Consider the following 144,179-nt stretch of genomic DNA (forward strand, 5'->3'; position numbering starts at 1 on the left):
ATTTAAAAAGCAAAAAAATTAATTTTTATTTTTTTACTTTTTAAAGATAATTTTTTTAACAGAGGAGGAAAGCTTGGTGGCACAGCAATCCATGGGCAGGAGCTCTGCAGGATGAGATTGCATCCCCTGCTTGGGTTTTGGGGGTGGCTAGCCCAGGAGCCCAGCCAGTGGACCCCGTGGGAGAGAGGAGGTGGTCAGGCTGGGCTCAAGGTCTGAAATACAGCTGCTGGTGTCCCAGTTTCCGCCATTCTGGGGTTGGGATGTGGATGAAGGGTGGCTTGCCGCCTTTCCACCTGTGGAAAGGGAGATTCCCCCCGAGTGAAGCTGGGGGACGCAGCACCCCGGCGAGACACCAGCTGCTGAAACCACACCAGCCCTCGGACCCGTCTCCCCGGAGCTGCAGATTCCGGCTGTTGGCGGCAGAGGACCCCCAGGGAGGCTCAGTCGCAGAAGCAGAAACGTTTCTGCTCCTCATTCAATGGGAAATAATTGCCTGAATCCACGTGAGGTAATCCTCTCCCTGGAGCAGCTTTGGGGATTTGATAGAAGGGCTGCTCCACTTCTGCCAAAGATAAAGCAATTTATCCTCCTTTTTGCTGTTCCTTGCAGTAGAAAGCCCTGAATTTCTTCCAAGACATGACAGCGGTGTATATTAGGACATGATGAGGAAAGAAATTGGCTGGGGTGGTTTGGGGTTTTTTTTGGGCCACTGCAGGGTTTTTTCTAGCTGAGTTGTGTCAGTAATTTCAGTCAATTCCTGCTCTGCCATTGTTGTTGGTGGTGGTGCTGTAAATCTGCCCGTAAGGTGCTGTTTGCAGAAGTGACATGTAAAGAAGAAATTTGTCTTTTGTATTTTGAGCAAACTGGAGACAGACATGACATAAGCTGGCTCCCCAGCTCTGTCAGATGGTCAGGAATCTGCTTTGCTGGTCTCTTCCCCTTGCAAAAGTTTTGGAGTTGGGGTGGTATTTATATACCGCATATACCCACATACAGATGTGTACAGATACAAGCGTGTATGAAAATACGGATATATACATATATGTATGTATATATATATACATATGAGACAGAGGTTTCAGATATACGACAGTGTACCTATAACTAGCATAAACTCCTTTGGTGAAAATTATTGTACACATTATAATCTTTATTATGGAGAGACTGACTGAAAGTACATTTGACTTCTTTTTCCCCTCCATTTAATTTCTCTCTTGTTTTATTTTTGTGTTTTGTTCCTTCTTTTCCTCTCTTATTTTTTCCCCTTCCGTTTCAAATGCATTGGAAAAGGAACAGAGATTAAAAATGCCTTGGAAGCAATTGTTTTGTGAGATATACTTAGGGAAGACACAAATCTTTTGAACATTTGTATGTAAAGGAGATGCATCTGAACATGTACTCTCTGTCTCTCACCAGGAATGTTCATCCCATGTCTCTGCAGCTTAATGTATGGATACCACTGCGCTTTCATGACATGTTACAGCAGTATGGTATTGTAAGCACACACAGAAACATGCAGTTGAAAAGAATGCTGAAAATAATGTAAATATTTGTTAGCGTATTTAAAATTAATGCATACACCTCAACACAAGCATGTTTTTTGCATAGGTACGTGTGTTTTATTTCTGTATGTATCAGCCAGCCTTCCTATGAGCGCATGTGTGTGGGAGGAAACGATTTGATTATGCATTTGCATGAATCCTGCATGAATGTAGACTGAAACTGAAAACATGGAGGGCATTATACAATCTATTTTTAAAGCCTGCATTACTGCAAATGTTGCTTCATCAAGCTCTTATCATAGCTGATTAATTATGTAGAATGAATGATGATGAGTTCTCGCCTTATCTTCCATCTCTGTAGAAGAAATTTCTTCTGTAGAAGAAATTTAAGCAGGCTGTTTTGGGACACTCGCAAAGAGATGTGTAGGCAGACAGTGGAGTGAGTACCACAACCTTATTTTTTTTATCCTCCCGACATCCTACAGATACCAGTATCTCTCCTCACGCATGAGATTATTGATCTCCATGGCAGTAATGAAAGATGAAAAGATCAATTTTTAAATGTGAACAGTAGGGACCACTTGCTACTACAACGACTAACGTAGGAAATCTGTGCCCTTGCCTTTTGCGAAGATCTTAGTTATATTAACAATATTGATCTACTGTGTGTCTTTTTGTTTTCATACCGCTTCTGTCCAGCACTTCCAGAACAAACCTGCTATTAGTTTTGATAGCTCCTCACCTCCTGATTTTCTTCTTTTCCAGCATGTGAGGCACTTGTATCAGGCCACCTGAAGCACAGTCCCCAGCTGTGCTGGAAGCGTGTGCTTTCCAGCACAGCTCCTGGCGTTGGGGGCCTGGCTGGAGGGCACCCTCCCCACTGCAGCACCCCAAGCTCTCCTTGCAGCCCCCAGACAGTGTCGGAGGGTGCCAGCACAGGAGAGAGCCCCTACAGCTGTCATTGTAGGTGTGCGGGGTGGCTGCTGGCTGCGCAGGTCCAGGCTTGGCTGCAGGAGATGAAGGTGGGACAGAGGACACTAATGTAGTTGGATGCAATCAGATGAGGAAAGGGGGCAGCAGGGTATGGGGAGTTAAGACTATTTTTATTAGGGAAAATGAAGAACGGGTGTGGGCGGTGAGAGCCTGGCAGAGAGGGAATCTGAGCAATCCCAGGACTGACAGCCCCACAGCTTGGGAATACAGGGATCAGGGACCACCCCACCCCACCCTGACACCCACAGCATGGCAATTATAGCTACTGCAAATATCAAGGCATTTTTAAGTTGCAGACACAGCTGCATTGTGGTTCAGATAATAGAGTGCCTCAGTGTTGCCAGCCATTTTAATTTTCATGTGAACTTCTTAATAGCTGTCTTAAAAGCTCACTTTTGGAGCTATCCTGCCACAACAAAATTCTTCCTTCCTTCCTTCCTTCCTTCCTTCCTTCCTTCCTTCCTTCCTTCCTTCCTTCCTTCCTTCCTTCCTTCCTTCCTTTCCTGCATCATCCCTGCTGCCCTCCCTCCCTTTCTCTCTCTCTCTCCCCCCACTCTCTCCTTCCTCTCCTTTCTATCTATCTTTCTTTCTCTGATGCAGTGAAGAGTGTAAAAGGGTGCCTCACATGCTCAAAGGACTGAAACACAAACGAAACCTAACTTCCTTCCATGTTTTCTTGACCTCCCATGTTTTTGGGTTTTTTTTTTAGCAGTATCACACAGTTGTAGACAGGAAGGTTGATCTGCAATTACTGATTTTTTTGGGTTTGGTGCAGCTGGAATTCTGTCAAGGAAGACGTTAGCCTGGAGTCATTTCTGTTCAGCAAGGGGGGAGTTAGGCGTGTGAGAGTAATAGGAAAGTTTGATGCTGGTACTCACAATAATTCAAGTTCAAGTAAGCAAACCCCAAAAAGGCGTTGTACAGGAGACTGCCGCTGATAACCAGAAGTTTTGGAATAGATGTTTGGTACAGGAAGTAAGAGGTGTGGAAGAAAATTTGAAATGTGTTAAGAAAACCAGTCACTATGATGCAATGGCATACATCAACAAACAAATCAACCAACATGTGTTTCTAAGAAAGTTGGAGAACCCTCAAAGAAACCACAGTTGCAGCATGTCTGTCTACAGTTCCCCCCCAAAAGAGAAAATGAAATGGAGGAAGAAGCAGGCAGTGTGCCTTTAGAAAGCCTGCTTGTCAAGATCAGCTCAAGTACCCCAGAAAAGATAAAACCAAGAAGAAAACAGAACAAGTGAAGGGAAACCAAAGGGGCATCATGTAAGATGAGTGCTGTGCTAAAGAGGAAGAAGACCCCTTTTAAAGAAGTGAAATAAATTGTTACAAAATGTGAATGGTGCAGAACTATTTTCAAACTTTGTTTTATAGAAAGAAGAATGAAGACAGAGTGCTGGCAATTAAGAAGTATCGACAACGCTTCAGTTGTTGACAAAAAAAGCACGCAAGAAAATATTTGGTAAATTAACTGACAAAATTCATCCATAACATTGAAAGGATTGTTATTGAATTACGTATTATTCCTTATGTCTCAGAGAAACACGAAAATGCAGTAGGACAGGGGAAAGAATGTAGGGGAAGACTCAGCTTGCTGATTTAAGACACCCATAAACAGGGAGAATTCTACACGTGACAGGGGTATCAAATGTCCCATTATAATCGGTGGCAATTTAGGGCTTTGTTCAGTTGCTCACATGTAGGCATGGCCTGATGGCCCCAGGAAACGCAAGACAGGCACTGGGGACTGACAGATGTATCATAAGAACCACAGGAAACCCACATCCCTCTGGAGCACAGGGCTGGAGGCCAGGCAGGACGGGACAGGCCTTGGGCATCTCAAAATGCACTGGGCATCTGTGGTTAACGAGCCAAATCAAGAGCTGGGAGTGGGAGGTAGCTCCAAATTAAGGCTCCAAATGCCCACCTCCACACATAAGCTAGATGTTAGAGCTCCTACTATATTCCCCCAGCGGACAGTATAGTTCAGTATCGTTATTGGCATCTAAACATCATGCCTAAAGATCATGTCAGCTCATCTAAGGCATGGGCACCTATGGCACTTAGAGCAAAAGGCACAGCAGACAACTTCAGCCCAGCAGCTGGGCTGCTTGAGACATGGGGAGGCCTGCTCCAGTTATCTTCATTATCATGGTCTAACTTCAGACATCTCCTTTAGAGAGGTTTACGTTGGAGCAAACTACCCCCTCCACAGCTGATGAAGAGAAGCAGGGACAGAGATGCAATAGGTCTTGCTCCAAAGCAGACCTCTAAAATAGGAGTGATTCCCTGTCTCAAGTGCTCGTTGCTCCTGCAGAGAGTGATTTTTCTCAGCATTTAGAGCAACGAAGCCAGCTTTCTGCTGGTGCATGCAAAAGAAAAGCAGCTTTTTTTTTTTTTCTCCAGGGTTTGGAAGTGATTTCTCCTGAATAAATGCTAGGAGGGCTAATTGTACATAGCAAAATGAAAAAGAACTCTAACACGCTCCAGTTTGCTCCCTGGCACGTTGGCGACCACACCACGCAATGAGCAGAGGCCTCGGTGCCCCTCCTTGCAGAGCTGTGACTGCCCCAGTGCCTGCCCCGGGTCCAGCTCACCCTGAGATTTGGGGTCCCATGGGGAGAGGCACCCGCGCCCCACAGGGTGCAGTGTGGGTCCCCGGTGAGGATGCGACACCCAGGGCGAGACCCACCACCCAGAGTCACAGAGACGGGGACTGGGCTCAGGAAATGAGTCAATCGCTTGCCTTCACCCCCCGTGGCAGGGCTTGTTAGGCAGAGGTAGCTTTATTTAAAAACAAACGCCGCATCGGTCTGTAAATGCATCACCACTTAAAACCACGGCACAGCAGCCCTGGCCTGTGGTTTCCTCCGTCTGCTGTCTTCTCAGGCTGAAACAAATCGCTGCTCCTTCTGGGTGAGGGTTGCGGGAAGCGTGCCCACACCAACACAGTCAGACTGGCCGGAGAGCCGGGAAAACGCGGGGTGATTTTTCGGAGGAGGAGTGGAGAATGCTCCCTGCTGACAGTGCTGCGCCCTGATGAAATACGGCATCGCATCTCTACCACTCCCACCATCGCGAAGGGCAAATAAAATGCCAAGGAGAGGGAGGGGATTCATCCAAGAGATATACTTCGTGCAACTGGAAGAGATTCAATTTGCGGAGGTTAAGGTGAACGTTAGAGCAGAAATTCCATACGGATGATGTCTATGAAATTACAGAGAGGAATTTGGAAAACTGTGCTTCTTAAGCACTGAGGGGAACAACAGTGCATTGTAAGGCACGGGATCTCTCATAGGTAATAGCTGTATTACAGTGATGTAGTGTTCATGCTATAGTTTAACATGAGTCACAGCGCTGACTGATGCATAAATACCATATGATTTTATGTAGGCTATATATGCACCTTGTTTATGACATTATTTTCATCTGTACCTATAATGCAAGTTTAAAACTTCTCTGAGCTAGTCCCTAGGACTTATGTACAATACCTGGTAAAACCCTTATGAAGTTTAACTCAACCAGTGCTCGAGGAATGTGCAAATTAAATTATTTTGCATTAGTGAGCAAATAAAATTCAGGAGTACCTCTTTACAGTAAGAGTAACTTTATTTTCAAGTGTTTTTGGAATACAATGCAGTACTTGTAAATGCAACTTGGGAATTCCAGTCGTTATCTGACAAGTGACACAGACTAGGGTTAAGAATGTGACCATCCACTATGAATAGTCCCCACTTACAGCTTCAGTACACATATTTATAGAACTACTTATTTTAGGCTTAATGCATTTAGTGGTGGGGTAACTGGAATTTTTTCTTTCTGGGCCCACTTTCCTTTTAAAAAGCATCATGGACCGCTGTCTGCTTGGGGTGTGACAGGAGACTTTAACATTTATCTTGTTTACACCTAAAAATGAGGAAACAGTGAGTTTGGTATCTATAGATCTAAGAATTTGCATGTCCATTTGCTAGCTGAACATTCAATCACAGAAGTTACACAAACAAATTAGGCACACTGTATACAAACCTAGTTTAAAAAATTGGGCCAGGCGTGGGTGTCTGCATCTAAATATTTTACAAGCTGAACAATCACCCTGCAGTATTTTAGGTTAGAGATAGATAAATTATATGTCCATCCAAATTGTCATGCAAGCAAAGATTCAGGGACGAATATGCATAAAAACTTTCAATTATCATCAGGTTTGCGGGTGTCCTGGGTGGGGCTGTGCAGGCAGAGCTCCGTGCTTTCACAGTTCAGTTCTGTGACACAAAAACAGCAACAAGGTGACTATCAGAGTCCAGGTTACCTAAAAATATTTCTAATGATCTATTTCATTGCCGCAGTATAGCAAATGTTAACAGCGATACAAGCGCTTGACAAGCTAAATCAATGGAGTGACTGGGAGAGGGGGACGCCCAGCCCTGCCGCAGTCGGCCGCGATGGGGAAGGTCCACCGCCAGGCTCAGGAGCTTCAGGGGGTTTTGCTGTCCCTCAGCAGCACCAGCTCAGTGCAGCCCACAGGTCCCCATGCGATGCCCCGAGCCCAGCCGCGTAGGGCTCCCTGTGGAGGGGCAGCCTGGAGCCTTGACTCTATATCTCAAACCGAAAATGCATCGGCCGCCTGGGAGCGGGCAGCAACACCTCCTCCACGCAGCCGTCCACATCCCAGCACGGCCGGGCTCTGTACCCCCTCGATGGCTTCGCCTCCTCCTTGCGGAGGGCACGGCTCCAGCAAGAGGGGTGACGAGCTGCCACCTTTCCCTCCTGAAGCCAGCCCGCCCAACCATTTTTTTTCTGAATCCGGGGCTTTCTTTTTATGTTTGATGTTGTAATTACAGAAACCGAGCTACAGGCCCATGAAGCGGACTGTCAAGGGCAAGCCTACGGCTAAGCCATGAGCAGAATTTGTGGACTTGGGAACAGGCACTGGCTTAGACCAAAGGACATCATTTGCTTTCCAGCTGCAGACAGGTAGCTTAGTCTCGCTGTTCAAGAGCTCTCTCAGGATTTCCCAAATGACTAACATTACCTCCTGGCATTAAAGGCTTCCCTGCTCTAGTCAGTCTTACTACGAGCCTCATATCCTGTACCTGCTTAAGATAATTATTGCTCGTATTGGAACACTCCCTTCTAATTAATGGGAAGGTTGATGATCTCATATGTTTATCTGTTAGCAGTTTTGTTACTTTTTAATAACTAGAGGCCTGGAATGACACAAACCCACCGCATCAAACAACGGCAGCTGTCCGTCACCTCAAATGGCAGAGAGGTCTGTGGTTTGGGGAAAGGCACTGGGGTTTGGGGAAAGCCCCGCCGTTTGGGGCCGCATTCTTCCATGCGGTGGATGGTGTACACCGCCAGCTAACAACCGCTCTGAGAGGTTCAGCAAGTCTCTTCGAAGGACAGGCAATGGAGGAGGAAAAAGCAAACCAACAACAATAAAGCAGCAGCCTTTTACATGATGCACCTACAAGTGAGTAGTCCTCATTCCTAAGATGCTGGCAGATTACCACAGCGATTCTTGCAGCTGGCTTGCTTTGCCAAAAGTTACGAATTTCTCTTCTTCAATTGAGATCTTTTTCTTTTGTCTGCTGACTTGAAGGAGCATCCCAGAAATACCTTTCCGTTTCAGTTTCTGCTCGTTTTAATCAGGATGGGGATGCAAGCGAGGGGAGAGGAAGGAAAAGATAAGGCAGCCATCTCCCCATGTGTATTTCCCGGTAGCGGCTGCCTGAGCTGGCGTATATCAACCCCAGAAATGCAGTAGACAGAGCACACCAGAGCTGCCTCCAAACTATCGGCCTTACAGCTCTTCCAGCAGCATTATCAGCATTACATTTCTCTGCCCACAAAGTCCCCAAACCACCAAGGCTGGGAAACCCGGCGGGGAAAGCCAAGCAAGCCCAAGCCGCCTTATCTGCCCTAAGTGGTCCCTACGGGCAGCACGTCCGCGGGCACATCTCGTCCACCTCGCCCTGCCCTGCCGGCCCCCAGACGCTGAGGGTTGGTGTCCGTGGGGCTGCAGGGCCATGGGGGACGAGCACTGCGGAGGAGGTTCAGCCTGCTTTTGGGCGTGGGAGGAATGCAGACTGTCCAGAGAAGACCCCGCCATGTACAGATTTCAGAAAGTATGTTTTCTTCATCAGTAAACAAACGATGAGTCACTGGCTGTCGCATGGGAGAAAATGAGATTACAAAGAATGTGTAAGTAAATAAATTAGTTCCCTTTAGTCATGGAAACAACTCAGTGTTTCCACCCAAATGTTTTATTCCAATTCATCTTTCTCCCTTTATTTTTGGAACATTGTTGCCCTTGTACTTTGGGGAAACAAAATTCTAATAGGGTTCAGTTGGAAATACAGTTTTTCAAAACACAGTTCTTGTGTTAGATGGCATTTGAAGAGGCAGTCTTCGATTTTTGACATTTATGGAGCTATGGGGGAAGGAACAGAGCTGTAACCCCCTCTGTCCTGATGGTGCTGCAGGTCTTGCATGTGGCATTTGTCACTCAACCAGTGAAAGGAGCTTTTACCATATGGATGTCTCCTGCGCAGCCCCCTGCCCCAAATGCGGGTGCATCAAGCTTTATCTGTTTTACAGATGCCATCCTAAGAAGAGCTTTGGAGGTTTGTTGACCCCTGTCCTCAAGCATCGATGCCAGAATATTGTGGTCCAAAGAACCATGTCTCTCGGGGGATATCTCTATTTAAAAACATGCTTCTGCTCCAATCTTTTCCATTACATCTGCATCTTAGAGCAGTTGATGCAAAATTTTTTGTTTTCCCCAGATCCTGCAGCGATAGAAATCTTGCAGGAGAGCTGTGTTTCAATCCTCGGTTTAAGTTCTGTTCTTTCAAAGGCCATATTTTGCTAATAGATAGTAAACATTCTAAAAATGACATAAGGTGTTTTAAAATTGTGTTTTTATTACAACTCCTATAACTTCAGTCCATGCCAAAAGATTGCTCTCCAAAGTAGGGGAAGCTGGAAATTGTTGGAATCACATCTTGACTTAAATGTCTCTTAATGCAGTCCTCACCTATAGGCTGCCACAAGTGGATGTTACCTTTTTCACTAAGATGGGAAAAAGACTTCAGAGAGCATTCCAGAGAACTGAATTATTTAAATATTACCTTTATTCCTAGATTTCCCCAAAGCCATTTTCCTGTTGGTTTTGCCCCTTATTATGTGAGATGGAAGGAATTTAGGTAGATGGCACAAGCACCTTTTCTGGTACACTCTTCAATGTTTGCAACAGAGGAAATTACTTCTTTCAAAATAATATCAAAAAGCATTTTCCCCATGACTACAACTGTTTTTATATCTGAGTGACGTTGTTGCATATATCTGTTCTAATTGTAAAATCCACTTATGCTGTTCCAAGCTATGAAGGTGGTAGCATTTTCTTGGTTGGGAGGACTGCAGAAGTACGCACGCAGCCAGCATCAGCAATATAAATCTCTTCATCCTATAAATGTATCAGTTTGATTTGATTTGAATTTTCAGGTCAGTGGACCAAAAATGTACTTTGACCTTTTGTTCCACTGTATTTCCCGTATCTTCAATGACAACATTTTATTGAGAATATTGCCTTTAGTCACCCAGCAGAGATGATGCGTGTGGGGAGGAGAGGGAGAAAAGCAGCGTGGAAGGGGCTTTAGCCCCCATATGCACTATCAGCTGCTGCAGCGTTTGCAAGTGGGCCTGGAGCCATCTCTTCCCAGCCGCTTAGACAAGGGGTTTTCTTATTCTTGGTCTTGTGAAGGTCTTTAGGCTGCAATAAATCGGAACTTCTCTGTCAAATTCTCAAGGCTCTCAAAACTTGGAGACAAAGTTAGCAAAGATTTAAAATAGGGGACATCACAGATTATTCATGCAGGCAACTTAAAAGGCTGTAGGATTTGTTCCAGTATGGCAGAGAACTTTTTCATTATCCGTGGTAGCAATAATCGTAAGCTGAGGTCTGTGATTCAGTTTATGGTGGTCTTAATTTACGATGGAAGCCTTTATTTTTAACAATAAAAGTGAGGGGATAGCAAAATTCTGTTAAAGGTAATTAACTCCAGGGATGCAGGACTGAAGGCTGCTCTGAAGAGTGGAAAAAAAATATAAATTTTTATGGGTGATGGATTTTATCCTCTTTCTTCCCAGCAGATTAACTTTAAGGTATCTTTTTTTTAATTGACACTCTTGAAACAATTTAAATACTACAAAACTATATTTAGTTCCTGTTACTGTTGATGTCAAGGACATTTCTACACGAAATCTGAACAAGAACAGCTCAGGCGGAGCAACGTGTGGGTGAAAGCACTTCCTCTACACAAAGTATAGTAAGACAGACTGTTCGTAAACAAGTGCCGATTCATGGTCTTGTCTTTGAATGACAGGAGCAAATTTGGTTCTAAATTCTCCATCTTCAGTTCTGAGTGAAGAACTGATTCTCCAGTGCTGGACTGAATAAATCACAGCTCATGCACTGCTATTTGGTTTTTGCTGCTATTTAGAGGTTTGGGTTTTTTTCTTTCAAGGATGAAAAGATCTTTATGAAAGAGTCTCATGGAGAAAAAATAAATTAATTCCTTTCAAGGCAATCCATCTGATTTGAGCTGTTAATTTAATAGAGAGAAAAGTGAGATTAAAACCAAATTCTCCAAAGGCTGGTCTGGTAGGTCAAGAAGGTAAGACCTTACCCATCTCCACCTGTCAGGAGCTGATGCTGTTAGTCCCTACGCTGCTGTATAACACATATGTGGGGTTAGTGGTTAAGGGATGGATTTTTTTATTCATTTAGATTATAGGTAAGGTAAGGAATTGAGGGCTGGGTTTATTTTTTTTTAACATTTTTGAGATGTCAAAAGCACTGGAAACAAAAGAATTTTAATTCTTATTTTATGAATGCAAAAATATTTATCTTCCTGTTGAGACAGTGGGTGGGAGCAGTGGAATCAGAAAATTTGTGTTGAATTTTGTCTCTGATAATGAATTGCTTTTTGATCAAACACAAGTCTTCTAACTGCTGCACGCTGTAATTTCTTTGTCCTCAGTGTAGCTGTATATAAAGTACACCTGCCTCATGGGATACTCCAGCAATGAATGGAACTGTATATATTGAAAGTACTACATAGTGCAACTATAGCTGATATTTAGGTTGATATTTTGCAGCCTAAGTGTCTGAAACACTTTTCTCATTACCTCATTATTTTCTTTTCTGCTTATATGTGGCCTGTCCAGGCAGAATCAATTGAGCAGTGACAAAGAAAGAGGCAGAGGTGTTTATGGTCAAGTCACCAAAAAGACCAAATATCTTTTTCTTTATATATTTAAAATCATTTGCAGCCAGAACTAGGGGATGTGGGTGTGGGGGGTGTGGTTGGCTTTTTTATTTATTTATTTATTTTGTTTTTGGTTTTATTTTGTTTAAGATTTGGGTACTTACAGACATTTGGAAGGGTTTTGTGGTTCCCAGCTGTTGTCCAGCTCAAGACGGTATGGAAGATGCAAATATACTAGCTATTTTCTGAGATTCTTGGGCAGTCACAACATAGGCAACGGTTACCACCAGAGTCACACTGGAAATGTAAAAACTTGTGTGCCCCTGAGTATTTATTTAGGTAAGGAAAGTTTATGCAGCGTATGGAAGAATTACTCTGTGAGGAAATTCAATTTCTGTAGCTTTTTTACCTCATTTCCTCAGTTACCCTGTCATCCCCCAAGCTCTACCCTTTCTTGAGGAGCCCAGAGTGAGCAGGGAAAAATGTACTGAATTTAATGGTTGGCTTGGGACATTCTTCCCCAAAGGACTGTTTGTCCATTACAACTGGCTGTCTGCTGCATTTATTTTATTTTGTTTTACTGGCTGTAAGGACATGAGTACTTACATTTTACTCTCTCAGAAGACTGTGGTTTGGCTGAGTGGTTTAGACTAAACTGAAGAGTTATATCGGTACTAGAGAGGATGGTTTATTTTGGTCTTTTTACCTGTGTGTTTTCAAACTCATCTGTACCGTGAGCATCAGGCTGTGTGTGGGAGCGGTGCTGGGGCAGGAGGATGTGCAGGAGCCCTCATCGCCCATTCCTCTGCACACACACACAGAAGTGCTTTCCCCAACGGCTCTGCTCTGTTGTAGAGGGAAATTTGGAGATGGGAGCAGGGCTGGGTGCATTGGGGAAAGGCAGATTTCATGGGGACTTACCGCCGTGTCCCTCGCAAGTGCTATGCGATTTAGCTGCAGGCAAGGCAGGGTTGACCGCGCTGTGATTCTGCAATAATTGCGCCGTGCAGACTGAGCCAGAGCACAGACTGTTGGCAAGGTCAATTGGGGCTGTCCTTGCAGTCACCCTGGCCTCACCTGTGGTGCAGAGGACCTGCACAAGCCCCTCACCACCCCTTCAGCTCAGCTGGGGTGCACCGCTGTTCCCCAGGACCCCATGCCCTTTCAGCTGCGATCCCTGGCTGTTCTGGGAGAAGGGGACAACTATGTTTCACCAGCATCCAGTCACTTCGATAAAACACTTTTTCAGAGGGACAGTCAAGACCCCAGAGACCTCGCAGCTTCCCCAGCAGCTTGGCCTCCGCCTCCAGGACGTGCACCCCGGCACCCCGTCTCCCATGGCCCCGGTGCCAGGACGCCTGCTCGCCCACGGACAGCTGGGAGCAGGCTAGGCAGCAGGGCTCAGCGCCCGAAGAAACCTGTTTGCAGTCCGGCTGCAACGAGTCCGGCAGCCTTTTGCTTGCTCATTCTCCAGGAAAGACTACACTTAAGAGCCCAGCAAAGCAGCCCTGAGCTTGCTCCAGTCACGTGTGGAGAGGATTTGGATTACAACTCCCCAGCCGCACGGGCAGCCCGAGCGTCCTGGCCTTGTGCAAATGCAGTGGATTTTGCCTATTGATCTACATTTTCTCTCCAAGAGGATTTTCATATGAGGAAACAGTTGTTCAGAAATTAATTCGTGCCGCACTAGTAATCGTATTATTATTGCTCATGTGCTGCTATGGATATAGATGACGTTTTACAGGAAATCATGGAGAAAAGACTATTGCTTTGAGTGGGGCTGTAATTTAAAGTTATCCAGACAACATGACCCGTGCTCATAGCCTCACCTCTATAGCTCTGCAGTGGTACAGTGCCAGTCTAGTCCAGCTTATTTTCTGACTACCACCTACGTTTTCAACACATACATGTTTATTTTAATCAACAGGTTTAACATTTTAGACCTAGTTCATCATCCTAACATCTGAACTGGTGAGCACTTAAACCTGAAGCAAAATTTTTTGTGTGTGTGAATAAGAGATGCAGGCTTCCAGTATACGTACTCAATGTACAGATGCCTTCTCTCTTTACCTGCCTGGGCGGGATGAGAGGTATCTGTAATTTACGGTTCTGTTTTATAGAAGGTATATTTTATTGCCTCAGACTTAATGAAAAGGAAGAAATCAGTAATCATGTTTGATTAGTCATTTGTATTCTAAATGGCATCACTGCATCATTGGTAATAGGAGGCAAAACACCTAAAAACGTGCCAAAATTGCTTCTTGCATGCATACTATTTCTTCTAAGTCTGTCCTAGTGTGAACATTCCCCTTGAACACTTTCCTGTATCGGACATACTGATTACTCTGTTCGTTTAGCAAGCAGTAAATGAACGGAAGTGTTATTGAAATACACCAAAGCATTTGGATTGTACTAAGTCCACTTCCCTGAGAAATGAACGCTGGGAAGAGCATGTAGGAGTAACAGCAAACACATAAACTTAGGAGGAGCACTTCAGTCTGGGAGCCGAAGGTGGAGGGAACACTCCTGCATCTGGCACTGCCAGGGCCGGCAGCGGCCACAGGGCAGGACGAGCCGGGGCTTCTGCTCTCCAGGACCGGAGGCATTACTGGGAGCAAAGGGAGCTGGGCGGAGGGGTTAGGCTTACTGGGTGCTGCCTCTCCCTAGCAGAACTAGGGTTGTCCACGTTCCACTGATTTATTTGCGGGAGAGGAGTTATGGGAATTAATTTGCAAATCCTACATCCAGCCTCCCTCTTCCCTGGCTGCAATCTTCCAATAATTTCCCAATATAGACTCTACCTCCCTCTCTGCAGCTGTTTGCTATTTGTTATTCTTAATAACAAAATGCTATTGCCTAAGGCTGATGCTTGGAGACTTTTGTTTCTCCATCAAATACACTTCCACCTAAAGCACGTAAAGGATTTGTTCCTAATACATAAAAATCTGTAAAATAAACCACTTGTACTAGATTTTTTCTTGTCTAAATACATCTATCAATTTCATCTGAAGAAATTAGACACCTGCTCAAACAGTAAACCAAATGTTCAAGACAATTAGGGAGAACTGGAAGACTGATTCTCCAATCACTCATAAATCATGAACGTATACTTTACTTTTGAGTAGCCATGAAATGGTTTGCAGGAATCGTTGTTAGGTGGCTAGGGATGGCTCACTGCACTCCTGCAGTTGTTCAGCAGGGACAATGTGGGGGCAGTGGCTCTATGTGACACCACTTCAGCTTCCTGGTTGTATGACTGCAACTTAATGAGCTGCTTAGGGCTTGACCCAATGAAAGGTTTAAGTGACTAATAAAAGACTTATGTATTATTAAGATGCCGGTGCTCAACATCGCAAATCCATACCTTCCTGTTTGACTTCACAAGTCTCTAAACACTGCCAACGCTGCGCCTGCACGTGCCTGGGACCATCCCTGATACTCTTGTCATGTCTGGGCTTGATCACGACCCAAAAATAGAGTGCTCGTTTGCCTTGAGGGCCTGCCACAGTGAGCTTGGCACACAACCGCAGGATGGATCCACCACAGGAGGCAGCAGTGGTTATGCAGGAGCTTTGACTACGAATACCCTCCACCTTTGTTGTTGAAGGTAAAGCCAAGATTTATGGGGCCAGAAAAAGGGTGTGTAGTGTCACTGCTTAATACGTCAGGCACTCACGTGGAAAGGAGGGAGTCAGTAAAATCCAGAGATCTCCATCTCCTAGTCAGCAAAGCAAGTTCAGGATCCCTTTGTCCTGGCCAGAGAAGCAGGGGTGGGATCTCTAAGAGATGCCCGTGCACCATGTTTCTTGGTGCTAGGCTGTAGGCGCTCCCTGTAGAAGGTGCTGGCTGAGGGTGTTATCCTGACCCCTTTGCCCCAAGAATTTGGTTTCACAAGTCCTGGGGAGTCAAAAAACTACTTTGTGACCCCAAGGCTGGAGGTCCCACCCATCTCTCACACCCTTGCCACCACACAGTCCCACTCTGTATCTCACGGTGACACTGCCACTCATGCATTGGTTTTGTACTTGAACGACCTCAGTTCAACAACCCGCAAGAAAACACAATAAACAACAGCAAAACCTACATAGCTTTATGCCACACTAGTGAGTCAAAGGGGAGGGTCCAGTCAGGGCCAGAGCTTGTGTAAGCAGGACGCAGGATTGGGAAAGGAGGAGAGAGATGTGCAGCCTCTCTTCTTCGCCCTGAGCTGAGCCTTTCGGTGGCTGCATCCACAGGCTCCCTGTGTGCTCTCCAGGGAGCACCATGCCTAGCTCTGGTCTTGGCTCCTGCTTGCACGTAATGAACACTTCTGCTGGTGAAAATATTAGCAAAGATCTGAGGAAAGAAGAAGATCAGTATAACTTCATTAGAAAAAGATTAATCAATATGAACATAGGCAGCTGTCCAAATAGTCACATATAGCCTAAATGGTGGCTGCTGGGGATATGTTTGTACTAGATACATGCTCTCCTAGCTTTGAATAAATGTTTTCTCCCAGAGTATAAACAGTTATGATTTAATCTAGGAATTAGCCTTAGGGAAACCACAGATATCTAGAGTAATATTTACATTTGTTTCAGATAATCAATTGCCGTTGGTCAGCAAAAAATTAATCTGAATTAAAGAGGACTCAGGTGATGCAGGTCAAACACACACACTTCTGCACTGCTGCAGGAAAAGAACTGAGACCAAAATATAGCTCCTAATGGGACAAGTTGCTTCCTTCTTGGCATTAGCTCAGCTGATGTATGTAGGCAGCAGAGATCAAGCAGATCTATAGCTTACCAAGACCTTTCTGGCTATCCTGCCCTTCAGAAGGCAAGGAACTGCCAGGTGAGGGCACATAAGCAGATCATAATTTGACGCAGAGATACATAAAAACAGTACAGCATTCATCTAACTGAGAGAAATTCATTGGCAGATACATTCGCTAAACTACTTTATTCTGCTTATGCAGAATGTTACCTTGAATTCCATGATATCTGCATGCCCACAAGTCTATTTTTCCAATATTTAATGAGCACTGATAAAAGACACAAGCAGGAAGCACCTGGGAAATTACAACTGAAAAGTCAAGTGGATTTGCTATAGGTCTAAATCTTAAATTATAGTGAAAAAGGCATACAGGCCTATTTGAAATAGAAATCCTTTTATCTATATGTTTCTATATTAAAGAGAAAGAAAAAAAGAAAAAGAGAAAGGAAAAGAGAAAGAGAGAGAGAGAAGGAAAAGTAAAAGGAGAAAAAGAAGAAAAAGAAGGAAAAGGAAAAGGAGAAAAAGAAGAAAAGGAAGAAGAAAAAGAAAAAGAAAAAGGAAGAAGAAAGAAAAAGAAAAAGAAAAAGAAAAAGAAAAAGAAAAAGAAAAAGAAAAAGAAAAAGAAAAAGAAAAAGAAAAAGAAAAAGAAAAAGAAAAAGAAAAAGAAAAAGAAAAAGAAAAAGAAAAAAGAAAAAGAGAAAAAGGAAAAGAAGGAAAAGGAAAAGGAAAAGGAAAAGGAAAAGGAAAAGGAAAAGGAAAAGGAAAAGGAAAAGGAAAAGGAAAAGGAAAAGGAAAAGGAAAAGGAAAAGGAAAAGGAAAAAAGGAAAAAAAGGAAAGAAAAAAGTCTTCTGAGAGTTAATTCTTCAGCCATTTTCCTCTCTTTTTGAGCTGGCACTCCACGACATTTCCATTATGTGCCATCTTTGGTGTATTGTTATCAAAGCATACAAAATTTTTCCATTGAGTGAAAAATTGGCAAGGCTTTCTTGTTTACAACTGCAAAGGTAACAACTCTGATAAAGTAATGGACATAATTATGCCACTTTTAGCCAAATTGTGGGAAAAAGAACTTTCTGTTCCATTAGCCTGGCTGGTGCACCTGGATGTGTTATTCTTAAAAGCAACACTGATGTTGCTTGTCAGCAGCATCCCCGCTCAGAGAGGTCTGCACTCACTTAGTAAATTCCTGGCTTCAGCAAATCATAAAAGTAAAAGGCTTCTCCCTGCAAGCATAGTTTAAGGTTTTTCATTATAACTGGTGCTCTCAACAGGCTCAGTTTTGGCAGAAGAGTGTGACATTGACTTTATTTCTACCCCACAGGTTAGAGGCAGCAAGCGAAGCTCTGGGCTAGAAGGGGACCCGGAGGTTGTACCCATCTCAGCAGATTCCTGCTGCAGTCCTTTCGGGTTCCACCATATGCTGCTGCTTCTCACCAACTGCCCTTGAAAGATCAGGTCAGGTCTAAGACTGAAATATAAATGGGTAGATGCTGCACTGCTGTAGTGATCATGCCATCCCCATTATAAAGATTCACAGGCAAAGCAGTGTAGTGCAAGCCCAGTTAAGAAAAAACCCTCTGCATGCAGCTGAAAGTAGACCTAGGCTATTTAGAAGCACGTAAAACCCACAGGACTACTATTCTTTCAATGCTTTCCCTTTGTGGATCTCAAAGCACTTTACGAACGTTCATCGAGCTTCACCACCGCCCTGCAAGGTGTTATAACATTGCTACTTTCCCAAGGGTGGGTAATGCAATTTGTGGGCACCCACATGGAGATACACAGAAGTTTCAGAGATACCAAACACCCAGAACTGCCAGCCACTGGTATGCATAACTCGTGACCCCAAATAAGCACTATTAAAAGTGCAATGGCAGGCTTATTTTTATTTACCTCCTGGTAAAAAAAGAGCTTAGGAATACACATTTTCAAGTGTGCCTCCACAGCTTTGACAGCAAGAAACTTTTTATTTGCTTGGGGTTTTTTGCCTAAAGAAAGCTGAGAGTAGACTATGTAAGTAAAGATGCGATTCGGGCAGTTTGGCCTGTAAGCAAAACAAAGTACAGACCATATTGGATGACTCACGGTGAAATTGCAAGAGCAGATGAAATCAGTGAGAGCCGTGAGCTTTTCCGTAAACAATTTCAAAGTTACAGACACCAAAGCACAAGGCAGTGCAGTATTAGGCACCCGTTAGGGGAGGATACCATTAAAACACACCGCACTGCAATGCGGTAACACTGCACCGGGCAAAGAACAGCGTCGGGAGACCAGCACAAAGCCCTGTTCACAACATCTTTAGACCTACTTGAACAATAACATCTCAACCTAAAGGCACAATTCATTCCCTCTAGCTTGGATACTTCCCAGGAATTCCCCTCCCGGGGGTATTTCGGTGGAGAGGGCCCAGTGACTAGGAGGTTTGGGACAGGAATGGGGAGAATGCAACCACTCCCCGTTATCATTTTTCCCACCCAGCCTCCCACGGTGTGGAGCTTTTCTCCCGCCCTGATGCTTTCACAGGAGCTCCGAAGCCAGCAACCGGCAAGGGGAGACGAGCCAGCTACAGCCATGCTGGTGGGGGCTTCGAGGGGGGCTGCAGAGGCAAAAGACCGTGAGCCTTGACCCACTGCAGGGTTCCCTGTGATCTGCTGGGAAACTCCTATGGTAAATGAACCTGTTTTGTGGGCTGCAGGCAGGGGAAACGGTTGTTTTCCTGATTGATCTGCGAAAGGACCGTCAGGACCTACCAGTATCAACACAAAGTAAATGAGCTACAATTAAGGTTGCTTACACAACTTGCCCTGTTGGCTGGGGACTTCACCAACCAAATTTAAAATCTCCGGAGAGCAGCAGGATACTGTGGTGGTGAGCTCTGCAGAAAAACCTCCAGGAGACAAGGCAGAAAACAGCATGTAAAAGTTTCTAAGAATCAACTTGTTTCACATAAATTTAAACATCAATGTGTAGGTAATTTAAAACCTAGAATAGAACTGGTTATTAGGTCAAATAGCTCCTTAATGCATTGGACCACTGCATTTTTGTACAGGAGCTGAGCAGCGTATGGCCACCCGCTCCCCATGCCTCATGCCTCATGGCAGAGCACCCGTTCGTGGCTACGGTGAACACTCTCCACTCAAGGGAGGTTTGGTCTTGAAAGAGCTGCAATGTTTCAAATCAGGAATTTGGGGAACTATGCAGACGCTTTGTCCGGAATAGCCTGTTTCTTGCCAGGAGTAGGAATTGCTCCTACTTTTGGCATATGGCACCGGCTCAGACGCCCATCCAGACTCCTCTGCTTCATATGCCCGTGTATGTTCACAGACTACAGATAAATGTGTCTTGACTTACGTTAATATGACAAAGGTATTTGGCTAATCAGTGTCAACACCGTATTTACAACAGATCCACCCAAAATTTGTTGACCAAAAAATATCACCTGATATGTTTCAGCTGAGTGCTGGATTTTTCAGCTAAATCAGAATTGACTTCACTGCTGCAAGTCATAACGCTAAAATATACCACCTGTATACGATGCCTTCCATGCTTTGCATCTCCAAATTAGCCCTCCATCATGCCAGTGAACTATTACTATAATTGTACAAAAGATAGGAATGCTAAACTGCCAAAGCTTTACCGACTAAAGCTAAAGTTATATAGCACTTGGGTGACAGTGACAGATAGAAAACAAAGGCTGGGAACACTGATTTCTGAATTATTTCTCTTGTCTCTAGACAATACCTGTATGTAATAGAGATCATCTATAAGAATGGTAGTGGAGCAGATCTGAGGTTAGATATACTCAGCCATTTGCTATTGCCAGGTTGCTGCCTTTGCAATAGCTGCTTAAAAATGGATTGCTTTAAAGCTGAAAAAACCCACCCAAACCCAAGAAACCTGTAACTGTATTTTGCAACCTGATTTTTTTTTCCAGCTCTTTTGTCACAACTAAAAAGCAACTTTGTTCCTTAAGATAATTAACTGCACAGAATATGAGTTCTGTTTAAAATACAATCAATACTTAAAATAAATCTTACTTTATCTTGATTTAGTTAAAACCCCATATTTATAATTTTGTCTAGTTAAAATTTTCTCCATCTGATTTAACAATTCAGCATTTCCAGATTCATTTATGTAATATTTGTATTTGACCAGTGATTTTTATATTGCTGTCTTGTATTCAGTTTTTCTATTATGTATAACTGTTCAGCAATTCCAATTATAACTGATGGAGTCACACAACAATTTCTCTTTCAATCATGTTAGTTCTTTATACTGTTTTTCTTTCAGCTAATTCTAATTTTAATTAGTTAGAGCAGCAATTGATTGTACTGATGTACTATTAATTAATTCCACAGTGGTGACAGAGGTTATTTGCTGAGTGACAGCAAAATACCAGAGTACACCGTATTTTACAATAATTACGTACCAGTTCTACTGGAAACAGTGGTCCATAATCTTGTATATCCAAATGCTTATTTTAAAGTCACACCTAGTTAGATTTTTTAAACATATTTCTCGTTACAAAACAAGGATGACTTCATTTGTTAAGTGTAGAGATCACAAGCTCTGTAACATTAGGAAGAAATTTTAAAAACTGACCATACAAAACATCTTGAAGTTAAGTTTTTCATCAGGAGCAGGTAGAGTCTTGGTGTGTTATTGTATGTCCATTGTGTTTTACCCCATTACTGTAGATCATGTAGATGCAGGGAAAATCATCTAGTGATCACTCTACTGTTACGGTCTTTTTTGTCTTTTAATTCCAATTGAAAGGTAAAACACAGGCTACACTTTCATATTTTCTAAACCAGACAAAGTAGATTTGCCTATGACCTGTGTAGATTGTAGACAATATTTGATGTGTGGACTGTACATCTGTGTAGACTGTAGACTAAAACCTTGTGTACTGATCAGTAACAGTCTGCATTACCTATTCAAATAGAAAATATTGCATGAAGGTAAACTTCATGCCAGCACATAATAGCAGAAAACTACTTACAGTATCTGACCTAATTCAGAATTGCTAACCTCAACCATTCAAAAATTCAATCAGGACACCAGTCATGAAACTAATGTAAAATCCTGATTTAAAAGCACATTGATTTTTCTTTTATCTACAGGTTTCTAAGTTCACAGGGATCAGGCTTCCAGACTTTCCCTGGCAGTCATGAAGGATGAAAACATTGTTTGAAGGTTGAGCTTCTCGCATAGCCTTATGCTTCTTGGAATCGGTGCTCTGAGAGATACCAAGTGTTTTATATAACAATGATAATACTATAATAATTGGCAATACAGTTCACAAAGGCAGGGCCTATGATTAGTCATCAGTTGTTATAAAAGAAATGGGAAGGCTAATATGGAACATTTGTTTCCTTCTCTGCAGTCAACTACGGTATTGTTAGCTTGTGAAACTCTGACACCAGCTCGAGGTCTTAAGGGTGAAGTCACCTCTCGCATATGAAGCTGGTAATTAAGGCTGTAGACACATAGTACAGAGCTGAGTAAGAACTTAAACCCAAGTCAGTGTCATGTTACATGATTGTTGCGTTGCCTTCACTCACAACCTGCAGCTGCTTTTGCAGCCTCTTGGCCCAAATCAGCGCCACCGTCCCTCCGCTCCGTTTGCCCAAGGTCTTGGGTTGACAGGATCCACCAACATAACCGTCGATCTGCAGCAAGTCCCTTTGCCCACCTCCCCAGACCGTGGCTGCCATGCCAAGCTGGGATGGGCCAGAGAAGAAGTCCTGCCCATGCACGCAGATGCTGCAAGGTTGCGGCTGGTGGATCCCGAAGGAAGCTACTGTGGAGCTTGAGGGCCCACCGGGTTGAGCTTTCCTCCATCAGTAGGGATAAACAACTACATACACTTGAAAAATGCTCCTTCCGAGCACAGAAAGCACTGGTCCCTGGGTTTATGCAATCCATAAATTGGTCATGCAGCCTACTGGATCTCCAAGTAAGGGATAACCTCTACTGTTTCTCTCCTGTTGCCTTTCCCTGCGTGTTTTTCCCCATGAGAGGGGAGTATCAGCTTGCCATCCTGAGCAAATTCCAGTGTGGGTAATTACATTTTGCCGACATACCCTACCTTGGCAGCGGGATGCTGCATCCCGCGCCGCTCGCTCTGAACCCTTGCACGGCCCTGCCATGTGTCAGGGGGCTGTGCTCATCTCTTGAGAGGGCTGCACCTCATGGCTGGAAGATGCAACGCCTGGGTCTCTGTGGTGTGCAGCTCCGGACAGAATTTTGTATTTAAATGCAAAAAGGAGATTACGGTGCAGAGTCAAGCCATTTAGCAGCAATATTTTGAATTTCAAACCTGTATGAAAGATCAGTTTTAACCTTTGAATAGAGTTCAAAAGATGTCCCTCAGCACACTTTCTCTTTTAAATAAACAGGAGAATCAAGGGCCCTGACATTTCCAAAGCCCAAAACACCGGTTTGTTTTCCTTACATAAATACTTGGAATCTTAGCAGCTGTCTACAAAAGATAACGATAGAATTTGTCATAATAAAATGTGATCTGCTGATAGATTTAGCTTGCAGTTTTACAGCACCTTTGGGTAGCTTTGGTCCATTGAAGAGAAGAATTTGGATGTATTTTGAGCTCTAAGGACACGTTCTTCCTCCTCAACGTTTTTTGTAAATGTCATTGAAGATGCAGCAGCCATGCAGAAAGTGAGAAAAGCAGCTGCGTTACCGTCAGGCTGAATTAGAATCATTGTGCAAATATACTTAAGTGACTCAGCAGTAACTAATTGAGTATTTTGGGATCTATTCTCCCCTGGTAGCAGTCATGTAATTCCCCTTCATCTACATGGGAATCGAGCATGTGCTTTAAACAGAAACTAGACCATGTGTAGTGATGTAAGCCCTTTAAGAAGGAGATTTTTTTTGAGAGAGAGAAAAGACACTGACATTGCTTTCAACATTTTTAAATTAACTGAATCATAAGCTGGGAAGGTTTCTGAAAGATGTTATTAAAATGAACATTTTTTCAGATTAGAGAGAATTAAAAAACACCTTGTTTTTTCCAGAGTACCCAATGTTTCTTTACTTCTCTGTCTGTTAGTGACACAGTATTACAACCGCACATGTAAGAATGAATTTTATTACAGTATTGATGCCTTTAAAAGGCAGTTTTAAGAAGCAGGAGTAGCAATTTTTAAAACAGGTTAATTTAGATTTAGGTATATTTTGTCTTCAGTGAACTAACACAGAGAGACCAAACGCCTTTGCTGTCCACCTCTGAACTGGACAACACCATTTTCTGGATTTTCAAACAACTTTCCAGTCCCTCCTTTTCACGTCCCTGCTAAAATATCTCCCACTGGCCTACATGAGTGGGTATTAGCTCATACTGTAGATAGAGCAGATGGTGAGAAAACCTGATGCACCTGAAGAAAGATAAAAGGTATTTGCACAGAAGGGGGAAAGAGCCCGTATGTAAGGTTGCAGTGGTGTCCTCACCACAGCGGGGTGTAAATACATTAGTGTGGTTTGGACCTCTACAGCTGGGATCTGTGGTGAAGATTATGGCCACACGCCCGTCCTGAGGAAGCCACTGCTCAGCTGGGCGGTAAAGCACAAGCAGCATCGCACAGGGGACAGAAAATGGGTAGTCATAAAAAAAGAAAGGCGAAGAAAAATAAAGAAATAGAAGCCAAAAGACACAATATGCTTTTTTAGCTTCTTGTGCAAGATAGGAATTTCAAAACAAATTGACTGCCATTACGTAATTGCAAAATAAGTCCATCACAGAGCCTCTGGGTTTGTTGTTTGCATGTAACCCTCTTCGAAGCAGCAGCATGAGGCAGGCTGTTTCTTTACCAAAGATGAAGAGGCATCTTTCTGTTGCTTAACCATTTTTTCTTTTATTTTTACTATACAGTTACAGCCTTAGGCTGGGAGAAAAATTCATGCTCTGCTCTCCTGTGTATACATTTTCTAAGGACTGCACCACTCTTATGCATATGCAAAAGTGCATGCTTTGCATATTTACTTTATACAAAATAGTGTGCCCGCCACATCATGTATCACTTTCACTTCTCACTTCTGTGCAGATTCCCCCAAATTTATCATCTTCTCATATTTAGAATGTAGTTCTCACTCAAATCACAAGCAGCCAGCTCTTCTTAACAACAGTTATTCCAGAGATAACAGCTAATTATAACATTTCAAAAAGCGCACATTAATATTTCAGTAGGCTCAACATTTTGAAATGCTACTCGGGGCAACATCTTGGTCTTTTTTGCTGGTGAAACATAAGGATCTGTTCAGTAGACAGGCAGTTAAAACACCCTTCAACATACCCTTGCAAACCCTTTCTACAGTGTCTTCTGTTTGTCCTAAGCCAGAGTTTGGAAAAACCAGCTTTAATGGATCGTTTCTTAATGTAATTAAATATATTTAACAACAGCATGCTTCAGAGTCCTTAAATTAGTCCTTTCCCTGAAGACAATGTATTCATCCAAATCCCTCCTTAAAACATTCTTCTTCTGTAAATCCTATTAGCATTAATCTGCTAAGGCTAGGTGTGCTTTATCATTTTTTTCAGGTACCTGGAAAGCGTTGAGATCTACTGCCCACTCGGTGTCTTATGGTGCCAAACACTTGTGGAGGTCTAATTTAGCCTGGAAACCCTGCAGGGTCGTGTCACCTTCCCCTGGCCATCCTCGACTCAACGGTGCTGTAGGGAACACAACAGAGTGGAAGGTTTCTCCAAGATGGCATTAGCAAGGGCATGGTAAGAAGGGGCAAAACTGAGACTGAAACCTAACTGTGTATTAGAAATGCAAAGGAAAGGAGGGATAATTCACTTCCCCTTTATCACTCCCACAGTGCGTTTTGTTCAAGGAACAAAAGAGAGAGGCTTGTATCTGAAAGTCCTTGGACGACCGATCCCATTTAAATTCGGCCTAAGCCTCTGCAGGCTGGAGTGAGGCCTGACCATGCAGCAAGGCAGAGGCAGTAGGGACCCCAAATATTTTCCAGCTCTAAAAAAATCACAGTCAGATTATTGTTTCAAAAGGAAGATTAACACCTCTCTGAATCGAAGTCAAATGCACGCACGAAAAGCCCGGAAAGGAAAGGGGCTTTCTGTTCCTCCCTGAGGTGCGTGCAAAGTCTTTCTTGGAAGAAGAGGGCACGTTTTCCTTTCAGGTTTATCTCACGGGCACATGAAAGGTGCTTTGGGCTTCCCAAACCATCAATTAAATGCTGCGAGAATTAGTAAAAGTTAACAAGGGGAAGAGGGAGTTATTTGAGGACTTCTTAAGTATTTTAAGTAGGAGCATGGCAAGCGCTCCGAACAGGCGTTTTTTAATCATTATTATTTAAAGAGTCAACAATCTTTGTCCGAGGTTCTCCCTGCTACTTTTCGCTTGGTCAGGGAAAACGGGACAGCGGGGCTGCGGATTTTATTTCGGATTTGGAAAAGGTGGTGCAGCGCGGCCTTGCCTCCCAGGCCAGGAAACGCGTCCCGAGGAGAGAGCGGACCAGCGCGGGCAGCGGGCACCAGCCTGCTCCCTTGGAAGCCGCCATGTTGGAAAGGGTTAACAGTTTCCTAAGGTTTGGGAGCCGCTCCCCCCGCAGCGCTGCTTTTTACTCCGAACTCTCCGGGTTACTCCTGCGGGACGACCTGTCCCTTTCCCCACGGCCCGGGGACGCTGACACCCGCCGAGGGTCTGCGCCCCGGGGAAAGCGCCGGGGCCCGGCGCGGAGCCCGACCGGCCCAGGCCGGTGGCCAGGCCGGCGCCTTGGCCCTTCCCACGAGAGACCTCGGCCTCCGCGGCGGCCTTCGGCCCGCCCTCTTTAACCACCCGCGGGGCAGCCCGCCTTTGCCACGAGTGGAGGGGCGCAGGGGGCGGCCCGGACCAGCCACGCACCCGGGGAGGAGGCGGCTCAATTTTGGAAGAAGAGAGCACCCTCGGGGTCGTTTCCTTGCCCGGCGCCCTCTCTTGAGGGAACACCACCTGGGCAGGTACACACCGAGCCCCGCTAATAAAAACTACCGCCCGAGCCGGGGAACGGGAGGGGCGCCGAGGCTGAAACTTTGCCCCGGGGCGGAGGGGGAGAGGCGGAGCGGGGCGGGGACCGGGAACCGCCCGCCCCGACCGCCGCTGCGGGGCCGGGGCCTCGGCCGCCCCGTGCGCCCCGGCGTGACGTCACGGCCCGCCGCCAATGGGCGCCCTGATGCCATGGCTGGAAGTTCCCTGGCGGCGGCGGCGGCGGCGGCTCAGCGCCCCCGGCCCGGCCCGGCGCTCCGCCGGGGGGAACCGCGGCGCGCCCGCCCGCTCCGGGGCTCTTCCCCCGGCCCCGGTCCCCAAGTGCCCGCCCGCCATCCCGGTTTCTTTGCACGCTCGCCAGTACTTTCCCCAGGCGCTTCGCGCTCCCAGCGGGGCAGCCGCACCGGGAGTGCCGGCTCCCCCGGGGCCTGAGGGGGACGGGGGTGTGTGTGGGGGTGTCAGGGCGCTCCCCTTTGCCCCGCCTCCCGGTCCCGGCCCGCAGCCCCGGCGGCACGGAGGGGAGGGAGGGAGCCTCGCCTCCCCGCCCGGCCCGGCCTTCCTGCGCTGGGGCGGGGGGAGCGGCGGCCCTCCCGGCGGGCGAGGGGGAGCCCGGGGAGCTCCTCCCGCGCGATCCCGGCAGCGGCAGCAGGAGCAGGGCGGGGGCGGGGGCGGAGGCGGGGGCTGTGCCGGGGGGGGGCGGGCGGTTGGAAGGGGAGGGGCCGGGGCCGGGGCCGCCGCCGCCGGGCGCAGCAGGCTGAGGGGAGGCAGGGAGCGGAGCCGCCGCCGCCGAGGGCCGGGGCCTTGGACGCGTCCGGTGCGGAGCGGAGGAGGAGGAGGAAGAAGGGGAAGGGGGGGAGCCAGCCGGCCCCTCTCGGAGGACGCGGCCCGCATCCGCCCGGGGAAGGGCAGAGGGAAGCGGAGGGGGGAGCGAGCGAGCGAGCGAGCGAGCGGGCGCCGCCGCCGAGGAGACAAAGAAGCGGAGCCCGCCTGGGCTGGGAGCCTCGCCGCCGCCGCCGCCCGCCCCGCTCCCCGCCGGCCGGAGGTAAGCGCGGCCGCGGGCGGGCCGGGGCCGGGGCGGGGGCCGGGCCCCGCCGTAAACTTGTGGCGGCCGCGGGGGGCGGCGGGGGGGAAGGGCCGGTGGGAGCGGGGGGAGGGGCGGGTGTCACCTGGGCGGGGGAGGCCCCGTCGCCGCCCCGGGGGGGGGGGGGGCCGGTACCTGCGGGGGGGGGGGGGGGCGGGTGTTTGTGTGCCACGTCCAGCTGCGGGGGGGGGGGTGGCGGGGGGTGTCGGGGTCGGCTCCTCCTCCCCATCCTCCCGAGTTGCCGCCTGTGAGTGTGCGTGTGACAGCCGCGGCTTTGTGCCTCCCGCCGGGACACCCCCCCCGCGGGGCTCCGCGCCCGGTTCGGCCCGGCCCGGCCAGGCGGGCGAACGGAGGCGGCGTTATCCGGCGGGCCCGGCGGCGGGGGAAGGCGGCCGGCGCCTCCCGGCCCGAGCGCGGCGCAACCGGAAAGTTTCCCGGGCGGGAGCGGCCCCGGTGCGAGGGGCGGGCGGCCGCACCGGGCTGCGGGCGGGGGTGCGGCCTCCTGGGCCCCCGCTTCTTTCTCCTTCTCCCTTTCCGTTCCCGGCTGTCGCCTTACGACGGCTGAAGCCGGGGGTTTTCTGGAGGAGCGCGGTGCAATATGCCCCACTCCCGCCCCGGTCGATGCCAATGTAGGTAAAGGGCATAAAGCTAAAAAAAAAATAAAAAAATAAGGTAAAATTATACCTTATGTACCGACTGCTCAGTAAAGCGCGTCCCTGGGTGTTTCGGGAGGAACGTTACTGAAGTTTGTAAGTCTTTTCATCCTGTTTTTTTTTTTTTTATTAAAAATGCACTCACGCTACCAGATACCCGTTGCTGGCAGGCTGGGCACCGTGGCCCACCTCAGGTAAAGTTGTCAGGTCGGGATTCAGGTTTGTAATTCAGGTCCGACCTGCGACTGGCTGATCGAGAGTGCCTCTCGACTCTAGTTCCTACGTTAACACCTCCCACTGTTGGGGTGGGTTTTTTTCTTTTTTTAACAGTGCATGCGGCCCTCTGTGTGCATCAGGGTTATTCCATGAATTCCATACAGCATTTAACTCAAAAGTGTCTTGTTCTTTTGTTCCTTTAAAACTTGAACGCTGACTGAACCTTGGCAAGGATTTGAAGCGTTCTTTAGCTGAACTGTGTTTCTTTGCCTTGCCGCGAAGTGGTATTTGTTTCTGAGGAGCATACCGCTACTGTTGTAGCGGCTCAGCATAGGAGAATTAGACTTTTCTTTCGTGAAACATGGTAGTGCCCTTTGTAAAAACAAATTTTCATGGCCTAACCACGCATGGCTTGTATCGTCGGGAGTTTGGACTGGTAATTTAATATGGAGGAATTTGAAAGGGCTCACTGGGTAGGAGCTTATGAAGAATTTCTCTTTGAAAGTGCTTGTTTTACCCCTGCTTTTTAGGAATCTGAAGCAGTCAGCACCACGTAGATGAAGTTAATGGTACTCTGTTTTCATTTTTAGGATTATAACTTCTGAAGTAAAATAATGTTGTTGCTGCTTAGAAATACTGATTTCACAACCCTGGAAATTGAAATCCTCTGTCTGACCCAAGTCAGTTTAAGCAGTTAAGCAGATCGCTTTGTCTCCGGAACTGACTTGCTTCTTGAGACTTTGACAGAAGATGTCACTTTTGGGAACAGTGAATAAATGTAGAGATAGAAGGCACCGGTACCATGAAGATCAAGACTGTAATTAGCAAATATTTTTATATAGGCCATGAAACAGACTCGTTATGATGTTAGCTCTCATTGGCCGTCGTTCTGTCATTGCAACATTAGCTGTTGTATTAGCCTTTTACTTTTACCAGATGACATTTCCGATTGCTGTTGTGATATAAGGATACACAAAATCTCTTTTGCTGTATTTTTCCAAAACCAACAGCAGAGTTAGTCCTTGATTGTGTGGATGGTCCTTTTTATTACATCCTTGTTACTGAATACAATATCTTTTGCTGTATTTTTCCAAAACCAACAGCAGAGTTAGTCCTTGATTGTCTGGATAGTCCTTTTTATTACATCCTTGTTACTGAATACATGATAAATGAAAAACTTCAGCCTCTGGATTGTTACTGCAGTGGAAAGGGAACTTATTTTCTCCCCTTCCTCTCTTTTGTTCTGTAGTTCCTGGCTAGCTGTATGGGAGCGTAAGGACAGGTATTTGCTCTCTTATGTGTCACCTTGCATCTTCCATCCGCTAAAGAAGAGCGACAAGGTCAGCGGCATCTGCTTCTTTTCCAGCCTTTGTTTTTTGTACCTTGCGTTGCTGTTGGTACGTTACTCCTTTACAGGGCTCATGGCTTTCTTCGGTAGAAACTGTAACAGTAGCAACTCAAAAAAGTGATGCGCAGATAGCTTTGTTTGCTGGTCATGGTCTTGAGCAGCAGCAAAACTACCTGGAGTATCTGTGTTTTTCATGCTCCTTGAGCATAAAAGCTGCTTCCAGACTCATGGAGACAGGTGCTGTATCAATTTACTTGCTGCAGGTTTGAAATCAAAACCAAGGCATCTTTGAATCTGAAGCGTATGTTCTAGAAAATATTTCCTGTTTGCATCTAGGGACTGATGGTTTTGAAGCTGTGGGTATTCCCTCCCCACCCCCCACTCTGTGTTTTGAGGAAGGGGGACGGCTGGTGGGGAATTACTAGAGATTTTTTGAAGGAGTTTTTAGATAGCTGAAAACTGGCTGTGAAACCAGATGCTACTGCGCTTCGGTTAGTTTAGTCAGAGCTGGGGTAAGGTGCTGGGCGCTTGTCGCTGGACACCCTGAAGTAGGTCATCTGGCGTGTTGGAGAGGCGGAGAGTTGAGGCGCCCTGCAGGAAAGCTGCTTTCTACTTCTACTGAAATAATACACTTAAAGGCAATACACTTTATCCTTGTATTTACTAGGTATACAGAAATGTTGCAGAACAATAGTTTCCACAGAGTGAAAGTCAAGGATCCTTATTAGTTCCTGGAGTGGAAGTCCTTTAGAGAGAACCGGGATGGTGTTTGTAATGTGGGAAATAGCATTGTTTCTTCCTCCTAAAGCATATAAGTGAGGCCTGCACTAGTCATTTAACCAGGGCACCATTGTCCAGTATTCTGAAAAATGTACTATGTGAGATCCTGGTGACTTACACCTTTTGAAAAATGACTTTTCTGTTTGTTTTGCTTTGTAAACTTATGAATGTTGACCCAGGTATCCTAAGCTCGTTTCTGTTTTAGGTAGTTCTATTTAAATTTTTCTTGCAGATTCAATTAAGCCCATTAGTTTCCTTGTAATAATGTAGTCGTCGGTGTTCTGCCAAATTAAACTGTTGCTCTCTTCACTGGTGGGTAAACTAATTCTTTCAAGTGTTAAGTTGTTTTTTTTTCTCAGAGTCATTTTTTTTCCCCGTCATAAGGATTCTTAATTGTTTCATAAATGCTAGTGAAAGGAGTAGATTGGAAGTGCATTGAAATATGAAATATACATTTTTATATTCCATTAACTATATGTGACACAACAAATGAATTTTTCTCACCATTAATGAAGTGAGTTCATGTTTTAAAACTAGCATAAATAACTTTGTGTGCAGTGAGGTGTCCTGGCAGTGTAAGTTTTTAAGCTTTAATGGAGTATTGTAAATTTTAAGAATTCGGGTGCAGAGGAATAAATCTTGATTAGAGAATAGCAGCCCATTGCATTTTAAATTATTGCAGCTATGCACAATAACCCGATGTCAGTAAAGTTTTAGAAATACTCATGCTGAGAAAAACATCTGTTAGAGTGGAAGCTCAGACATGCTGGTATAGCCAGGAGTTGTTCAAAGTTGTAGAAACAAACTTTGTGGCGTAGAGGCTTTTTTCCTCTGTAGGTTTGTTGTGCTGGTTTTGGTCCTGTTCTCATTCAAAAATATTAATATGATGACATGATTATTCTGTGACGCAGACGGTGGGGTGACCATGCCAGGACTTTTGGTAGATACCTGAATTCTCAAAAATGTTGCTTCTCTCTTACAAACACGACAAAACACAGTTGCAATATAAAATGCAATACAGGTGTGCTTTTAATCTAGGCTGAAGAAACCTGATCCAGTTTTCCTCAGCTCAGATGAGTTACTGTCTGCAGAGTACACACACAACTGGAGAAATAGATGTGAAAACAGGTAGTGAGATATACCGCAGATAGAGTATAGCTGAAACTTTAGTAGACAAAACCTGGTATGTTTAGTATGTTTACAAAATCAGGTAGTAACCTTCTGAGGCAACCTCCTGGGTTTTTTTGGTTGGTGGTGTTTTTTTTTTTTTTTAGGCAAATGAAATATAAACTTTGTTTCCAAGAACATTTTTAATTAAAAAAAAAAAAAAAAAGTATATTTAGATGGTAACTCATTACCGTCATGTTTCAGCAGGTTGTGCTGTTTTGATAGGTAGGGTGCTTTCTTCTTCTTTCACCTCTTCAGCAGGTGTCTAAGGTGTGGTCCTTGGAAGTGGTGTGGATAGCATTTGCTGTGCCAGGGCTAGACTGTTTAGACGAAATGGATCAATAACCAAAAATAAATGAACAGGCCTTCACATTATTACTTTGGTAGAATGGCAGATTTTAGCCTTCTGAGCCATTTAAAGTTTCTGAGTTCTAGAAATGATCAGAGTATTTGTGGGGGCCTTAGTAAGGAGAAGTGACAGGGGTGTGAAAGAGGATACCGAAGTTTAGGGAGAGGCTAGAGGCTGCGGACGCTCTTCCTGACACAGGTGAACTGGTCATGTCCTCTTATGTTTGTGAGAAGCTGCTTTTAGCTGAGTGTCGTCTCTCGGCTGTCTTTCCCTACAGGTTACACTGGATCCAGCTCCATGCAAATACAGAGGAGCTGTCAGACTCTGCAGCAGAAGGGGAGGAGGGTTAGCAAAAGCAGGTGCTTTCTGCTCATGCTGGGGTGAGATTTTGGGTTCTGCTAGCAGTGCAGCATTTAAAAAAAATATGCTTTTTATTTTTAAGAAAATAAAAGCAAGCTGTTTAAAAAAGATCAGTCCATTTCTCTTCTTAGTTAAGTCTATTGTCCTTACTTATATTATTTTAAGAAGTCATTAAACACTGTTTTAGAACCTTTCCTTCAAAGTAAGAATAGATCCTTGCAGGGTGGGAAGGTTTAGAAAGGAATGCTGATGTTCATTAAGCATACAAACTATAAATTAAATATATTGGGATTTTCGAACTCATCCTTCTTGTGAAATTTAAGTTGGCTATAATAATTCTTTTTGTATACCAATTAAGTTTTTAGTTAACTATATAGTAAAATAAAGCAGTTCATGAGCAGTCCCTTCACAGGTTTAGGAGAGAAGAGGAACACTAAATCCTATTAAAACTTAGTCTACATATAGAGAATTAAATTGGTGTATTACTCTGAATTTTTTAGGGCGTTCTGGACTAATAAAACATTTCAAGGAACAGCAATAAATTAAGCCTCCTGTTTAGCAAACCCTGGCACTGATATCGGAGGAGAGACACCCCAGGCATTGATTGGACTGATCTCTTGGTTTTAATGCAGTAGGAGCACCTCAGCATAGCATGGTGGCAAGGTTTCTCCTTCCTATTCTTACAATAGCAGTGTATTCATTACACTTGTTTTCTTCCACATCTGTTGTGTGTCGGACTTGGCTCCCAGTGCCATCCTGGGCTACTGCTGTTCCAAGGGAGTTGCATTCTTAGCTGACAAACTAATGATGTTTTGGATGACAACAGGGAAAGTATTTTTCAACTTTTTAATGCAGAAGGAGAGATACGTGGCTGCATGATAAGTTCTCAGGCTGAATTTCGATAGCTGTCATGACAACAAATCACAAGTTCATTTCCCTGAATGGATGTTGTCCCTCCAGACACACACAGAGTGTTATCGAATTTGACAGATCTTGAATGATGACATGTCAAGGATTCTGGATTCCACCACAGGAGACTTGGGCTGCTGCAAATGCACGCTGCGACCTGGCTTAGCAAAACTCACTGTAGGCTTTTTCTTGGTTTTGAGTTCAGGTGGAAAAACAATTGCCCTCTGGGTTTTTGTTTTGTCTTAAATAGATTTAGTGTTTGTTGAAAAATTAACTGGTAATTTTAGATTGAAAGTTCGTTTGTTAGATTAGCAGAAGGAAAAAAAAAGAGGTAGTTGGACTTAATCCAGTCACTTTAAAGATGTGTATGTTTCAGATGCTTTCAGTGGTTTTAGTAAGAACTTCAACAAAACCAGAAGGACAAGCCTTGAGTATTTTTTAGGTCGGAAGTGGGCACTTTATTCACTGAATTTTCATTTCGTGTTAGTGCTCACAGTCAGTGATGATAGAAACACCCCATGTTAGTTCTGCTATGGAGGGCAGGGACAGGAGCTGACACCTGTATGGACGCGCTGCGAACAGGGACAGTGGCACAGATGGTTTGTTTGGCTTATTTTTAGTCTTGGCTGTTGATCATTTGTAAAGTTGCCATTTCAGTTGGACAGCTGTTTCTGGTTTAACCAGACTGTAGAAGTCTTGTAAAGTTGGATAAAAACCTGTAAACACTGACTTTTGCGTGTTTTGTATGGGAATATTATGCTGGGTTACGGTCCTTCAGTGTCTAGCGTTCTGGTAGCTCTGACTCGGGTGATCTGCAAACAGCAGTTCTACACAAGCGGTGTTGTATTTCTTTATTTAGAGTGTGAATTATTTTTGTTAGCAGTATGGTCTGGCTATACCTGTAACATAAGTGAATTAAAAATTGGTACCACTTGGCTACTGGAAAAAAGGTGCCGTGTTTGGATCTTTAATTAGTCCTTCCTACCAGAGCTCCCTGAAATCCAGTGGATGTAGCAAGTTAGGAAATGTAAGTTAAGACAAAACATTTTTCCCAGCGAGTGGTGAAATTTTGTAAAAGACCCTGCTATTTTTGCAGCTTTGCAGTTTTAATTAAGAATGTTTTTGTTCCAGTTGTAAAAGAAATTGGCTATGGTATATCTTGCTTAAATGTGTTTTCCTTTAATCATTGCATGTTGAATACAAAAATATGTAGATGGTGTTTATAGGTATAAAGATGTCTATTTTTACATCAAAAAAGACTGTAAGCCATTTAGAGTATAAACATATTGAGCTTCACCTTTCCTGTCTTTCAGAAAAATAGATTAAAGGATAAATTGATGATCAGTCTCCTTCCTTTACATTTTCAGGTCTGTAGGCAGTCTTTCTGCTAGTGCTGCAGGGATAATATAGAAATAATTATATTGTGGACTATTCATAAATTCACACTGTTTTGAATTCCATTTAATTCAAATAGAGAAAGAAATTAATGCTAATATCCCAAATAATTAATGCTATAATAAAGAATCTGCCTTCCACTTGACACTGAATGACTTATGTTCCATTACATCAAAAGACTTAAATCATTTTGAGCATTCAATATTAAAATTCTAGTTCATGAATATTAGAAATTTAATCAGATAGCTCAGTAAGGACTGCGTGGATTGTATTGGGTTTAAACATGGGTAGTAATAAAGCTTGTGTTTAGTACAAGTATCAAAATATGACATATCATTTTTATGAGCTCTGAGGCTCTTAAGGGATGCATGGGGAATCGTAATGAACTGAAATGTTGTAGACCTCCTATGACAGAAAACTATTAAAGTCTGTGTAATGTTGTTATTGCGGCAATGTGTGTCTTCTGCCGTTAGTCCTGTCTTGTAATACTGATGGTTGTATTCCTTTAGGATCTTTCCTGGTTTTGCTGACAGGAGATCCTGAATGTTTATATTTTGTTCAGATATTCCTTTCGCCTCTCTGGAACGTCAGGAAGATGTAACATTGTGGCTTTGCCAAAATGTCCATTCCTTGTTTAATATCCCAACTTTTCCCTCTGTGGCCCTGTGAAAATGCTAGCATGTGCTTAATACCTCTAGTGGTCCTATCGGAATGAATGTCTCTTATTTCAAAACACGAAGCTGAGCCATAAGTATGTCTTCTTCAAGACAAGAGCAACAATTGCATTACAGGTCAACTCTTTCCAAGTTAGACGTTCTTTAACTTGTCACGACATGTATGTTAAATTACATGTTGAACTTCTGCCTGCAGTGTCACATAGCCAGCTTATTTTTACAGACAGACTTTACGCCTATACATCGTGTATTACATTACTCTATTAGCAGTCCCATAAAGTCAATGGGACTGCTCGTAGGTTAGCATTGTTTAATGAGTGGTAATACTGAGATGTTAAAGAACAGGCAGTGCTTGATATAGTGCCTGCTTAAGTTGATGGAAAAAGGAAGGTAGTTCCTCATGGGGAAAACAAGGAATGATTTAGTTTGGTGTTTAAATTGAAAATATGGAAACCTAGAATTTAAAACAGAAAACCAGACTATATGAAAGCAGAAAAGAGGAGAAACTAAAATGCCATGCAAGAAAAGCCCTTAAATGCATTGAGGGTTATAATGTCTGTTTTGGAGGAATTGAGGTTTGAAGATAAGTATATTAATGCAGATCACTGAAATAAACAATTTTAAAAACTCTTTCCCCCCCATGTTTTAACTCTAATACATTGTTTAATGGTGCAACTAGACTTAGTTTCAATTTTCTATGATAAAAGTCTTTACAGCTTGTCCCTGTGATTTATCTGTTCTGTTCTTTGATTATTTTCTTCTTTCCGGATGGATAATTTTAGCGGTTAAGTAGCTGGTCATTTGGATTCCTTTGAGATAATGTAAGTGACATACTTGCGGTTAAAAGAAGATACCATACATAACTGCAATCTGAATTAATGGACATTGCTTTACTTTTCTGCAGCAATGGCATACATACCATTACTAAGTGTACATAGCATTAGAAGCAGCTTGGTATTCAGTAGATTATACTGTGCTTGCCAAGCAGATAGTAAAATTTTAAATGTTTCATTCTTCAAAGGTAGCAATCCTGAGTCTGATGTCAGCAAATCATAAATGCGGGTGAGTCAAGGTGGAGTTACACTAGAGAGAAGATAATTTTGATGAATGGTTGAGGTAGAGCACCTGTTGCTGTATTATCAAGTCTCTTTAGTTACAGAAAAACCTAGAAGTGTGTGTGTATAAATATATATATAGGCCCTATGTCAGCAAAATAATCGTCAACTAACTTGAGATAGTAAAGCCTTTTTCTTGTTGATTGTGTAGAGAACAGCTTGGCATTGCTAATTCCAGGTGCATTTGGCAGTGCAGAAATCATTTTTCAATGCATGAACCGAACGTGTTTGGCAAAGGAGCTGGTAAGGATGAGCAGTGAGGGAAGGGCTGCGTGTCCGCCAGCTCTCCCATGCTCCGTACCACGTGGGGAGGTGCTGGTAAAAGTGCAGGGCAGGGCTCATAAACAGCAAGCAGCTTAGACCCCAAGAAAACGAAATGCAGTATCAAACAGCTTCAGTCACGTCCACTGGTCAGCTCTCATCCCAGCCAGGTCAGGGGGCAAAAATCAGGTGTTGCCTTTCGAGCCTGGGCAGCACCATCCTGCCTGCAGGTGAGCCTGTGCTGTGTCTGCCTGGGCAGCGCTGGCAGCCGAGAGCTGTGACCTCGGCTCTGTCTGCCTGCTGCCCGGCTGACTGGCAGCAGCCCTTGGCTCTCGCTTCTGCCCCATTTTCCGGGGACCGGCTTTTTTGAACATAAGGGATGTGCCCAGCTTGCAAGACACCATGCCTGGTGTTGAGCAGCCGCATTTCAATGGGTTGTTGAAATTGCTGACGCCGTCCTTCCAGAATTATTGTGCCTACTAGATGTAAGAAAACCCCAACAAGCCCAGCCCCCCCAAAAACCCAACAACATCAAAACCCCAAACCCAGTAAGAATACTTGCACCTGTTATCAATATAATTCATAGTTTTGGTGGTTGTGTAGATGCATCTTTAGATTTTTCTTAGGGAAATACCATTTTATTTTACAAAGTTTGTAAATATTTGATCTTTGTTCTAGTAAAACTTTAATTTAGTTGGCACATGCCTTGATTGTTGTGTTATCTAAAGAGGCAGTGATCACCTCTGCTTTGTGGCTTTGATAGTCTTTTCCCTTCTCTTTTTCCATTTTGCAGTGTTTTGTACATAGTTAGGATTGGGAATAGCCTTGATTGTGAGTGGATATGTTTTGGGGTTGTCTGTAATTCATTCATAGGGCAGAAATATTTCAGCAATTAAAAAATAATTAGATAAAACTAAAAATACCCTCCCCCCCCCGTATCCTGTCTATCATGATTGTACTCATTTGGGAATAGTATGAGCAAGATTTGACTGAAACATTCCAGTTAAAAGTGGTGTTCAAAAATACAGGTGATGAGGTTTCTGAAATGAGGACGGATTATCCACACTTTTGAACCCTCGCATACAACATTTCTGTAAAATTGTTTTAAACTTTCTTCTTCTATGAATATGTTCTGGCATTGCATTAGTGTTTTGGGGTGGGCTCCCACGTGTGTCAGTCAATAAATGTCCTTCACTAAATAAACAGAAGCATTTTCACATTGAGAAAAGTCATGAATGTTTTGTGTTGGCTTTGCATCATTTTCAGTGCAATTGTCTTAAAATATTGTAAATTTACGGAAGGCTAAAATGAGCCGTGGTGTGTAACCATCCTTTGGAGAATTCTTTGTGTTCCTGCAGCTGCTGTGTGAGAGTGATGGTCATACACTGTCTTGAATCGCACAATGCCTTGCTCTAATCCCTTTTTCAAAGTATTTGAATCCACCTTCTTCCCCCCATCTCCCTTCTGCTTCCTTTGCAGTACGGGGGGCACTGGTCATTGCCTTCGAAATACACGTCTTCTGATTACTTCACTTTTTCCAAGTGGCTTAGAGGCTGTCAGGTAGCTGAATGGCATCCAGCTGCTGCCTTACGAAGTGTCTTTTCTAACGGTCTGCTGTTAAAAAAGTTGCCGTGGAGGCTATTACTCATGTATTCTTCATGCCGAAAGAGTCTTTCCATTAAATTAACAGCTGTGAATAGTGTTTGAATGAAGATATTTTTGTTCTTGTTTTGTTGGCTCACTATTCTAAGTGTGTAGTTGCACACCAGTCACAGAAATGAGGTTGTCTGCTTGCTTTATCTGCTCAGGTTGGGAGTAAGTACACGGTGCCTTACAGGTTATTCTGTTGAATAGCGTGTTTTCATTTCCTACCTACGTATGTATATGCCTGCAATCTGGTATTTGGGAATGATTTGTTAAATCTGTACTGAATTTATGAATATCACTGTGGTCCAAATTGGGGTAGGATTTACCAGCGTGAACTGGCTTTGGACTAAAATGAATTGTATGAAAGTAACACCATACTCTCCTTCCCTATGCAGCGTCTTCCTCCTGCTTGTCCACTCTTTATTGTTGGAGACGGAGAGCTGCTGTAGTGAGAAATGTGTGATGAGGTCCAGTGCTGGATCTCAGTGCGACAGGGAACTGGGGGAACAGCAGGAGCAATCTTAGGTTTTTCTGTTTTCCCATAGCTGGATATTCTCTTTGTAGTAATATTTCTTCAGAATGTTGCTGTTATGGAAAAAATCTCTGTTCTTCTATACTGAAATGTAGCCCAGGGTTTTCAGCTTGTAGATGTGCTATCATATACTCTGTGATGAGGCTTTTATATGCAACACCAATCTGAAACTTTTAAATTTCTAAGAGTTGGTAAAGGAAAGTGAGTTGGAGACTAGAAATCCTGAGTTTAGGGAGAGTTAGACAAGGGATGCATGACTTATAGTTAGTAGCATTAAATGTGTAGATAGCTCTTTTCAGAAAAAAAATTTCATTTGGGCATACTTCTAAGATTGTTTTTTAAAGTCGATTTTTTGTGCCTACCAGCTTTTGCTGCAAAGTGGACATAATGCAGGTTGCTGAGTCATTGACCCTTGTAATCAACAATTTATTTATCTTCAGCGTGTTTAGCTTCATACCAAGAAGCAGTAGAAAAGTGATTTTTATATAAAATCACTAGGTGAATAAACTTGTTCACAAAGGAAGGGCTCTAATTTTTCTCTGGTATGTCTAATTTTTTATCATTATGTGTGGACTTACAGAATGTGCTTAGCTGAGATTGATCACTGGTGTGTGAAATGACCAAATTATAACAATGGAGAGTTTTCTGAGGTGGGTAATATATTTTCATATGTAGCTTCCAGCAATGAGTTTAATACACTGAAGGCCACATTTTCAATGCTTCTGTTATTGAAATGTAGTGCTCTGATCGTTTTTCTGCTGAACTTCAATTTAGAGCTTCATCTGGAAAACATCCAAGGAAAAAAAGCATCAAAGCAAAATAATAAGAATTGTCTCGCAGTGCAGGAAGATCTTTAAGTATAAAATTAAAATATGCAGTGAGAGCTTGAAAAAGTGCATAGAACACCTTAAAGGCTAAATCTGTAAGTAAGAAAGAAAAATAGCTTTACTGGCACATACCTTGATGTTGTAATAGTTTGCTAACTTTGGGTACAGGAAGTAAGCTTTTACGTTCTTACTGTTTATAGCTTCATTTCCCATCTCGAATCTTTTGGCTTGCTTCGGCTAAAGGATTGTTACCATTTTAATGATAGATCCCTACAGAGCTCTGGTTTGGTCCCCTGCTCTAGTTCAAAGCCATCAGGTGAATTCTTCCAAGTATTTAATCAATGAAGTTATGATACTCAAGCCACTTATGAATATGTTTAGTTAACTTTTCCGAGGCTTAGATTTGGGACTTTGTCAAGAAAAGCACATATGTGAAGAAGAAAACCGTGATTAAAAGAAGTTGTATGCATAGCTGAGAACCAGTTCTGTCTCTTCAGCATTTTAGTTGTGACAATGTGAGAACTGCTATTCTAGATACTTTTGTCTGTCTAGGATAGCTTGTTGCCAGTGTAATAATAGCTGTGGGAGGATGGTAGAGTGTGTGCAACTTCAACAGCTAACGACTTTTCTGTTTTCTAGACCTACAATTAAGAATATGGTAAAAGTTGAATTTCAAACTGATGGCCAATATATTTTATTGTAAGAATAATTAAAGAAGAAATTTATTCTTTATTATGCAGGAACACCTCCATATGTCACGCTGAAGTCATTCTCTCATTTAGGCTTCACATGTGGGGTTTTCCTTTCTTTGCAGCAGGTCTGGACCTGTCAAATGTGGACTTGGGTTCTTCTTGAGTTGTTCTGGCAGCATCAGCAGGTGGTTTCCATGCAACCTGCAAAACATACAGAAAGTTCTGTAAAGTGCAGATTTTCTAGGAGTTTTGTTTGTTTTTATTCTTCCTTGCAGTGAATTTTAAAATGTTCAGGAAATTTAGCATACCTTATTTGTCTGCTGGGCACAATGAAATTTTTCTGTGGCATGTGAAAGCAGCTTTTCATCCCACCCATGAGCTCGGTATACCTAAAAAGCCCACGTATTGGCTGCAGGGGGAGAGATCTGCTCATCAGTCTAAATCTTAGCAGACATGGGGATTTTCTTCACCTCTTTTATTACAGAGGACTGCTCTGCTTGCTTTAGTTTCTACATTGTCTTTCCAGCTCAGCCCACGCATTTTTCTTGCTTCTCTAGGAATAGCTTCCCTAGATGGTAACACCAGTGGCTGGCAGCTCTGTGCTTGTTATGCCTGGGGAAAAAGCCCTGGCTTTCTCAAAGCCCACTGCCTCTAGCAGCAGCGAGCAGATATGCTGTCATCATTAGGAAATGTGAGTGGCAGATGTGTGGTAGTCTTGTCTCTGGATGGTTGAAATGCTCATCAGCTGGAGCAGCTGAATGGATCCTGGTCTTGGATGAACATGATTGATTAGTATGGTGGAACAATGTCTGTGCTATGTTAAATATTCCAGTTGATGCTGCCACAAGTTGTTTTAGGTGCTTGCAAGTATTCTCTCCCAGTTAGGGCGGAAATGCTCTTGGTTTTCTTCGTTATACATAGAAACCTTGCAGCAGGTCTCAATTAGACTCTGATTACAGAATCACCTGTACTTCCTTGCAGTCTTTCCAGTCACCTCACCATTCTGGATAAACAGTATACATACGCTGTCTCCAAAACAAATTTTGCTATGGAATATGCACACGGGAAGTTCTTCAGAGACTCTAGGATCCAGCCCTCTGGAGTAAGATTTTTTTTTTTTTTTTTCCCCTTGATTTCTGTGTATGTTTCAAAACAAAGTACCACCCCCAAAGCAGTGTCAACAGAGTTATTACTAGCTGTTAATTTTCATCCTTGGGCTAAAAAGATGTGTGCTAAGATAACTTAGTTTCAAGAGGCAACTTGAGGAGAAAGGAGAGGAAGGTAAAACTGAGTGTGCCAGCAAAAAGGTGAATCACAGAATCATGGAATGCTTTGGGTTGGAAGGGACCTTTAGAGGACATCTAGCCCAACCCCCCTGCAGTGAGCAGGGACAGCTTTAACTAGATGATTCTCCATTTCTCTGTATCTGTGTCGGAAAATACCATGACCTGTGATTCCAGCCTTGAAAGAAAAAAGCAAGGAGGGAAGTCATTCCGGTCATGTAATGTCATTTGATTGCTGCTTGCTAATCTGCATTTTCTTTCTTAGAAAAAGAAAGAGGATCATTTCATCATGGATTGTAACTAGTGGAAAGTAGACATCCCTGGAAAGTAGAAATTGTAGTAGAAGGATGAATTAGTTGCTTTCTACCTACAGCACGGGACTTGCTCATTTTGGCAACAGCAAGATGTTTAGCTCAGCTCTGCCAATTTTTTTAAAAATTTCACTCTAATTTGCTGAGTTTGGAGATGGTGTGATTATTTCAGCTAGCAGGAGAGCCTTATTTCTTTTTTAGGTATAAAAAAAAAATCTGTTTGCTAATTGTTCTGTTATTTTTTTGAATGTTACTTCGTAATGTGCCCCATTAAACTTTGTATGCAGGAATGGGAAGAAGTAATTATTTCTTCTTCAGTTGGTTCACACTGAAATAGCCATAAAACTCTTGATCCTGATTCTCTGCTGTTTTGCAGCTTGTAAATCATTTACTTTGTGCTCCAAGTGCAACGTGTTTGTATAATTCTAGTATTGATGTTGATGTATTATTTCTACTTCAGTCTCACTTAAAGCAAGTGTAAATAACTTTAGAGTTGCAAAACAGTAGGGAAATAAGCCTCCACAAGCTAAAGCATCAGATTTATTTTCTGGTGCAAATGAAGAGGTGCTTTGAAGCCTGATCAAAGCCGAGGCTCTCCAGTTGCGCATAGTATAAAGTTGGTGGCGTTTGAGCAGAAACTGTTGGCTTCAGGAGGGTTTTTTTTTTTTTTTATTAGGGCTTTATATCTCTGGAACCGATATTCAACATATTTCTGGAAATGACAAATGCACTGCCATATGGCATGCCAGATTTCAAGCCACTCCAAGGTGCATGTGTGAATTTTGGAGTGCCTGGAAGAAATGAATGAAAACCACATTCTCAGTTTTATCTATTGCTGAGCTCTGTAGGCAGAGGAGAGGGGGGGGGCTTTGAAGTAAATTCTGCTGGAGGGATCACATGCTTATTTCTGAGCCGCCATCCTAATGCAGCAAGGTGTAGACGTAAATTATGTTTCAAAATGCACCCTAATTTCAGCAGGACTGGCAGTTTACATGCTGCTGTGTTTATTCTGGGAGATGCTAAGAGGTACTGAGCGTCCTTTTGCTACTGGCTACTCTGTTACCATTTTCAATCCTTCATTTCCAAGCCTTTTTGTGCCTAAACCTCTCTATCAGGCTTTAATGCCTGAATTTAATTCTTATGTATTGTTGAACTGTTATTTTTATATATACTGTGTCTCCTTAAAAGGTTCTGTATTGATTGTACTTCATGAGTAGATTTCTTAAGCTTTTGTTGGTTAGTAAAAGCTGAAGAAGCATTACTGGAGATGTTTGTACCAGGGTTATTTTTAATCCTGGAGACTCTATGAAAACTTTTTAAATGCAGAAAAGATGTTCGGGGAATTTGTGTCAGGTTTTGGTTAGAAAAAAACATCTTCTCCTTGCAAAGGGCAAACTAATAAGGTAGTTCCTTATTAAGATTAGTTGTGTTCATGTAAACTTACAGAAATTCTGTGAATTCTCTTTAGCATCAAAGACAATGAATTTTGAAATTTTCTTTATATATAAAGAAGGGCAAGAAACTTACTTGTGAGATAGATAATTTGAATGATTAATATTTTGCTACAGTAGTAGCTGGTAGAATTTGTTAAAATTAATTCTGCCTTCCTGTAGCACTAAGAGAGAGATCGCAGGGGAAATTATGTTACTCTACTAAATCCTTTCCCCAAATTTTTCTTTAAAAAGTGTTGTACCTTGATATTGTTCATAACCACTTCCAACCCACAGCCCTTATGCTCTTTGATTCGTATGAAACCCCAAAGCTTTTGATAAGATTCTGAGTTTCCTCCATGTTAGGTCATCTTCATGGTTCAGTTCAACTTGCCGTGTGCCAGTTAATTGTCATTTCTGACCTTGGATGAAAGCGTGTGTTGTGCACTCCAGTTGCAATAAAAATGTGACAGCGAAGGGATGGTATTCAGTGATGTAAAGCAGTAGTTTTACATGTGTTTATAGTTAACAACAATTCTGATGTTCTTAGTCACACAGCCTTCTGGTGGAAAAATGTTTTCCTTCCTCCTGGAAAATACCGATTCATTAGGCCTCTCTTAATTAATAAATCAGTTTGACGAGGATGGATCTTCTGGTGAGAGTCAAGAAGCAGGAAGATGCGGTTCTCACCGGAGGCGGGCAGGAGAGCCGGGAGCTGCTCCTGGGATCTGGGTGCATGGGTGTTCCTGCTCCGGGCAATGGGGCAGCTCTCCCTGGTTTGAGGTCATGTCAGGAGCATGAATTGACACAGGGTGGGGGATTCCTGATGCTGAGGGCATGTTTTTTTGTGGGGGGTAATGGGTAGCTGTCTGAAAATTCAGGGAGATTTCTAGGAGGCTAAAACTATATCCTTTCTTCTCTCTGAATGGGCTTTTTTTTGTTTTTTAAATATGAAATCCATCTTCACATGATCTTCCTCTTTTTGAGACGAAGGATTTCTTTTTATAATTGAAGCAAACTTTTTTTTTTAAATACAGAATCTCAGCTCATATCTGTACTCCTCTTAGACTTCTGGAATATAAATAAAACACCCCAACAATAATAAGACATTGTTCTTTGCTCTTGAAAGTCTATAACGCCATGTGTATCATTAAGCATGTACTCAATGTAATGTTTATTTGTGATGCATAATTTGGCATTTCTGAAATGCAACTTTGGGTTTTTTTGGTAGGAATAAAATAAAAGACATTTTAGAGTTTTTAGCTTTACCTGTTTTACACACAGAGCAATTTTTAAGCGTAGCATTCTGTGTCAGAATGATAATACACTTCTCAAATTTCCATCTGTATAGAAACTGGTTTTGAAATGGGTTAGTGCATTGTGGATTTGTTAGTTAGGCCTCTTTCCTCATATCTTCATTTCAAAACTCTTCTCCCACTTTTTCTAGAAATGCTGTGTGTATTCACATCTTTAAAGAAACTGTGGAAAAAAACTTTGAAAAATCACAAAATCATAGTTCATAGTCAGACATTTGAAGAATCTCTGTTTGCTGAACCTTTTCATCTTGTGTCTTTGACTTGGATCAGAATTAACAACAAAAATGTCCACAATTCTTCCCCTTCTGAAAGACTGGCTTGAATTCATTAGTATTTTATTTTATCTTTCAGGATTAGAGTTTAAGCTGTCAAATACAAAACCTTAACTAAAACCTGAGATCTTTTGGTGTAATGTGCAGTGTAGATGGTCTGCATTTCCTTTAGTGTTTATAAATAATTTCCTTAAATTTATTATCTCTGAAATTTCAGTGTATCAAAAAGGATGCCTGCACCTAGGCTATTACCCGCCAGCCCTTATTTTCTGTCAAATTATTCTGAATACTTTAAAAAATCTGTTATAACTAATGGCTGTTTATCATCAGCTTAATTAAGAAAACTGAACTCTGCATAGCTTTTCTGTGAGTATTTTTCCTTCCCTATTGGTGCAGGGAATTGCTAATTGCATAAAATCTTTCTGCATTTCTTTCAGTGTTGTTCCTCTTACTTTTTGACTGCTCTTGTCATGTTTCTTCCTCCGCTTTTGCACTGCTCGACCTTATATGAGTTACCACACCAGCGTCTCACTCTGTATCGTATGCAAGGGGTGGAGTCTTTACCAGTCACTTGCTAAAAGACTACATCTGCTTTCCAAGCTCTCGTTTTGAAGACACCAGTGAGGAGCAATTTGGCAGATCTCTCTGCAATAAAATAAAAGTTGCGATTGCATGCCCATCCAAGCTTTAATCTAGATATTGCAGGTAATGGCAGTAATGAAGATGTGATAGCATGGTCTAGCAACCAGGATATATCCCTGGTAGATTTGTACTCTCGTTTACATGTTGGTACTGTTTGGAGAAGCTCTGTAGACCTGAAGCACAACTCATGCTGCCCTCAGGCCATGAATTTACACATACTTTTAATTCTGCAAGTTTTCTTTGAAACTGTGGATGTGTGGGGGTTTTTTTTGTTTTGTTTTGGGTTGGTTTTTTTTTTAGCAAAGACTTGTTTTGTAACATTTGGTGGTAATCAGCCTGAGTCAGTCTTTCGAGTTGTGGGGGAAATCCTGCCCTGCTGAGAATTACAGAAGTCCTGTGGTTGATTTTTGAGGACCCCACAGTCTCATTCCGTTTTTCAGTAAAACGTTTATATAGGTACACAAGATACCTTCAAAGTTTGTGGATGAGCATGTATTTATTAGTCTGATGGCTCGTTCCTTAATTTGACATCATAAACTTGACTAAGCAACACGTGCTAAGAAGTTTTTAAAGCTGGTGGTGATGTCGGATTACCTACTCTTCTGTTTGCCAGCGTAATTCTTCACATAGCATGTCCAGGCAGTCCTCCTGCCTCTCGGCTCTGGGAAGAGCGTTGATAAGAGAGAGAAGTTTTTTGCCTGTGAGTATATTAAAAGGCTGGAAGAAGAAACAGTACTGCCCTCCTTCCTTCAAGAATCCGCAGCTTTATTCTAACAGGAGGTGTTTTCACTCTGTGACAGCTTTGACTGATTCTCAGACCCAGTGTGCTCATTTGAAGCTCCCATCAGGTTGTACTCTGCAGAAAAGAGGAGTCATGTTTCTGTGGCGAAGCCAGCCAGCATTTTTAGGTGGCAAAGCTAAAATTGGCTTCTGAAACATAAGTTATGCAAAGTGTGTAACATTTAGCTTTACAGTTTATAGGTGCAGTGCTATCTTCTTCAGAACTTCGTCAGTAATAGGCATAGAAACCCATGCTAGGGAATTTTGGTGGGTACGCACTCTGGAGGGTTCTTTTTTTCCTGTCCTGTTTCCTTTGCATCTCACAAAGTGAGATAATAATATGTCTGTAATAAAAATAAGTAGGCCTGAGTTGCTTTGTTCCATGTATATTTTGAAATGCTGAATATTGATTGACCCTTCTTGAGATCATTAATGCCCATCACCAACAGGAAGGGTAAGGTAATTCTAGTTGAACAAGTAAGTTTGCACATGTAAAGTTACTGCGAGTTAGTAAAATGTAAGGTGAGAATTGTTTTTTGGCAAAGGAATGAATTAATGGTGTACCCCATAAAGGGACAGAACCAGTACTAGATGATGCATCATGCTTTTTGTCTCTGGTGTTGCTTCACTATGGTATGTTTATTTCTGACTGTTGGACAGTCACCAGAATTTTGAATCCTGTTTGCGCAGGATGTCTGTTCCTGGACTGTTTGGTTGGCTTTTTTTTTTTTAATATTTTTCTTGCTACCATATGTCAGATGTGCTAAGAACTTGAAGCTTGTTGCACTGCTTTCCTAAGCTACCTAGTGCTTCTAAAAATACAGTAGCTGTAACTTAAGGACTTGATATGATTGTAGTCTGTATTTAGGCTTTAGTTTTGAAAATTCTTGATTTTTACTGGGAACTGTTACTTTATATTTGTCAATAAGGAAGCACTCATGGCATCCGTGATATCGCTGATTTAAATGGAAGGTTGCTATAACTGATTTTTCATAGAAAAAATTGTGTGTATGTTTTAGCAGTCAACAGTAGGTTTCGGAGACTGTTACTCTTAGGTTTCATGGCAATAGGCTTTGTGTTCTGAAGCATGTGGGATGTTTGTGCTCTTTTGCAGCTCAAGAGTTGTAACTTCCCTGGAAGATAAGTTCTTGTTACAGGATCTGTATTTGCCATCATAGTCTACTGAAAGGAATGGTAAAATACAGTAAAAGTAAATATTATTAAAGTCCTGTAGAAAGGAGGGGAAATTTTTCTGCCTCCTTGAAAGTAAACCAGAATTTTCAAAATTACTTCAGTATACAAGTACAATTTAGTGTTTTAAGTTCTTTATTACCTTTAAAAACTAAGAGATGATACTCTTAGCTTCATTTTCAGGCAAAGTCATTTGGGTCATGAAGCTGGCATCTTCGTATTTTTGCAAGTGAAGCTTATGTTCCATAAGGTCTGTTATATTGCTCAAAGTTGCAGGCAGAGTTAATTCAGGGTCTGTTGTCTTTGGCTTTTGTTGTTTCCTAATGTGGCCTGCCCATAGTTTTAGATATAAGATGAAGGTAAATGGCAATGACTTAAATTGGAGCAAAAGATAGGCAAAGCAGTGGGGAAGGCATTTTAAAGAGCATGCAGAAAAAAATCTATGGAAATACACTAGAAAAGACCACGTGGTTGAGTAATGTTCATGGAAAAATGCATCTGCCTTTTGTTTCCATTTCTAGCAAAAGGGAAGAAAAAAATCAATAATGTTACTGTCTCTATAATCTCCTCTGTGCAGAGAAAGCTCTGGCCCAAATCTTCCCATTCTAATTGCAGAATTGGAGCACAAACCTTGAAATGACTTAATTACCTTCCCTTCCCCCCATCAGCATCCTCTCTCCCTCAACCTGGAACTTACCTATTTCTCATGGTTTCACTGACTATTGGTAGGCATGTAAAAGACAAAATTTAATAAAATTATAACTGAAATTTTTTAATGGGATGACTGAAATATGGAAAAGTCTGTTCTTGAAACTTTGAACCTTTCTGTCCTAGCAACAAAGTGTCTGGGGAGTATGTTTGAAAGTGGACAGCATATGTTTTCCTGGCTTTCGTGCTTTAACAACAGATCATGTGTTTAAATGTCAGCATGACATTTTGATTTCTAGCCTGGATGAGGAAGATGATTTAGTCAGGTCAGCTATTAAGAAACAGCTATTCAACAAGGCTCTTATGCATCCTTCAGAGAGAGCTTTGACTGTGGCAACTGCTTACTACAAATGAGGGATTTTTTGTTTGGGGTTTTTTTTTTTTTTCATTTCCAAAAGATAAGGCAGACCTGGACATCTATGAACAGTGGTTGCTGGGTAGTGAGACGAGCTTGGGAAATACTGTAATGAAGGTAGAGAGGCATGTGATTATCATATATCCATAAATTAACTCCACTGAAGTGGTGAAGTATTCAGAGCTGCTGAAAGTTGTGCAAATCTACTTTGCAATATTTAGCAATGATAGTTTTTTATATCCAGAACGGATAAGAGCTTACTGAAGCATGCCATCATCTTTTCAGTACCCTCCAGATTGGTGGGGTTTTGTTTTGCTCTCCCCTCCCCACCTCCCAACCTGATGGTACCCTGCGTCAAAGGGTTCCTCACCCAGGAAGTCTTAAAAAAAGAGAAATAAAAAAAAAGAAACCGTGACACCTTTGAACTAAATGTTGAATTCAGTTGGTGGTGGCTGGTAGGGTTTGCATGTGTTTTAAGCGTTGAGCACCAGGACAAACTTCTGTGCCACAAGCAGAAGGCTCAGGCATTTGAGAAGCATGAAATAGTGACGGCCAACTGGCTTCTTCAAGGGAGGGTGGGAAGAAGCAGCATTTCCCAAGTCTCCCTGAAACGCCTGGCAGGGAAAGGTAGCTCTGAATTTTCTTTCTTGTAAATGAAATTTTATTAAGCTGTGATTGCCATCTATGTCATACTGTAAAGATGGTTGAAAAACGTGCTGATGCTCGTTTCGTTCAGTTTATTGTCATACCGTATGGGATTTAAATGAGACCTAATAGAGTAGTAATTGGATTTGCAGTGCCTGTGTGACACAAAGGAGGATTCATGGTACTGTGCTCGGTCTGTTCTAGAGAGCAAATGCAAAAATGAAATCTCTTGTAATAAAGAACTGGCAACAAATGGATTCCTTGTATATATTCTTAAACTTAAAAAAATTGAAGTTGAAGAATTTTGTTCCAGGCTTTGCCAAAATGTTTCTGATAGCCTCATTGACTGCATGGTTCAATTGGAAGCTATTTTAAATAAACTCTGTATTTTTTCATTGTAAGAAAATACTGAAAGTATCTTATTAACAAGTTTAGTTGAAATTATTGTGTCTGATATTCTAAGTTATGCTTTAACAGCAAATAATGTGGTGCGTTACCAGTTTTGACCAAATTCAAATCAGTAATATCTGAAAACTGCTGGCTTCCAAAGGGATCTCTCTGCACTCCTCTAAAAATGATTTTGAGATTAAATGCCCTGAGCAGGTGAAGATGGTAGCTGGTGTTCATTGGTGCTGCTTTGAATTAAAGATATCTTGAGTTCTGGAGTGCAACCCTGCATTTGTATATTACCCGTTTCTTTGAATTTCTTTTTCAGTTAGCTGTAAACTCTAGAACTTACCAGTGTCGTGGTTTAGCCCCAGCCAGCAACTCAGCACCACGCAGCCGCTTGCTCACTCCCCCTGCCCCGGTGGGATGGGGGAGAGAATCGGAGGAGTAAGAGTGAGAAACACTCCTGGGTTGAGATAAGAACAGCTTAATAATTGAAATAAAGTAAAATAGTAATGATAATAATAACACTATAATAATGATAATAATAATAATATACAAAGCAAGTGATGCACAGTGCAATTGCTCACCACCCGCCGACCGATACCCAGACAGTTCCCGAGCAGCGATCGCTGCTCCCCGGCCAACCCCCCCCAGTTTATACACTGAGCATGACGTCATATGGTATGGAATAGCCCTTTGGTCAGTTTGGATCAACTATTCTGGCTGTGCCCCCTCCCAGTTTCTTGTGCGCCTGGCAGAGCATGGGAAGCTGAAAAGTCCTTGACTGGCATAAGCAGTACTCAGCAACAACTAAACCATCAGTGTGTTATCAACATTCTTCTCCTACTAAATCCAAAACACAGCACTATGCCTGCTACTAGGAAGAAAATTAACTCTATCCCAGCTGAAACCAGGACAACCAGCTTTTGGAAAAAAAAAAATAATAGCAATAATAGCGACTTCACAGCTTAATTTTGTGCTTTGTTCTTTCCCTTCCAGAAAAGACGTAGGTAGGACTGAAAGACCACCAACCAGACGTTATCTATAGGAATTTTGTGCCTCTCAGCAGTATTTAATACAAACAATATCGCCTGCAGCGAGGTTCTATAGGTCTGCTCAAAAACCCCTGCTCCTTAGCAGGCATCGGTTTCTGTTTAACGCTACAGGCTGGGTTCTTCGTGGATAGTCACCGAAGTTGATGGAAGTAGACCGGAGGACAGGGGCTGGGGCTTTATTCTATAGACCTGAAGGTTTTACGAAGCATTCACGAGCATCCCATTGTATTATTTCCAAAAAAACAAAGCCTTCTTATTTTCAGACTTTTCTGAATATCCCTAATGATTATGCTCTGGAAAAAAAAAAAACCAACCCAACAGCACCAAAAATCCCCCACCTCAAACTGTGTGAGTCTTGGTATAAGAAGCACAACCTGGAATGTGCAATCCTAAATATAGGCCCATTTATAATGAATGCTTTACTCTCTCCTGAATTTGATATCGTGTTGATAGCAGAAGCACTCCAGTATATGTACAGTGAGTTATATCCTTACCTTTGAAAGTGTTCTCTCCAGTATACGGACTGATCAGGGTTAGAAACTTTGTCTAAATCAGAGTCTGCTATTTTTCATCATCATCCACTTATGTTTATTGAAAGGTTTATTTATCTTTTCATTATAGAGATAAAGGTTTCTAGTTAGAATATAGTTACTAACCAATATAGATTGTTTCAGTTATTTGGCACGTGCAGTTTTTTCTTCAGTTTCGTAGCAGTCTCTTGAATAGTTTAATTTAAAAAACAGATAAACTTCTATTTACCTGTAGTTTCAAAAGCAGTTATTTTAATATGCCTGCAAGGAAAGAAAATAAAAATCCTGGCATTTTTTTCTGTGTTGAATTAAAAGGCTGTTTTTCCCCCCACCTTGGTTGTTTTCTGTTTTAAACCCACAAATAAACAGAACCCTGTGGAAAGGTTCAGCAGACTGAATCTGCCACATAATTAGGCAGTAACACAGACACTTCCAAGGCAAAAGAGAGATCAGCGGTCACGATGGTTTAAGGAAAGCAGCAAGAAACTGTACTAATGAATTAAAAGCCCTGAATACCATTTGTCACTGCTGCCTAGTATTTAAGTGAGGGACAATATTATTTTCTTTTATGTAGGTTTTAGATAAATCTGGTTCGTGCTTCTGGAAAGTTGGCATGTTCTACTATTGCTGTTAAATAATTTGTTGGGAAAAAGAAGTTTTGGAAAAAGCAAAGCGGTAGTGGAGGATATAGAGGTAAGCAGAAATCTTTTTAATTACTGAAGTCAATACATCTTTTTTTGAAGAAGTGAACCTGGGAGCTATTATCTTGGGGGGCAAATTTTGGACAAGGTAATTGGCTTTGACCTTTTGCCAGATGTCTGACAGTTCTTTTTCCCCTCTCCCTTGTGTCCAGATAGACGTCATGCTTTTAGATTTTTGTTCCCTTGTTCTGGTTTCAAGTGTGGAGCTGCTTATGTAGCTAATCTGCGCTTAAAATTATTTCCACTTCTAACCCCAGTAGGGCTCTCTTTTGGGGTATTCAGAGAGAATTGACATAATTGGATTTCTGCCCAGATACTGTATTTAGATAGCTTTGGAGATGTCATTAATTTGACAGCTGCCATAGGAAATCTTTGTTTTGACTGTTGTTATAGGGCCTGCAATGTTTCTATTGCATTTTAATTTGTAGTCTGCCACTGAATTGGCGTGATTAAAATGGGTAGAATAAGACACCATCAAATTGTGTACAAGACATGAAAGGGAGAAAATCAGTGCTAAAAACCTCAGAAGGTAGGCTGTTGCCAAATTTTATTTGGGTATTACAAGATTTTGGAATATCTAGTTATCTTTCTAATAGCAATAATAGCAGTGCCTGCGGCTAGGGCTGCTGTATGCTGCGGTGGAGCTGAAGCTGGGTTAATGTTTCTCTTCTTGTTGTCAACTTAAAGTAAAGTTTCTGGGGCAGTTCAGGCAAAAACTGCTTCAACAGTTCCTGATGATTAACTTGGAAGAAAAAGGAGGTGTTTTGGGGGACTCTGTGTGCTTGGGAAGTAGTGATCCTAGTGACTCAGGCACTGGTTCCTTTTCCTGGATCTAAGGAGCCTAGCTGTTTTGTTTTGACCTGCATGCACATTGAAGGTGCTGACTTTGGGGACTGCCGTTCAGCCATGTCCAAAGAGGACGGTCACGGTACCACACGTTACTGCCTAGCATGTGCCACCTAGCAAGTCGTGTGGGAACCAAAGCCGCTTCTAAGTTCCAAGTGTTTGTCTTTCACTTACCTTTGGCTCTTCATTGTGAACCCCTAGTTACTGTAGTTTTTGTACTTGAACTGCATGCAGTTTGCTCTTTTTCTCCAGCTGGGTTATCAGAGGAGACTCAGAAAAACTTTAAATTTGGAATGACAGTTTTTCCCAGCCTTTGATACACAAATATTTTGGGACAAAAATGTTTTGCTCCTCCCAAGGAAGATCATTTTGATCAGTGCATTACTGAATTCTAACACCAGGTACTATTTGAACATATTCCAGTTTCAGTAAGGGATTTTGTGTTTTGGTCTTTGGTTCCCCCCCCCCCAATTTTACTAATGGGCTCCAGTTTAATGTCTGTTTATGTGAGTTCTGCAGCCCTGTGCTTGTCAACATTGTAAATGAGATAGCAAGTTTGAGTAAACAATAGATCTTTCTGCTCTTCCTGCTGGTGGTGGTTGAGAAAGATTTCTTCAACTTGCTCCCTCAGCTGAAGCCATTACAGATTTCTTCACCCGAGGGCCAAGATGCCTGGACTTCTTTCTGCCATCCCTTCAAAGTGAAATGGCTGTTGTTTATGCTGACAGGACTTCAGATGCACTTTGCCTGAACAGAATAGGGCAGTGCTTGCACACTCTTCAGAAGAAGATACTCTACTTGGACAGTAATGCCTACAGCATCCTTGTATACCTGCTGGCTGTGCACCTGGAGGAAGGGTAAAACCCAAACACCCTCAGCAAACGGGCTCAGGCACAGGGAGTGATTGCTGCAGCTGTTGGTGATGACAGCTTTTGCAGCAGGTGGGGAGTGCCCAGACCAGGCCTTGTTCTAGCAGCATGACGTATCAAGTTGCCACTTTGCAGTTTGAGAGTTAACAAGAAGTTTCTGACAATGTTTTCCTTGAAGATGTCAGTCAGGATCTGCTCTGTGCATTTCCTACAATTCTCTGTATCTGCCTGGTGATTTCAAAGACAGCCGCTGACCTTGACCTATCCCTCTTAACATCACCTTACCCATATATTTTAGCACTGAGACAGTAGTGGCACTATTATTTCAAATTCAGACAGTGCTGTGTTGAATGTACACGTAGGAAAGACTTTCTTTGGACTAAGAAAGAATAATTTACCAGAACAGGAGCTCTAATAAGGATTGCAGTCAGCCTTTAATTTGAATTGCCAGTGGGCTAAGTCTGCCTTACTTGACTCTACTGTATTAGTGATCTGTAGTCTCTCTGTAGCCTCTGTTACAGTCTACTTTCTGTTACATCTCACCCCAAAGCAAATCTTCTCTGACTGTGTAGATGTGAGATTTATTTGCTTATGTTAAACATTAGTCTCCCTAGCCAAGAGTGGTAACCAGGCGTCTCTGCCTAGTGTTTCTCTGATGGTGAGTTAGCGTTGCATCCTTCCGTGGTAGCTAATTCATCGGAATCTGTGGTTTTCACTTCTCCAAAAGGCATCTGTGAATGCCTTTTTCCAGTGGAGGTGTGCATTTTCAGTAACTAAATATGCAGATTACTAGATTACTGTGAAGAGTATATTAATATTCTCTCTGTAGTCATCTTTCACAGCCCTGAAATCCACAAGCATTGAATTAAAAGCTCAGACTCTATTAGAGAGCTTTGGAAGAACTGGTATGATGCAGTGGGTCATATATGCCTTTATGTAAAACACTTTAATGGCAAAGATGCAATAGGAAAAATAGATTTGTGAAGGAGCTGCTTGGGCTGATGAGTTGTTAACCACCCAGGTCCTCAAAGATTCTGAGCTGATTTTACTTAATGGAAAAGACTATCATTGTGCAGTTTTTACAAACAAAAAATTAAAGTATCAATCAGAAAAAGGCTGAAGTCCCATTGAAACAAATTATTAAACTGTAAACTACAAAATACATAAAAGTGCATCTAAAGTGCTGAAGAAAGTTACCTAACTATAAATGCTAAGATGTTTCTAAAAATGAAATCTGTAATTTGAATAATAAGGTGTCCTATTAAGGAAACCAAAATAATCATCTCATGTTCAAACCATGGCCCGAGAAGCTTGCTTAGTTAAGCACCACCTAAGGTTGAAGTCTAATCCTTTCCTTAAATATACTGTGAGACAAAGTTTAAGAACAGCCTTGGTTCATATAGTTCTGTGTAGTTTCTGCTTATCTATCTGCAATGGTAATTGGTAATTGAGGTCTTTCAGCATATGTTTTTAAGGGTTCTTGAGGTGCTTAAAGCTGTCCTAAGCATAAATCAAGACTTTTATTCCTCCTGCTATGTGGGCTTTAGGGATATTTATACATGTGCTTCCATAGCCAGCTTGTAAACCCTTAAATAAGAAAACTTAGAAAAGTTGTGAGTTCCTATTCCTTATTGTAAACAGAAAAAATAGGGGAATTGAGATAAAATGGAGTTTGAATAATTCACCTCTCACAGATTGCTCTTGAATAGGAATGCTTAAAAAACCTGGGGCTATTTTGGTGGCACGGTACCTTTGTTGTGAGCCTCTTTCAGCTTACAGAGAGTGACAGGACACAGCTCACATTTATTTTGATGCTCGATTATCAGTCTGAAAGACAGGTGTGTGGGGGGGGTTTGTTGGGTGGGGGGGTTTGGTGTTCTGTGTTTTTTGGGTTGTTTTTTTTTTTTCGAGACTGCAATATTATATGTCCTCTCAAATGTTTGTAGCCTTGGTGGGGGGAGGCTTCCTGGTCTCCCATTCACAATTTCTCCACTCTGCTTTGTAGGTTTTTTCTTTTTCTCATGCAGAAACTGCCCTGGAAGTTTGCAGCTCAGCTTAATCAAATTTGAGTTAGGTCAATATCAGTAAGTATCAAGATGGAAAATCCTGCTTAAGCCAGGAATTAAAAAATTTGCATATTGCAGTGAGTTTAGGTAGTAATTTGGTATCGGTATTAGGTTTTTTAATAGCTCAGACTTTTGGGGGAAACCTCTAGCTGTGAGAATGTTAGAAGCGTGTGATTCCTCTTAATAAAATTATGTGAATCTGTACAATATATATTGTAGAATTCTTAGCAGATGCAGTCACTACCAGATGTAACCCTCCTCATTTCTTTCCGATTTAAAATGATGCTAGTCATGCATGTATTTGGATTGCAACTACAGAGGAAGCTGGCAATGGAAGTTGGTTTTTGAAATACAGTCTTTATTTTAAACATTGATATTATTTAGACAATCAACTACGTGTGTTTCATGAGTAGATTGCGACTTGGTGCTTGTGCAAGTAGGTGTAAAAAATGTTCTTGTTTTTTGAAAATGTATCATGTATGTGCCAGAGTCTGCAGAGGATATGCATTTGACTGTAGGAGTTAAATGAGAATATAGGTCAGCGTAGCCTCTTTGATTGCGTGTGGTTAAAGTGTGAGCCTTTGCACGCTTTCTTTAGCTGTGTTCCTCTCCTTACCCTGTGCCCTGCCAAGTATATGTTTATTTTAAAAAAGAAAAAAAAAAAAAAAGTTGTTTGAGTGACCAGTGGTACATGTCTAATCGCTTCTTCTTTGATCCAGACAGCATGGTTGGGAGGTGTGCTAGAGCTCTTGCATGCCAGATAGGAGCACAGTGAAGGTACACAACCTCCTGCCTGTGCACTGTTTGGAAGAGACCCGAATTTCTTAAACTAAACCTCACAGCCTCTGGTGATGGCTGCAAACCTGGACTGCTTAAAAAAGCCCATTTAAACACAGAAGTTTGTCTTTGCTTTAGTCTCATTTTCACAGCTGGCATACAGGCTTAAATCTTTTCCAGTGTTTTAAGTATCTGGCAGTCTTTTCTGCATGCAAGGCAGTGAACCTGTTCTTGTGCCCCATTTCACTTGCTTCCTTGCCGTTAAGGAACTGCAATCTTAAGAGAAGAAAAGTTTAGTTGTGTAGAGTATATAACATGAAGGGGTTTTAATTTTTTTGTTTGTTTTCAGAATGTTATACACAATGTAATGCAACGTTGCAATTTGCTGCCTTTTTGAAACCTTAAATACAATGTGAAACCAGTCTTGCTTTGTTTTCTCCCTGTCTTTCATACTTAGCTTTAAAATGTAGTATTCAGTGAATGCCTTGACTTATCCAAGTTAAAGAATAGTTGAGTATTTTAACATTACCATTTTCTTAGCTTTAGAAGAAGGTAATATTAAGTGAGTTTTGTGAGGATGTAAATGACTAGGAGGTTAAAATACTAAGCATATACTAGAGTCTTGAATAAACTTGGTGGGTTTCTTTTCCCTTTAAGCAAATGCAGGCATTGAGCTTTTGAGTGCTTAGGCTGATCTGTGTGCTGCTCCGTGAAACTGGAATGTGCTTGCCCAATTGTCTGCATAGTTAAAATATTTTGAACATAGCCTATTTTGATGTAACTTCATTTGAAATATCTGCGTAATGGAGAAGTCTTAATGGAATACTTTAATAGCCCGAAGTGGTTACCTGCAATTGCTCCAGCGTATTTCAGTCAATTACAAAGGAAGGCAATATTTAATGTTGGAGTGGAGCTAGATGGTGTAATGAACTGGCAGATTGCCAGCTTGATCTTCTCCACAGGAGAATTTGTATTAATGTGATGCTTTTCATTTGTTCTCCAGAAGGTCACCAGTAATATGTCAATTGTTGAATTTTATCATAGTTATTGGAGTCACTTGAATGCCTTACCATTGGAGTTAAAATTCCCACTCTGTTGCAGTACAGGTTTATGGTCAGGTCATTCATGTGTATTAGCATAATAAGTATCAAAGAGATTATTTTAGTTATTTCATGTCAGAATTTAAATAGGAGGTGGTCAGGTATTGGGAAGAGAGCCTGAGAGAATTGTCATTGAAATAGTCATTGTAAGGCTGAATCTGGATTTTAGCCATGGGGATAAAGAAAATGGGGCATATTAGAGCTATTAGTGAAAGGAAAGGTGGTTAATAATTTTCAATGTTACTTGTAATATAATCATTACAAAAGCACTAATTTATTCTTAAGGTTGTAATCTTTAAAGATTACACGGTTAAATATAAGGTGCTTATTAGAAGTTATTGATATTTATCTTCTGGAGCTTGTTTGCAAGCATCAAGTTCAAACTTTTATTTCTGACTATTCAAAAGTGCTTTTTACTGTGGGACTTGTGTAGTTTTTGTGTTTGGAGCACCTTGGTCTATAAAACAAACGAGAGTGACTGAGATTGCTGTTCAAATTTAGACAAATTTGTCTGTCTACCTTGCGTGTTTGTAACCACGTGTTCATCCAGTTCCTATACTCTGCCATTCCTGTTCCTTGTTGTCGTCTTCTGTTCCTCTGCTCTGGGCCTCACGGTAAGCGTAGGACACGAAGGCAGTCACGGGTGGTAAGGAACCGTGGCATTCTGCATGCAGCAGGGCTGACATTACTGCAGTAGGATTGGTATTAGGATTGAGGTATGACAAATGAACGTCACACTAGATGGTACAGAAGGGATGGGCACTGGTGATACCCTGGGACACGACTGCCCCGCTCTGTGCCTCCGTTTGCCTTGCTGCCTTTCAAAAAAGTTGTTGGCTTCATTTCCCAAGTTTTCTAATGTTGCGCCAGTTTGTCTTTTGGGTGGACGGTAAACATTTGCCCTGTGTGCTCCAAGGCTTTTGAAAGTTGATGGAGGTTATTTTGTACTCTCAAAGTTTAACTATTCATTCCCCAGCCTGGCTTGGCTATCAAATACAGCTGTCTAGAGTCCTGGCTGGTAGGATGCAGCAGCAGAACCAGAAAACCCCACCTACGGTGCAGACCCACTGCCTGGGGGTGGATAGTCCTAAACCCTAACCACTCTTTCCATTTACTGCCCTTTGAGAAGAAAGCTCTTTAACTTCTGTAACTGAAAGATTGTTTCTAGCAACATATTTAAAGTATAAGCGAATTATTTGCGGTCCAGGTTTCCATCCTGAGTTTGAGTCACTCCGCAAGTCACCATGTTGCAGGCAGAGCTTTGGGCTGCGGGGGTGTGTGATGGAAATTGGTTACTCTTCTGGGGAAGTGACTCTTAGTGTGACTTGTAGCAGAAAACTTCCTCTGGCTCTTCCATAGCAAAGTGATGATTTTTACCAGGAGAAAAATAGAAAAGGAGGTCACAATGCAAACAGAATTGAGCCCAGAGAGGACAGAGACCAGTCTGCATCATGCACTCGTGTGTCTGTTAGATTAACAGAGTTTTATTTCAGTCAGTGTTGGTAGGAATGAGGTTTTCTTGTGCATCTTCTTCCTTTGACTCTTTGCACTATCACCATTAACATTCTGAGCATCTTTCGATGCCTGTTAGTTGAGCTGCGAAAATAAAACCATTCTTGCTCTATAGAAGAAAGTTAGCATTGTTGTATCGAGATAAACATGACTCATTCTTTTCTTATGTGTTTAGATGGAATTTGGATTCTTATTTTCCCCAACTGTACTTCCTCTCAAGTTGACTAATAAATACAAAATTAGTTTTTCAGGTATTGATGATTAACAGTACTGTTTTTCAGCTCACTTTCAAATGCAAGTTCTATATGCAAAGGTGCATTGTGAAGGTGGAAAGAATAATTGAGAGAGGTGTTGGGTTTTTCTTTAAGAAACAAAAAAAACCCCAAACCAAATCAGAACCTTGATACAGTACTTCAGTGGTGGATGGTAATGGGCAGTGAAGTAGGAAGGGGAAAGATAGTACTGTTCAGAAGATCTTGTAACAGAAGATGAAGTTACTTTTATTTTCTCACTTCTTCGCCATAATATTAAAAATGTTCTTGCATTATTGACAGGAGACGAACATGTACTACAAAACATTCAGCCAGTAGGAAAACAGATCTGCCCTTCCTCAGGCTTTTAATGTTGCTTCATTTATTAAATTATTTTTCCCATTTACTTGATATCTGTCATGTAATTTCAAATATAGGGCAATTTTCAGCAAGAACACAGTTAAGGTCTGTAACTGGGTAGGAAAATTGATATAGCAAAGTGTGGTTGCCTGTGGTCTGTGTCTGCAGAAAGCTCAAAACCCAGGTCGGGCGGTGGGGCAACTGGTGTTCCAGCCAGCACCCTGACAAAGAAGGGGGTAGGTCACCCTCCAGTCCCATCTTCTCTCTGCTGTCACAAGCATATCTTCATTCAGGCACTGAACTGGATCAGGAGGCTCTTCTGTTTGAATAACACTTCCTTATGATTTGCCCTCCTTCTTTTCTTCCCCCCCCGCCCCCTTGTGTGTTTTTCGGGAGGGCTAGCAATGCTCTGGCTCCCTTTGCAGCTGCTGGGGAGCAAGGGGTGAGCCACCGGGGAGCTGAGGGGCAGGGACTCTCTCATGCTTTACCCCCTAACAATACGTTTATGCTTAAATGTTTGTCAAACTGTGGTTTTAGTAGCTCTGTTATTCCACTTATTAATAGGTAGAAGTCTAAATCTCGCTTTCAAACATTTGTGGAAGGTATTTCTAATACCTTTGCCAATACTGCTTTTTTCCCCCCTTCATTATGACGCACGGGATCCTTGGATGAATTGGTCTTTTTAATTGAATTTCTTCATAGGATGCTTTTGTAGAGTGGCAACTGGTTGGAATCTGTTCAGAGCAGACTTTGAACAGAAGCATTTGTGCATGAGTGTCCTCAGGTTGAGCAGGAGTTTGTAATACATCGTCCTTATGAGGCAGGGGCTGCAGCTCAGGAAGACGCTCAGAATTTTTTCCTTCTCTTTGAATTGGACCTTAATGAGTTTACACTGCCTGAATTTGTCAGACATCCTACGGAGTTAGAAGCGTCATTGAAAAACGGAAACAAATGTTTAAATACTTCAGAGTCTTTTCTGAAAGGTTACTTTTGTGGCTCGAAATACTTAAGAGAACGTCGGAGGCGGGGAGGGATCAATGGAGGCTTGTGCTGTCCAGCTCCCGGCAGGGCTAAGGCCGCAGCTGGGGCCATGTCCAGGAGAATTTGAGAGTCTCCCAGGAAGAAGGTCCATCACATGGTAGCTATCCGGCTGGATTACACATCCAAATGTGCGTGAGTGCCTCCTCGGTGGAAATAGTCATGTCTTGCAAAACTGCTGGCTCTGCTTTTGCTGATGTACCTCTGTTTCCACCTGTAACAGTGTTTCCCTTTTCTTAGGAAGTATGGGCAAGTTAAACTGGTTAATGTAAAAGTGAAGGAAATGGTAAATAATGGTGCTTTTTAAAATGTCATCTTCCTAAAACTGGGCTGAATTTTTAATTCCATTTCTTGAGTGATTTTTCTCTGTATTGTGATGGCTGGGTTTGTAGTTGCTTTCTTTCCTAGAAGTTTTGGATTGTCTGTGGTTAAATTGACCATGTATTCATTGAGGAAAGTTAAATATGAAGATGGATTCTGTTTATGCTAAACAGTGGATCAAGTTAGAGCCATTCTGCCTGCTCTTCAACATCTCTGAAGAGATTTTAATAGTATGAACACTAAATTACCTAGCTAAAGGTCTTCTAAGTTTAGTGTTGAAACTAAAATAAGTGTTGTTTGTTGTTTCAGATAGTGGTGTACGTAACTTTGTTGGAGAGTCCTGCCTTTCACTGCCTGGATCCTTTTAACAGTGTGCCAAAGGTGAGTAGTTCAAGTTTAGGGGTTATTTTTGAAACTAAAGATAACGAGTGAACTGGATGTATTGCTTGGGTTTTGCTTTTATGTAGTGTAGTACTTGTGATTTTTTCCTTCTTTTGAACTGCTGGATGAATGATTAAATAGCAAGTCCTTTTCCTTCAGTGATCTGAGACAACTCAGTTTTAGCTCTTACTTTCAAAAAAAGACAAGAAAAAAGGATAGGCTCAGACTATTAATTAAGCACTAGATACTGCTACCACTGGTTTTTGCCTCCTGTCTCCTGTTACCTACCACTTTGACTTGGGATGTTTCCCCCTGAAGGCGCCGTAGGCAGGATGTGGTGGTGTGGGAGGTATGGGGGACTAGCAGCCATCCATAGCCTGTGGTGGAGCAGGCTTAATATTATTCTTTGATTGAATTCTAAAAACTAAGTAATAGCTTATAAAGTATTGAGAGGAAGGTTTGTGGGTTTTCTGTGAGAGTAGAACAAAATTGCATTCAGTATATACAGAGTATCTTCCTGGGCTGGCTCTGAAGACCTGAAGTAACCTAATGAAGCTGTTGTTTTCCAAAGGATTCATTTTGTGGTAGAGTCTGGCTGTCTTCTTTCTGTTAATTCATGTACCGTGTTGTCTGTTTCTAGTAACTGCAGTTGATTGTTGTGGCTTAGTAGAGATTTATTAACAGAGACTTTTAATAAAATGAAACCTCATTGCAACCGTACCAAAAACTAAAAGCAAAAAGGCAGAACACTGAATGAACTTTCGGCATTGTAGTAGTGACTGTAGTATGGAGTAGAAAACTGGGAATCTTCATTTCATTCATTACTTTACCAGGTGGATTTATTATTTCTTACTTAAATTCTCTGTTTATAAAATAAAATAATGTTACCTTCTTGAGAAGGAAGTTACGAAGGCTAATTATTGACACTTTTGAGCCTTCAAATGGAAAGCAATGTATGAAGTCCTCATGTGCCTTGATATTAGTTTAGAGTTCTGTTAAATACTTGTTCAATGAAGTGTTATCAGATGTTGAAATTAGACTTAATTTGTTTAATAAAGTGCAGGTGAACTAGTTAGAATTAAAAATGCAATCCAGTCTTAAGTATAGCACCTACATATGTTTTCGCAAATGATTCAGTTTCCTTCAAACTGAAAAGGAAATTCTGAAGTACTAAGATAGAAACTCTGAGATGCTACAGCTGGCTTTTGCACTACATTTTCAAATAATCTGATATATGTCTTTAAACGTAATGAACAAATTTATAACCCTGGCCTTTCCAACAGATCAGAGTGTAGCCTTGAACATTTTGTATTTGTGTTTAAAGAATAATAGCGAGAAATCTTTTGTAGTAATTTTCTGGAGTAGAAACTCCAGTAAGTTTCCGTTACACTTTTTGTGTGTTGTGTAGGTAGCAAAATTAAAATATTCTTGAAAGGGCTGTTAATGTGAAACCAAAACAAACGCACAATCCTAAAGCCAATGATTCATCAAACTGCACACTTAATGATAATACAATTATTCTAATTTTTCTACCAAAATTTCTACTGAAAATTAGGCTTCTGTTTTACTGACTGTGCCCCAAATTTTGTATTTATTTCAAATGTGTAATATAAAACTCTTCAGAGCTTTATCTTCAGAATCTCTTTCTTGTCCTTTTTTATAATAGTTTTCAGTTCAGTGTTCAGTGAAAATAATTAAAACAAAATCCACTGCTTTGTTCAAGGAAATAGGTGTTTGGAATCTGGGTTATGGATATAGAGTCATCTATTTGTTGAACTTATTTCTGTGATATTTGGCTTATTGAGTAATTTTTTCTTCTACCCTTTGAAACAAGAAGTGGGGAAGGGAACCAAACATGCCCAAAGTGAAGGTGTTTACATCAGGTGAAGGTTTTACATATTTCCCAAAAAGATAATAAATAGATAATAGCTCACTGAAAGGAGGAGAGGAAGAACTGTTTGGACATGTCAGCTGACAGGACGTGCAGAGGTGTCCTTTTTGTAAATCTTTTTTTTTTTCTTCCTCCTCTTTTTTTTAAAGTATGGGTGCCCAGAATACTTGCTGTGTCCAATTAGACAACACTTACTTTCAGTAACAAAACTAAATCTAACTTCTGTATTGATATTTTATGTCTTTTTCCATCCTTTGTGTGCATGTTTCTGATGGGCTATATTCAACTTGGTAAAGATGTGATTCTGCAAAACATGGAGCATTCTAATGCCTTTCCTGAAAGGAAATGAATGCATAGGTGTGGGTTCAGTAAAGCCTACACTTGAAGTGCTTTGTTGAACCAGAACATAGCAAACCTTTTGCCCTTTGAAAAGGAAATGCAATTGGCAGCAGAGTAAATATTCACAAATTACACTCAAACTGTTCTTAAACTTCACTGAACTGTGGACAATAATGTGTCCTTACGGGATTTTGTTGAGTCAGAACTACAGTGTAATTATTATATGGTTGTCAAGATCTGCCAGCTCATCTTTTATCTAGCTGGGCAAGCTGGCTTTTTTCAGTTGCTCTCCCTGCCCGCCCCCCTCCCCATGGAAAGCACCCTTTTTAAAAACAATTCTGTCACTTCTGCAATTAAATTAGGATGAAGCTACAGATGAAGTCTAATGTTCTGGCAATTTATTGCAGTCATTTAGTTGTTGCAAATCTGAAACTATCCAAAAAAGCATTTAACCTCTTCTAGAACATCATGTTGTATGTAGTGGTATTCTGTACTTTTGAACTTGTTCCTCATTCACTTACAGTCTTTGATTCAAAAAATAAATCACATCTTGTATTTTCACAATAGAATATTTTGAAAAGTGATTGCAATATTAATATGTGCTTTAAGCAGTTTTTGCATTTTAGATAAAATCTTTTGGGAAGTGTTCTTTAATAGTATAATTTTTTGAGACTTCATACACCTTTACGGAATGTGCTGTTTGGTTCTTCAGGGATACCTCTGTACGCAGGAAGGAGATTGTTTGATGAGATCAGAAGCAAACAGGTACAAGCAAAGTTATCCGTGTCTTAGGACTCAGCAGATTTGCCAAACTGTGATCAGATGTCAGTGGCTACAGTACCACAACATTTGGTGGAAAGTCTGGTCTGTAAAGGTACTCAGAACAACTGCGACGCAAATGTGCCTCTTGCTTTGCGAGACTGGGGACCTGCTCACAGCTTATGAAAGACTGATCCTCCTCCTTGTTTAAAGAGGAAAAAGCAGCACAGAAATTTGAACTTAATGGAACTGTTTGCGATGCTGTATCAGAAAATTTGTTGGTATTCTTCTGTGGATCAGCATGTTTGTAGTTGTTGATTTTTGAGGAATTTAAAGCCAAGGAAAATAATGTTTGTATGAGTTAGTTATGGGAAATTTTGATTCTGACAGTAATTAAGAGAATGAAAGGTATGTACTGGGTGGATGTCTGGATTCCTTTCCCTTTAAAAAAGAAAAAGTTATCTGTAGTTAGGTCACTTATCCCAGATGTGTAAAGTGTTGATTTTAAGCCTTTGAATGCAACTTCAGCATTACTTAAAAATATTTACAGACATCTAGTATAATAAATGAATTTCCAGAATACTGCCCGTTATGTTATGCTAGTGGCATAATACTTTCTAAACTGTAGTTGCGGACAGTAGGGAAGAACACTTTCATCTCACTCCTACTCCCCGATAACCACGGGTATACCCCCCAAATAAAGCGTTCTTCCCTGAATTATGTAATTTTAGTACTTTCTTTTTTAGGTTTTTATTTTGCTACATTTTTTCTGTTTCTCTCTGTAGTAATTGTAGTTCTTTGCATGAAAATACAGACGTGTTTTTATTTACTAATAATATCAAAATAGATTATTAGGAATCACTTGTCTATAATTTTTTTCCAGCTTTGATAGCTTCAGGTGCAACTCAGTTTTGTAGATATCAACAGTGCTTGTTACGGCCCACAATGGCCTTTGCAGTATACTTTAACTGCAATCTGTATGGATTCCTCATCAGAGAACACTGTACAGCTTTCATCAATACATGAAAATTCTGTTCAGTAAAAATAAAACAATGACCACGTTTTTCCTGGTGGAAGTAGTTTTGTGGTTTGATAGTTGGTATGGACTTTGGCTGTCTTCTCATCCAGCATGTCAGTTTTTCTGAGCCCAGAAAAGCTTTGCCTGCTGAAAAGAATCTAGGATGTTGCTCACGAATATAGCTATGAGTTAAGTTAGATATATATAAAATAAATATATATGAATAAGCTAAGGTTAGGCTTGTACCCGACTATATTCATGAACTGAACACAAAACATGCAGTGACCAACCTTAGTGTCTTGACCAGTGTTCAGAGGAATGCCACTGGCAGAACTGGTTACTGAGCCCCTGTGTCTGTGGTTTCAAAATAAACATATCCCTGGGTTACACCAGGTTCAGTTAGAAGATTTGAATATCCACTGCACTTCAGAGGGACAACTGGTGTGGCTTCGAATATGATCTTGCGAAACTCTTCAGGATAGTTTATGCACAGGGAGCATAAAGCGTTTGTGACTTAGGTGAGTGTTACACATAGAGGCACAGGTCGGGGAAAGTCAGCTTGAGGCTTTCGGGATGTGGGGACTGTGTGGTGGGGCTGTTATCGGCGCAGGGGCGGATCAGTGATCCCAAACCCTCCTGAAGGAGGAAGCAGATCAGCAGCTGAGGCCACCGAGGTCGCCAAGTTACTCCAAGATCTAACTGCCCCTAAAGGAGCTGTTGTCATCTGCTTGCAAATGCCTCCTGGAGACGCCCTCCCCTCGGGTTTCTGAGGGGTGCCATGCCTGTTTCGTAGCTCTTTAGGGCTCACTGCCTGAGCTGGCACTTTGCAGGAGCGGGCACACAGCCAGCGTTGGCTGTAAGTCGCTTATAAAATCAGCTGAAGGCTTGTTCCTCCATTTTGATAATGGCTGGAAGGCAGTTTGTCTGGTGCGGAGGCTTTGAGGGAGATCGATTGTGTTAGAATTGGTGTGTAGTAGAAATACAAACGTTTACAGTTTTAGCTGTATTTTCAGTAGTGCTCTTAACATATTCCATATATCATATTCAAATGGTATGTATTACATCAAATATATTATGATATTAAAAAACAGGCTTGCTGAAATATTGCCTTTTAATGAATGGAAGAGACTACACGCAGTTCATCTCGTTTCATATGTAGTGAATGGTTTTGTGTGTGTTACCCAGAGGCGCTCTGGGTAACTGCTGAAATTGGTGGATTTCACAGAATAGAAAATATTTAAAGGTTAGTGTGGTATATTTGCTGTGGAATTCTGTTTCTAATAACTCGGTTAATTAAGCTTGGATTACAATTAGTGTTTGCACTGTAGTAACAAAGCTCGAATTGTACTAAGCAGAGAGGACTGAGAAAATGAGCTTGTCCTCTTGTTTATTTTTTAAGTCAGTAGTAACATGAAACACAGAATACCATGCATACAGATACAAACCTTTTACAGTCTATTTTTCTTTCCCTGATTTTGAGAGTCTCATTTTAAGACATCGCAGGTGCCTTGCAGTCTCCTGGGTTTAACCCCCACTTTGCTTTGTGCTCTCTGTTCACACCCTTTTGTTTCAGGGATCCCCTGCAGCTCTCATCCCTCCTTATTGTGGAGGCTGTTGTCTGTGTCAGCTGCTCTTAGTTGTTCTCTGTAATAGAACCTCTGTGCAGCTTATTTTTTACCTGCTCTGTCACCCTTTTTCCCCCGCCCCTCTCCTTTCTTTTAAATGAACCTACTCCTGCTTTTTGATTCAGCAGCTGTATGTGCAATCCTTCCAGCAAATCCCCTGTTACTGTCATTGCTACTCACGCGGGTTTTTTTTCCTCACTAGTCTGAGTCCTTGCATTTCTTTTTAGCACTTCTTTTCCTTGTGACCACTTGTTCCACCTCTTCCCTCTATCCTATAAAATTTACCTGTAGCCTCATTTTTTTTTTTTTTAATATCAAATACTGACATCTTATCAGACCTGTTCCTATATGGAAGTGAAGTATCTGCCTCTGATGCAAGCAAGGTATCGCAGGTGATGTCAGAGATCCTTTGTCTGAAGCAGCAGGTAGTTTGGGGGGCCTGGATTTTCCCAAGAGGCTGATTTTGAATTCTCTATCTTGCACCCAAATCAGTAGTTTTTTGTCCTTCGGTGCTTAGCACATTCCCTGATAAGCTGGGTTGTCTCATACCGTTACTTCTCAAGTTATCACATGCTAGCCCAAAAAATGCTGTTGAGTGAGGGTTAGACCTCTCATTATATTTGATCTCTGAATTTGTCTTTCAAGATTAAATAATCAGAGTATTACTTTTCCTTTCTTAGCTCTCCCTCAAGATTACTGAATGGCATTTTCTAGCAGCTCTGGATTTGTATAGGATCTGAAAAAGTCTGTTCTGTTATTGCTAGAGAGTGTGCTGGTTTATGATGATGAAGATCGGGGTGTTTGGTAAGCTAAAGCATTTATCTCAAAAGAAAAGGGTGTGACATCCTTGGGTTTACTTAAATGTTTTGACTAGAACACAGACCTGGGTGTGTATATATATGTATGTTTATAAAACTGGGTTTGAAACTAGCTCCTAAGCAAGGTTTTGACAGTTGTGCTCTTTAGAAATTGAATTTACTGTCAGAGGGATAATGGAATCTTGCATTCTCAACTGTTGACTTGCGCTTCAGGCACTTTTGGGATGCATGGCTGCTATAGCATACTTTCTGACTGCAGTAAGTTACTGAAACTTCAGGAAGTCTTGACCTGTGAGCTGTAACCGTGTAATTGGTAACACATCATCATGTGGCCAAAATGGAGGCATCCCATATGTGTGCTGGGCTTATGTCCAGTTGTGCGAGGAGCGGCTGCTGCTGTGTATTCTCCAGGAAAAAAGGTGGTGGCAGAGAGATCAGCAGGTTGTTGTGACCTTGCTGTCTGGCTGTGGTTCAGGAGAAGCAGAGGAAAACGTCACAAAGCAGGCCACCGGGCAGACTAAGGATTCTGGCCTGTGAGTGGTGGCCGGGCATCTCCGCATCCTGAGTCAGTAGCCTGACTAATTCTGTAGAATCCTTAAAAATAAGAGTAAGAAAAACTGAGGGCAGCATTTCATGCAATGACACAGTACTGCTTACCTTTTTGGAACTAAAGCTTGGTTTCAGATTTGAGTTTTTGAACCTAAATGTACTACACACTAGAGGAGCAGGAGCAAGACATCAAATAACACTTCAGTCCAAGATCTGTTCCTCAGAGCATAATTTTCAACAAGGAGTTTAAGAACAAGAACAAATAAAGTAAAAATGCTTGGTATTAGTCATTTGAAGCATTCAGAGGTTCTATGGTGCAGGAAAGGAAAAGGGATATCTCTTCTGTAGGTTCTCCCTGAGGTCCAGGGGGTGAGCGAATGCATGTGTCTTCCCCCTTCTCCCTATTCTCTTCCCCACCTTGAGGTAACTTGTGAATTTTTATATATTTGCTCTTACTTCTGATGAGTCACGGGATTGTAACTTGCCACTCCTTTCATGCACTGTTCCACAGCTCCCAATATTTGTGTATGAATTCTCTTTAAAAAGCCTTTTTCGTTGAGGCCTGATGTGGATTTGGTAACACTGTTGGCTTCTCTTAGTAAGGTCTGATTTAGATAATGAAGAAATTGTCTACTTCTGTTGTAATATTACTTATAACGGAGTTGTGGTGTGTCGCTCTTGAATTTTGACTATGAGTAATAACTAAGGTACTACAAGAAGCTGTCAAGTACTAAATATTTTGTGTGGCGCTCAGCTAAACTTCTATATGAAACAATGATGGCATATTCACTTTTATTGAAACTCAGTAGCAATATAAATTTTTAAATTTGTATTAATTTAGAAGTAACAAGAACTCTGTGGCTAAACTTCCAAATTTCAGACTTGTGGTTTTGAACCTGGTTTTCCTTTATTTAATCTTGGTTCTAGTACAGATACTAGTCCACACAGTTTCTCTCCATGTTTGGAAATTATTTGGCTACTATTATTTCCCTTTCACATTTGTTGATGCATTTTGTTGCTATCTGGTGGGAGTGAGGAAGAAAATGTGTCTGTGAGCATGTGAGGATAGAATGTCTTGTCAGTGTAAGAGTACATAACATTTCTGGATGAAAGGGAATGTAATGTAGCAGCCAAAGCCAAATGTTTAATTTTGAACCGATTTGTTGTTTATTGCAGGGAGATTTTTTTCAGAACAGTGAGCTGTGGAGAAAATTCTGGCAGAAGATAAAACAGTAGGAGGAGATTTAGAGGAGTTTGGAAAGATTCAGTTTTATTCAAGCACTGGAGCTGAGAGTGGGAATAAAGGAGGACGAGAGTCCGACATTGCCAGGCAATGTTGGTCTCTATTGAGTGTGTATTTTGCTCATAGAAATGTAGGCTCTGCTTTTTCTTGGGTTTGGGTAACTGTTTCTATGGAAAAAGTCAGATATTCCTAGTCTTTATCTGGTAAAAGTTTACTTCCAGAAGCTTGTCTTTTTGAGCAGCAGTTCTGGTGCAGTGGAAAATCATGTTGGGGTATTAGTAGTGGAACAACTTTTTAGGTTGTCTGTGTAAGCTCTCTTAAGCAGCTGATACCTCAACTGCAATGTAAGAGTTCAGAATAAGGAACATCTTCCTAACGTGCTTACCGCTGCCTGCGTTCTCTGGAGCACGCCTGGCAGAAGGGTTTCGGTAAATCCCCTTTCATCCTTTTCCCCCTTTGGTGAATGGTGTTTCTCTTGGTTTTGTGTCCCTCCCCTTCAACTGAGGAATTAGCAATGGCTTGCTGTTGTAATCATATGGCAGAGCACTCACAAGTACTATTTTTTACTATTTCTGGAAGAGGACCTCATTTGAACTGGAGAAAGGTATGTAAGAAAAAATTTTATTGAAATAAATGAATGTTGACAACATTCCAGACCAAAAATGCAGCCTTGACTTTAAATTTAAAGCGTTTTTAAGAGCTGTAGGACAGGTCGTTTTGAAACCTGTTTTATTTGGAAAAGTGTGAAGGATAGAGTTTCCTCAGCACTTGTGTTTTGGGAGTGGTAAGAGAGGATTCCTGTCTTGACTCTGAAGAGCTGTTAGATGGAAGGAGAACAGATAACTTTACGGGGAGACTGGTATGGCCCTTTCTTGCCTGTGCTGATACTTTCCCAGTTGTGTAGCATTAGCACAGCAGTCAGTCTGACCAACAAGAGACTTGTGAAGCCGCAGTATTCGCTCACATATCATACAAGATCCAAGAGCATCTCTTCATTTAAATTGTGCTTTCTCTTGGCACGTGTCCTATCGGGAAATTAAAAGGATAGCTTTCTGAGTAACTGTCTCGGTCCAGTCTTCTTCAGGAAGATGTACAGATTTATACAAGAAGAAATCTAATGGTATTATCTGTTTCTTAATGAAATCTAACACTGTATTCAGTACTTCAAGCTGCCTCATTGGTTACATACATAAGCACAGAATCAAGAATGATACCTTGCACCCGGTGATTATTTTTAACCTGTACTATTCAAAGACCCTGCTTCTAGAAAGTAGCTTTTTGCCTGAGAAACACTCTTAGATATGAGAAATAGGTGATCAGTAACCCCAAATTCAGGTACAAATCCGTGGAACTTTGCCTTGAGAGTTAAATTGATAAGTGTCTTAATATTTTTTTTCACTGCCACATGCATCTTTTTATATTGGATAAAAATTGTGGTCCAGGTGACCTGATAAAAAAACCCCAGAAGTCTAAGAATTTATTCAGTATTTGAAATGACAGTAAACTGCAAAGCTCACGGGAACAGAGTCTGAACAGGGCCCTTAAAATACTTAGTGCTCTGTGAGCTAGAAAGTTAAAAATTGTTTTAATGTACATGTTTTTCACATTTTCCTACTGTCATGAGGTAGATTGAATGGGTTTTTTTGTAAAGCAATTGATAAATTGCTTAAGACTATAAAGTGAACATTGTCTAGAAATGGACAATGTACTCCCTTTTTTTTTCCTTAAACAGCTTTAGTTGGGAATAAATGCGTTTTTGAACTGAACAAACATCTCTTCCTCTTTCTAGTTAAAAAGTGAATATCTGATTTTTCTATTGGGGAACAGAAGGTCAGCAGTTCAATTTTATTTTCAGCCTTTTATAGACAGTTTAAAGTGAAATCTCTTGAAAAGTAGGTAGCAGTGTTTCAAGGGATTAGCAGTAAAACGTAGCAATCCACAGTGATTCTGAGCTTTGTCCTTCTGTGCGAGATCAAGGTTAAACTTCTTATGACTGAGGACTGTTCTTTGTTTATACAATACACAAATGTGCTAACACTTCCAGTGAAGTATAATTCCTGCAGACCATTGAATGTTTGAGCTAGGGGAAATGAAGCTGCAATGGAAGCAAATCGTTCAAACACCTTTTTTTTTTTTTTTTTTTTTTTATCTTGAAAAAAGTTCAAGGATTTCTCCTTTATAAAGTTTCATGGTGTTCACCGTATCCTGAGTGGCTGGCTGTTTTAATTTCAAGGCAAGAAGGAAGGTTTATTGGTAGTGAGGATGAAAGTGCACGAACAGCGGTATACTTAATTTGTTCTTCCGTAGAGCATGTTTCACCAGTCTGTCATGTAGATAATATTACCTAAATGTCCTCTCAGTAGGGTGTCTAGTTTTTTCGATGATCTTCTGTGCTTGGCTCCCTCCTACCCCCTTTTTGTAAGGGACTGTGGAGAAGTTGGTAGGTGTAAAATGATTTGTAGTTTTGTCTTGTTTAGATGCCTAATGTATGCTGTATTCTTCCCGGACTTTCCCCTCTCTTCTATCTTGGGGGTATTTTTTTGGTCTTTGTGTATTTCCAAATGTATAGGTAAGCTTAAATGTTTTCTGCTGGGAGGAATGGAGAGATAACAGTCCAGAGCAACACCAACAAACATTAAGCTTATCCGTGTCTCTGACTTAGTAGAAACACCCATAAACGAATGTGGAGATGTGGCCATTAATCATTGCTGCTGTTTTAGAGGCGAGATGAGGTCTCTTTTCCCCAAAGTTTCCTTTAGTGCAGTTGAGCTCTTTATTAGCTGTGTGGCTTTTCTGAAACGGCTTTTCAGAAAATTCAGGAAAAGGTGAGCTGATGTTCTTTTCTGACCCTCTTGCTGTATATATCTAAACGTGAGGCAGCGTTTGGGGTTCTGTTGTGTTTACTCTGCAGCCAAGAAACACAGGCCAAAAAAGCTGCCTCCTCCCTGTTTGTCTCATGCATTTTACAGCCGAAAGGTCTGACAATGTCCTCTCTGCATGGTCTGGGTTTTACCATTGCTGTCTAGAATGTGGAAAACCATCGCTCTTGATGGCAATGCCTTCAAACTAAAGCAAGAAGCAGCTTTTTGCCCTAATAGTGGAAAAAGTCACCGCAGATTGGGTCATCCGCAGTAACTGCATCTGCGTAGGCTGCTGATGGAGGCAGAACGAGAACCTGCAGCCGCTGCCGGCACCTGCCTTGAGCCCTGCCTGCTGGTGGAGCTTGCAGCAACAGATGCAGGAAGGGGGGGTTGAGGGCAGATGGCCCGAGCGCGCTGGGGCTAAAGGCTAGAGGGAGGGGTTGGTAGGAAGGGATGTTAGCTGGCTATCTGCGGTTGGAGTTGCTTTATATTTAGACGTTGGGTTTTTTTTTTTTTTCCCTTCCCTCTTTCAACAGACTAAACCGAGCAGCGATAACTTAATAATTCATGTTCCTCGTGTTTTCTGATAAGTGTATAATAAAAGGGTATGAAAAGATGCAATTTTGTACAGTCTTCAAGATATGGGGAAATACCTTCTTCCAAAAATACCATCTGGGTTGGATAAAGCACTAATAAAATCATCTAACTACAAAAATCCTCTCCCTTAGTATTTTTTGCCTGGTCTCTAGAAGGTTGCCGGTACTGTATGTTAATCTTCTGCCCTGCTTTCTGAATGAAATAAAAATACAATTTCTTAAAAAACACCCCCACCCCAAGCATGCTGAAATATGTTTGTTTGGGTTTTTTTAATCCCTTAAGGTTGTCCTTAGCTAATTTCTTAATAGTCATCCCATGTTTATGGAAAGACTCGAGCCAGATTTTTATTGTAAGCCCTTTGCCCTGTGTGTTGGTGACCACACTCAGTGTTTCAGCTTAGCTAATTAGAGTGTTTTCTCTGTAAGTTCTCTTACTATTATTATCTGTCTTTTAGGCAGAGGTAAGTTATAAGGCTCCGCGCTAGTATTGCAAAACTTTAACATATGTTGCTATAATACCAGCTTGTTCCTGTAGAATACCAGCTTTTTGTCCTTTGAAATAGCATTTTAAATTTAAATCATCTGTCAGAAGCTAAAAATGAACACTGTCTACTTTATAATAGGCATGCTGTTCCAAAAAGGGTATAGAAATACCCTTTTCTTTTAAGTAAGACATCAAAAGATTTTTAAAAACTTAGCTTCCCGAGACAGCAGAGTGCTTATCACATAAATAGGAGAGGTAGTACTTTGTATTATGTGTTTTAAAGACTGTCACATTGATTAAGCATTTGTATCTTGAACTGCCTCAGACCAGGAATTTTGTGGCATAGCAGTATTACTAATGAAATTCTAAAAATCTGAAATAGGGAAGGTTAGCTTGTATGAAGGTCACAACATGAAACAAAGGGAACATCATATAAAATTAGGGTGGTATTGTGTGAATTAATAGCAGGCCAGAACTCAAGATTTGTGTTCTTTTAGTGCTTCAGCAGCCTGCCTTATAACAGCCCTGATGGCTTTTTCTTTCGACCGCTAGAGAGGTAGCGAGCTAAAGTATCTGCTACTTTCTCAAATAAATGTTAGCAATTTTATTCTTATAATATTTTCCAGAGTCTTAACTGTTGTGACAGCATTGCGTCCTTTTCGTGCAACTTCAACTTTTTCTGAGACCGTATGCCTCAAGTTATGAAGCTGTATTAGTCTGAATAATGGGTAGCTGTGACTGTGAGGTGACCTTGGCTTACAAGAAAGGTGGAAAGATGTGAGCTGGGGGATTGCCCTCGCTGGGTGTGCTGTGCTTGGCAGCCTCTGCCTTTGAGGGCACCCCTGCTGCTCTTGCCTGGTAGGCACCGGTACTACGCCTTCCTGCTGGAGCGGGCTCGGAGAGCTGGAAGGGGCCTTGTCATCGCCGACAGCTGTTGGAGGTGGTCATCGCTAAGACTCTGGGCTGCATGCAAAGCATACGTGAGTCTAGCTGAGGAGATGCACGCTTTGTGATTGAAACTATTCCTTTTCCTTAAATGGCGAGTTTACATTTTGAAAGATCATTTGAAGCAGTCCCTGCTTATTTCATCTGGGCAGAGTGATTTGTGCGATAGGCTTCGTGAAAACATTGGGTGGGAATTTTTTTTACAAACATCCTTTTATATGTTATTATGTAAAAATACATAAAGTGAGATGTATTTTTTGTTGAACGGTAAAGTGCTGTACTGACTACTTAGCAGGAAGTATGTATTTCTGGGTGTTTCTAATCTGTATTCTCCTTCATTTCTTTGCGTGTCTTTTAAAAAAGACTTCTAAGCCACTTATGAGACAAAAAAACAAGCTTAACTTTTGTGCTCTATTGGAGCTACGCAGAAATTCGTTACCACTGAACTTGTCTTGAGGTTTCCTGTTTGCAGTTGTTCTGCAATGCAAGATACAAGGTGCTGGAGTGTAGCTGCAGTTGTATTAGAGATTGGGATATCAGATATGTTGTGGGGCCAAGAGAAGTAAACATTGCTTAGAGCTGTCGGAGGCCTCCAGTTGAAGAAGCAAAACCCCAAACCTCACGGCATTGTGCCCTGAAACAATAGCAGGCGATACAGAGGGGAAGAGGGTTTGAGGTGTGCAGGGGCAGGCTGTTGGGTAGCATCAAGATGAAGTTACTTAGCTAATACGGTTCTAAATTACTAGTTAAGACTGGTCCTTCACTTTTTTTGAAGATATACAGACCGCTTGTATTTTAGGAAGAAGTATCATCAAAAAAACCCACACTTGAGGTGCCCGTAGAAGTGGGCCTTGGCAGGACAGTCCTGCCTGTGGGGCATGGGCTGCAGCACCTCCAATGTGATTAACCGTTCCACCGGACTGTACTGCCCTCACAGTTTTATCTATAATTATTGGTTTGTTAGGGGGTTTTTTTGTTTGTTTGGTTTTGTTTTTTTTTTCCTAAGTGACTCATAAGGAAACCAAGTACTTTTGCACCTAAGAACAAATGTCTTGGGACATGCCAGAAAGGCTCATGGTGTCTGCTGAGCCTGCCTTTGGAGTCACCCCTGTGGCTGTGCCTGCCTGGCAGCTGGTTCTTCATCTGTCCAGCATGGGTGCGGGCTTGAGTGCATGGGTAGACCTAAATCAGGAGCTCAAATGAGGTGAAAAATGTACAGAAAAACAGTTTGTTCATGCCGATCTTCCTTAAAACCCTTTTAATAAGTACTAATTGCTCATGCATAATCTGCTGGTATGCTGTGTGGGGTTTTGGGGGGTCATTTGTCTCTTTATTTTTCTTTAGGATTAGACTTCGTGTGACTACTTGGTGGTGTTATCAAGGACATCCAATTTATGCTTTCAAATTAGTTGCACAACTATAACTGTCCAGAACTTCTTCATTGCTCCAACTTTTCCTTAGAGTTGATGCTAAAACTGTAAAAGCTTTGTGGACAGTTCTGCCATCTTGGGGTGCATTTGAAGATTAAAAGTGTTTAATTTTTCTTATTATTTTTATGCCCTAGTTAATGACAGAGGAGAAAATGGTTGTCACTGTAAAATAAGCCCATAGTGTAGAAATAAGTATTAAACATTTTCACATCATGTGCAGGAAACTTAATGTTCTGTCTAATTCTGTACTTATTCTATTGGTAATATTTAATTTATTCCAGATGCAGTTTAATAACTTTTTATAGCTCTTAATGAGCTGAACTGCACTTCTTTTGATACATTCAGTTTGCATTTCCTGACTTGAGCTTGTTGCTATCAGTTTTTCCTTTTCAAAGAAAGGGCTGGGGAGAGGGGACACAGAAAACCTCTAGAGCTTTTTGCCTCACTTTTTAAACAGGGTATTCTTTTAACCATATAATACTTCTTTCATAAATGCTAAATTGTGAGAGTAGGTTGGGAAATGCAATAAAACATCCCTCCTTCGCAGTGGATCCATTTATTTACATCTTTGTTCACATTCTTTACAGCTTCCACTCATGCTTGCTTTCAGCTTTGAAAAAACTGACCCTCCTAAATTATTGACAGCGGCTTCTGTTGGTTGTGACTGTGTCTTCAGTTTGCACATCAAAGTAAATTAGATAATAATCACTTGCACTTACTCAGCTATCACTTTTAGTTCAGTGGTCAATGCATCTAATAAGACCTAATAGCAAAATACCCCAAATTAATTGTCAAGCTTGTGTTAAAACAGCCAGCAATTTTAGGCAGCCCAGGTATGTGGTTTTTTTTTTTTTTTCTGCTCAGGTAGTGGTTTGACACCTCAGAACTGCATAGCCAGATGATGAATGTTTGGCCACTACAGCTATTTAGTTAGCTTTCTTTAAAAGAAGGGGGGAGTATTCTTAGAATAATTTTTGGTGCAGTGACCTCTTTCCAAAGAAATGTGTCCTTTGGGGTGAATTGACACACATTATGTGCAGTATTAAAGTGTTAAACTGCAGCAACAGTTAGCCAAGGTGGCCTTTATGTGATTCATCTCCATTTGTCTGAGCGCCAGCAGATAGGCCATGTAACAAAGCTTGGAAAGGGTTTTACTGGTTTTAACAAAGGGCAATGATTTGCCATAATTTGGGTCAGCTTCTTTCCTCTTTTTATACCTCTGCATTTTGAGATTTTCTTGTAGCAATCATTAGAAATACAAAATTTTGCTTAGTTGAGGTTAAGGTTGGTCTTTGCATGAAGGAGCTATTTTCCCGTTTTTTCAAACATACATACTTTAAGTGTTAAAAATGCTGTGTTCTACTGGAAATAGCTAAAAATAAATCCAGAAGGTGTATTCTTTTTCAGAAGTTTTCATTTGAATTCACATTTCTGTTCTTTTTAATGCCTCCTGAGTTCTGTCTTTGAGTTTGGTGCTTTACTGAACCCCAAGAACCAAGTGAAACAATCTCAAATGTAGAGAGATGCACTTTTTGGAAATCTTTCTACATGTCAAAAACTATTCATCCAAGCTGATTTAAAAAAAAAAAAAAAAAACCCAACAAAACCTAACCACACACCCACACATGCAATAAAGAAAACAACTGTAAGTGAAAACAAAGCTTCAAACCTCCTGAAACAGTAGGCAGGCTAACCAGAGACTGCATCTTCATAAATAAGAAAGCTTCAGACTTAGAGTGTACTTCAGATGAATTGGTGCTAATACAAGTTATTCTATCAATTACAGAATACAATAAGCACATCTGCTTACTATGAAAGAGGCATTGATGGAAAGAGACTTTTTCTTTTATTTTCCACAACTGTATTACTTTAGAGGACCAAATATTGCCTATTTGCTGTAGCTTATGAAAGATTAACCAAGCGGACACCAGATAGCTGGCCCATCAGCAACACGTGCTGCAGGGTTCAAAACCAATTTTGGTTTTCAGAGTTTGGGGGCAGGAGAAGGAGAGGTTGTTCAGCCTTCAAACCTTAGGGGAAACTGTGATATGTCATTAGTTATCTTTTCATTCTCCCAAGACAATTAACTAAATATTGTATAGTAATTATGTCTTTTATAATACCATATAGCAATTATGTGTTTTATGCACATCAGTGTCATGTAAAAGCCTCCATATCAATTTAGTACCTTTCTTTCAGTGTGTCTTAGGAGGACATCCAATTCCAGAACAGTCTGTTATATCAATTGTCACTTCCTATTAATAGAATTTTTGGTTGTTCCCTTGGTGAGGGATTAAATTTCAAGCATTACTGTCAGTCATTTTTCAGCCATGTTTCTTTTTTGCCAAATAAATTGTGAACAGGGAGAGCAACTGCTTCTTTTCTCACTGCATCTTTAAAGCTCAACCATACCTCCTGGTTGCACTACCTTAAGTAACCATAACCCTGAGTCTTCCTCCTGAAGGCAAGAAGAGATGCTGCTTTTCTGCCCATTGGGTCAGGGCATTAAACTAGTGGGAGTGTTAACTTATGTCAGTCTATAGGAGAAGATTCCAGTTCAGGTGCCATGCTGGAATGGATCCTTTCTTATTTATCACTGTAGAAGAAACACATATGGGTGAAAAAAAATAATCCGGGCCTGGTAAAAGAAAATGAGATCTGTGTAACAATTGTATATAGCTTGATATTTAAAATAACATCAACTGAGCAGATATTTCACATGAAAAATCACTAGCAGATTTACAAGTTTGTGGGAGCAAATTCTCTTAAGTTCTTCTACATTTAAGTTTCCATCATCTCAAATATTGTTTGCATGGTTCAGTTTTAAGCATGTGTTCAAAATGGCATAGGTGGTTGGTTATGTTTGGGGTTTTTTTCTGCCATTAATAAATTCTTGAATCATTGATAGTTTATTGGACATAACCTTTTCCTTTCTGGACTTTTTTCTGATAAAGTCTGTACAGGAGCTGTAGTGCTAGATATTCCACTCATGTCTACCTTTGTTCTGCCTTAGGGTTAGCTAATGTTCCTCACCTGTCTGAGCAGGCTTTCAGTACAGTCTTCTTATGAATGACTTTACCTTGGCTGGGTTTTTGTTCACTGCCTTCCTAGCCTGGCAGATTTTTCAGTTTTTCCCTCTGTCCCAAGCGTGTTTTTTGTGTTGGAATATTTTCCCATGTGCTTCTGCAGTAGGGCAGCTGCCACTGAAGACAGGACTCCTAACAAAACCTAAACTGGAGTGAAGAAACAAAGTAGCTGAAAATAACCTGAGCTCAGTCTAAACTAATTAGTTGTAACATTTCAGCAAATACAGTATTGGTAAAAAAAAATTATTTTACTATGACTGCTAGTTATGAAGGAAATGGTGGCTTAAAAGGGGTTAGAAGTATGCACCAGTCACATAGTTAATATAAGAATTACCTTTAGAAGGTCTGGGTTGTGCAGTTTTGTTTGTTTGCTTGTTTAGTGTGGTGTCTTTGTTTTGGGATTTTTTGTTTTGTTTTTGTTTTAAAAACTGCAGTTGGAAGTTGGATTGCCATAAAAGTAAAGCAAATGGCTAAAAACAAGGCTATACATACACTTTTTTAAAGTGAAACAGTCTTGTACTGCGAAACGGCTGTGTTGCAATTAATAAATTTGCAGTTCCTTGCATAGGTATTTCAAAGCTTTTCACTGGTGCTTTTTAAAGTGGGGGGTGTTATCCTGTCAGGCAGGAGGAGAAGATTCTGTATGTCAGCTCTAGGACTTTGGAGCTTTTTGAGGAGTAACATTCCAGAAGGCTGTACACTCTTAGTAATTTCTTGATGTTGGAGGAGTCTTGTGTTAACATTAGCATCTATGGAGACTCTGGTATTTTTGTTGTGCAGTCTAATAGCAGTATACTAAAGAAATTTCATTTTTTTGAGTGCATGTGAAGTTTTTATGGGGCACTCGGATGCTTTGGAAGGTTGTATTATTGGTTTTCTTCCTTATGTTTTTCCCCCGAATCTAGTTATGTCATTTGCTTCTAATCTTTTGTTTGGCACACAGCTGTGTTGCAGAAGCATTTCAAAAGTATTAATTCTATAGCCCCCTTTCTAGGGAACAAATGTGTCCTTATTCACATACAAGGAAATCTTAGCTCTGCAAATGTCACAGGAAGAACCTTATTGTCCTTGATGGAGCCAGTCTAATGATGTAACCAGTAGAAAGTATTTTAAGAACTGTAATACCAGTTCCCCACATTTAAACAAAACAAACAAAAAAAACCCCACCAAACAAAAAAACCCCAAAACTCTAAAAACCCAGCACAACCAAACTCCTCCACACACATGCATGCAGCTTTACATGGACAAGTGTTCAGCTGCAATTATATGATGCATTTTGACTCCTTGTCCCCACTTGGGTAGGAATGCTTGTGCCATTAAGCATTCAGCAAAACCTGGAGTGCTTTACTGACTTGCGTTCTGCGTGAGCATGCCACTTGGGAAACTTTGCTTCCCTACAGTTCTGCCAAAATTGCATCATGCAAGAGGTCTGCTTGTGAAATGACATAATTTCTCAGGCAGAGTGGCAGTTTTACACGTTGGCAGTAACTAGAATTGTAGAAATTGGGTAGCTTGGGGTTCCCTGTCCTCAGTGAATTTCAGAGGATTGTATAGCTGATGTCGTCAGCCCTGACGTGCGGTCTCTTCCTGTGCTTCTGTCCTTGCCCAGCACCTTGGGGAAACACTTGGCAACTCTTAGAACAGGGCCAATTCAATTTTTTTTTAATATTTTTTTTTTTCCTTCAGAGGGATAGGATGAATTTAATAGTCTTCCATCAATCACTAGTCAATGTGGGGTTTTTAATTATTAATATACTGTAATATTGATAGCTAATTTTAACTTGCCTGTGTTGTGAAAATAACCTTTTTTAGAAGTGGAGCCTGTGTGGTGGCAACATCGGCCAACTGCACTGATGGTGGCCTATTTCTTCATGTTCTCCATGTCCCCAGGGACAGTAAGAATTGACCATTTTACAATTGCTGAGATAAAATAAACCAATCTAAATTGGGGAGAGAGATTATATTGACAATGCCGGCCTCCAGAACATGCTTGATTGCAGTCCCCCTGTGGCTACATCAGCTTATCGACCTGTAGGCTATCTGTCCATTTTATGTGAGTCAGAAACCAGGGCAGTTTATTGGAGACTGCGGTCCAGAGCTCAGGCTCTCCTATGTCATTGTCAGACAGGATTATTTTTTTTTTAGGGGAAAAAAAAATTGTTGAAGGGTAGAGTGACTTATTTCTTGTAAAATCATCAATTCCACCTGCATAAGTCACAGCCTGTTTGAACTGTAAGGGTTGTGTTTCTTCTCAGTTGTTCAAAACGTCGTAACTTCTTTTTGAATTCATCTTGGGGCTCTCAGCTATGCAAACTCATATTTGAATAATGATTTAATTGTTGCATGTTCCTTTGTGTTTTCTAAATGGAAAATGAGAACTTAAGCCTGTTGATTTCAGCTTCAGATGTTCAAAAATGTCATCCTGCCTTGGCCGTGAGGGGTGACATTGCTGGTGCTTTCCAGAGCTTTGCTGTCAAATAGTTTAGCAACCATAGCTCAAGCCTATATGATGCTCTCCTGGAAACAAAAGTGATGATAAGAGGAGGCTATTAAATTATAATAGAGTCCACTATTGTGCTTTATGGTTATAGGTTAACTTGAAATAAGGAAAACACTTCTTTTTCTTTCCGAGTAGACTGCTGGGCTGTCTAGCATGTAGTTTTCACAGCTTGTACTGTAGCTAAAGGGAGAAAGTGTGTGCGCGTGTGTTTACAGACTGTAGAAGGAACCCTCTCTGAATATAGGTGATATAACTTACATGCTGAACAGAATTTCTGAATGAGGTTTGGGGTTTTTTTTAATTACCTGTCTGTCATGTAAACTACGAGGTATCAGAGTTCATAGGGTTGTGGACTGCTAAGAACCAGGCAACAAAGCCAAATCCTGTTAAAAAGATCCTTGGATGTTCATAGTTTGAAGTACTCTGGGACCTGTTTCTACTAATCTGTCATTTAAAGGAAATTACAGCTTTTACCTTTTAAAAAAAATAATCTGCTACATTGATTTTCAAATATATTCTCACCTCCCACTCTCTCCTGTCCTCCTCCACTTCCCTCTCCCCCAAAAACCCCTGCCAGCTACTAGAAAATTTTAGGTAACTTCTCAGAATTTAGAGGATAAAATCAACATGTTTTGGTTGGCATTATAATATGTTTGAATGTCACTGGTACTGTCACGGGACTTTTCTCTTCCTTGCACACTATTGTGCTCCCTCACATTGTTCCTGGTAATTACTGGGATGCGTAGGAAAATGTGGAGGCATGCAGCTGTCTTTATGCAGCTGACAAATAGCTTTGGAAAAGATTGTTCTTGTTACATGTAAGTAAAAAAGACAACTCGTTCAGTCTTAACAGAACTCTGGATAAGTTTCAGGTAGGGAAGAAATGAAATGTAATCAAGGGAAGCACAGTGGGTACTCTTCTCCACACCACTGACTCGTGCCTGGCACAAGACCGCAGTGAGCTGGGAACTTCCTGGGAGCAAAGGGGGGGCGAAGGCTTCTCCTAAAAAGCAGTCTTGTGCTGCCTGCATGAAACATTGTGAACAAAGCCTTACTAAAGACAATACCCTCTTCTTGATGGCAGATTTCCCTGCTGAGTTACATTACTTCTTGAAGTATTTTTAACTTCCTACTAAAAAAAAGATGGAAAACTTCATTTAAATGCAGAAAACTTATAAATAATATGTTAATATGAGGAACTAGGGCAGAAGGAAAATATATTTTTGGAATGTTGCTATTTTTTTTTCTTTTCCTTAGATCAGAACTTTGAATGCCAGGTGTGGGATAGTTTTATAATGCTATATGCAAAAACTAAATGGGTTTTATAAATGAACCTTTGTTAATATATATCTGAGTAATATCTTATATGCATTCAGAGGAAGTGAGCACAATATATCTGAGTAATATCTTATATGCATTCAGAGGAAGTGAGCACAATACCTTATGACAAGAATTTACTATAAAGGTGTTGTCATATTTTAGTGGCAGAAAAAAACAAGAAAGGTCAATATGACTTCCCTTATTTTTAAAAGGAGTTCCAGTCTATGAGGTTTTTCTCTGTATGGCTTTCTCATTTTTCCCTACCCTTTTCTTGCTTACTTCAGAAGAGCTCGAATTAAAAATGGAGTAAGAATTACATGATATAATTTACTGATGAGCATGTTTTAATATTTTGTTGCAGAAGGACTCCATGAAAGATGACAGAAGAAGTTATTGTTATTGCAAAGTGGGATTACACTGCACAGCAGGACCAAGAACTTGACATCAAGAAAAATGAGCGTCTTTGGCTATTAGATGATTCCAAGACATGGTGGAGGGTAAGAAACGCGGCCAACAAAACGGGATATGTGCCATCAAATTATGTGGAGCGAAAAAACAGCTTGAAGAAAGGTTCTCTGGTTAAAAATCTAAAAGACACGTTGGGTAAGTCCTTTTGTATTTTCAAAGAAGTTTAGTAGACTTGGTGGGTTTCAGATTGGGAATGTAATGTGCATATAAATACTTATGCATCCAAACATGCTTGTTTGGATTTTCTTAATCCTTAGTTTGAGGTGACATGGTGGATGATTTAGGGAGGGAGGGAGAGAGTCGGGATGGGGGAGAATCATGTGGAAAAATCTGTAACAGGTTTTCTCACATCACATCCAGGAGAAGATGATGGTATTTTTGTTCCAGTTTGTGAGAGGTTATGTATTTTCAGTGGCCGAAGAACTATGTTTTCATTGAGATATCAACTGCTAAATCCTCTCCTTTCATGCCAAGTCCTCTCACTCAGAAATAAAAGGATGTAAACTGGATTGTTCAGCATAGCTATCATAGCAAAGCTAAATCACTTTGAGTGGGATTATACGATGTGGCTATGTGCAATGTCAGGGGTTAAGTTTCTGTGGTCTGAGATGTTCCTTCTGCTTCCAAGTCCTTAGTACGTACAGTTTTATATTTGAACATAAATTCTTCACAACAGTGTATTATGCTTATAAAATAATATACCTTTGAAAAATTTTGTGTGTATTTTGAAGAAATATATTTGGAAGTCAAGTGAAATTAATTTTTTTCTTTATTTTTGCAATGGTTTTTAATGACTGATTAAATTACTGAAAAATAAAGGGCTTTGCATATGGCTAGAAAAGGTTAAACACAGCGATAAGTGATCATTTTACATATAGAGGCCAAAAAAACCCTACTAGATGTATTTTAAGATGTAACGAATAAAAGAAAAACAGATACGTACCTGGAGGTGTTTTGAGATTATTTTTTGCTTGTGTTTTGGTTTTTGCCTGTGTTTTGCAAAGTCTTATATAGGGAAAACTTACTCTGTTGCAGTTTGCTGTAGAAACTACTGACTCTTCAACGGAAAAATTAGAATTTGGGATTGGACTTGTTAGAAAGCAGAAAGGTTCACTTAAAAATAACATGGCAATAACTTGTGTAGGTTTATCACAGGTGTCCTGTGCTAGTGTTGTATCTAACAGGTTAGGTTTCTTGGTCACTTCTTCATTACCATGTCCTCCATTGCTGAGCTGCCATGAAGTACATGGGAATTGAGGACTACAGGACGGGTGGCAGGCAAACAAGGTTATCACAAGATGTACCATGGTAATATTTAAAACCATAGGCCTTTCTACAGATACTCTTGGAATATACTCATTACAGTGCCAGCAAGTGTGATTATGCCTTTTCAATGATTTGTGTAAAGAATAAGCCCCAATGTCAGTTAGCTAGTTAAAATAAAAACCCCAGTTGTGACTTTAAGCTCCTTTTATATGGATTTATGTTGTTTAAAAAATATATATTTTGTCTAAAAGCTACTTTACGAAGGGATTGTGTTTCTATTATGATAACATAGCAAGCATTTGTGTAATATGTGGACAGTATTTACTTGATGTCAGTAAACACATTTTCATTTATATGTACCAGAAATATGTTTAAGGAAGGAACAGAGACATGCCCTAGTATATATGCATGTTTACCTCCTTGTTCTTGACAAAGCTGTGTGCTGCAGGGTGCTTCACTTCACTACGGTGGTGACTGATGAAACTGTGAGAACAAAGCTTGGTGGTTTCATGGCTGAGCCTTCGCTAGTGTTGCATCTTCCAAACCTCAGCCCTTTGCACACACATACACGGGTTTTTAAGTTCTGAAGGACCGTTATTACAATCTACTGATTCCCCTGTACCTTTTCTAATAGTTTTCTCTGTGTGTTGTTTTTTCAGCTGAGGCAGAAAATACTGTGTGGTGGAGCCTAGCTTTTTCTTTTGCAGTGACCACGTGTACCTGCTAAGCATACAGAGTGCAAAACACCTCTCATGCTCTTTTATGCTCGTACATCCTGTGACAGTAAGAAACTGCCTAAGCCATACCTAACCCACAGATTGGCTCAGGATATTCTTAACATCCCCCCCAAAAAAGTTGGTGCTTAAAAGTATTCTTTTTTTATAGTTTAAGGGCTGTGAGCTTCTTGGCATAATGAAACTTATGTCTGTGCACCATGTATCTGTACAATTTTTTTTTTTACCTTTCCTGAATCAGAGTCCTCAACTAAACTATAGTCTTTAAGCCTTGCTTGTCGTCTTGTACAGTAATTTCCTTTTCAGAACAAGGAGAGCGTGTGTCCTTTAGAGGATCCTTTGTTCTGAGCAGCCATCAAGAACGCACTTTTTTTTTTTTAAACAAAGGCTTGCAAATTACAAGGCTGATGCTTGATTGACTGAAACAGCTTCTGAAAGTTTTGCTGTGCCCAGTGAAACAAGTTCTTAAGTTCTCTTTATAGAAATATGTCTAATGTTTCGTCAAACATGCCTCTTCTGAGATCACAAGAAAATTCTCATTAAAATACCTGCTAACCCAGCAGAGATGGGAATGGCGGTCATGAGTATCAGTCCTTAAACCAAATCTGTTTCCAACTTTGATCTTGAAGCTATTACCAAAATATCAGGTACTGAACTAAAAAAAAAAAAAAAAAAAAAAAAAAAGTCATTTGATAATCAGTCAATAGTTAATCATAAGTCTTATGAAATCTCAGGAGAGAAGCAGCAGGCTCTTAGCTGCTTTCAGTGACAAGGCTAGCGGGCTTTAAGGAGAGGGACCCTCTGACGTACCCGGACCCACCTTTCATACTTGCAGCGCTCCAGCAAACGGTTCCTGCCATGGAGACGCACTTTTCCCTGCCTCTTCCTTAATCAATTACATTTCCTTGTGTTCAAACATACTTCATTTGAAAGCATTGTTACCACACAAATGGTGTAGTGTGTTGTCTATGTGATTGCCTGTAGCTATCTGCCACTCTTATGCTTATCCACAGTAATTACCGGTGGTTGATTTATACTTACTTCCAGATATTCAATAAATATGAAAAGTGCCAGCCATAGTTCAAATTGTGGCAGACCCCATAAGAGCTATTACTATTTAATTAATAGTCCCCATAGTTGGCTGTTGAAGATGCATCATCTAAATAGTTCTTAATCCATGTAGTCTGTATTCTAATGAAAGTTTATGACACCAGTTAATACATCAGTGTCTCGTACATAAAAAGCCAAATACACCACGAAAGCTTTATGGAGTTGCCTTTACCAGGAAAACTTTTAATCTCATCAGAGAATGAAGTCATGCCTGTTTGATGCTGAAAACAAATTTTCCCGGAACTCTGTTGACTGTCGTTAATTGAATCTCAGCCCTTGAATACTTTATAAATAGAATCCCATCAGCTTTACAGTTGTTTGGCTTGGGTTGGTGGAAGGTTAATGGGCATGTGGGTACCTAGAACATGCAGCTTGATGGTTTCAAACATCAGCCTGTGTTCAGCAATGTCTTAAGGCTTCTGGAATTTCCATTGTATTTCAGCATTTTTTTTGGAAAAGAACATCAGCAAATAAAACGTATTCAGAGCCAGCTCTTTTAAAGGTGTTGGGTGCATATTAAAGTGCTGATTAACACTTGTTTAGCATATGTTCATTAAATTAGTTAGTTACTTGTGGACTGAAAAACGGCTCACCTCAAATCTCAAATGACCCCCAGTAATTTCTGAAGAGATATTGGACCATCCTATATCTTTTTACAAAACAATACCCTTTTCTGCACCATTCACTTTGTCTTTCCCCTTCCTAAGGGCTTACTCTGTTATACTGTAACTTCTTTTAGTCCTGTCATCAGGGAATTTTTCAAAAACTATTAGCTTTCCTCAAGTGACTTGAAGACATGTTGAGACTTGTAATTTTTTATTGATGGCTGTCTGTTTTTGTTATTTTCCTGTTTGAAATCTCTTTCTTGACTGAACTCTAACGGATACATAGCTACAACGGCCTGGTTTTAATTATGGAAATATAGCGTATAGGCCACCTATTAAGTATTTCAAGTGATTCATCTTCTCATTCCCTTTTTTGTCTTAACTGAGTGATACTGTGAGTAAAAAATTAATGGCAATTTAGGCATTTCAAATTACTGTCTTCTGTTTGTTCATATTGAGTGAAATCTGGTAATTATTACTATTCTTAAGGCAAAAGCCAGCTTCCAGGCCTGTGATTAAAATTTCATCTTCATTCATTATAATGAAGTTTAAAATAGTTTCCTTGTACAGTATTTCTTTTGTGGGGAGGGTATTTTTTATACATTTTGATTAAGTCTTACTAAGCAAGAGACCTCCAGCATGCATCTTCCAAACTGTAGTTTTCTGTAATATAATTCTTCCCATGCGCTGAGGGTGGGAAGGAATTCCCATACCCATTTGGATGGAGCGGGTGTTTGCCAGCACCACCCCCAGAGCTGCCTCTGAGTGTGGCTCCACGGGTTTCCCCTTCTGCAGCAAAGATGATCTCTACACTTGCTGGCTCATCTCTGTCATGCCAAACAGAAACCTTATCTGAAGGAAGTAAAAATAATTACAAAGTCAGTTGTTTGTGTAAGCAAAATAAAACTTCTGCATTTTTTCCATCTCTTTGCAAGTCATTTTCCTGGCAACAGCACAGCTCCCCAGGCAGCAACGTGCCATGGGTGACTGATGCGTGTGATCCAGCAGCAGGGTGCTATTTTCACGGGAATCCGCGATTTTCTGAGCATTACTGCTTTTGCTTCACAACCAGCACAGCATAATAGGGATTTCTTAAAGGCGTCCGGTCTTGCTCCCTTTAGTGAACAGCCACGTAAGAAACCTTGAAGACATTTCCATTCAGCATGGGTTTTTGAACAGATACCTAGCAAAAGAAAGTAAGTTTATTAAAAGGTATTGAAAGAGAGGTTGGACGCCAAGAATATGGGAGATGTGTTTGCAAAATGCGTAGGAACAATAGAAACACTAGAGATGAGTGTTGGCAATGATGGCAAATAACAGCAATTTCGATAACGTTTCACAGAGATGTTTAAGTTGCACAAGAGACTCTTCAAGTGACACCTTTATTAAGCTTCTGTAAGTCAGCAAAACATTTCAGTAACTTTTTTGTTTTCATTCACTCAGTGTGCCAGATTTTGACATGGAAAGTAAGAATTGCCAAGTGAGATGTGAAGTACAGAAACCAGTCCTTACTTGCATCACTGTTCCTAGTACGTTATTTCAGAAGTGGTGTGAGGGTCCAGGAGTATTTCCTGTGTTCATCAGCCTCCACAGCGTCTACCTGGATCAATCTGTAGATCTGTGCAGCAGTTCCTGAGTGCTATATATACTGTCGCTTCCAGGAATCAACAGTTTTGCACCTCTCGCCTTCTCCCCTGCTTATTTTTATTTATTTATATGAAAAGGCTTTTTTCACATTTATAACTTCACATTTTCCCATTTTAGAGCTACTTAATACCATCTTCACCATGCCTTTCTGGAAATTGCTGGGGAAGTCAGCTGTTTTTTCTTTAGACAGTCATTGCTTAGTAACGAGCAGAAACGTGGAATAGGTCATTTTTTAATGCAATGTTTTCTTTAACATTGGAAACACTGTTGGTTCAAAGAGGTTTGGTGTACTTCCTGTTTAGATAAAAATATTTCAACTCAAACTATTACCATCATAGTTCTGCATAACATGGTCATGAAATCTCATTCTCCAAATAAGTCATCAACCTTTAACTTCTGCTGTGTGGGTTAGTGGTCTTTATTTTTATTTTTGGTTTGGTTTTGAGGATTTTTTTTCTTATTTTAAATATCTTAGCGGCCCAATTTTGGTAGTGCTGATGTGCTGTGTCTAGTAGATTTAATTGTACAAGGTGATATTTTGACATTCTGCACATAGCTTCTAAATCTTGAGTGCTGAAATTTGTTCACCACTTAAGTCTTTCACTGGTGAAAGTTACTTATGTGACTCTAATTGTTGTGGTTTTTAACTGAACTTTTTCCAGTTCTTCAGCACTAGTTTTTAAAAGTGCAGTCATGAGAAGCATACACAGTATTTTTGGCACAGTTGTAGCTATAAATTGAGTCTTCCCTACTCTTTGCTTGACAAATTTTTGTTTGTTTATCAGCAAACTGCCTGAGCCATATTAGCTGCAAGATCACAGAAACCACATTGAATTGGTAATATGACCAAGTACTAGTTTGAAAATATTTCTACTAGTTCTTAATTAGTTGTTTTCAAATTTAGTATTTTCTGGACACCATGTGGGTGTAAAATGTAGTACAGAATTAAAGAATGGTGGAAATAAGAATAAATATGGTATCATTGTACAATAGGTACATTGTCATATAGCACAGCCTCTTAAGCTTTGTAGAGCTCATGTTAATAAAAACAGAGCTGCCTTATAAGACAAACAGAAGTTATTTTAATCTCTGTAGAACTTCGAGTTCCCAATGTTGTTGGACTTCCCCATCACAGACGTGTAAGAAATGCTAGTCTTTCCACTCAAGAGCAGGCATTTAATAAATTTGATTAAAAAAAAAAATAAATAACCAACCAACCTTCAGAATTTTCTACAGTATATAGCTACTTGTCGAATTATTTATCATATATAAAGATTTCTAAGTAGGAATGATATGAAGTCTTTCATTTAGCCAAATATCTCTAGTTGAAATTAGCAGTAAAATCCCCTTGTAGCAATTCAACACAAATAAAAGTATTTTTCCTGTGTCACTTTATGTTGCTTTGAAGCTTTCTAGCTTGTCAGAAAATGTGGGCATGACAGTAGTGGCATGTCTGTTGTGACTCTTGGAAGACTGGATGAGGGTAAGTCGTCTGTATTGGCGCTTTTAAGCAGTCAATGTACAGCAATTTAAGTTCATCTTTACAGAGAGGAAGTAGTTGAAGTTTTTATATACGGCACAAATTCTTGCTCAGTTTCCTAGAATCTTTGTATTAAAATAGCTTATTCCATGGTTGAACTTGATCAGCAAAAGCACTTTCTGTGCTGCACTTCATCATGCTTTTTAGTTGCAATTGCTCAAAGTAAGCATGTTTGTTTGCGGGGCAGGATGGCAACAGTGGTGACTTTTCACCAGTGATGAAATGTGGTTTTGTGGTAGTGAAAGAAGCTGATGGGAACTCTGTTTAGGTGTGGTGTCTTTGGTGGTTTGGGAGGAAAAAAGAAAAAAAGCTGGAACAATTGCATTTCTTCCATCTTTACAGTAATAATAGATCAGTCTGGTTGCATGGATTACTGTCATTAGATGCTGAGAAAGGAGAAATGGGAGATGCTTACAATGATTTCAAAACACAGGGAAGAGGTTTCTTCCATTCCCATCTAGAGCATGTGGAGTTAGGAGCTGGCGATGCTGATACCACTGGAGTGGTAGCAGATGATTTATATAATAAGGAATTCAAATGCTTTGCTACTTTCTAGAAACATATCTGCATCATGATCATCATCAAAACCTAGGCTTAGCTTAAGTGTCTATTTTCAGTTCATTGATGATCTTTGGAGATACAGAGACATATTCAATAGCAGTAGCTCTGCATATGGAAATTATACAAGATATTGCTGACATGGTAGGGTTGCTATCTCACTATCAGTTTGATACATACCTAATGGCAGAACAATATATTCATTTTGAATTAGTGTTACTATTATACATGTTAAAATAGTTACCCACAATGCAAAACAAACTCACAAATTTATGGTTATGGACCTATTGTATGCCTGTAAATAAATAACTTCATGCATATCAACTATGTCCAGTGAAAGTAGCATTAAAGGAATTGAAGTCTCTGCTTCGTAGAACTAAAATCAGACTTTCTAAAAAATAACGTGGTATAATTTCTAAAGGAACATGTGCTTAAGAAAGAAAAAAATCTGAAATTGCAGAGCAGACTAATGCAAAAAAAAAAAAACCCCGCCAAAACAAAATAAAACACAAACTTAATGCTTTTTTGTTACCTGCAGCAAAAAGACGTGAAAGCAAAGAAAATTGGTAAATATTCTGGAGAACTCAAGGTACAGAGTAATGCTTCTTTTACTGCTTGATAAAAGACTTTCTCTGCCGGATGTATGCATCAAGCCCTTTATCTGATCTGAGGTGAAAAGCCAAAAGCAGCAGCAAAAGCAGAACCTGCAGCTTGTTGCAGTGCCCCTGACCTCCAGTGCCAGCTGGTGATGGGAGCAGAAGTTTGCTCTTTTTTCAGTTTACAATTGCATGCATTATATTCTGCTGAAAGTTTGTCTTATGTGAATTGTTTATTGGGGTGGATTATTTAAAGGATTTGCTGCTTTAGGAGTTTGAAACAAACGTATAATGGAAACCATGATGTGTCCTACCTTTCAGCAGATTTTTCTAATATGATGGTTGCAGTAAAATGTTGCAAGGCTGAAGGCGTAAAGAAATGTTGCTGGTTTTAGTCCACGTCAAGTGAATAGATTTGTTCTTTGTATTGTATGAGGAGTTTTGTGTAATAGGTACTTCTTTCCCCCCTCCCCATGCAGAGTGTGTGTGCACTTGGAGGTGCAATTTGACATTTACAGATTGCAGAATGAGCTTTTATTTTAGTCATAATTATGTTTTGAAAAGATAAGAGGATCACCTTAACTCAGTGTGGCTGCGTGTACTGGTGTCTTTGGTGGTTTTACTTCCCTCAACTATCACCTTCGAGGAGCCTTGGTTTTGTCCCTCTCTGAGCCAGTTATGTTTCAACATGTAATCATGTTTGGCCTTATAGCAAGCCCAAAAATTAGCTCCCAAGGTAGTTTCATTGTTCCCTATTAAAGAGAGTCACCCCATTGCTAGTAGCTCTTCCTACACCCTGTTCCAGCTGTGGAGGCAGAGCCTTTTGCTCTCAGCATTAAAAGTTTGTGTCTGAACCCTCAACTCTTTTGAAGTTTCATTTTTTTCCATAGAATAAAATCCTTTAAGCAATCTGCTAATTATGTCTCCTCTTCTGAGGCAGTGAAAATAGACTGCGTTTTTTTCCCGGTAATGTCTTGTACTGGACTTCATGCGTTGTGTTCCCTTCTGCCCTCCTTTCCCTCAGGTTCCTGGGAGGACCCAAGTCTGCTGAGGCAGCAGAACTGGGGCTGCAGTGTGGGTCTCCACATGGCACCCTGCTGCCTGGGTTCGACCCTTCCCGTAAGCATGTGCTCATGGGGGGATGTAGTGACCACAGTTCTTCGGAAACTGTGGTCTCTGTGCGCTCTGTGTACTGTCGTCTTTAGCTTCACTTCCTAGCGCATGAAGGTGGTATCGGAGAAGAAAGTCAACATCAGTAGCTGATTTTGAGGTCTTGCGTATACCTGGTTTGGTGTGTAGCTGGGTCACCCTTACAAAAACCAAACTAGGATGGCCGGCAAATATCAATAGCCTGTGTATGTACTCTTGGGGACACCATTTTTCGAAGAATTCCAGTGACTCAAAGGACAAATAATTTCCCTATATTGAAGTGACAGTGGATGTTCTTCCTACCATCTTAGCATCGTCGGGGGATTTCTTCTCATTCAGATGTGGGTATTTCCTCCAGTATGCATCCCTAAATAATTCTTTCAATATTACTGGATCTCTCTTTTTGAGCCCTTGGGCTGCCTTAACATTTGATCTTCCACGGTCTTTTGGAGTATTAATTTGTTTCTTTTTCTCTGCGTGGTCCCACTTGGGTTCCATTGCTTTCCGTTTCTCAAGTTTTTTGAACAATAGGTGGCCATTCTGTTGACACATTTTCATACAGCACAAACAAAATTTCTAAATGAGCATTCACACCAGAAAAATTGGGTTTTGTCTTAGAAAGTACAAGAGAATATTTCCTTCCTTTTTCTGAGTCTCAAAAATGTTTTGTTTTGTGGAATGCATTCATAAAGCAGGAATCGAGATGTGTGTAATATGTGCAGACACCCAGCATAAACCTGGTTTTGAGAGAAAATGCCCACCTCTGTTGTTTCTAAGGAGGGGGGTTCCAGCAGCAGAGATGGCTTTCTTTGAGAGTCACTACGATGGTAAACATGATTGTTTACTGACAAGTAGTTTTTGTGGTCTCAGCAAACAGACTGGGACAGACACTGTTCTTAATGTGAATGGGTGGGCAGGTTGGCCAGGTGGACGTTCAGGAGTGCTGTTTCTACTAGGTGACTATTTGTAGCTGTATTTTGCACCAGAAAATTGATTTAGGACTTTGGCTGTAGACCGTCTAAACTATACACAATCATTGTCATGGCTCCTGTTTAGGGACCTTTTGGAAAGTCAAAGAAAAGTGAAAGGGAAAATGTATTTTGATGTGGTGAAAATGCCGTTGTTCTTGTGCATGGGCTCTACCAATTTACAAACCTGTAAGGTATTTTTTAATTGTTCAATCAGGAAGTTGTTCTCCAGAACAGGAGCTAAATTTATTACTATATTACTTACTAATTCATTATTGAGTTTTAATCTACAAAGAAATTCTTTTCGTTTGTGCATGAGTTGTGGGGGTTTGTGTTTTGGCTGTGAGGGCCCAACCTCAGAGGAGACGGGCTGTTTTGTTAAGCGAGCCGTTTTCCCCTGTTACTTCCCCTTCAGTGATGGGGAGGTCTGGTTTTGCGTACGTAGTTGCAAATAACCTGAGAGCCTTTGATTGATGAAACTACAGGCACTGCAGTTCAGAGAGGAAGTTAGCAAAGAAAAGGTGGTATTTACTTTCCTTTCCTTTCCTAAAAGGAGCTTTGAATAAAATTGCAGTATCTGTGACAGGCTTCTAAGGAGTTCTGAGGTTTCCAAAGAAACAAGTAATAAACACCTTGGATTTTCTTGTAACATTGTATTTAATGTTTGAAAACATTAGTATAGTATAGCATTGTCATTCTGACCTTACAGTAGAATTACTGAGGCTTTACATCATGCTTGGTGTTGGTATGGCCCAACTAGAATAAAATGCTATAACCTCAAAGAGTAGCTGACCATGTTACATTCAGGAGGAACTATCTTGAGCTTTTTGATGCCGAGAGATTACCCGTCTCTAGTCAGTGTTTGCATCATTGTCTTCTAATGCATTTCATTCCCTTGAGAGACTGCATAATTACTGCTTTGTAATTTATCTGTTCAGGTTTGGGCTTGATGATCCGAACGTGGATCTGTATTTGTGACACCTATTAAACCTTTCGTTTTCATGTACAGAATTGATGGCAAATTTGGAGAAAACAAGAATTGAAAACACCCAAGTGAGCACTGTAATCACCCGTATGCAAAATAGAATGATTCCATCTCCGTTATCTGAAAGAGTCTTTAAATTGGAGGGTCATCATCTTACATTCATGGTAGTCTACTTTGTACTTGTGGTATTATTTATTTTTTTTAAAAATAGAAAATTGAGTGTGTTCGTGTTAGCAAGTTGGATTTGTATCCAAAGCTGTCCTATGCACCTCTTTTACTTCATATAAACATGAGATAGCTAAATGTAAATCATCTTTCCATCAAATGCTGGAGGAGAAGAGGGAAGATAAGCTGTTGTATACTTACCGAGGGACAGGAGCATGTATTGGGGTAGACAGTTTGGAGCACCTCATGCGTACTAGGGATTTCTTTGTCAATATTCTGTTAGCATTTGTGAAGGAGAGGCAAAATGGTGGAGCTTTCCTTCTCTATATCAAGGGAACAGAAGGCACTGGGAGGTCCTACAGCGCTACTGTGCCTTTGCCCCATACTTTAGAAATCTGTTCTTGGAACGATAGGGCTGCCTTAGGTTTAAGGTAGTCCTGGCTGTTTTTTCTTATTGAGGTATCCTACAAAATCAAGAGAGCATCGTTAATAATATTAGAAAGTAGGTGGAAATATCTTTAAATGATCTCTATTTGAAAGCAAAGACTGAGTACTTAAAGCAAGCTGTCTTCAATTTAAATTTGTAGACAGAAAGTGGAACCATAGAAACCCCATTCATTTTATATGCTTTCTATTTGAGACTGAGACAGCTGTTTTCCTGTTCCATAGGGTATTTAAAATCCCAAGGCCATTTTAAATTTGCCTAGTAAGACTTCATCTACTTCGCTTTTTTATTGGAATAAGAACATACATGAGGCGGTTGATGGAAGCCTTCGCATGTTTGATGCCTTTGGAAAACTCTGTCCACGTACATCCCTGTAGTACATCTTTGATTTTAACCGGTTGCTCTGAAATGCTCTGGGTACAGGAAACTCGTTATTTGGTACTGGAACTTGAATGTACCTTTCCTGATAAGATAGGCATGTTTAACACAGTCTAAATTACAAGAATTAACGCAGTAGTTGTTTTTAATATGGTTGTTGAGTTGATTTCTTTATGGAAGCCTCCATACCAAATAGTGTTTGATGTATGGGAAACTTTGACACTACTACTTCCTGTATTTGAAAAACATAGTGATAAAGCAGCTGGTTGTTGAAATGTCAGAATTTCACTTTGACATTTAAAGAAGAGCTTCCATTTTCTGATTTGTTCTAGTGTGGCTTTTTTTTATATCGAGCTTCTTAGAGAAGATACAAAAAGTCATTAATAGAGCTGTAATGCTTCACTTGTGTATCACAAATGCAGTTGAAGATTACTGGAATTTATAGCAGTGTCCTTTAAAGAGTGCTATTGATGGTGATGTTGCTTCTAAACCTGACTATCCCATATGGATTTTGTCCTTTGAATGTTCGCTTGGAAACTGGACGTGGAGGTGGAGAAGGGGTGGGAGGTTGCAGACTGAAAATGTGCAGAAATGTTAGTTTTTTCTTTCTGTGTGACAGAAGAAACATCAGTCTCCTGAATTCCTTTTTAACAAAGAAGCAAAGACAATTTAAAATTATAAAAATAATAATGATAAATAACATAAAGCTAAATGAATGTCTGATCTGGACATTCCAACTGTCAAGAAGTTGTGTGTTTATTTCTGTATTGGGTAAATCAATTACTTAATTTACATCATTTTATGTTTTTTTTTAAAAATTTTTCCTGAAAAGTTAATTACTTCTTTCTCAATAATTTTTTTTTGTTTTAAAAAAGACACTGTACATGTCACATACTTGTTAACTGTATGCATTAATATGCAATATATTCAGAGACTTAATATTAGGAAATTAATAACTTATTTGGTAAACAGAAAAGGAACCTTTTTTTTTAACTGCATATGTGTGAAGCCAGATGGAAAAATCATAATTTTAAGTATCTTAAATAAAAATTGGCTAAAATGTTGAATAAATATTACCTCTAAATAAAAATGGGTTTTAAAAAACTTGCTTATTTCTGCTGCATCTAACACAAAACACTTGATTAGTAAATTGAATGAGAATTTCCGGTTACCATGTCTTTGAAGATTTTTAGAACTAGGAGAGCTGTTCTGTAAAATTGGGTTTTATATTTTGGGGAACTAAAACATATTTCCATCTCAGCTGAAATGGATTTCTTAACTTTTTATGTAAGTCACTAAACTTAACAGAAACTATTTAAAAAATGTTTTTTCTAACTCTTGCAAAGATGACTACTATTCAGTATTTGAACAAGCTCTTGATCCAGGTATTTATACTGGGAGTTCTCTTAGCTCATTTGTTTGAATCCCTTAAATTTATCAGCCTCAAACTTGTTTTGCTTGAATGTTTCAGCTGTTTAATTGGACTTGTCTTAATAGATTATAGTAATGTTAAATTTTTCAGCTCTGGAGTGCCTTGTTTCAATTTGAATTATAATGGGTTTATTTTTAAAGAAGAAAACCATTATTTTAAAAATCTGATTAAAATAAAAATATTTTCATAACAAGCATAGTGTACTTATGCTCTTTGTGGTGGCTTCTATGATAATTTTTTTAACCATGAAGCTAGTAATACTGTTTAAAGCATTTTACTCTAGAAGGACGGTACACAAATTGAGATGCATTAAAATTTGTATGAAAAATTTTGCAAGTAGCTACTTTGGGTTTGTCTTTTTTTTGTTGTTGTTGTTTTTTTAATTCAGAGAAGAATGGCCAGTAATGTAAAGAAATTTCAGTTACTGGGTAATTTGTAATGCCAATGAAAGTTCCTTTTTTAAATTATTTTTTTCCCCATCAGTAAATTTTCAAATAGTCCTTCGTGTTATGTTTAAAACCCATGCTTTGACAGCCTGCATGAGAGTTGTGGTTAAGATTTAAGGCAGAAGCCAAAGGAACTGTCTCCCAGAATTTTCTCCCTTTTTCCTCCTCTTTTCAATACCTTTGTTTGTATATATTAGTCAGTTTGGTACTGAACAGCTGCGAACTCAAGTGCCGAAGTTGAGCATCGTGCTGAAAAGCGTTGCCATCCAGTGCAAACTGGGAAGTCGAGCAAGGGTGTTATCACATGCAAGGAAGGAAGCGCTCAGCCCCCCAAACCACAACTCCAGCACCGTGGCGTTCCTGCTGACCCATCAAAATTAGCCCGGTGTTGCATTCATCTCGCTAAAATCATGCCGTGTAGCTTTTGACAGAACCGTGCATCACGGCTTGATTTTTGGGTACTAACCTGATTGCAGAGCAAGTCTCTTTGCCCAAACCAGCCATGCCTTCCCCAACTTGGGGGCTGACGGGGAGCCAGGAGGTGGGAAGGCAGGGGTCCTCCCTAGCCCTGCCTGCCTTTCCAGGTGGGCGGAACATCATGTTTCTGTTTCTGGAGGATTTAAAAAATAAAAACATCTACAAAATTTAGTTTAGAGAGATAAAAATGTAATAGACCATTTTTTACCCACCTTTGTTTTTGACCGTATGTAAGTGCGCTTTTAATTCAGCTCTAGTGTCAGTTCCTGTGTTTTGACTAGGTGATACAGCATAATTTAGTTCTTTAATTGAGAAAAAGCTTGTTGTTTTTATAAATAGACTATGAAAGAAAGTAGCTGGTGGTATTTGATGTATTATTAATTCAAGATATCTATTTGATGACCCTTATCATACTTGAGTTAATTTTTTGCTGATTTACAGCTTTGTAATAATATATAACAACTGATGGAAAACTAATTTCAAACATAAAAGGTTGAATACATGATACAAAAATAAGTTCTGACTTGTTATGAAAAAGAATCTGTTAAGATATGTAAATATAGCAATAAAAGAAAATATATAAAAAGTTGGTTTTCTAATTGCCGTGGGGAGAGGGAAGGTAACAGCATTATTCAGCAGCATTTGTTACAATATTTCCAGCTGTATATTTAGACTTAGAACTAGCTACTCCAAAAGTGATACAGGGTATTTGAAGGACACTGTTTAGTAGCCATCTAGTGCCTTAAAGAAGAAGTCGTTTCCAAGAACTTAGTTGTATTGAGACACTTTTGTTGCTGGTTTTGTAGTGGTTTATGTAGTTTAAAGGTCACTTACTTTGGGCGGTGGGGGGTGTCCTCCTTTAATTGCTCTTGATATTTTAGTAAGAAGTTGTTGGAGGCTTCTTAAGCAGTTGTATCTGTCATATTTAGTGGCATGGTCTCTTTCATTGCATTCTGGACTGAGGAATTCTGTTTTGGAAATTTAGTGTTGCCTTTATGATTTTTCAAAGCAATACGGTTTTCTTGTATTGCACCTTTTTTCTGAAAGACCTTTTTTTTTTTGTCCTGTGAATTTGATTTGATGCACAGGTAAGCTCCAGAAAATATTTTTGCTCATAATTCCTGTATTAAAAACAGATAAGGTTTTAGAAAAGATAGGTTGGGAGAATTCAGATGACACTAGTTTCACTTGCCAACTATTTTTCAGAAATTGGCTTTGGGTATTGACTGACCTTTTTTATATAGAGAAGGTGGGAGAATGGAAAAGTCAGTAATCTGAGGTATCAAATAAACTTAAAATTCCTTTGGAAAAGAAATGCAGTCTATTTAAAGTTAAGCTACATATGAGATGTAGTAAATTTAGGGAGTAGTCTTGGGAGGGGGATGCTAGACGATTTGACTGCAAGTATCTTCAGTGTTTAATGGATGTTATTCTTAAATAGAACTTAATAAAATAAATGTGAGTACGGATAAGCCTGCAGAGATGCATTACACAGCCACATCAGTGAATCTGTTCTTTCAGCTCTGGGGATGAGCAAAAGCAGTTAAAATACAAAATGTAGTCACTCATCAGTTTCAGGCGAGGACACCAGCTCCCAGGAGCATGGAAAGACTCATCAAATAAGTCTTTGTAAAATTAGGAAAAGATATCTGTTTTGTAAATGGGCTTTTTCTAGTAAAGGTTGTATGTAATATAAACCATAATTAGCAAATGGAATATGAATTTTTACTAATGGCAAAAAAAAAAATCCCTTTCTGTACAAGTGTTGTGAATGTATTTGATAAAGTATGTGTTAGGATAAAGTTTTAAAGATAATTAAACTTGTTTATCCTAAGCACCAATTTTCATAAAGATTGTAGCTACACAGCCTTGTTTCAGTGTCTTCACTGAAGGCAGAAGAAAGAGAGAGAAATCCTTCTTTTGGTTTTAGCAGGAGAAGGCTGAGCAGTTGGGGCATCTGTGCTGTCTGACAGGTGGCCAAGCTTTGGGCCAGGAGCGTGGCCAGCGTGGCAGAAGACATAGGTGAGGGTTGAGGATTTGGCAGTATTGCAATGTCGGGCCAGAGGGGAGTGACCAGAAGGACATTCCACCACTTTGAGGTTTGGGGTTGGAGGGGGCTAAAGACATTTCCTGGGGGAGCTTAGGGAGCACAAGGTGGGAAGGCTGGAAGTGCTGCAGGGAGAAGGCATTGGAGGTGCTGGAGGACCTACAGGTACAATGGGAAGGCCATCATGGGGATAAGCTGGTAACGAAAGGGTGCAAAGCTGGGGTTTGCACAATGGGGACTTAAGAGACAGGAAGCAAATTCATAGGAAACTGGTCTTCCTTCGGCATGCTGCTTGCAAAACAAGCTATTCTTTAGAGGCACAACTGAGCGAGGAAAGGAAAAGGGCACGAAGTAATGCGGGAGGCACGTTTCTGAGTCTCCCTAGGACTAACCTCGGGGCCAGAGGGTTTCCTTCACTGCAGAGAGATGGAGGATTTCCAGCGGATCCCTTCTCTGGAAACGATGCTAACCTTTTTTTTTTTTTTTAAAAATCTTAGCAATATATCCACCTAAAAATTAAACCTACTCACATAATTTGGTAACTTATTTGTAAGGATGAAAATGAACTAGTTTAGTATGAGTTGGCTGTAGATTGTTAACAGTGTTATTTCCTCAAGACACCATAACGTAAAACAGGCTTTCTGCTGCTTTGTAATGCTTTTGCTGCCACTCTTTTCCTCTCACTTGAAAGCTAATCCATTGCTTTAGGTTTCTTCTTACAACAACTAGTTGTAGTTGAACTGTAACCAATGAGTTGGAATGGGAAAATACAGTTGTATTTCACCAGTAGATAAGTTTTCATTAAAGCAAAGACAACAAAAATGCCAAAATTATGACTGCAATCACAAAAATATTTGACTCTTCCAAATGTGACTGCCAAGGTGCTTGAATGTTTTGTTTTCCGTGAAATTCCTTACAGGGGTTTGATTCCCTGTTCAGCCATAAGAATAGGGATATCCTTACAAATAGTCGTAAGTGAACATTTCTGTTAGTAGCGAGTAATGGCAGTGTTTACTCTTCCAGAGATTATTCACGTAGACTGTACTTTTTTTTAATGGAGTTGTAATTTTTGTTATAGATGCATACAAAGTTTATAACTGTCCTAACTTTATTCTTGCTTTGCTATGACCAGCCATCCTACTGAATTGTATTTTTAGACTGGTTTCCTAAGGAAATTAAGCTTACACGAGTCATGCTGTCACAGTCAGCTGTCATTGTCCATCCATCTGTCCACCCTTGATAACTCAGCCAATTTTAAGCAAACTTGACAGACTGGCAGAGATAAACTAACTGGTTTTCTCCCACTCTGTGCCTGGGAGGGTCCTTGCTGGTGTCCATCACTGGAGGAGAAGCCAGAGCATTCCCAGCTCTTTGCTCAGTCCAGACAGGGCTGCAAGGCAGCGGGGCATCAGGCGTCGTGCTTGACTGGCCAGCCCAACGAAGGTAGGGAGGGCAGCACCAGGGGAGATGGAGCATATTTTGAGGGCAGTTTGGAGACTGTAGTGGGGAGCTGGGGGTATGAGAAGGGCCTGGGGATGCGAAGGCAGTCATATGGTAAGGGGGCTTAGTGTGGATCCTGCAGGAGACGGGGGAGGCAGAGGACGAGTAGTGCGGCAGGAGGTGTAAGGAGAAAAACAGGAACAGATTTCCTTCGTTCTGCTCATGGAACAACTTGTTTCCTCTTCTGTCATAGACGCAGTTATGAGTTTTGTAACCTCACAGAAAAAATGAGCGTTAGCTAATGTTGTGCGTGCCTTTCGCTGTGCTTGGCTGCAGATGGGTCTCTGCATAGTTAGTTACCTTGGTCAAACCAGCAGCAAACACAATCTTTGCACATCGCTGCTATTGCAAAATGCTAATCATCACCATGCTATCAGCCTTAAAAAATTTGGTTGCATTAAAAGTTAAGCTTAAACTGAAGAGCTCTGTCAGCCTGTGTTGATAAAGAAAAAAAAGTGAAGTTTCTGATTTTTTTTTTTTTTTTCCCCCCTATGTTGTTATGGTTTGTGTTGAATGGGGAGGATAGAAAAGAACATTTAAAACGACAGACACAGTATTGGAAGGTTTGTGGAAAAGATGCAACTTACAAAACTCAGGTGAAGGAAAGTGCTTGGATGATAACCTTTTGCTAAATGTTTAGACACCTTTATCAGGCTTCAGAATTTTTTTGAAAAACTCGTTTCTTTCACCTGTTTGTCAACCAATTTTTTTTCTAGATACTTCAGTTTATGGCATTCTCTTATCACACTACATCCCATATCTCACAGTTATCTCTGTGCTCTGATTTTCAACTTGTTTTCTCCTAGCCAGCTCATGATGATCTGCTGGTTTTTTTATTTTATTAGTTCTTCTGCTGTAATTCCAAGAAGTGGTGCTGCATATCTCCATTACAGAGCACATCAAAACCTAAGCTTTTAATCTGGAAGGTTCAATCATAGTGTTAGGGCTTTATGTAGAGTGAATCTATTGAAATATGGCTGCTTGTTTTCCATGAATTTGTAACGAGTAATTTCCCCCCTTTCCTAACAGAACAAACGTTAAGTTGTGTTTGTTTATATCACCCTAATTTATGCTCCTTAGTTCTGATACATCCTTGTCTTTTGGTTGAAAATGATCTCTAAACTGATGAAAATTTCCAGCCTTGGCAGAGATCAGAGCCTGGCCAGCTTCCGATTAGTGCTTGCTTGGACACTCTTTTCCTGCGATTGTCTCCCCTAGTACAATAAGCTGCTCTCTCTCATTTTGCTTGAAAGTGCAGCCACTGGCTCTCGGACGAAATAGTGTGGTTAGAATAACATTGGGATGTTAAGCAGGCTCTGACAGGAAGCAAGGAGCTGCTGAGGAAGGTCAGGAAACACTTTAGGATCTTTGGAATTTTCTGCCGTCGTCTTAGACATTAAGACTATATTAATTAATGTATTTAACCCTTCTAGCTAGCAATCCCTGCGTGGTCGCGTGTGTGCTGTTTGTCTGTGCTGTACAGCTAACCCTGTGAAATAAACCAGGTAGTTTTGCACTGACAAACAGCTTTGCTGAAGATATTCATTGTATATGCACGTACATATATATGTAGGTATATTAAAAAAATGAACACACTTGTCAGCAGTGGAGTATCCAGATTAAATAGTCCTGAATTGTTAAAAATGAAATAGCATGCATCTCCTTCTATCAGATTATTTGAAGAAACAAAAGCAAAGTCCTATTTTTTTTTTTTCCATTCAATCTGCCATAATCAGCGTGTACTTGTCTCAAGCGAATCTCTCACCTGCCAGCAAGGCTCTAGGACCATGGAGAAAAGTACACACCCTCCTATTTCTGTGTTGGTTTTTGCTTTCTGTCCTCTGCATGACATTTTGGGTGTTGCTTGGTTTGTGCTGTGCTGAGACTTCATCTCTTGTTTCCTCTTCAGAAGTTTTATAAGGGCTACTTGTTCACTTTATCTTTCTGTTTATATATAAGCTTAAGCAGTCCTTGCTGGAAAAGTTTGAAAAGTACACCAAGTGTGTTGTGCAGTTTTTCTTCCATATTTAAACAGACATTAGCATGGTTCCTCTAATTAACTTTTTCTTTCTTAAGTAGTTAATGTTATTGTTGTTTCTTCTGTACATTGTATTTCATGCTATAATTAAAGCCACGACAGTACACCAGAATTTACAGATTATAGGGGAACGTATGCAAATGGTCTTCCTCACCGTCAGGTTTACGCTTTTATGGTACGTGACGAAATGTAGATGCAGAGAGGTGTGGATTTCAAAAGGGGACTCGCAGTTGGAAGGGGTTGCAGCTGTAGCTACCTGGGGACTGACTGAAGAATGGAGAGAGCAAAACGTAATCTGCAGAGAAACTTAAGCTTTTATGGCTGTGCTAGTTTATTTTTGTAGATTTTCTTTCATGTTTTGCTTGAGCTAAATTAAAGTCATCACTAAAATTAAAAGGCATGATAATTTGGCTGGATTTTTAAAAGACATAACAGCAAGCTGTGCAGCCGTTACAGTGATTAGCTGTTCTCGTAGTGAAAAAAACACTGGTTTTAAGTGTGTTAAAACTCTGGTGCTTCTGGGAAGGGAAGAGAGCCATTATAACGCAAATTGCTCCTTACCTAATGGTGCATCAGCAGGATATTAAAGATAGTCTCTTGAAGGTGTTACTGTTTCCTGACTGTGTAGTGTTGCAGAAGAGATCTCCATTTAGCAGTGTTGTTAAAGTGGCGGAGAAGCACGTCACCAAATCCAGCATTTGCAGTGTGGGAACAAGCGTTGTGAGTGACCGCTTTACGTTTCTCTCTCTTAACAGGTTTGGGAAAAACCAAGAGAAAGACGAGCGCGCGAGACGCCTCACCCACTCCTAGCACAGACGCAGAATACCCATCCAACGGCAGCAGCGCCGACCGGATTTACGATCTTAACATTCCAGCCTACGTGAAATTTGCCTATGTCGCGGAGAGGGAGGATGAGCTGTCCCTCGTTAAAGGATCCCGAGTGATTGTCATGGAGAAGTGCAGCGACGGCTGGTGGAGAGGTAGCTACAATGGACAGATAGGCTGGTTTCCTTCGAACTATGTGGTAGAGGAGGTTGAGGAGGCAACTGCAGATTCACCCAGCTTTCTCAGCTTAAGGAAAGGCGCTTCCATGAGTAACGGCCAGGGCACCAAAGTACTCCACGTTGTTCAGACACTGTATCCATTCAGCTCCGTCACAGAAGAAGAGCTCAATTTTGAAAAAGGGGAAACAATGGAAGTCATTGAAAAGCCAGAAAATGACCCAGAATGGTGGAAATGTAAAAATTCCAGAGGGCAAATTGGTCTTGTTCCTAAAAACTATGTAGTAATCATTAGCGATGGTCCTACCATTAATACTTCCCATCCGCCTCAGATAAGCTACACGGGACCATCTTCTACAGGACGGTTTGCTGGAAGAGAGTGGTATTACGGGAATGTTACCCGGCACCAAGCAGAATGTGCCCTGAACGAAAGGGGAGTGGAAGGAGACTTCCTTGTTAGAGATAGTGAATCTTCGGTAAGTGGTACTCAGTGGGGCAGGCTTTCTAATACCCGATGCTTGGGTTAGGAACCATGGGAGTTAATAGCTTCCCTATCTGTAGTTAAGGGGCTTTTCACCCTTCAAGAAGCAAGCAACGCTGCAGCATTACTGACCGATATGCTTACTGCTTGTGAGAATCAGTCTGTTACTGAAATGCAGTGACATTCACACTGAAATTTAACAGCTGTGGTCAGTATTACCCAGGGTTTTTTAATTAGCGGACAAGCAAGTAAATATTTCAGGCTTCAATTTGCCTTTTCGTGTGTTCCTCATATGCAACCCTCCTCAAATTTACAGCACTACAAGATAAAATAATTCTTGTGAATTGCAAATTTGGTCATTAATTTGATTTTAAAGCTAATTTCAAATGGGATCTTTGCATTGGTCAGTTTTGTTCTGCTTTTAATTGAATAATAACAGGTTCTTCAAACTATTGGTTAAAATCCCATTCTAATGTCTTTCTGCTCTGCTTCGATTACTTAGGTTGTGATAAGGTAGAGTTATTATTGTATCTAATTGTTAAGATTATGATACACAGCAGAGAGGGTCAAATCAGCAGTTCATATGCTTTTTAAATTGAGACTTGATGACATCAGAGGGATATGAGTAATGCTGATTAGGGATCATTGTAATTCTCAAAGTTCAAATTTAAAATTACAGTGAAAGGCCTTTCATGTATGCTGAGGCCAGAGAATTCATAGTTAAAGCACGCAAAATCTAATTATCCCTTGACTGTGATTTTGAAAAGGTGACAGATTTTAACAATTCCCTAATACATCTTTCAAAAGCTACCAAAAAAAAAAAAAATCTGAATTTGTGATTAGGGCTTTTCTGCGTTTATTGTTTCAATTGTAGGGCCATTCCATGAAGACAAACTGTTGTTTAGTAGATGTCTCCATCTAAGTATTTTGTTGCTTCACGTATAAAAATTAAAAATTAATATAGTTATATTAGCTCAGTCTTCTAATTTGAACGTATGGTACTACTAAAAGAAGTATACCTTATGCAGCTACAGACATCTATCTCAATGCCATATTTGTATCAGGTTTCACTATGCCTGTATTGTGGGCTATCCTGGTTTATAACGTAGATTGTGAATAAAAACTAAAGCAGTGTCAACTGCATATAGGTTTGAGCCATAATATGGTTTTTAAAAGATTTCTTGACTCTGATGTCTTCAGAAGGCTGTACTGATTGCATATCTCACTTCTGGTTAGAACTTGTGATATCCTTTATCATAATTGTCTATAAATTGGGGGAAAACTGTTCCCATATACTATTCTTCACGTAAATGATTTCAGTAACTAGTCAGTAGTAGGTGTTGGCATGGCTGCATTCTGGGAAACAAAGAATTTGCTTTAAGTAAAGGGGAGAGTTAAGCTTGAGCTCAAACCTGGAAGTAAAGATCCTTTTAGCTCCCAATACTTTTTTGGAAGCATGTTTCACGTTTCATTTGCTGATTCTGTTCTTCCTAAGATACAATGTCAGCTACTTGGAAGAGGACCCAGAATGAAGTCAAAATCTGAGGTAGTAGTGCAGCAGATTCATTAGGTAGTGCATACTAAAGGATACTCTTTAGTGGATAAGCAACTAAATATTTCAGGCTTCAATTTGATTTTTTTTTTCATGTGTTCCTCATATGCAACACTAAAATTTGGGATTGGCTGGTATGTTGACTTTTGGCAAGGGAGATGAACAGAGGCTTCTAGTGACAGACAGCAGAACAGCTGAAAGACAAGGAAATTCTTAATTCTGTAGGATTTTCTAAATCCCAATAAAACTTTGCATTGTAATTCTTGGAAAACATTAGTAGTTTATTATTATGATTGAAGTTAGGACTCTCACTATTCCTGAAATTTTCATATCATATGTAACATTGACAAAATACAATTCCGTAATAGTCCCGAATATATATATATCATCCCCCCCCCCCCCGATACAGTATTGTCTGATTAAATTTCAGGCATCTTTCCTTGATGAATTTGCTCTTCAGAAGACATGATAGCTGTCAAACTACCCTTTCTTTTGAAGCCCAGTGTCACTGAGTTCCTACTTCTGCTCTTAGTGATTACAGTTAACTAAGCAAAGGCAAATGCAAATAAACCAGAGGAGAACTGCAAGAAAAATAGAATTTTAGAAAACATGACTGACTTGCAGAGTCTGAGAGGAATCAAGTTTGTTTAGTCAACAGAAGAAAAGACTGAGGTGGGGTATACAGTCTTCTAAACTGTAGAAAGCCACTAGAGGAATATGGTAATCATTAAATTACAGTAGTTCAGCTGTCTCTTCAAGGTAGCCTCCTGTCTGACAGGGGCAGGTGGGTCTGCTGGATGCAGTGTACCCTTGGTGTGTCTGTCCAGCAAGTAGAAGCTCACTTTCAGATGTGGGTGATGCATTTTGGGTTATCCTGAGACAGTAGCTTTCAATTTTATTCTGTCTTTTGAGAAAGTGCCAGAAGGACAGTTTGAAAACTAATACATTACTTAAAATACAAAAATGTGCAGCCATTTGTCAGCGCACGCCATGTCACAGTGACCACCGTGCTACAGCTCATTTCTTTGCTCTCCAGAGTCTACCTCTGGAGTAAACAAATTTCCTTGAGAGGACACAGTAACCTTTTAATTTAATGTGACATCATAACACTAAACGCTTGTATTCAAAGCAGTTTCAAATTTGCTGCCTGCATCATTGCTGGGGAAATCGTTGCTTATGGAGCACAAAAAGATTAATTCAGAATGTGGTCTTCAAGTTGTTTCCAGCATCTAACACTTACTGGAATCCCAGAAAATTTACTCAATTCATATTACAGCAAGTTTTTTGCACACATGCGCAAAAAAAAAAAAAAGTGCTGAACTGAGGAACTTATCTTTTTTTTTCTTCTTCTAATCTTGATCTGATCTTGCAGATCCTGTATTTGGGGTTTCTTTGAGCAATGGGAAAAAATAGTTATGCATGTAAATACCTCCTTTGTTTTAGTACTACTTGAGAGTTTTAGTTTTTATTAGGTTTAAAGAAATATTTTACTACATCTCAAACTTCCGTCTGCCCTAATCTTTATATATCATACCATCATATAATGTTTATGTATGTGAATTATAAAAGCATTGGGGATTTCTAATTTTTTTTTTTTTTTTCGTGAAGTGCCAGGAGTGATAGAATAAGCGAATGGGCATACTTAATAGCATTGGGAAAACGATCATAAAAGTTCTATTTCAAGCTTATTATGTATGGAACAAAGGAAGGTTTTAGAAATAACTCCTAAGTTCTTGACCGTTGCCGTATATCACACACGTGACTACAGAGGCTTTTCACACTGTGGCTAAAAGTCACGAGGAGTGTCTGCATGACCAGCGTGGAAGGTCTTGATTAGAGAGACCAGACTGAACAGAGCAAAGTGTCGGCTCTCCGATTTGCTCATCTTTCCTCCAGACCAGCACTTCCCGTTGCATTGTGTTGTGAACCCACCTATTAAAGCTGTGGATGCAGGGGTTATTCCTTTCTAAAAAGGCCCATAGATAAAACTGTGAGTCATCCTGCTAATCCCGTGCCTGATTTTTGACCTGGTTTAGGGTTTTCTATAGCCTTCCATCACCATAGTTACGAAAAATCACCTGTATAAATTTTTCCTTAGATTTCTTTGAGTTTTGCTCTTGCTACTGAGCTATGAAAAGCTCTCCTTGGATAGATGAAGGTTTGTATTATTCTGTATTCACTTGATGAGACTGTCATGTTTTTCCATTTCAAATTTAGTAGTTGCAAGATTTTACAATGTTTCTCTAGATTTAACTTACCAGATGTTTGTCTCGCAGCTAGATTCCTTTAGCCAAAAATACTCTCCTCAGTTACACTTAGATCTGAGGGATGCTGCCATAGAGGAAAATATTCTGGGGTGAACTCCGTCAGGTAGCTAGGAGCCTGATTATCTTCATTAATTACGAAATACTATTATTAGAACCATAAACTTGTTTGAATCATTTAAGCCCATAGTTTATGTAACAGGCACAGCTACCTACTGATAACATTTTTTTGCCAACTCTGTTATACCTAGGTAATGTCACCTTAGTTTTGGAGATGTAAAGGAGGAGACTGAAGTCGAACATACCTAGTTAGAAATACTGCTTGATTTGTTCTTTCTGTTGCAGGCTGCTCAGCTGATAAAAACTGAAGTTTGTTGTCTCATTTAAGTAGCACTCTTGAACAAATAATGCAGATGCAATTTATGCAGTCTCTGTACAGCCATTTCTTACCCTTTTTGAATTGCAGGCTCTTCAGCGCTCGGATTGTTGTTCTCTTTGTGTAGTACCTAACACAAGACAAACAAGTCTTGGCTGACACCATTGGCCTGGGTTGGGTAGGTGATCGTCATGCTTTGAAGATCGAAGATTCCACTGGGGAGATGGGCAAATTTGGAAGGAAGAGGGGGGTTTGTTCAGATTCACCCCGGGAAACAAGTGTGCTTGCTAGTGCTGTAGCTAACAGGAAGAAGTAAATAGGTTGTGGCCGGTGACGAGGGAGGGCAACCACACCACACCTCTGGCTTCTGAGCAGATCCTCTGCTGCAGACACCCTTAGACTTCAAAGGGAGCTTCTGTCAGGACTTGCAGTCCCCTTGCACTCTGCTGCGAGTGGGTGTGAAACTGGTGATAAGACAAACACCACTGCTTCGTAGCCCTACGATGTCTTACCATGAAACAGAGAAGATGTTACTTTTCTCAGATCAGTTCTGTTTATTAGCATGAATGAGCTATGCAATTTTTTGGACGATTTCAGGAGCAGTTATTCATTAGGAAGTAATGGCTACCTTCTGCCAACAGTGTCACAGCTATCAAATTATAGTAACCCATCCTAAATGGGGTTGCAGAGTATAGTATTAAGATGATACTGAGGATTGTAGATGTATTAAGGTGATACTGAGGACTGTAGGTGCGACTGGATTTGTGTCAGTCCTTTGAGATTGCATTTAGCTTCTGTTCAGCAATAGTGACAGCAGAGGGAGGAGGCACAGGTTGAGAGTTTGTATGCTTTTTGAGGCGCTAATTCTGTAGTGTTCAGGGTGTCCCATATTTTCCTGGGGTTTTAATCCTGCAAGTGTTGGATAGAAGCAATGAAATGTGGCAACTGTTCAAAAACTGAAGCGTTTGTCATGTTCTGCGACATGGTGTGATTGATGAGTACAGCGGAGAGGAGGAGAAAGTTTATCTTTAAAAACGGGCTTAAGGAAATATCCTAGTGGTTTATTTTAAATGGAAGAATAGAAATCTTATTAGAGCTGTATTTGAAGATCAACAGAGCCAATTCATGCTTCTGACCTGTGTAACATTGATTTTGGATCATGGTGAACATTACATAGAGAGGAAGGCTATTTGTTTATATCTGAACGAGGTGGAAGGGGTAGAAAAAGGAATTTTTAACCCTCCCAGACGGTTCTGTCCAGCCTGACCTTAGACTTTGAGCTATGAATTGTCTTTTTTGGCTGGGTGACTGAGTAGGAGGAGGACTGAGGGAGAACCTGGGTGTGGAAGTGGAAGGAGTTGGGGAGCTCCAGGGCAGGCTTACAGATGGGAGCTCAGAGGGTCTAGAATAGTCTGAAGAATGAGTACATGAGAATATCTTCCATGGAGGAAGGGCATTGCCAAGTGGAACTGGATTGAAGAAAAAGAAATAAGTTACAGGATCAGTAAAAGGCTGTCAGAGGGAGTTATTCTCCCCAACATTGCCATTTATGATGAAATTGTCTTGTTTCATTCTCAAATGGAGATTGTAAAGAGGGAACCTTCTTGCCCGGTTTCACTAGTTTTCCCTTATATTGCTTTATAACTTGTCTTCATGATAAAGTTTTCCATCTTTTTTCAAAAAACAGTGAAATATCTGACCAAAGAAGTAAAATTAAAGGAATGTCTTCCTACCTGTTGTCTTCCACATGCTGTAGGCACCAGCTAGCCTATGGTCATCTTAGTCATAAGCAGGAGTTAAAGGAATCTGAAACAATTCAAAGAAGTAATACACATGGACTGAAGAGCTGCAGATGCATAACAGCTAATCTTCAATTTTCTGTTTTAGGAATTGATTTAACTTCAGGTTTAGGTCTTTGCAATTATGACAGTACAGAAATATTCACAGGTTCCCTGCCACGAAGCTATGCTCTGTAATTCCGTTGCAGAATCATCAACTCCTCTGTAGATTTCAGGGATTAAAGTTTACTTCTGATGTGCCTTTATTTGGTGTATGTGAGGCTTTTATTCCTGGACAAGTTAGTGTGCAAACATCCAAATGTAGCAATTAATTTAAGAGGGAGAAGGGAGAAAAATTGGCCAGCAGTTGAAACAAAATAGCTTAAACAGTAAATAAAATAAACAGGCTTGGAGCAAATCCAAGGAGGACAGCAGGGAACCAATTCAAGCTGCATCGAACCAGCATACTTTGAAATGGTAATGTTAAGAGCAGTAGTTTATCTGGAGAGGGTTGGGGGTTTTTTCAGTCATTTTAACCATTTTTCATGTTTGTTAGAGTGGGAAGGAACTAAAATAAAACCAAATGCAAGTCCAGTTACTTTTGCTGTTTGTTCTTGAATCCCATAGAAGCTACTACGCTGAGGCCAATAAAGGGTTTCGGGATTTTTGCAACAGCTGTTCAAGCTCTTCTGTCTCTTTGCACCGGATGATGGCTCTCAAAAGAGTTAGATCAGCCTTTCCGCTATTTTTTTTTAATTAAATCAGATCACGAAAAGAATAAACTTTGTAACATATTCTGGAGCAAATAAGCGATAATAATGTCTTCTATTTATGCATCAATCTAATTAGCAGCACTGAGGCTGGGAAGAATGGACAATAGTTCAGGAGAATGTTCACTCATTAAAGTTATAATTAAAATGGCAGGAAAAGTATTTAATGTATTGTGTAGATCACCTCACAAAGATCTAAGTCTGGCCAGTGCCTGGGACATAGGACAGCAGATCAGAGGTCTAAGACCTATTCCAGCACCTCTCTGTGTGTCATTAGCACATCCTTTCTCGTCCAAAGGTAATGATTCTTAGCAGATACAAGGAGCTTTGAAAACTCATAATTTTGACATGCTGAAAACAACTGTGCTTTGTCAGAAAACATTAAAACTTTGTTGAGTGCAAAGTGATTATTTCACTTATTTTTAAACCTTTGTCATAATATCTTTTCCTGTTTCTAAAACAAAAAAATGTGTTTGGTTCAGATTATGAACTTCCCGTTTCTAAGTTCTTCTATTTTAAATGAGGGCCTTTTGGTTACTGGTTTTCATTTGGCATAGGCATTGCTCATGGAAGCAGCAGAAATTAGTCAGCAAGACTCGATCGTGTTTTTTGAATCCTAAGCGTAGTCCGTAAGTGCTCCCCTCAGTGCTGTCCTTGAAGAGACCCTATGGACCTGCCTGCTAGCCTGTGTTCAGAGCACATCCATCCGCACGCTGCCCAGAGCCCGTGCCCTAAATTTCTCCTCCGTGAGCCCAGGGTCCCAGAGCTTCTGCAGAGCTTCATTTGTGCAGGCCTGTGCTTTGTTGCCATTTAATGGCTGCTGCTTAAGGCTACGGAGATGTCCGCTGAAACAGGTCGTAGGCTTGCGTGGTTATGGCTGCCGGAGGGTTTGTCTATACTGCATTCGGGGTCTTAACCACAGCAGAGTGTTGGTACAACTGGGTTAGCCTTAACCCAGTAGGGTAGGTGTTGAAAATAGGTCAGTCTTGGTGTGAGCTCTGTGCAGCCTTGTTTGTGATGCTCCTGAGGCAGGGGTTTAATATCAGAGCTAGCTGGCTTAAAATAGCAGGTTTCAAACTTGGAGCTACGGATGGATGACAGGGCATGAAACATATCTTGGGTGGAGCATTGGAAACCCCAAAGATACTCTCTTTTTTTATGCACATTTCTTTCCATCCTTTCCGCCACCCTCCCCAGTCCTCTCCTCCTGGCAGTCACGGGGGGTGTTGCATGTATTTTAAGCTGGTGGCTTTGGAGCTGCTCGATGCCTGAGGCAGCCTTCCTGATGGAGCCTGCACTGACCCAGCCAAGGCCTGGTGACACATTATAGATGGACGAAGTAATTCTCCTATGGGTGTTACATGAAATAATTTTTAAAGAAGTGATGCTTGTGGATCTGGAATGGTAGTGGCTTGAGGTAGAAGAGGGTTAGTCCGGAGGTGTGGGGAGCTAGCTGCTGGCTTGAGCAGCGCAAGAGGGGAAGAGGTGCTGCCCAAAGCCGAGGTGTGAGCCTGGGGAGTTGGGCCAGAGCCAGATCAACGGGCATGGCAAGAGCTTTGTTTGCCCTGGGCAGGGCAGATGGAGTTGGAGGGGAAGGCAGAGAAGGCATCAGTACTACAACAGGTAAGGGGAAGAGATGCAAGGGATGAGATTTTGGGATAGGCAGAACGTGGGGGATGTGTGGAGCAGAGACCCACATTATTGCAGGAGAAAAGACAGCATGCTTGAGAAAATGCTGTCCTTCAGCTTATTTGGGTACATACTCAGCGTCTACCTGACCCCCCCAACGCAGCGTAGAGGACTCCGGAGGCTGTGGTTTCATGAACCGAAGTCTGGTGACAGCAGCAATGTCCAAGGGCTCCCGCTCCCCCCTGTGCCGCAGCTGCGCTTGGGGTTGTTTGTAAGGTAATGCTGTGAACCAGATCGTCCCTTGTGGGTTTTGTTTAGCCCGGATGAGTTCAGATTTAGCACTGGCCTGACCGAAGCAGCAGCGTGGCAGAGGGGGAGGACAGAGGGACTGCAGGAAGGCTGCGTCTGAAGTCTGGCCCGTGCTTTTGATGGTTTCTGCCTGAAGCCGTGCCCGCAGCGGGCAGAGACCCTGCAGCAGTACCTGCAGAGTCACATCAGGTGTTACTTTTCTCCATTAAGTGCTTGCTACAAACTCTGGTGTGTGCCTTTTATTTTTTATTATTCTGTTTTCCTGCTGGCTGGCGACATCCACCTCCTGTACTCCCATCTCTACGGCCAGCCAGCAGCGGTCGATGGCTAGAGATGGAGTTCAGCTGGAAGTGAGGGACAGTGTGTCCTTTCTACCCTCCTACAGCGGCATGTGGTGCAGAAAGCAGAATGGTCTCATCCTGGCTGTTTGGATGACAGTGCTCTCTTCGTTAAAGCAACCAATTGCCAAGACGAAGACATTTATCATGTGAAATTGTTCTGTCCTGAATAACTCAATTATTAATTTTTGTCTTTTGTGGGTGGTGATTTGATGGTGAGATTTGTACTGTGTTTTTATTCTATAGCTTTATCTTTTTTTACAAAAAAGATGTACTCAATAGGAGAAATTATTCCCCATACATGTGGTAATGAAGATAAAAGATGAATGTGTTCTTGTCTTTTGCAATGCAAAGCAAGAACGGCCCTCTAGTGGTCACAGCTCTAAAAAAAGCGATACGGGGAATTTTCTTCATCTCACCCAAGCTATACTGCAATAATTGCTTTCTCCAGGACTCTCTAGCAAGGAAACCATACGTGATGGAAGTTTTTCCCTTCTCCTTGACATTCTCGTGCTTCTGGATTGAGTAACTAAGATAATATTTGCAATTTAGTCATGTAATTGGCAACTTCAGACTGTGCATCTGGGGAGCTTTCACTTAACTGACTTAACTCTGCACGTTAATAATGATGGCAATTATTTATTGAATAATAGACTATTGGGTTTCTTAAGTAGCTAAAGCACTGAGCTGTGGAACAAAGACTAGCATAAATTACCATCAACTATATGACATGGTTTGTTCCTGAAACCACAAAATTACGCCTTCATTTTGTTCGCTTTTATGTAATTTTTTTTCTTTCTTTTTGAATTCTTCTCAACAGCCCAGTGACTTCTCGGTATCTCTAAAGGCATCGGGGAAGAACAAACATTTCAAGGTGCAGCTCGTGGACAATGTCTATTGTATTGGGCAGCGTCGCTTTAATACTATGGATGAGTTGGTGGAACACTACAAAAAGGCTCCCATCTTCACCAGTGAACACGGGGAAAAGCTATATCTTGTGAAAGCACTTCAGTGACGTTGAAGATGGACTTGGCCACCTGGGCCTCTTATAACTTCCAAGCCTTAGGTCCTAAATTCACTTTTATAGAGCAGAGCAATATCTGAAGCAGACTTAAGGAATAGGTTCTTTCTAAAGTGTTTGCCCTGTCGGTTGCTGTTTGTCCTTTTTTTTGTTTGCCTCTTTTTGTGTTCCAGTTCTGTTAATCTCCGACCACCTCTCTTCAGGTTGAGAGTTTCCCTTGGGTGGCCGTGGCGAGCACTCACCTTCCCGGCTGAGTTCAAAACTCCCCTCTCCTGTGTACGTTTACATAGTTAGCTCAGATCAAGGAGGGGCGTTTTCAATTCAAACCAGTGTTAATCTGTTCAGATTGCTCACGCAGGCAGAACTCGCCGTTCAGAGACATCGGGCACAGTTTGAATGCACTGAAGCTGCAGCTACTTAAGTGGGAGAGAGTAGACATAACAGTTGTGGCTGTGAGTTCTGTAGCTATATCGCTTACCGAGTAGTATATTACAAAACCTCCTAGTTCCTAGAAGCACTCTTTACACTGTACTCTGCTATTACATTGCCTCTCTGACTCTTTGTAAAGAGTACACTAATTAAAAGCATTTTGTAATAGTACTTCTTAAACTACTATGGTAAGATTGTAGTAAAAGAAAACTATTTAGTGTATTTTGGTCTGTAATTGCAACAAAGAGAAATTTTATTTGAAAGTTGATTACTAGAGAAAGAATCGTTGAATTGTAAAGGCTGAATGTTTTGGTAATCTACAACCAAATGTGCCATCCACATAATGCTTTTTCCTCTTGCCCTTCTGCTTGTTTGAATTAAACGATTATGTATTTAATTCTCAAAGTAAAATGTATCTGTAGCTGATTGTTGACACTAATACAGAAGATTAATAAAAACTGATCTTGGGATGGGGTGGGGCGGGCTACCAACACTATATATATATTTGCTTTACAGAAGAAAATCTTTGGGTTTTGCAGAGGATGGCGTGGTTGGTAGGAATTGACACACAGAATGTTTATGAAGAAAATGCATTTTTCTCTTTTCTTTACATTTAAACTCCTTTATGGTTTAAATATACAGTCTTTAGCTGGCACATTCCTGAGATTGAAGAAGGGATCGTGAGATCTCAAAATCTTGCATACTCAGTTTTTTGGATATTGTAATAAAAAAGGTATTATGTCATGATGGAGTACTGGATTTATCCTTGGGTGGTAGTCCTGGTGTTGCTTTAGCAAGGTGAAACAGAGTGAATAATGAATTTGTTTATCTTGGAATTTGTGTGGCCTAAAAAGAAAACTTCAGTGACTGCAGAGGACAGTTTGATATGAGGCAGTGTCTATTGAGCTCCGTGTTACTTGTTTCTGTGATAAGTAAGTCCATTCATAGCTTTAATGAAAGCTGCAAGATGGAGCTGTTTCCCGGTACCTTTTGGCTATTAAAACATGTTCCTTACATTTCAGCCAGTGGTAGTGCAACTACCTCTGTGTGTAACTCCAGTATAGGTTAAGCAGACACCAGCACTGTCTGACTTGCTTTGGTGTAAATCATACCACTGCCAGGAGACTGCACTGGTACATCTGCGAATGAATTGCAGTCTCGCTCAGGCCTGAGGGGCAGGTGTAATTTTTGAAGTTCTACACACGTACTATTTTCCCACCACTCCTGAAATCTTATTTCTGTAAGGTTATCTGAATTGACAACTGTATTTGAATTAACTGTATTTTTCTGTACGTGCATTAACTAAAAATTGGGCAGTGACACTTCTGCTTGGTCCAGCTTCATGAAGGAAAGCAGCGATTCGGAGCAATCCAGAATGGTCATGCATTATCCTGAAGAGCACCTACCTGTGACTATCTTCTAAGAATATAGAAGCTTTCCTTAGGAAGTTGGTGAGAAGTACCAGTTGCTTACAATCTACCTACAGAAGGACTCCACAGTGGGCTGCTGCTTAAACTTCATAACTGAATTCTGCAGAGAACTTAGGTTTTTGCCTTCTAATACCTAGTTCTTTCTTTAGGTGAATCTAACCATGTACCGAGTATGGCAATGATGTTAAGAAAGTCAACTATATGTTGTATGAGCATTTTCAGGTTTGAGTGAACTGCTTTTCAGTCTCATTGACTCTTTGTAGTATTTGGAAAAATTATATATGGGAATGGTTTTCCTTTTCAGTAAACTGATTACTGCAATTACTCTTTCATGCCCCTTGCTCATTTTTCTGAAATGTTCCCTGTGTTTCCTGTTCCAGGAGCCTTTCTATGCCTCTTGCGATCATTTTTTTTAACTTTTTTTTTCCTAGTCCCTTTTTCAAGCTCTGTTAGTTCCTAACCCCTGTCTAGTCTTAGTAGCTTAGAACTAAATCAAATAGATGTATAAGTGAAGTTTTTACCATATGCTTTATATTTTAATAGATTTATCCTCTTTTTTTTTTTTTTTTTTTTTTTTTTTTTTTGTGTGTGTGTGTTACCTCATCCTCTATAAAGAGCTTCTGTGTACTGAGGTATGAATTGTTAAAGTATTTTGGTTTGGAAGTGGTTAGTTAATTTACGACCCAGCAGTGTGAATGACTAGTTCAAGTTATTTTTTCTCAAAACAAGCCTCATCTTGGTTTTGCCCATGCTGTATTTAATCAACATGCTCTCCATTCAACAGGCTCATTAATAGTTCTTCAATTGTTCCCGTCTTTACTAATTGAGATAAGTTTCTGCACATTTTGCTGCCTTTTTGACCTCATTTGCTGGATTTGGCCTAAGTATTAACAATCTTCATTACTAACTGCTTAATAAAGGGGCAATAGACACGGATTTTATTTTTAGTTTCCTATTTTATACGTACCTTTCTATTGTTTGACAAAACCTCACCCTTATTTTTTGACTACTTAAAGCCTCTTTGTCAAAGCTTGGGATTGGAGGGGTGTGGGATTTTTTGAGATGAGAGGAATTGTGGTGACCTGAGTTTCTTCACCTGCAGTTCTCATTAAAGGCTCAAATAATTTCTGATGCAGTAGAAGTGGTGATTTTTCTTTATGGTATTCAGTCTGGCTTTTCCCATCATACCTGGTTCGTATAGGTGCATAAGTTGTACTTTTAAGTGTTATTCCTGTAGAGCTGTTAATGTTTTCTTGCCTTGCTGGTGTTTACACAGGAATGTGAATGAGTCTGAATCCATAGCAGTTGCTGTACTTCCCACACAGTGGCAGGAATTTGAGATTCATGTTTTCAACAAGCTCCCGGAGCTAAAAGTGGTGAGCTCCCTCTTCCAGTTATCTCAGCCATTTGTGGTATCACCAAATAGCCCTACCTTGAGTAGGCACAAAAAGACGGTCAAAATCCTGTCAGTTCTGGACTTACACATCATAGCTCATCTGTTCTGTAGCACTCCTCTTCTGAGGAGGTTTTATTTAAAGGATGCTGTGGTAGCTGTTCTGCATAAATATCTGCAATGTAGTCCTTGGTCCCAGCTTTTATGCTGTTCAGTCTTATAAAAGTACGAGCATGTGAGACATTTTCCAAGGGGTGGGGAGACTAGTGTTACGCCAGCCACTCCAGAGTGGTGTATAACCCCGTGCCAACTGGGAGCTGCTGCTCTTTGCACAAGTGCCTACATTGCCACGCTGCTGTTACTGATGGTGGTGTTTGGCCAAGCACCAAGAAGTTTTGGAGAGCTTCAAGGTTTATGCTGGTTTGCGGATAAATGCCCATAAGCTTCTGCACAGGTCCCAAGCCAGGCAGCTGCTAGCCAGAACCATGGCATGGTTCTGAGTCTCAGCCTGAGTGTCTTGCAGAGAAGTACAGCAGAAACACACTTAATACAGCTGTGCAGTGTTCAGCTGGCTTGGAGCGTCTGTCAGCAAAACGCTGAACGGTTGGGTACCAGGTAGCCGCGGCTGACCTGATTTAATATTGAGGGTAGTCAACGTGGGGACAAATTATTAAAACATTGATCTAAGAGTGAACCGAGAGCGTGCCAGGTAAACTCACATGGATCTACTGTATTATAAAAGGAAAGAGTTTGTCTTTGCTTTTGGGGAGAGGAGAGAAGAGGCAATAAAGATGTGTGGTTGGGTAATTAACATGAATATGGACTATGTGAATGGACTGTAAAGTCTTGCTCTCGCATGATTCAGTTTAGTGTTCTCTGTTCAGATATTTTTGTCTCATAAATTCATATGAAATCCTTAAAGTTCACAGCTGTTCTTTCAAGCCTTTATTATAGCTTTTCTGTACTGTAAAGTTTGCTGTCTGGTTTAATGGTTTCACTAAGGGTCAATAGAGATTTTCCACACTTAGAATGATAACTTTTGCTGTAACACAAAGTTGGAGTAGTTTTAAAATACCACTGTGCAATTTTACTTATAAAAATGAGTCAGATTTTGCCTAAATTATAAATCAAAAACTAGAAAGGGGATCACACTTCTTTTGGATTAGGTCTGGTAATTTACTTGGCAAAAGCTACTAAATAACTGTAAGGGCTTTCATTCCTTCTTGGTCTTAAACTAGTTTAATTCAGTGATTTAGAGGTAAGTGAAACTTGTACAATTGCCAGAATCTGAATCTGATGAACTCTGCTTGCTTAATCCAGTGGGATGGGATGACTCATTTTTAAATGGAAACTTGTTAACATATTTATACTGATAAGCTGTGAAAGGTGTATTGCTAAAGTAACTCTCAGCTCTGAAAATGCACTAGGAACTGTGAATGTTTGTAGTACATCCAAAATTCAGTGCCTTTAGAAAAGTGTAAACCAGCAAGAGTACAGGGTGCACAGTCCTGAATAGTGTTACAGATCGCCTGGACCACGTGAATGAAAGGTTTCAGAGTAAAAGGAGGATGCAGGTAAATGCTGCTGTTCGTTCACTGGTTGCTTCTAGGTGGAATAGGCTTTTAAGTAACAAATCGGTCGTGCACTACTGTTCTAGAAGGTATACTGCAATTGCAATGTGCACCAACTTTAGCATATGGTAACAATGCCTCGTGTATGTTCTTGTGCTGGTGTCTTGCAAAAGCAACAGCTTACTGTCTTTTTCTCCATTTTAGATGGGTATTCATATCTATAGCTGTTGGATATAGTTACAGTTTGTTGGAAAATCCAACACAGAATGTTTTTTGACCTAAATTGACTTAAGGTGATATATAGTTTCAAGTATATTATATATAGTTTATACTATTCTCTGGTCCTTCGCATGCCTCTGGAACCTTATGCTACTTTTGTATTTTACAATGCAGGTTTTTCTGGCATATTCTTGGTGTTTCTTATAAAATAGATTGTCTCCCCTGTTGTTATTTGAAATATCTACCCAAGCTTATGCAGTAGCTGACTAACAGAACTGGCATGTAACCATTGACAGATTAGACAAGTTTTTCCTTGCATTTTCTTTCATATGTGGTAGTATTAAATGTTTTAGGAGTGGGAGGTTTAAAAAAGAAAAAAGAATACTAACTTGACAAATTATCTTCAGCAATGGGAGTCCACAGTTATGAGGAAAAAGTAACAGGTAAGAAATGTTATTTTCTATTTTCTTCAGTGAATTTAGTTTGGAATTTACCTTGACATCATATGGCATAGTGCGTGAAGTATTACAAAGGTTAACAAATTAACACTGACTTGGTCCAGCTTAATGAAGGAATGGATGGATAAAGTTGTTAATCTCAATGTCCTACTCTAGAATATAGTAGTAATCTTCAAAAGGGAACAACTGTAGGGGACTTTTTTGTTGGTGGTGGGTTTTTTGTTTTGATTTTTGAGGGAAGACTTCAAAAGAGGTGTCTTGCTCCAGTTTAAAAGCCAAATTTTGCTTCTGAGCTTCTTCCCAAGAAGCATGTCTTTGGGTGTGAGCCAGGCCACAGAGACTATGTTAACTGGAATTATTCTCCCAGCTGTAATTGAAACTGTGGTGGTGAATAATGGGTTACTTTTTTTTTTTTTCTTCTTTAATTTTGATCTCCATTAGATTGGATACATACATCTATATGGTAATTAATTAGTGGGTTCCGTGGGTTAGTGACTTAAGCTTTTCACTTGGGTTCAACTCTGTCAAGTTAAAATAAGCTTGATGATTTTTTTCTAATTTTTTTTTTTTGTTCCTTTTTATGTCACAGAACCAGTAGTGCATTCAGTGCAATTATAATTTGTAATGCAAAGAAGCCCTTCAGTTGTGGGCGGCTGGTATGTTTGGAATACTAAGTCCATAGATGATGTTGATAATATAGCCATAAAGAATCGCGGGTAAGGGCACCAGCAGACAGGCAGAGGGACGAGGCTCCTGGGATCATGAAACAAGTATCTGATGGTTTCTCTTTGTAGAATTAGGATGTTTATTTTCGTTTGAATATGCATAGCTAATTTGTAAAAGTGAAACTTAACCCTTTTTTGAGGTACAGTCTGTTTATTCACAAGTAAATTCCAGGAATTAGCATTGCAGGAGGGAAAGTGGATGTTGAGGCCTTAAGAATAGTGAAGGGTACTGGTGTTTGTGGCTGCTTTCCTGCTGAAAATCCTTCCTGGTTTATATCCCAGTGGAAAGTGGGATACTCTCTGTTACCTGGTTTTGCACCAGCATTGGCCTGACTTTGTGCTGCCGTAACCTGTCTCCACTGTGATTATGTTAGAAGAGACTTCCATAACGTAGTCAAGGCTCTTGTGCAACTGGCTTGGGCTAGGCACGGAGTGCAAGGTGAAGAGCAAGGTGTTGAATGGGTGTTCACCAGTAACGGATGGGTGCCATAGAGAACTCTCTTAATCCAGTTATGTTTGTCCTTTGCCCTTACTAATTCAGCAGTGGGTGCTGACATTATCGGTATTTGATGTTCTGTGTCAGTGAGGCACAAGAGTTGTTTCTTCTGCTAACAGGTAACTTTCATCGGATGTGCCATTTCTATGGCTTGTCTCTGTGAAATCGTTCTGAAAGAGTTCAGGTTTAAGAGAAATTACGTCATTTCTTTTTAGTTGACGTTTATGATGCAGTTATATAGCACACCTATGTTGTCAGCCTTCTGATGCTCTTTGGTGTATCCTCTTCTACAAAAATGAGAAGTCTGAGCATGTTTCAAAAGTTAGCAACCTCAGCTCAGTCCTTTGCCATGTGGTGAGTGTTAGATTACCAATCGTGGGCCCCTTGATGGCAATATCTCATGTTTTTTAATTGTGCTCTTTGAGACTTGTCTCCCTGAATTAATATCACATTTGCCTCCCTCTTCCCCCCCGCCTTTTTTTTTCCTTTCCTTTTTTATTTTTCCTCCACCTTTTCCTCAAAAATGCACGTGCATCTGTCTTTGGCAGTTCTGTTACTTCCCAGAAAGTCTCCTTGGCTGTTAGAAACTTTGTGGACCATTTAGAACAGCGGTGGTTCCATCCAGTGTTGGCTTAATGGGAGATAATGCCCTTCTTGATGAATTGCATGATCCTGTGGTGAGAGAAATAAGAACCGAAGGTGCTTTCCTACTTTATACTAGTCTTTGGGAGCACTTCATGCTAATGGAATGAACTCTGCCCATTCTTTAGAAAAGAAACAAAAAAGGGAACAGATTATAGTTCTGGTTTAAATCAAATCGCTTTGTAAATCCTTGTGAATAGTTTTAAAACTGTAAGAATGGAGAAGCTCATTATATAATGCAATGCCAGGAACTACTTTAGTTATGGGTGGAAGGAGGAGGCTGCTTTCCTCAGCATTAGCAGAACGTTAATTCTGCAACATTCGTCGAATTTTTGAAAAACCCAAGCACCTTCAGAAATGCATCTGAAATGAAGCTGCACATACTAAATACAGTTCTGAACCTTTGAGGATAGGGCACTACGCAGTAATCTAGCTTGAATTTTTGTTATTTTTCTGTTAACTGCAACGGTTTTACTTTTATGATGACTCAGACAAATGACTTTTTCTTGTGTGTTTTCTAGTGCAGTTGCGTGTGGTCTGGCATCGCTTCCATTCGAGCTGGTTGAGCTTGCAGGACTCCTGCTTGTCCTGTGCTGTGTTCTGCACTACCTTCCTGTCTCCTTTGCACTTGGTCTCCTCCTCTGCCTTTTCTCCTTCCCTCCTCTGTTTTATCTCGTGTGCCACAAAGCTTCTCAAGTTTTTCAGCTCCTCCTTCCTTTCTTCAATTGTGTCTCCTCTCCCTCTATTTTCAGCCTTTACTATTTAGAGCTTACCTAATGGACAGGAAAAATGGCTGTAGTCCACGCTTCTCCCTTACACGTCCAGGCTGCAGAGAAGCAGGCCCACTGCCCTGGGTGGAGCTGTATTTGTGCTGTGGGCACAGCAAGGAATAGGCCATCAAGCGACTGTATTGCTTGAGCAAACCTGTTCTTATCATTCACAGAGGTGGTTCGTAGGACAATATAATCCCAGCCTAAATCAGCAGCTTGACTTTAGGGCTTCAGTGCATGTGTTCTCACTGTTGAAGGCTTGGTGCTCAAATAGGCTAAGGAGCTGCAACTCTGAGATAGGGAGGGGAAAATAACATGGTCAGTATTTCTGCATATTTACCCCAAATGTCATACAGCATGCTCATCAAAATAGGGGCAGTAAAATTCTTATGTTTTGATGGTATTTGGGGGTGGTTGCCCACCCCTCCTTTCCTGCTTGCCTAAGTTTCTTCTGCCTGACTTACTGGATGGTATTTTCTAGTACTGAAGAGAGAAAATGCCAAGGATTCCTCCAGGAGAGTTGCAATTCAGCAGTAGCAGTTTTTTGTGAGATCTGATTTGCTTGAAGTGCATCGATGCATAGTTAGGCTGACATAGTGGAGATGTTATGCTGGCATATAACTGTAACACTGTATTGTAGCTGTAAATGACAGTTTTAGTACTGTTTATTGGGACTATTATAATTATGGAGTCTGCTATAAATCTTCATTCAAAAACCTGATACTGTAAATAAAGCCCTTTAACTAAAAAAAAAAAAAAAAAAAATACCCCCCCAGCCCACATACAGAAGGAAGGAACTGCTCAAACTGGAGTGGAGAGAGCAGCCAAAATAATTGCCATGTACTGTACAGTGATGATGGAGAGCAGACAAAGAGCATACACCAAGGAGCCATGGAAATGAAGCATCATAAAAGGACTGGTGACAGATAACGCTATTAGGAGTGCGCTCACCCACGCGAATGTGACGATACCTATGTTGGCACCAGTGAGCAGGAGGGAAATTCAAAATGATTGCACAAGGCGTTTGCTGAGGGACCAGGCTCCGCAGGGCCGTGCCAGAGGAACTTCAGTTTCATTCTGATGCAGTTCTTGCTTTTTCTCTTGAGATGCAGAGACCGAGTATAAACAGCAGTGGGCTTGAATAAGCAGTCAGCCTCTGCTTCTGCAGCAGGAAATGAAGACATCTAAGAAATCCCCTTTGTGCCAGATAGATGCGTGTGTGCATGTGTTTACTTTTCCTCCGTTTAAAAGATTTCTTCAAATTTGAATTGTTCCAGAACTAGCTCGCTTATGCTTTCAGAATCACTGCACGCCTTTCCGTAGCACGGTGATTGCTGGGGAAAGGTTTGATTACATTTGAACGCGTGTGCAGGCTTGCCCTAGACTGCACATGAGTGGCTAATCCTTGATGAGCTCAGTGCTCTCTGAAGGGAAGGACAGTGTTTGAACAATTGTAGTTGTGCCCGTGATTGCATTACAAGTCCTCTACTCTTCCACCTTCCCCACCACACTGTTTGCTTGGGGACATGTATCGCTTTGTTTTCTGCGATCTGTTTTGCAGCCCTTATACGTGTTAAAATTTATTCCAACTGTAAGTCTGATACTGGGGAAAAAAAACCTTGAGCTTGCTCCTCCTTACACCAGCCTTTCCCACTGAATATGAAAAATTGCTGCGCTTGTGTAGTCATACACATGCCAACCAGGGAACCTGGCTGTCCACTGCCATAACCAGATGAACATGCTGCCTGCCATCAGCATCCAGAAAATAAAAAATTTCTCCATTGCCAGTGGAACAGCAGTATGAGGCTCTATATCTAGCCTTTGTCATTCCACATCCACATGGATATGAGTTGGATTGGGAGCTGTTGATGTGTAAAACTTGATGAGAAGAGGTGCGTGTCAGTTCTGAATTGGCTCTTTTAAATGCAGTGGTCTTAATGGCTGTGCTGGCCCTCCTATAACCATACAGTTGTAATAGTAGACTTACCAGTACGTATATGTTAGGGTGATGCAAAGCCTGAAAAGCACTGAAATTCACTGTGGTGCTTCTGTTTCTAAAGCAGGAGAACATAATTGTTGCAAAAGCAGTGAATCTGGACTACAATACACCTTTCTTGTTAGCGGTATTGACTGACCCAGTCTCTTTGCTGGTTCCCCATCAGTTCTTGTGGGGCCTTCGGACTTCTGGGGGGGACCCATCTCCTCTCAGGTAGGATGAGAAGAAGTGAGTTATGAACTTTTAGCATGGTGCTCTGAGCTAATCCTTCCCTGGGCTTTGGACTGCTGTGCTTCCCAGTGATGAAAACCACATCCATCATTTACTGGCCTGAAAAAGAAAGCGGAGATATTTTCCCAAAAGCTTGGATCTGTGTCAGCAGAAATTTAGGAAGAACGGTATTTTGAAATTAAACTATGATAAATTGTGATCTAGACAGCTAGAGATTTTCATGCTCATCTAAGGTGATGATAGCCAGGTACTACAAAAATGGGAGGAGTTAATGAAGATGCTTCTTTCTCTGAATGTCGTTCACCCTTCTTGTAAGCCTTGGCCTTTCCAGTCCATAGAGAAGTTTGACAGTGCTTTCTCTCCTCCTAATTTCTTGGCCCAGAACTCAGGAAACTGGCCAGTCTTGGTACTGTCTTCTGGTAAAAGCTTACAATTTACACTCGCCACATGTGTTGAATATACAGGCTTGTTAACATACTTCAGCAAGATTCTTGCATAATTATGCAAGCACAGACATAAAATCGCTGACCCTCAGTGAAGCTGCCTATACTGGTAAGCGCACATATAGCTCTGCATATATACATATTTTTAACATTTTTGGTTTAGGTGTTAGAACACGATAGTGCTTACTTAATTTTTTTACATGTTTTTGTAGACTTCTAGCTGGTCCTTTATATACGTGGCTGCTTTCCATAACTAGATACTGCATGCAGATTCATATCCTTTATCTGGCACCCTGATTAATGCTTCGGTTTTTAATGGGCAGTGGCCATGAACTGAGATACAGAAAATCATTGGCAAAGAACTTTGCAACATTACACAATAACCACAAAGAGCAGCAGCGTTTACTTTGCGTGTTTTCTAAGGGCTTGTACCAAGGCAGGCTGAGATTTAATGGAAAGATCAAAGTGACTAGACTTGTCTTTGGATCAAACTCTAATACAATTCATTTCTTACTGACTTTTGTTTGATATCAGAAAGTATTAAGGCACTTACCCTTATGATTTTAAGAGGCCTAATTTTAGAGGACAGAGGGGATCAGAAAAGTTAACTTCTGTTCCAGAGCAGCTGACTCAATTATACATCTGTGTTTTCTAAACTGTCGTAGGCGAAACATATGTACTTTACCAATCTTGCAAAAAGGATAAAAAGTGGAGATGGTGCCAAATCTGCAAAGAAAATGTCATATGAAAGAGGTTTTCATGCTTACTTTGGTATCAACTATTACACTGTTCTTTAACTGAACCTGACTTCCTAGGTTTTCTGCCATAGAATCGCTATGGTTTTTCCCAGATTTTCTGGTTATTAAAATTCAGCCCTCCAACTCCAGAGCTCCCTTTCCTAATGTTATGTTACCCTAGCTAGAGGAAAGTGGTTTAAGTGATAGATATATTTTTAATGGACAAAACCTTCTTACTATTAAGAATTTAAAGAATATTGCACCTCTGGAATTAGAAACCTCAGGCTGGAGAAGAAAGGGATGCTATTGCTTTCTTGTTTTATTTGTTTTGTTTCACCTTTTGAATAATGTTCCAGCTCTCCAAGGAATGCTATGGTATTACTGTGCCTGTGCTCCTGGACCTTATGTTCCCATCCCATAGGGATTTTGCACGTTTTGTTCATCTATAATAAGCCAGCATTAAAAAATAAACTCTGGGTGTAGGAACATACTTTCCCTCAGTCTTCTGGAATTACAGAGCAGACAGTCCCAGGGCATGTTCCCAGTTTCGGGACTTGTTTTCAAGATAGTCACTTGTTGCATCATTGTAGTGAAAAATTTATCAATATGTGAATGAGCTCAAAGGTTAGATTATGAACAGCTATTTTCAATTTGTTCATCTCGTGGGTTTCGATGTTTATCTCTGCGGTGGTATAGTGATATAACACAAAGCTTAGCTGCAGTTTGGCAGTTTGTTCCTCTTGGGTTCTCTTTGTTTCAGCTTCTCGGTCCTTGCTGCTTAGTGATGTTGCTTTCTTCTCTACTGACTGGAGCTGGCTGGATTCACAAGCTTAATATTGCAGTAATTACTCTGGAATTCATTATAAGATGGTTAGTATCAGAGCTTGGCTACTTAAAGAAAAGAGCAGCGAGTTTCCAGGCAGGGATCAGGTTCTGACAACTGCTTGCAGAAGGATTTAGCGAGGTTACACCTGTTTATCTGCTGCAAGCTGGTCTTTTTTTCTTTCTCTTGCTGCCATTTTCCCACGTCTTCAGTGATTCACAGCCTCCTACACTGCAGTCCACTGGGACTGCCAGAGATGACTTTGTTATTAGACGACGTTTCTTGGATGGCCAAAGTTTTCCTTGTAATCCGATTCCATCAAGGGGATGGTGTCAAGCCTCTGGGACTTTCGGGAACGGCTTGAATTGCACACGCTGAAGCGAAGCTTGTTCAAAGTGACCTAAAAGCTTAAAAGTCTCAAAGCAATCGCCAGTTTTCAGTTCTGGGCCCCAAAACATGACTTACTGAAGTGCCTGAGCCCTTTACGGTGAGTCCCCTCGCTCCCATGCTCAGCTCTCCTGCTCGCCTCTCCTCTATCCTAAGCTCCTGTGTGCAGGCAGGGTCACGATCCTGCGTGTGCGTGGGGCACCCGTGTCCAGCGACCCCCGATGTCTGTAGTGCCCCAATGCTTTTACTGTTGTGGCATTCTCTTCTATCTGTGTGCTTAGTATGTGAGATTTCTCGATCACACGTAGCACTAAAAGCACAACCTTGAGGCCTGTTTATGAGGCACCATTAAAAAACCTCTACAGACTTTTGCTTGTGCCGGATATATGAAAGTCCACCTTCTTGGCAGAGCGGTCTGTTTCTGTTCTCTATTTATGAGAACAGGAACAAACCACAAAATATCAAAAGTATACTTCCGCACACTGTATGCACTCTTTGTAGACACCCCAAAAAAATAGAGGGAATTAAAAAGAGAATTAGAAAAATAAACGCTCCTGTGTATTTTCTGCCACCTGCTTGTTAAAGCTCCCACTTCTTCCACATGCTTTGCAGCACTGAGGAGTATAAACACAGCTAGTCTCTTCCTTTTTCAGTGCTGCTTAGACAGCGTATCCCTCTGCTACTCAAATTCCTTGCCAGTTGCCAAGTGGCAAATCGCAGTAGTGAATGGACGTTCATTCACTTGAAATTGCATTGGTGCTGCAAAACTGTTTCCTATAGTCACTGATTTGCTGTCATTCAGGTGATTAGGAATGTTAGTAATAATTTATTTTTGCTGTTGATCTGAGCCACTCTTTAGTCTGTGAAGACGGGTGCAGAGAATATTAAATATAAATCTCAACTGTGCAATTCTCTCTTAAGGTACATGTCGTAAAGATGCCAGGAAATTAATTCCCTCACTGCTTCTGCCACAAATGGGATTTAATGTGAACCGAGAAACTTCGGCTGATGTTCAGTGTTTTGTTGTGTGTCAGACAAGCCCGGAAACTTTCTCCATGAGGGCTGTGCATGCTGTTGACTGATGAAATATTTCACCCACTTCAACAGTGGGAGGCTGTTTAATTAAAGAGAATAGGTAGCACGTACTATATCAAACACTTTAATTCTGAAAACTTGGAAATGAGAATTAATAGATTAATGCAGAAGTATGCTTACAGGGGATTAATGACGTTTGTTAAGCTGGTGATTATTCATTTCCATTTGAATACATTGCTCAGAGAATACACTCGGGATCCAAAAAGATAAAAAATGGGGTTGTGGGGGTTTGAGGGTGGGAAGGCCAGGACTGAAACGTGTTTCCCTCCAGTGGCACGGAATTAAAACCCCTTGGCTGATGCTTCAGGTAACTATGACTGTCACTTCTCACTTCAGCCCTGCATGCGGCCCTGCAACCTTCTGCTCTCTTTTCAAGCATGCAGGGGACATACACATATACAAGGGACAGGGCTTAAAGAGAGTGGTAAAAATAATAGGTGTGAAAAATTAAGAAAAAGCCTTATTTCATACCTATGTCTGGGGAGAAAACACAGTGAGGGTTTGTACAACGTTCACACAGGCTTCGGTGTCATCCAGCTCTCACTGACATCCAGAGTCCTCCTACAGGCTTGGAGGCTTGGATCAGACCTAGTTTACCTGGATTGTCAGCGCAACCTCTTTTTGTCATTTCTTGTTTCACCCAGGATAAAAGAAGCTGCCTCCCAGTTGTAGGACTGGGATTTAAAACATGGCCAGTAGTAAGAGATGTGAGTAAGCCCTTTTTAAAGATGTAGAACGGTATTTGAAGAAAAACAGCGTGGGGTAGAGGAAGAGAAAGCCAAGGTACCCAAGTGTGAGTTTTTGATGCAGCAAGGAGGATAGGGAGATGACAGGAAAGATCAGGAGGAGGAATGAGCCTCCACCGATACTCACACAGAAAGGGAGGAGCATTAACTCAGGTCTATTGATTGGTATCGGTACGAAAGTAATACTTTTCCCTTAAGCACAACTCTGCTGTCACAGCTGTTTGGTTACTAATGTCTCCTCCTAACAAAAGACATTACCTTAATGCAGAGAGGTTGCTGTAAGCTGCAGGCATAACTGAGGCCGTGCCATATTCTTAACCATGGTTACGCAGAATTTTTTTTTTCCCTAGTGTATTTTTACGTCTTTATATTTTTCTCCCCTGAATGCTTCTGTTGATATTCAGACTTCAAGTTAGTTACTGCTCACATTAAATGGTGGGTAGGAGGAGGGAAGAGTAAAAACCTGAGTGATTATGATTGGACACTCCTTTCCCCTAGTCTTGCAAAATTGTTGTTGGCAGTAACTGAGATCAACGTGGGGAATAAGAGAAGCACAAAGAAAGTACACGAGGGGTTAAAAAGACAATGTAAGTGGCTGTAGAACAGCATCTTCCTCTCTCAAATAAAATGCTCTCATCCACTAACCATCTATCTCAGTCCTCATTAAAGTTAGTGGGAGCCTTTCCATTAGCTTAAAAGGATATTGGATCAGCCCCAGATCCTCCATGCTGGGTGTAATGGGTGCAGTCTTTAAGCTCAGAGGTGAGCGGAAGGAATTTTATTACCGAAGAGTCTGTGTGAAATCCCAACCCTCTTGAATTCAATGGTGAAACTCCCATTAACTTCGTTAGTGCTGGGATTTTGCCACTAGACTCAGCATGAAGTGAAATCAATGTGGTGAGAGACGGCAGGATGTTTGACAACAGAGATGCTAGCTATGTTTTTTTCCACGGCTGGAATGCCTAAACGTAAACTATTTTCACTGTTAAAGTTTCATGCTGCCATTTCAGTGGCAATAGGAGTGAATTGAGCCCGACCGCAGCTGCCTGTCTTATACAGAGAGAAATTCTGGCATGGCACCTGGCATGGGCTTTCCTTCCAAAAACATTCCCTCGGGAGTTTTCCAGTTTATTCAAAGGTGCCTGTATCTAATATGCAGCGGATAACTGGAATATAGTACACTTCCATCCAGCAGCAGAGTCCACACCCATAATCTGTACCCACATGGAAGAAAACATAAAGCAAGAGTTAAAATAAAAATAAGGAATTTGGAAGAAAAGAAGCTTCTAAGAAAGTAATGAGCTATACCCATCCAGCTGTGCTATCTGCAGGGAAACGATGTATTTTTGGATTGGAAAGAGATGTGTGTGTGTACAAAGGAGGAAAAAATGATTGAAAACACATGCGAATGGAAAGGATTGTCACCAAACTCTCCCCCAATCTGAAAAGAAAGCTGTCCATTATAATAATTGCAATGTAAGCCCCAGAAATATGCTGCAGTGTGAGGCCAGATCCCTCCCTGGAGGGCTTGCAGGCAGAGATTAATATGAAAAGAAGGCACGGGAGTTCAGGGGTAGGTCAATACAACGATTTCAGTTTTTAAGCAACTAGTACAGGATTTTCTAGAAAGAGCTGAAAATCTATTTCCCTTAAGTGGTTGGAGCTGAACTCCAAAACCCAAGGGCTCTTAAAACCCCAGTTGCTTTCAAAAATGTTTGTGGTTATCAATATCTAATCCTGGCCTGCCTCCCAACCTTGGGCTGCCTTTGAAGTATCGCTACCGAGAGCTGCTCTGCGCTCCTCCTCTGCCCTAGCCTGCTCCATAAGAAGGCTCCAGAATGGAAGGGTTTGTTTTACGTAAGCACGGGATTCACCTTTTATCTCTATGTGTTGTCAGCTAGTATGAGCAGTACCTTCCTCGAAAGAGGTGGGGATGATAACAAGGTGACACTTAATTGAGATCCCTAAAATAAGAAGCCACTCGCTTTAGGTTCCCTCTGTAGCCACCAAAGATCTTTGTCCCTTGTGAAGAGCACGTAGGCCTGGATGCTCCATTGCAGTGCCTGGGTTTAGGTGCATTGCGTGCGAGTCTGACTTGCCTGGGGTTAAGCGGTCCACCCCTTCAACTACTATTTTATTGGTAATGTTAGGGTGTCATTCGTGTATAGAATCATTAAAAGGGGAACATTTTTTCCCCTCTTCCTTTTCCGTGTGGTAATGTTAAACATGGTCCTCCATTCCTCCCCAAATCCATTTTTCTTTTGGAGCATCTGGAGTGCATGACTTCATCCTCTTGATTATCTCGAGCCTTGGGAATGCTGGCTTTGTCTCCGAAACCACCAGAATGTGCTGAGCAAACACTGCTGCTAGTCAGGCTGCATCAGGGCTGGCAGTTAAAGCCTCCTATGCAAGAAAACTTCCTAGGAACTGCTTTTTGATGAGATCATCTTTAGTGATATGGGGTTGTCTTATTTGGTGAACTGGGTTGAACATGAGGCAGTGTTGCGGCCAAATAAAAGAGTTGTTGTTTCCAAATGTTTTTGTAGCTTTCTAGGATCGCGCCTTTGCACAAAAGTGGGCATTCATTCTTTGCTATGTTGCAGTTTCATCTTTCATACTGACAGCATGATTTCTGTCATTGGAAGCAGTTCCAGTAAATTCTGCAATGGATTTTAAAATGTTATTGGGGAGGGGCTGGTTTTTTTCTGAGAGAGATGAGGAGCTGCATCTCTGACGATGCAAATTTCTCCTTAAGCAGAACTACGTTATTTACTGAAGTCTGGCTATAAACCATTGCTGTTCTTGTGCATTGAGCAGCTGGAGTAAGCAGAAGTAATGGAAAGGGAAGGAGTGCTAACGGGCATCTAATGGGGGCCATTCCACAAAAACCCCTGCGACGTGAGTGCAGGAGCACTCCGTGCAACATCTCCAGCTTGTTGAAGGCTGTATTTGCTGCCACAGCTGTTCTGACATGCCGACTCCTGAAAGAAAAAACAGGAAATTAGGATGGGTTAGATATTACTAGGATATTAAGAAAAGGCATTATGTTTTTATATTAGCTGATAATATCTAGGCTATGCAAATGCAGTCTTTATGGTCTGCAAATGTCTCCTTCTGCCCTCCGTGAGGAAGATGAGTTTTTACAGCTTGCTCAAAACTTCACAGAAGATCAAGCTGCAGCGTTATGTCGTCAGAAGTGATCCAACAGAAGGGGGTGTGTGTGAAAAAAACAGGTAACGTGAGTTGTGACCCCCCAGCCTGTGAGGGGGAGACACATATTACAGTCTTGAATTTCCTTCTTGAATATTCCAGAAATGTGGGCCTGCCACTGTTCGTACATGGCAGAGGCATATAATGCAGATGGCAATTACAGCTGCTGTTCAAATCTTAGTCAAGCATGCGCTTATTAGTCTGAACAGTGTCAAGGTCCCAGCTTTCTCCCTGCCGGGCAGCGCAGCCCCCGCAGGTTTAGGAGCTGCCAGTGCATGTGAGGACATTTGCTGGTTTCTGTCACTGTTCTTGTGATGTGTATGAAGTTGAGCATTAGCCTACTGTTAGGGTGATCGCTTCCAGCATGGTTTTTTGGGGGGGGAATAAATCAGTCTAGTCAAATCAGGAAGTGATCCAAGGTCTTGTTCATAACCCACATTAAGCAGAACAGAGCTTTTATTTTATTCTAGTTTAGAAGAGGTTTAACTCCCTTTGGCATGAAGCCCTCTATACGCCCTCCTAGTCCATCACACAAGCATCAAAGAAATTGTTATAGCTCAGCCAGAAATGCTTAAAGATGTTCTAGAAGGCAAGTTACTTTCACAGAGCTGAGAGGATGAGCTTGTGCAGAGCTGAACCTGGCTTCCAGGGTATTTTCAGGTGGAAGCTTTGAATGTTCAACCTGGAGACTGGCTCAGTTTTGGTGTTTTCCGTTGAGATTGGCATTCAAGCCAGTGCTAATGCACAGAGTTTTGCATGGCCTAGCAAATAGAAGATGTAGCTCTATCACAGAAGATGAAATTGAAGTATTTTCCATTGAGAGAGCAGCTAGAGAAGGTTACACAGGACAGCTGCTGACTCTGAACATTTTAGAATCATTAAATCCAAGAAATTCGTATCCGAGAATTTTTAAAGAGCTGGAGAGAGGAGCTCTGTTGACCTCCATATGTTGCTTTTTAGTCAGTGAGTGGAAAAAAGCATATTGTTAACATGCTATGAAAATTGAGTGCTGGTGGTAAGTATAGGTCTGTCTGCTTGACATTGATCCAAAGCAAAATAATGGAACCATTGAAACAGGACTCCTTTAATAACAAATTAAGGGAGGGCCACTTTGTTAATGTCTATCTACCTGAGCCTAAGGAAAATGGATCTTGTCAAATCAGCTTGATGTATTTTACTTTACCAAGATTACAAGCTTGCCTGATAAAAGATGCAGTAGTCTTCTGAGTGGGCCTCCTTCACATCTTGATCCAGAGACAAAATGAACAATGTCCGATAGAAAATGGTTTTGACACTGACAGATCTCCAAATGGAGATGGATGGAGGGAATCACCTCTGAGCTGGCGTGTGTATAGCGGGGTTCCTTGGGGATCGTTTGCTGCCCTTCTGCTATTTAACACTTGTATGAGTAGCTCGCTAGAAAACAAAATCATTACTGATAATGTTTGCAGATGTGCATGCAGACTAGAGACTGCAGAGGTGATGAATAAGCTCACTGGAAGAGCCACCTGCATTATTTAATAAACTGGGAGAATGTAAGAAACGCTCATTTATTGCTTGCCCGGTACAGAGGACTGTACTTAGAGCTCAGGACAGCAGGTCTTGCGGGGGCCCGAGGCTTCGGTCCCGCAGAAGCAGCGACGGAGAGGCCCCAGTGGATGGAAAAGGCAGTATAAATCCTGACACCCTGCCAGGGTGTGGGGCTTGATAAGGCACCCTTGTGGATGTGGAAGGAAACATTAGAAAACTAAGCTCAGTATTGGTAAAAGGAAGCAGGTTGTTTACAAAGTCACAGTATGTTGGATAAAATCCACTTTTGTGCAGAGGGCTAGCACAGATGATATCAAGGCTTGGAAGCAGATTTTCATCTCGGGTTGCCTTTCAGCGCAAGGGTGGAGTTTACCCTTTGAGCCTCTGTATGCAATTGTGCTACATCAGGATTTAAATTCTGTATTTACTGTTTTCCTGCTAAACGTTTAGGTAAATGTTGCATTAAGTAGACATTTCTTTTTAATAACATTGACATTTATCTTGCTTTTCTCCTGACATTTTTAGCATCTTCACAGGTACCTGCATAGCTATTTCTGTTCTAAAATTTGCACTCATTAATTGCTTTTCTGTGTATCTATGGGAGCAGCTATCAGCAAAGAGAAAGGGAGGCAGTGCAGTTACACATCATTTGATTAAAGATAAATTGAAATAATTAAAGATGTGGTATTTAACGTAGATGCTTTCGGGCTGAAAACCAACATCCTGATACCTGCTGAGAAATACCTTACTCCACAAATAGTCTCTGTTCTAGTAACTTCTGCCGTGACTAAGGCTAGCATTGGAATGTGGCCCACGGTAATTACTGTTTTGAGACAAAGGGGACGCTTTCTGTTCACCCAGAAATAAATCACTTTGATTGCTCTTCTCCTATGGCAGAGCACTGTATGTATAATTTAAGACGTACAACGAAGTCGTGGAGCCTTTTAGAACTGGATCATACCAGCAGTCAGCAGTGAGAAAGCTAATGCAAGTGATGGGTGAGCAGATAAACACCAACAATTTCGAGAGCTGGCTGGCGTCAAGGTTGCTACACGGTACTTGCGCAGCTGAGAGCACCGTACATCTTTCAGTCACCGGTATCAATCCTTCCAGAGGTGAGACCCAGCTTGCCCAGGTGTGGCTGAGCTGCAGGAATGTCTCAGGAAAACCAGTCTGTCGTGTCAAGTGCTAATAGCAGGAATTAAGTCATTCTGTGAGCATGTTTTGGAAGTATAAGCAAGCGTAATCAGTTAGGTGTCTCTTTAACAGGTCAGTATGTGATGACTCCGGAGAGCTGTGGAAAAGCTTTTGGAAAGAGAGGCAAAGGAGAGCATCCCCTTTGAGAGCGTATTTGCTAAAAGTGTAGGGCTTTCTTGTAGCCATGCGTGGAGCCGCTCCAAGCACAGCTGGGGGGAGACCTCACGAACGCAGGGTTGTTTGTGGAGTTATTAACCAGCCATTTGGGAAGGGTTTCTAAAAACAGCTCTTTTTTATTACTTGGTGAGCACTCAAAACATACAGTCTGAGGCAGAAATTGCTGATGCGCTTGGATCAGCTTTGGTGGTTGTCTCTTCTTTCTTTAGTCTGGGGTCTGAGATGCTTTGGGAACTCTGGGATCTTCTTCCCTCTCTTCCCTGACTCCAGCTCCTCCCCAGGCTGCAAAATCAGCCTCCACCTCTCTGTCTCTCATCCCGCTCCGAAGTCTAAACCTTTAACCAATGCCGCAGCTAAAGAGCCCCTTCTCACGGTGCTGCGAAGGCACGTCTTGCTCTGCACGCCCCTAGTTTCCGTACTGGAGGCATGGCAAGAACTGGAGGAACTGCCTCTCCCAGAAGCCGCCCGCTTCTTCCAGGGCTTTCCACCTGAGCAGGCAGTTGTTGGTGCTCGAAATCGTCCCTGCTCTGGCTGACGGGAGAGGTGAACAGCGGGCACTGAGATTCTGGTGTCATGGAGCTTCTGGAGAGGTGGCATCAGCCAAAGTGGGTGAACCTGGGCTTGATATCATGTTTTCTTTTCTGGGTTAGCTGAAAGGCTGACTTGGGAAGTTCAGTAAAAAGTGTTAAGTAGGCGCCCAGCACCTGCCATGGACAAGATTGCTTCATTGTCTCCCATGTGTTCATTTGAAAAAGCAAATACATGTAGTTAGCATGTCTAATGCAACTAGAAGAGCCAGAAAAAGACCAAAAAAGTGTGTCTTCCTGTTTCATTTCTGGAGCCATTCTACTGTTGTCTAAAATAGGCATTGTGTTTGAAGCATTCTTCTTATAATTTTGCAGATATGTGTTTGTAATGTGAGTCATTGCCATGTGGCATTCTTAACACACACACACTTTTTTTTGTTTACACCACTTTGTAAAATTTCATGCTCTCAGTTCTGAAGTAAATTAAAGGTTTTGGATTGACAGTTCCAGATGTAGATGCTGACTGTTCATAAAGCAGGCGCTGTACAGTAGCAGAATTAAACTGCCAGTTTAATTTTGCTTGAGCACCTTTGATCTGATCCAAAGAAACCTTCATGCCAGTAGAGAAAGTTAGCAATTGTGTTTTCAGTACAAGCATGAACTTTTATGATGCACAAGTTATGCAGCTGGCTGAAATAAACTTGGTGGTATTGCTGCTCTTCCATCCCTGCCCTCACTTGCTGGTTATAAAACCCTGCCTCTTTACCCCTGTTCATAGCACGTTTCCTAATTTCTGGATCTGCTGGGCTTCAGCAACATGTTTGCTGAGAAAAATTCCTGTTGTCTAATTTTTAAGTCTTGTGCATTTTATGCATTTTCCTGTCATTTGCATTTAAAAAAAAAAAAAAAAAAAGGAAAAGGGGGAAAAAAAAAAAAAAAAAAGGCTCGGATCCTAACAGAGAGGCTATTTAAGTGGTGAGTGCAACTTGGAGGCTAAACCAAACTTTTTCCTTTTGACTCACTCCATGGGTGGTGCTGCTTCTGTACAAGCACAAGGTGCCCTTAGTACATTTGTAATTCAAAATTATTTCCAAAATACGAGTGCAGATGGATCCAATAATCAGTGCTTATTCCTAGGCTCGTTCGCTCTTCTCATGGAGAAGAAACGGGTAGAAAACGGGTAGATGTGGCACTTTGGGACATGGTTTAGTCTAGTCTACCTTTGATTGATTTAGTGTGGACTTGGTAGTGTAGGTTAATGGTTGGACTGGATGATCTTAAAGGTCTTTTCCAACCTAAACGATTCTATGATTCTGTGATTCTATGGAGGAAAAAAGCCTTTCTGATGCCCATTTGAAGCCGAGCATGATGCAAAAATCAGTCAGACCTTTCATCTTCCTCTATCCTGATGCTCACCATCTTCTCTGTTGACACATGGGGACAGTGGCATGTGTCCAGCATATGGATCGAGACTCCTATGCGCAGGGCCAGAGACAGACCACAGCCGTCTCTTCTGTGCAGGACCCGGAGAAACGGCTCATCCCAGCCCCAGCCTGTGAGACGAGCGGTTCCCGTGGGGGGTCTGTGCCCAGCCCTACGGCAGGGCTGGATCCCCATCTTGCACCGGTCCCGGGCTGCAGCTGGTGCGGGCTGCCCCTCGCACGGGTACAAGGTGCAGCACCGGGGCGAGCGGCCCTCGCCTGCGCCTGTTGCTGTCAAAACCTGGGGGAGGTTTCTTTTCCAGAAGCCTAATGGGAGATGTTTCAATCTCTTCTAATTGAGTATTACTCCGAAACAAAATGCCATTTAAAAATCAATGTTCCTCTGTACGTGGCTCTTCTCTCTCACCTCTTTTACAGTGATCGAGACATGGAGCTGAATTACAAGCCCTGCAACAGCTGGGTAACGACTGGTAACAGGGCATATTCACCAGGGGCCAAAACATGCTCTAGACCAGAGGAGGGGAAGGAAAAACCATCTCCTTTAAGGAAATCTGGCAGCTCGAACAGACCAGCACAGTTTCTCTGCCCCTCATCCCAACCGCAGTTAGCCACCGGGCCGGCATGCCGGTGGGACGCTCTCCACACCCATCCTCTCTCTGCCAGGCACAATCTGTCCCTCTGTGCCGGCCGCTGGAAATGCGCGTAGGGGTTATTGAACAAAGGTCTGCCTGTGCAGCTGGTGAAGTGAGAAGCGCTTGCTCTCGGATGGAAACGACAACAGGTTTTGGTTTTTGTTTTTTTTTTTTTTTTAACCAAATCATTTATTTGAGTAGATAAGACGGTAACTGTGAGCTGTCTTCAGAGTCATTTAAAAACAAATTAATGGAGCGTACTCGTAAGCCGAGGCATAGGAAGGCAAGCAATTCCTTCTTCCCAGGGGTCAAGGGAGTTGCTTTTTCCCTGCAGCATGTGAGAAGGACTCATGCATGCTTAAAATGTCACGTATCAGTCACAGAGCCCACGCTGCTGTTCAGATGGCACCACTGGTAAGCACACAAGTTTTCTTCCCTTTTAACTTAGTAATGTGCGTGCCCTCTCATCATCATCCCCCATTTTATTTTAATAAGGACCAGGCTACACCAGCAGCATAACAATTTGTTTCACAGGGGTTTCTCCGCATCTAAGGATGATCTTTAGAAAAAAGCTGGGGTTGGATTGACACATGGGAAATCACTAGACTAAGGCTCGAGTGCGTGCAGAGTCTGGCCTAGCCCATCTGCATTCAAAGCTAATGTTGCTCTTGCTTTTGAGGATTAATATCTGGTAGAAATTCAGGCTGGGTGCAGCAATGCTGTTGGTTGCAGCTGGAGGTGCAGGCAGAGGTTTGCTGCTCCGTTATGCACCATCATTGGCTGTTGGGTCGCTGGAGAAGCTGGCAAGTTGCTTCAAATAACTGCCTGGGTGCGGTATTTTTGAGTGACTGCTGCTGGGATTGCCCTCAACCCAAAAGCATGTTAAAGTCAGTGGTAGTCTGCTGAACGGTGATTTCTGCTCATGGGCATAAAGTCTAAAATGACTGGACAGAAAAAGCTATCGGTTTCCAGTTCTCCTTGAGCAGATGTTTCTGCCCGGGATAACTCCCCTCTGGGGGTGCAGATGAATGGAAATTAGTTATAGGGAGTTCCAAGGGAAGACAAAAATAAAAGCAATTTCATTATAAAGTAAGTGTTTATGTTGCAGAAATAACTAATGGGTTTTAGGCAATAGTGATTTTAGGATATAAAATAGAGAAATGAAATGTTTTATGCATGGAAAGGATTTTTGGTAGAGTCTGAACACTAGATTTTATGCTGGAGTAAATTTGTACCATTAATTCTGTCCGGAAAAATGAGATTTTTGTAATGGAAACAGTAGCAAGGCATTGTCTCACAGAGAGACAGGATGAAAGAGGGGCTTTCTCTCACCCTGCATTTTAACACAAAAAATTTTGGTTTTTCCTGTTAGTATTTTGACTAAAACCCCAACCATTTTTAATGCATACTCTGAACGCTGCTTTGCACTGTACTGTGCAGAGTAGGGGCAGCTGACTGAAATAGACTGATGGGGAAAGCATAAAAATTATTGTACAAAGAGAGATTGTTTAGATATCTTTATTTAGCAAGTGAAGTACGTTGCCAATAGGAAGGAGAAAAACGGAGACTCAGCTGTGTTTACAAAGGCAACAGAAATTTTCCTGAAGTGAGGCCAACTTTGATATGAGCTATTAAGTTTGCTTGATTTTTGCAGGGCTAATTCTAAATAGGATTTGAATGTCATGTTTTTGAGCGAGGTCTTAAACAACTTACTTCCAGTTCATGTTAGCTTTGCATCTGTGCTTCTAAAAACTGACGCTTGGTCTGGCACTTGCAGACTTGTAACGTGGCTGAGACGGCAGCACAACCTGAAACGGGTTGTGCCCTGAGCCCTGTACGCTTTTGGGAAGAGCTGGGATCCTTGTGGCACCAAAACATGTTCTTTATACTAGTGCCAAGTGCATTGTTTTGCCCTTGTATTTTTTGTCCTTCTCTTCTTCCATCCCAACAAATGTTTTCCTTGTGGCCTTGATCCAACAAGCCGTTTAACTGCATGCAGGTGCAAGCACGTGATGGGACCTACTAGCACGTCTCACTGTATGCTAAACCATATTTTCAATGGAAAACAAACTACAAGACAACCTCTGCACCCACCTGCCCCTGCCAACCCTAGCCTTTGTTAGTGTCGAGTACTGGAGCACTAAGGTCAGGGTGGCAAGCCAGGAAATACCAAATTAAGGTACAAGCCCCTACATTGCCTTCTCTGACCTCCAAAGATGGGCATAGCTGCTGGGAATTACCTGCGGCACTTCGGCTTTATCCATGAGAACAGTTTTGCTGGGTGCTTGATGTGGCAGCTGGGCAGCGCGGCAGGCTGTTCCTGCGTCTCGTTGCTCCGTGAACGCCGTTGTCTGAGCACAGGTTGGCTGGTCACGCAAGGCCACCCGCAATGCTTGCGCCACCAGTGATCCACGTTGTGCAGGCTGTTGGTGGCAGGCGCAGGTGGTGGTGTCGGGGGGATTGTGATCTATGAAACGCTAGAGGAGGGTGAGCATGTTTCCACAGGGTTTCCTATTAATCACATTTCTCATTACCTAGGCGTAGCTATTACTTGGTGGCTTCAATACCTGCAAACCTATGTGAGATGTCTTTTTCTGTCTTCATCCTGCCTCAGATAAGTTCCAGGCATGAGTGCCAGTACATGAGTGTCCTTTTTCATCCCACCAGGCCACTCACACTCCTGACCCATTGACCATTAGCTTGAGAGTCTTACTCCTTTGCCCCTTTATTGCTGTGGATGTAGGTGAGAAGTAGCTCTGAAGGGTCTCCTATATCTCACGCCCATTCTAATCACTACCCTTTCCCCTTAATGAGAGCCCTTGGCCCTCTCTTTCGCCACTGATTCCTTTCCTCATAATTTCACCCTTCCTATTATTCCCCCATTTCTCCTTAATCCAAATTTTTCTGCCAGGAAGAATTTATTTAGCTTCAAGTGCTTTTTTGTTTTCTTGCTATACTCAAATTGCAGCACCTCAAAGTGAGCCCTGCCCCTCCCCACCACCTTCTTAGCAGAACCAGGTTGTAAGAGTATACCATTACTTCACTTCCTTCCACTCCCTGGTTGAAGAAGCATCAGTCCCATGGAGTTATTTATGGTGTCTACCTCCCATCAATGATATTTTCCTCCTTTGGAGTGCTGTGAGAATTCATTGGGTACAGCCAAGTTTGTGAGATTTGGGTGGGAGTTTTATTTCAAAGGACTTCTATGTAACATCTAAATAAGTTTTGATTAGAACACAGAGGAGGAAAATAAAACACATGGGCATGAGCCAACTCCCACTGACTTAGAGAGAAAAATATCTACTGACATCCCTTGACAAATGGACTTGACTGAGGCTTAACCAAGGGCACTAAGCCATGGACCCACATGAAGAAGTTCCTAGAGAAGTCTTTTTGCATCCTGTCCTTTCCTTTGGCATCCCCAAGCTGATGGAAGCTCTAAGCTTTGTTCCTCTCCCAACCCAAACCCTAACCCTAGGCATGGGCTAAGCCCTTTTCCAAGGACCACAAGCTATTGCAGAAATCAAGAAGCTATCAGAGGAGAAATATTTTTGCAGCCTCCCCTTTCAGCCACAACCCAACTGGAGTTTGAGGATTTTCCCCTCTCCTAACCTTAACCTTAAACACTAGCCTTGGCTGGATTGTCACCAAGTGGCACAAGCCACACCAATGATGAAGCTGTCAGAGGCAAAATGCTAATGAAGACAGTCCCTCCCTCTGAGGGAGCTCCTTGGCAGCCCCACACCACATGGAGCTCTAGTTGTGTGTGAGCTGAGTAGATATTATTATTTTATAGATATAGAAATTATTATATTATAGATATTATCAAGAGACCAAGCCATGGCCAAGATAAAGAAGTTGTTAGGGGAGAAAGGTCTGTGCAAGCCTCTCCCTTCCTTTGGCAGTACACTGACAACCCCCTGCCAGCTGGAGCTGTAGGACCCATAATTGTCCCCACTGTAACCCTAAGCCAAGGTGTGGGCTGCTCTGTAGATAAGAATACTCAGCTGTGGCTGAGATGAAAAATTTAGTAGGGGGATAAGTTTTTTGCTGTCCACTCCAGCCTTTTCCAAACCCTTTGCAGACCCATGCCAGCTGGAACTCTAGGCTTTGTCCCTCTTCCATCCCTAGCCCTAAAACCTGCTCCTTAATCAGGCACCCAGAGCAATGGTCCAGATGAAAAAGCAATCGGAGGAGAAATCTTTCTGTGGCCCACACTTTCTTCAAAAGGCCCTCACCAGTGCCATGCTAACTGGAGCTTTAGGCTTTGTCCCTTTCCCAACACTAACCCCAGCTGTTAACACTGTGCATGGGATGAGCCCTTTGCTGAGGACCCAAAGGCCAAATCAAGCAGTTGTTAAAGTACCCCATCGGGGCAGGGGGAGTGAGCGAGCGGCTGCGTGGTGCTTAGTTGCTGGCTGGGGCTAAACCACGACACAAAGGAATGAGCTTTTAGGAGACTGCTACTTCTCTTGGCAGCCTATGGGAAATGCAACAGCAACTGAAGTTTTAGGGCTTCTCTCCCTCCTAAAGCCAAAGCCTGACCTTAAGTTAACTATAGCTAGGGACAATAAGCCGTGGTCTCGATGAAGATGTTGGAGGAACAATCTTTCAGGTAATCTATACCTTAACCCTAACACTGAGTGTGGTATGAACCTTGGGCCAAGACCCCCAGCCATCATTTAAATGAAAAAGTTGCCAGGGGAGACATATTTTTTCTGCCTGCTCCTTACTTTGGAAGCCCCTTGGCAGCCCCATGCCAACTGCAGCTCCTCTCCCAGCCCTCTCCCTGTTCCTGTCCCAGCCCTAGCCCTACCCCATACTCTTAGCTTGGCTTATCTACAGCCAAAGGCCTACATCCACGGCCCAGATGAAAAAGTTGTGAGGGGATACGTTTTTTTTCAGCCTACGCATTGCTTTGGCAGTCCAATGCCAACTGGAGCTTTAGGTCTTGTCCCCTTCCCAATCATTGATGTTACCGTAACCTAAATTTTAACTTTAACCCTATCCTAAACTGGACTATTCAAGGGATAACTGGGTTATTCCAGTGCTGAGATGTTGACAGTATCTAGCCTTCCTTCCAGCTATCAAGTGACTCACTTTTACTTTTTAAGGCCTGTGTTCCTTTTGACTATTTTCTAGTATCACAGCTATGCATAGAGCAATTAAAGATTATTAACAGAGCCATGTGTTGCTAGTGTGTTTGTGAGTGCCATGTATGGGTCTTCCTCTCTAATTAAAAAAAAAAAAAAAAAATCCTCTGCCATGTAGCACTGTTGTGTCTGTGATTAATATGGGGAGGATGGAAGACCAGAACATTCTTGTGAAATGGGTGCATTTGTCCACTAATGCATGTGGACTGGTACAGCTGTGTGGTGAAGTGGTGATAAAGTGGACTCCAGACACCACGTATCTTCCTGTCTGTGCTGGTGCAGGCCAAGCACCATTTTCCCCCCTCTTGAAGACTCCCCACTGGCATCCAATCGGGCAGAACAGAAGGATCAAACTAGCTCCCTGTTCTTTTGCATCCGGCTCTTCCTGTTCCTGCCAATGGAGCTGAGAGGAAGACTGCATGTTTATTTTCACGTAGTGTCTCCTACCCATCAGCTGGAGCAAGCCATGGATCCCCGCCATCTGAATCCTGAAAGCAATTTCCTTT

At 41.3% G+C, this 144,179-nt stretch overlaps 1 protein-coding gene across 2 annotated transcripts; it reads left to right on the forward strand.

Moving 5' to 3' along the window:
• The first annotated feature begins 61,627 nt into the window (after window positions 1-61,627).
• On the forward strand, window positions 61,628-116,477 carry NCK2 (NCK adaptor protein 2). Of its 2 annotated transcripts, none has more exons than XM_009490242.2 (4): window positions 61,628-61,677; window positions 83,503-83,744; window positions 104,451-105,172; window positions 115,014-116,477. In XM_009490242.2, the coding sequence occupies exons 2-4, from the start codon at window positions 83,519-83,521 to the stop codon at window positions 115,206-115,208; spliced, it is 1,143 nt and encodes a 380-aa protein (XP_009488517.1). In that variant the 5' UTR covers window positions 61,628-61,677; window positions 83,503-83,518; the 3' UTR covers window positions 115,209-116,477. The 2 variants fall into 2 exon arrangements, with proteins under 2 accessions (XP_009488517.1, XP_075572639.1); XM_075716524.1 differs by lacking the exon at window positions 61,628-61,677 and adding an exon at window positions 72,701-72,744.
• The last annotated feature ends 27,702 nt before the right edge of the window (window positions 116,478-144,179 follow it).

Source organism: Pelecanus crispus, chromosome 1, assembly GCF_030463565.1.
Source record: "Pelecanus crispus isolate bPelCri1 chromosome 1, bPelCri1.pri, whole genome shotgun sequence".
NCBI classification, from domain to species: Eukaryota; Metazoa; Chordata; class Aves; order Pelecaniformes; family Pelecanidae; genus Pelecanus; species Pelecanus crispus.

Bases quoted from the DNA above. Each gene is read 5' to 3' on its own strand.
- NCK2 (XM_009490242.2), top strand. From the start codon at position 83,519: ATGACAGAAGAAGTTATTGTTATTGCAAAGTGGGATTACACTGCACAG. The intron at 83,745-104,450 runs GTAAGTCCTTTT...CTCTCTTAACAG, and splicing joins AAATCTAAAAGACACGTTGG to GTTTGGGAAAAACCAAGAGA. The intron at 105,173-115,013 runs GTAAGTGGTACT...TCTTCTCAACAG, and splicing joins TTAGAGATAGTGAATCTTCG to CCCAGTGACTTCTCGGTATC.